Raw genomic sequence first — 143194 nt, 5'->3', positions numbered from 1 at the left:
AACATTTGCTTTTATTGTTTACACTTTGTGGGTGTGGGCAGAGATAGAAGGAGCAGAACAGGAAGCAAGAGAACTCTCCCCCAGTTGTGGCATAAGGGGTGGGGTCCCCACCAAGCTCTGGCCGGCCTTGGTCAGCTAGGTAGAAGATGGGGATACACTAAACCACTGACCTGGGGCTGGGAGAGGCAACATCTGTTCATCACCAGACACTGTATTCCATCCCGTGGGGAAACATGAAAAGACAATGGCCCAGTGCTTTGGTGAGCGTTGACTTCATCTTTTCAGAGGGATTTCAAGCCGCAGGATACACTGGTGCCCGTCCTCATGGAGAAAGGCCAGGCAGCCTCATGGGAAGGAAAGAACCTAGGACTGGGAGTGTATGACTTTGGGCAAGTCCTTTAGCTTCTCTATACTTTAATCGATAAACATGGGAAAAATAATCCTATATATTGATCATCGACTATGCACCAGGCAGTAGGCTGAATGTAATTTATCTAATCCCCCAAATCCTAAGAGCTAATGAGAAAGTTAAACAACTTGCCCTGGATCCCACTGCTAGCCAATAGTCGAGCTGGGATTTGGTCCCAGGTCTCTCTGACCCAAAACGGATGCTGCCAATCATTGGGCTCCACTACCTCCTGCTCCACAAGGGTAAAGTTGAGTAATGCATGTGAAACCACTGGGTCAATCACACAGTGATAATCAGATATCAGGGCTGGCTGTTGTTATTATTAACTGTAAGAGAGCGACAGAAGCTAAAGTCATAGCTTCTAGCAAGTGACAGTCCAAAGCAGACTACTGTTGGATACAAATGTTTGTAATATACACACAAGAGGGGGGAAAGTAAACTGAAATATTGACAGATGAGTGAAAACTAAAGAGATGTAAGAGGGACTAATGTAAGCAAAAAGGGACAGTGAAACATCCATTCAATTAGGCCCTGTTTACCCATCTGCTGGGATCTCAGCCACTTTTGCTGGTCCCTAAGACATCAAGACTCACAAATGAGTGTTGGCGAATTGTCACACTTAAGCCTTCTGATAGGGACAAAACTTCAATCAATATTTTCTCTAAACAACATTTCTCATCAAGGTACACAGGCTTAGTTAAACGAACAAGCTATTATCCTGCAACAGAGACTAAAAGGGACCCAAGTCAATGAATTTACTTAGCTCTCTTTATGGCGTTAGGTCAAGGTTGGCCTCTGCAGTGGTTTTCAAGCATTGTTCTAGTGGCCGAGTGTGAACAGAGAGACAGCCAAGAGTGAAGACAGAGCTGGGACAAAAACCAGACATGGAACTAGAGTCATGGTTCTACCACAATAAGTTTTCTGTTCTAGGAACAGAAACAGTCCTCTGAGTTGGTGGTAGGGATCCTCCCAGAGGCAGCTGGAATTTGCTCCCAGAAGCTCTGCAGAGCCCAGATTCTTCCTAAGAGAGAGGAGATATGAACTGTCTTCTCCCAGAAATTCTGCCCCCTGACTCAAATGCTGGAAATGTACTGTCCAGCCATTGCAGTGGGGTTGAGAATTTCAGCAAAATGGAATTCTGAAATATTAGGATCTTGGAGTCATCACCTCTTAGAATCACTGAATTACATGAATTCCTCCAGGGCATGGATCATTTCTTACTCAGATTTGCTCCCTCAGCGCTGAGCACAGAGTCTGGCAGAGTAGAGGTAATGAAATTTTTTTGTAACCCAAATATATTAGGAGCCTCCCTGGCCCAATCTCTGCAGAGTCATGTTCATATAAGAGAGGTCCAGCCTCTAAGGGAAAATTTTTTAAGAATTTCTCTTTTTATCTGTGTTTCTCAGGGAACTGAAAGGAGAGCTAGTTAATAACCCCCAAGTATTGTTGCCTCTTTGTCCCAGTTTTCTCACACCCAGCAACAGCCTCTCCAGACGGCATGTACCCAGGTCCCTTCACTCCTAGCCTCACAGATATTTTTCTCCTCTCCCTTCCTTACCCTCATCCCCAGCCCTTTATAGCATTTCAATTTGGCATCTCCAGCTAAGTCCTTCTCCCTTTCTTCTTTTTTTTGAATACAAGAAGGAATGAACTAGTTATTACTTTGTTTATTCAACCAACAGGTGTTTCTTGAGTGTCTACCATGTTTTAGGCACAATTTGGTGCAGTGGGGATATGGCAGTGAGCAAGATAGACATATCACCTGCCCTCAGGGAACTTACATAGTAAATTCCTTTTTTTTTTCTTTTTAATTAATTTTTTGAGTATAGCTGATTTACAATGTTAGTTTTTGCGGTACAGCAAAGTGAATCAGTTATACGTATACATATATCCACTCTTTTTTAGAGTCTTTCCCCATATAGACCATTGCAGAGTGTTTAGTAGAGTTCCCTGTGCTATACAGTAGGTTCTTACTAGCTATCTATTTTATATATAGTAGTGTGTATAGGTTAATCCCAATTTCCCAATTTATCCCTCCGCCGACTTTCCCCCTTGGTAACCATAAGTTTGTTTTCTACATCTGCGACTCTATTTTTGTCTTGTAAATAAGTTCATTTGTACCATTTTTTTTTAGATTCCACATGTAAGCAATATCATGATATTTTTCTCTGTTCCTGCAAATGGCATTATTTCATTCTTTTTTATGGCTAAGTAATATTCCATCGTATATATGTACCACATCTTTATCCATTCATTCATTGATGGACATTTAGGTTGCTTCCCTGTCTTGGCTATTGTAAATAGTGCTGCAGTGAACATTGGGGTGCATGTATCTTTTCGAATTATGGTTTTCACAAGATATATGCCCAGGAGTGGGATTGCTGGATCATATGGTAGTTCTAATTTTAGTTTTTTAAGGAATCTCCATACTGTTCTCCATAGTGGCTGTACCAATTTACATTCCCACCCACAGTGTAGGAGGGTTCCCTTTTCTCCACACCCTTTCCAGCATTTATTGTTTGTAGACTTTTTGATGATGGCCATTCTGACAGTGTGAGGTAATACTTCATTGTAGTTTTGATTTGCAGTTCTCTAATAATTAGTGATGTTTAGCATTTTTTCATGTGCCTATTGGCCATCTGTTTGTCTTCTTTGAAGAAATGTCTATTTAGGTCTTCTGCCCATTTTTTGATTGGGCTGTTTGGTTTTTTGCTAGAGAGCTGCACGAGCTGTTTGCATATTTTGGAGACTAATCCCTTGTCAATCGCTTTGTTTGCAAATATTTTCTCTTATTGTGTGGGTTGTCTTTTCATTTTGTTTATGGTTTCCTTTGCTGTGCAAAAGCTTCTGAGTTTAATTGGGTCTCATTTGTTTATTCTTTTTATTTTCATTACTCTAGGAGGTGGATCAAAAAAGGTCTTGCTGCAATTTATGTCAGAGAATGTTCTGCCTATGTTTTCCTCTGAGTTTTATAGTATCCAGTCTTACATTTAGGTCTTTAATCCATTTTGAGTTTATTTTTGTGTATGGTCTTAGAGAATGTTCTAATTTCATTCTTTTACATGTGGCTGTCCAGTTTTCCCAGCACCACTTATTGAAGAGACTGTCTTTTCTTCGTTGTATAGTCTTGCCTCCTTTGTCATAGATTAGGTGACCATAGGTGAGTGGGTTTATCTTTGGACTTTCTATCCTGTTCCTTTGACCTATATTTCTGTTTTTGTGCCAGTACCATACTCTTTTGATGACTGTAGCTTTGGAGTATAGTCTGAAGTCAGGCAGCCTGATTCCTCCAGCTCTGTTTTTCTTTTGCTTTGACCATTTGGGGTATTTTGTGTTACCATGCAAATTATAAACTTTTTTGTTCTAATTCTGTAAAAAATACTATTGGTAATTTGATAAGGATTACATTGAATCTGTAGATTGCTTTGGGTAGTATAGTCATTTTGACAATACTGATTCTTCCACTCCAAGAACATGGTATACCTCTCCATCTGTTTGTGTCATCTTTGATTTCTTTCATCACTATCTTATAGTTGTCTGACTACAGGTCTTTTGCCTCCTTAGGTAGGTTTTCTCATAGGTATTTTATTCTTTTTGATGTGATGGTAAGTGGAACTGTTTCCTTAATTTCTCTTTCTGATCTTTCATTGTTAGTGTATAGGAATGCAAGAGATTTCTGTGTATTAATTTTGTATCCTGCAACTTTACCAAATTCATTGGTGAGTAGTTTTCTGGTAGCATCTTTAGGATTTCCTATGTATAATATTGTGTCATCTGCCAAGCATCACAGTTTTACTTCTTCTTTTCCAATTTGGATTCCTTTTATTTCTTTTTCTTCTCTGATTGCCATGGCTAGGGCTTCCAAAACTCTGTTGAATGAAAGTGGCGACAGTGGACATCCTTGCCTTTTTCTTGATCTTAGAGGAAATGCTTTCAGCTTTTCACCATTGAGAATGTTGTTAACTGTGGGTTTATCATATATGGCCTTTATTATATTGAGGTAAGTTCCCTCTACTCCCACTTTCTGGAGAGTTTTTATGTAAATAAGTGTTGAATTTTGTCAAAAGCTTTTTCTGCATCTATTGAGATGATCATATGGTTTTTCTTCTTCAATTTGTTAATGTGGTGTATCACACTGATTGATTTACGTATATTGAAGAATCCTTGCATCCCTGGGATAAATTCCACTTGATCATGGTGTATGCTCCTTTTAGTGTATTGATGGATTCAGTTTGCTAGTATTTTGTTTAGTATTTTTGTGATTATTTTCATCAGTGATATTGGCCTGTAATTTTCTTTTTTTGTGACCTCTTTGTCTGTTTTTGGTGTCAGGGTGATGGTGGCCTCGTAGAATGAACTTGGGAGTGTTCCTTCCTCTGTAATTTTTCAGAAGGATAGGTGTTAACTCTTCTCTAAACGTTTGATACAATTTGCCTGTGAAGTCACGTGGTCCTGGACTTTTGTTTGTTGGAAGTTGTCCTCTTGTATTTTGTTTTACTTTTTCAGGCAGTGATTGCAGTATTTCATTCCTAAGTCGCTCAAATCCCCACCCAAATCTCCTCCACCAAGGCCAGGAGAGCTCCGTGGAAAAGATACAGCCTAGCCGAGCCAGTGCTCCAGGTGGCTCCTCAGCCAGGCAAGACTTTAGACTCATTTCTTCCCACTGAGCCCCTAGATTAACTTCCTTATTCCTGGTGAGAATGTTTAACAAGGCAGGGAAAGTTTATGGCAGGCCTCTTCAAAAGAGGGCAGAGCCAGGGCACCAATAGGAGAAGCTGGCCCATCCGAGGTACCTGTGAGCTACTTTGTTCCTCCCTCTGGACCTGCTGCATCAAGAGGACCCACCGGGGAGGCCCCAACTCCTTCAAGAACCAAGAGACTGGACTCTGTCAGTAGCTGATCCAGGGTGGTGTTTGGCTGGGTCAGGGACCCAAGGCACCAGCCAGGCATCTCACCTTCTCCACTGAAGCAGGAAAGTGGGAGCTGGGAGCCCTCAGGTAAAAATGGAGGTGGTTGGGTAAAAAATGAGGAATGAAAGAGCCTGAGAGAGAAGCATGAAAAGAGAGGAAGAAGGAAACTACATAATCAAAGAGACTTCTGAGATCAGACTCAGGAAGGTAATAGATTTTGTCTGAGGGGCCAAGTCTGATGACTTAATAGTGGACCACGATGAGGATTCTGAGGTTGGTTCGGGCTCAGTGCAAAGGTATACCATGATTGATTAGTTACATCTGCCATGAGCATAAGAATGAGATGTGAGGCATGCAAGCCAGGGACTTGATAATCCACATGGAGGGCTTTTTTTTTCCTTACCCACAGGGACCCCTTGACATTTATTCATTCATTCATTCATCTGTTCATTCAAAAGATACACTTGAGCATCACTATGAGCCACACAAATACTTGAAGAATGAATGAAGAAGGAAGGAATGTTGTTCTTTGCCCCACATCTCATCTTTCTCTGAAAATAATCACCTGGAAAGGTACAACAAAGGTGCATGGTCTTGAGAGATTTTTCTAGCTGGGTAAAGTCAGCCTAGTCCCTTTCACTAAGCCTCAATTTTCTCATCTGTAAAATGGGAGTAATAGTCTGGATCTCCCCTATTTTCCCCTGTACTTCTCATTGTCTAGGCGCCTAGGATAATAATCACTAAAGCATAAAATAGCACCTACTATGTACTTAGCCAGGCTCTGTGCTAAGTAGTGTCTATGTAATAACACATCTACTCTTCATATCACCTCTCTGAGGAAGGCGCCATTAGTAGTCCCATTTTGCAGATGGGGAACCAAGGCACTGAGAGATTAAACAGCTTGCCTGGGCAGTGTGGCTGCAAAATTTGTGCTCCCCACCACTATGCAGCCTCAATGATGCATTCTGAGTCCATGGCTAGAAGAGAGCTGGTGCAGGAGTATCCTTCCAGATGATTCCCTCGGTGAGCATTAATTGAGCACTTTCTGCATGTCAGGCACAAGGATATAGTGATTAACAAGACAAGAGCAAAACAGATATGGTTCCAGCTAGAAAGTAAAAGAGAACTTGCACGGATAGTCATTGCAAAACAGTTTTGACATGTGCCATAAAGGAGATAGCCCAGGAATCAGAACAGACTTCTCTGAGATTAAATTTGTAGAGGAATGCTCTCGGGGTAGGAGTGGAGGGGAGGGGAACGTTTGGCACACCGCAGGATCCAAGAGAAGCGGGGGAGTGGTGGGGGGAGGAGAGGGCAGGAGCTGGTGGTAGGAGGTGAGCTCTGCGAGGTGGTCATGCCCGGGCCAAGCACAGCTGTGAGGAGGAATTTGCCTTTGCCCAGTATTTGTTCCCGTCCGTCCATCTGTCTGCCTGCTTTAGTGCACCTGCCAGCCCCCCATACAGGCTGGCCGCTGCCCGCCTGAAGCCACGCCACACCAGCCGGTATTAGATGTGCTGGTCTCATCCAGGAGAAGCAGCTGCCACTGGGGTTTCTGTCTTTGGTCACTGTTTACACATCCCTTTCTGAGCTCCACTCCATGTTTACACACAGGCCCAGCTCATCCGTTCCAGTAGCAATTTGGGAGGCTGCAGAGCCGAGGGGCACTTCCTGGGCTGGGGGATCCTTGAAGCTGTGGTTTGCCAGCACGTCCTTGGGCTGGGCTGCTGCTTCTCCTCAGATGACACCAGCCCATCTAATATGGGCAGCGGCCAGCCTGTCTGTGTGTGGGTGGTAGCCTCCATCCAGCCTGGAGTCCCACAGGGCAGGCACCCTGGCAAGGGGCAGACACATCCTGTGGTTGGTACCAATCTCTTGCTTTGGGAGGCTATGGGAAGTAGGGGTGGAAGCGCTGAGGTTTGCTCCCCGGGGAGGTGGCCTGGGGAGACAAAGATGCAAAAGTCATGGGGAGAGCACGGCCTTTGGAGTTTGAATCCCGGCTCGCCTTTTTTTCAGCTGTTTCCTTGGGCACGGTGCCTCACCTGTCTGAGCCTCCCTTATCTCAGAAAAATGAGGACATTTATAACTTCCTTGGAGGTTTGACTGCTGTGAATTTTGAAAAAGACGATGTAAAGCGCCTATCACGATGCCTGGCACCTAGCAGTTGCAGAATATAGAGTGGAGTTGTTGTCAGAGCCGAGCAGTACCATGTGCCGGGCACTCTGCTTGGTGTTGGGCATTTAAAAATGATTAGGCACTATCTCAGGAGCTCACAGTCTATCAGATGAAATAATAGCTGGATGACTGAGTGTAAAGGGTCGGGGTGGGGCCCTGGGAGAGAGATGTGTACAGGTTCTATGTGATCAACACCAACAACAGTCATCGTCCTAGGTGAGTCGTATTGAGGGTTCACTGTGTGCCTGGAATGGTGTAAAGGGCTTTATGTGAATTATCTCATCTCAGTATAACAACGTGGCGCGGTAGGTCTTATTATCCTCATCTTACAGGTGAAGAGCTGAGGCCTAAGGAGGTGGGGTAACCTGGCCAAGGTGGCAGGGCTTGAACGGTAGAGAGAGGCTTTGCGCCTGCGCCATCCAGCCCCAGGGTCTGTTCACTCTGCTGCCTCTGTCCCCACGTCCCTCTCTGCACACACACACTGAGGAGAGAGCCACACAGGCCGCAGCAGAGAGATCTCACAAAGGAGGCAGCATTCCACAAAGTACAGGATCCCCAGGAGAGAGGTGAGGGCTGCCCTGGTGACGCAGGATGACTTCAGGATCAGAGGCCTGGAGGTGGGAGCTGGGAGTCAACAGGAGGTCAAGAGAGAGGCTGGGAGTGGGCACAGCGCCAAGGACCCAGATCATTCTGCAGACACAATGGGTTGTGTGTCAGAGGAATATTCTGGTGAAAATGTCAGGAACAACGTGGCTTCTGGTGGAAAGCCTTCAGGAGACCACAGAGAAAAAGCCAAGTGTTGGCCTGAGTTTTTAGGCCTCTGCAGGGGCTGAGGTGTCCAAACCTCAGGAGGGATGGGATAGGATGGGAATTTAATCTGAGTCATTTTCATAGATGTAACTGTGGTTTGAAACAGGAAAATCCTTGTGTGTCAGATAGTACTCTTCCAGGTGCAAGTGAAAAAAAGCAAACTCAAGCCAGCCTAACAAAGGACCTGTATTGGCTCACATAATGGAAAAGTCCATACATAACTCTGACTGCAAGCAAGGCTTGATCTAGGGCTCAGATGACATCCCCAGGACTCTATCTCTGGGATCCTTTCCTCCACGTGGCTTTATTCTCAGCAGCATCTCCTCACATGGTGGCAAACATAACCATCAGTATCTCCAGGTCTAAGTAGCCCCAACTCAGAAACCCCAACAGGAAAGCAGCTCCTTTTTCCTGGCAAGTCCATAAAAATCCCTGGGAGAGCTCTGATCTTCCCCACTTGGGTCACCTGCCCATTTCTGCTGCTATCTCTGTGACCAAGAGATGGAACACACCTGGACAACATGGCCAGGCCTGGAGCCAGAGGATGGGGTCAGCCCTACCCAGCTGAAGGGTAGGTGTGGGAGAACAGGGGTCCCAAATCAGAGCAGTCACCAGAAGAAGAGAGAATGGATGTTGGACAGGTGACCAAAGCAACAGATGTCTACTAAATCCTAGGTCTAACAACCCCTCCTTCACTTAATTAGTTACTAAGGTAACAGATAGCAATATTGCATGTCATTCTACTTGTGCTACCTTGAGCAAACCATTTAATCTCTCTAAGCCCCAGTTTCCTCATGGGTAAAATGCAGTTAAGGAAAGCATCTGATTTGCATTTCTCTAATAACTAGCGATGTTGAGCATTTTTTCATGTGCCTATTGGCCGTCTGTATGTCTTCTTTGGAGAAATGTCTATTTAGGTCATCTGCCTATTTTTTGATTGGGTTGTTTGTTTTTTTGATATTGAGCTGCATGAGCTGTTTGTATATTTTGGAGATTAATCCCTTGTCGTTTGCTTTGGTTTCAAATATTTTCTCCCATTCTGTGGGTTGTCTTTTCATTTTGCTTATGGTTTCCTTTGCTGTGCAGAAGCTTTTAAGTTTAATTAGGTCCCATTTATTTATTTTTGTTTTTATTTTCATTACTCTAGGAGGATCAAAAAAAATATTGCTATGGTTTATGTTAAAGAGTGTTCTGCCTATGTTTTCCTCTAAGACTTTTATAGTGTCCGGCCTTACATTTAGGTCTTTAATCCATTTTGAGTTTATTTCTGTGTATGATGTTAGAGAATGTTCTAATTTCATTCTTTTACGTGTAGCTGTCCAGTTTTCCCAGCACCACTTATGGAAGAGACTGTCTTTTCTCCAATGTGTATTCTTGCCTCCTTTGTCATAGATTAATTGACCATAATAGCATGGGTTTATTTCTGTGCTTTCCATCCTGTTCCATTGAACTATACTTCTATTTTTGTGCCAGTACCATAGTGTTTTGATGACTGTAGCTTTGTAGTATAGACTGAAGTCAGGGAACCTGACTCCTACAGCTCCGTTTTTCTTTCTCAGGATTGTTTTGGCTATTCAGGGTCTTTTGTGTTTGCATACAAATTATCATACTAAGTGAAGTAAGTCAGACAGAGAAAGACAAATATCATATGATATTACTTATATGTGGAATCTAAAAAACTGACACAAAGAACTTATTTCCAAAACAGGAATAGACTCACTGAGAGAAAAAACAAACTTATGGTTACCAAAGGGGAAGAGGGAGAGGGATAAATTAGGCATTTGGGATCAAATTATGCACACTAAATATAAAGTAAATAACCAACAAGGACCTACTGTATAGCACAGAGAACTACACTCAATATCTTGTAATAATCTATAAGAGAAAAGAATCTGAAAAAGATATAACTCAATCCCTTTGCTGTACACCTGAAACTAACACAACATGGTAAGCCAACGATACGTCAATCAGAAAAAAGGATCTGATTCACGAGATTGTTGGGAAGATTAAATAAAAGGACTCAAAACTGGCAGAGGAATAATAATACTTATTACAGTCATTAATTTGATTATTATTAAGATTCTTTCTCCTTCAGACATCTCTGGATCCCACACCTCCCTATGTAAGGTTTATCTCCCAGTGCCTTCCCAACATCCCATTGATGTCATTGTGGAGGCCGCCATCTTGGCTAATCAAAAAGGCCAAGACCCAGCTGCCTCTGACGAAAAGGAATAGAATTACCCACTGAGTCTGAGGTGAATTTTCTCATGCTTGACCTGCTGAAGTGGTTCAGACAGGCCAACAGCAGGCCTGCCATGGCTCAGAGGACGAACCCAGAAACTGCAGGCAGCCCCACCCTGATTCAGATAGTCCTCTCTGGTGATGCACAGCCAGGCTCTCAGCAAAGAAAAACTCTGGTGGCAGAAACTAGCCCCGCAGGCTATTGTACCCAAAGATGCCCAGCAGCCTGAGGTCACCCTGTCCCCTTGGACGCTGGAGGGGAGGGGAAGAGTCTGCGTGTTTAGCCAGATGACCTCCTCCTTTCTCCCACTGTTCTGTCAGGTCATGGAAGAACCCATTCCCCATTCAGAGCACACTTTTCTGTCATCCTGGAGGGATTTCTGCCTCCTTGGGAGGGAGAGTGGAGGGCACAGGGGGCATCCCCAAGGAAGAGGGCAAGGGGTCTCCTTGATTAACAAATTCCTCCGTACCATATGCTTTGGGTGCATTCTTGCATTTAATCTTCACTATATTAGGGAGTGTGATGGCCATGGACAGACAAGGAAATTGAGGCTGAAAGAGGATTGTGTCCATAGTCCCATGGCAGAACCCAGACGGGGCTCCAAAGCCCCTACTCTTAACCGCCATGTTATACAGACGGCAATGCCCAGGTCAGATGAGGCCTCTGCAAACCTGAAGGTGCAAATACGGCTAGAGCAGCTGTTTACTGGAGGCCTCCTGGGTGCCAGGCACTGAGCAAGGCACCTTCAGGTGATAATCCAGTCAGGTGAACGGGAAGGAAAGTCCCTCTAAAAACCCACACGAGGACCGAGGACAGGCAGCTGAGGCCTCCCTCCAAAGCGAGCAGGGCCCTGAGCAGGGCAGTGGTTGGCAAAGAAGGAGGAGAGATGGAATCTTAGAAACTCCCTCTTATCTCACGGAAGCGTTGTTTCTCCACCACCATGGCTAAGCCAAACCCAGGCTGGCTGAGGCTCAGCAGAGGGAGAGCCAGGGCTAAGAGGGGCTACACCCAGGGCTGGGGTCGGCAAGTCATTACCCACGGCCAAATCCATTCCCGCACCTGTTTTTATAAAGTTTTATTAGAACATAGCCACATTCATTCACTCATTCAGTTACATACTGTCTACATCCTTTCCCGCTATGACGGCAGAGTTGTACAGTCATGACTGAGAACACAGGGCACCACAAAGCCCAAAATATTTCCTTTCTGATCCTTCACAGAAAACTGCCAAGCCCTGGTCGAGAGGGGGGCAATCGGTTAAGAGTGTGGGTTCCTAGGTTCGTCTCTGTCTGCTTTGCCTCTGAGATATTGTCTTCCTCTGACTGTTACCGTCTGTGAGACCTGACCTCTCTGGGCCTCAGTTTCCTCAAATTCCTCATTGAGCTGCTGTGGGATTAAATTAGTTAAAACAAGGAAGAGTCTCAGAGCAGCACCTGGCATGTGTATTTATTGCCTTATTCTGGGATACACCCCAGGAAGTTGGGAGTAAAAGCCCTGAGAGCCCTGCACCTCCTCACATATCCTTGCATCTCTGGCTGCACGGCCCTGCATGGCCCAGTAATTCTACCATTGGCCAGAGCTGGAGAAGACCATTAAAACCAATAAATAAAATTAAAACAGGACATAATGGAAGTAATGGGTTTATTTCCCTCTGAAATAAACATCACTGGAACGAATTGCTCCAGCCACCAGCCTTATTGTTTATGGATTTATTCGCTGTTTGTCTTCCTCTGTATTGGTGACGTGATGAATAATTGCCTATAAATACTGAGAGTTTACAGGAAGGACCATTTAGAGAATGAAATGCAGCCTCTGGTCACTGTGATGACCTCACACAGGCCTGGGCTGCAACGGTAAGCATTCAGGACAGCCTTGGGGAGTGACTGGAAACTCAGGGTAGGGACACCCGGGTCTGGTGGGGTTACATGCATCCGCTGGTTCCAGGCGAGACTCAGCAATGCCCTGACTCACAGGTGTGTGTTGTGCGTGCTTGTGCGAGTGAACCCACTTGGGTGCTCGTATGTCTGTCCAAATGTCTGTCACTTTCAGTCTCTTAGTGTCTCCACTTCTTTTTCATTCTCTTCATGTCTCTCTACCTCAATCTTTTTTTTTTTTTTAGCAAAAACTTTTTTAAATTTTAATTTTATTGGAGTGTAGTTGATTTACAATGTTGTGTTAGTTTCAGATGTACCGCAAAGAGATTCAGTTATATATATGCACATATTCATTCTTTTTTAGATTCTTTTCATATAGGTCATCCGGGAATATTGAGTAGAGTTCCCTGTGCTATACAGTAGGTACTTGTTGGTTATCTAGCTTATATATAGTAGTGTGTGTATGTTCCTCCCAAGCTCCTGATTTATCCCTCCCCACCACATTTCCCATTTGGTTACCATAAGTTTGTTTTTGGTATCTGTAAATCTGTTTCTGTTTTGTAAATAAGTTCATTTGTATCATTTTTAAAATTAGGTTCACATATGAGTGATACCATATGATATTTGTCTGTCTCTGTCTGACTTACTTCACTCAGTATGACAATCTCTAGGTCCATCCATGTTGCTGCACATGGCATTATTTCACTCTCTTTATGGCTGAGTAATGTTCCATTGTGTATATGTGCCACATCTTCTTTACCCATTCCTCTGTCGATGGACCGTTAGGTTGCTGCCACGGCTTGGCTATTGTAAGTAGTGCTGCAATGAACACTGGGGTGCATGGATCCTTTTGGATTATGGCTTTCTCCGTATACATGCCCAGGAGTGGGATTGCTGGGTCATAGGGTAGCTCTATTTTTAGTTTTGTGAGGAACTTCCATACTGTTCTCCATAGTGGCTGTACCAATTTACATTCCCACAACCAGGTCTATACCTCAGTCTTCTCTCTTTCTTCCTGAGTCTGTCTCCTCGGGACCCTGTCACTCCCTCTGTAGCATTTCCCTCTCCCATACCCACACATGCAGAATTCGTCCCTCTCTTTGAACCCCTGCCCATGCATGAGTGGAACAGAAAGAAGCCCACGGAAGAATAGATAGTTTCCCCACCCCCCGACCCCCGCCTTTGGTGATGGCATTTAGTCCACAAAACTTCCAGGGATGACGAGCAAAGCGGCGAGGTGGAATTCCAGAAAATGTTTGTTAGATTCTGAAGTCTAACTCCTCCGGACAGAGTTCAACTTCAGAGAAAAATGTTGAGTGCGGGGTCATAAAGAAGATGCCATTTAGCTGGAGGGAGCAACCCCTGTGTGTTTGTTCCGTCCTTTATTTTCCCTCCTTTATTTTCTTTCCCAAACGGAAAGCACTCACTTCCTTCTAACAACACTTACTGCACACCTACTACGTGCCTTGACACTAGCACCACATGGATGAAGGTGGCACTCGAGAGCCACTGGAGGGGTAGCCAGCCCCCAAATCAGGGCTGCCCACGAAGCATGGCAAGGTGGCATTATGGAAGGCTTCTCAGGGCGCCAGGGAAGGGCCAGGAGCCTGGGCTCAGGGACGGCTTCTAGGAGGAAGTGCTACCTCCTCCAAGCTGAGCTGAGGTTTCATCCCTGGCCCTGTTTAACTCTTCCTGCGCCCCCCTCATTGCCCTCAGAACAAAGCCCAAGGTCACCAGCCCAGTCCTCAAGGCCCTAGTGACTCAGTTCCCTTCCCCCCTTCACTTTGGTCTCTACCGTCAGAGCATCATGTTCTGCTTCTCTTCTGAGCCTCTGCACATGCTGTTCCCTCTGCCTGGGACCCCTTCCAGGAGAACTTCATCTGCCTAGATGTCACTTCCTCCAGGAAGTCTTCTCTGACAGCCCCCCAGGCCAGGAGACCTCCTGAAGGAACCCCACCAGAGCACCTGTCCCACTGCCCCATAGCCATCCATTGACTTGTCCCTTCCCCCTTACACTTGTGTTTCTAGAAGGGGAGAACCTTGTCGGCTCTCTTCTCTCTCCCTGCCCCCTGACCAGCATAGTGATGGCACAGAGGAGATTCTCAGGAAATATTGTAGGGTGAATCACTGAGTTGAATTTAAAAAAAAAAAAAAAAAAAGTCACAGAGATCCCCAGATAACTCGGGAAGGGCTCAGACCTGCTCAGCTCATGACGGTGTGGTGTCTCAGGCGTGTCTGTGAGAAGAGGGAGGCTTCAGCCACACCCAGTGTGTTTCCTCTGGTTCCTGCAGGCTGATGCTGTGGGGAGTTCCCAGCTCCTTCTCTACCAGGCCGTGCCCTCCACACTGAGAGGGCCCCACTGCAGGGAACAGGGATCTGGTGCGCCACCCCCGAGAGACGGCGGGGAGAAGCCTGAGCCCTCTTGTCGCCCGGAACAAGTGCTGCCCTGGCTTCACTAGTGCTGCCCCGGGTAAGGCATAGCAGAAGAGCTGCACAGATGCTCATATCTACCATCCCTGCCCCCAAAGTTCATGTGCTCAAATGAAGGAAAACTTGGGCCTTCAGTGGCATGTAATTGTGGTCCCTGAAGCCAGGACATTTTCTTGGGGTAGAATCATCCTTTGTGGTCGGAAACGATGCTTGATATGATTTCAGTTTTCTTAAATTTACCGAGGCTTGATTTGTGACCCAAGATGCGATCTACCCTGGAGAACGTTCATCCTTTGAATTCAAATTAAAATACCTTTTTTAAAATTAATTTTTATTGGAGCATAGTTGCTTTACAATGTCGTGTTAGTTTCCACTGTACAGCAAAATGAATCAGCCATACATATACATATATCCCCTCCCTTCTGCACTTCCTTCCCGTTCGGGTCACCACAGTGCGTTAAGTAGAGTTCCCTGTGCTGTACGGTAGGTTCTCAATACGTACTTTTCCACAAGTGAAGTCTTATTCCTACACACACGAAACTCCTCCACGCCCGTTGCCCTTCCTCATTGGGGCGCCGGAGTGCGGGTCAGCCTCGGACCCACCCGCCGCAGCGCCCAGTGTTTTCACCCTCTGCTGTTTGCTGTCAGTGGTGTGAATCCCAGCTCTGCTGCCACAACTGGGAGACCGTGGGCATGTTACTCACCCTCCTCAAGCCTCAGCTTGCTCCTCTGAGACGTGGAGACAGCAGTGTATCCCTCTCATCGGGTTGCTGTGTGCATTTGTCGAGATAGGTGTGTAAATTCTCACCCTGCGCGGTAAGCACTCAGTAAATGGTAGCTCTTTTTATTATTTTATTTATAATTTATTTATTACAAGCTCAAACAAGTCTTGCTCATGAGATCACCCAGAAAACAGTCTGATCCATCTCTCCTGATAGAGGTTCAGGGAGGGGATCCCGGGACCTGGGGTTGCAATGAAGAAAACTCAGGAAAACATCTCCCAAGACGAGGTGGAGGTGTGGCTAGATGCGGGCTCCGCCTCCTGGGCTTAGGATCACGCAGGTCGTTGCCCCCAGGCAGCGGTAACATGACGGTCAGGGGGTCTCGCACACAGGTGAGAAGGTCTGGTGGGGGAGGAGAGGCAGAGACCACGCCCACACCCGGGCCACCCACGGGCCAGGCTACTTCTCCGGGAGAGCCTTTGGTCAGAAGCGGGGAGAAGGGTGATGCTGTGGGAAGGCAGGGGGCCCAGGACTGGAAAACCCAAGGGGAGGGAAGGACAGATCAATTTTGTGCTGTGTTGAGCCAGTTTCCTCAGAGGTAGGCCCTAAGAAAAAGACACTAGAGAAAGTAGCTTATCTGGGACGTGACTCCAGATGGCCCTGGCAGGGAGCTGGGGAAGTGAGACAGGAAGGGAAGGACACTGTAGAGGGTGTCGTATCCAACAGGTTGCTGTGGGTGAATGAAGCCCGATGCCCCTGCAGGACTCTGGGCAGCAGAGCGGGGCACACCTCAGGGCTGACCCGCTGTACCAGTCAGCTTGGGCTGCATAGCCAAGTACACAGGCGGGGTGGCTGAAACCACCGGAATGCATTGTCTCCGGTCCTGGGCTGGGAGCCTGAGACCGAGGTGTCAGCAGGGCCAGGCTTCCTTGTAAGGTACTGAGCAGGGAGCAAGGAGCCTCTCTCTCTCTAGCTTCTGGTAGTTCCGTAGCTTGCGGCAGGGTAGCTCCTGTCTTTCCATGACATTCTCTGTGTGTGTCTCTGTGTTCAAGTGTCCCCTTTTTAGAAGGACACCAGTCATATTGGATCGGGACCCACCCTACTGACCTCGTTTTAACTAATTACACCTGCAACCCATTTCCAAGTCCGCTCATATTCTGAGGTACGGCGGGTGGTTAGTACTTCATATGAATTTGCGGGGACATAATTCCGTCACCCGTCTAGGAATGAGAAAGCTAAAGTATTATCCTCACACTCTCAACCATACTAGCTGAGGACTGTTCCTGAGGGCAGGAACTCCCTGGCTGTCCCAGCCTGCCCCCGGATGGGCCAAGAGAAAGCCCTCAGGTGGGGTGTCACAGGATCTTGTGATAGAACACGAAGAGTATGTCCTAGAATGGTGAGTGTCTGCTATTTTCTACTCCAGGAAACCTGTAAGAGAGGAGTGGGAATAGATTGCTTCTGCCTAAGGTGCTACATTGAAAAGGTACTGAGGCCAAGACCATGATTGATTGTTGATGTCTGCCATGGGCAGTGGAGTACCAAGAGGCAGCATGCATGCCATGTGTTTGCCATTTCTTCTGCCAGGTATAAATAAATGGGTTTTTTCCTGCTTTGTAGGAACTAAGGATCTGGAATTTGAGCAGGACAGGCATGCCTCATTTTATTATGCTTTGCCTCATTGGGCTTTTCAGATACGGGATTTTTTACGAATTGAAGGTTTGTGGCAATCCAGTGTCAAGCAAGTCTATCGGTGCCAGTTTTCCAAAAGCATTTACTCACTTCGTGTGTCACATTTTGGTAATTCTTGAAATACTTCAAACATTTGCCTTATTACTATATGTTTCTGTGATCAGTGATCTATGATGTTACTGTTACAATAAAATTTCGACTTGTTGAAGGCTCAGATGATGGTTAGCATTTTTTAGCAATAGAGCATTTTTTAATTAGGATACGTACCTTGTTTATTTAGACACAATGCCATCGCACACTTAATAGACTACAATATGGTGTAAATACAACTTTAATATGTACTCGCGAACGAAAAATTTTGTGTGACTCGCTTTATTGCGGTGGTCTGGAACTGAACCCACCATATCCCCCAGGTGTGCCTGTAATTTGAGGTGTGGCTCTGGGCAGACAGGAAGAAGCCTGATTGCCAGGAGGTGCTGGAAGAGCTGAAGGACTAAAGCTACTGAAAGCTCAGACATAAAGCTCCAGCCGGTGCTCATTGAAACCTGATTTCTCCAAGCTCTTTATCTGGCCTCAAGTTCACACCCCCTTAGAAATGCCCTGGTAAACAGACCTCGAAGTTGACCTGTGGCCAATGCCCACAACAGGCAAGATGCCGAGCATGTTCACAGAGCTCAGTGTCCCCTTTCCCTGCGACTTAGGGCTGATCCTGAAATGACTATTGGCCAAGCCTGGATCCCTATGATGGGTTAGGAAACAGCTTCTGAATTCTGTCTTTCCAACAACAAAGGGCTGCTGGGTAAGGGCCTGAGGACTGGGACGAGGCAGGGAAGGCAGTCCAGGTAGACAGAACAACGTGTGCAAAGCTGGAAGGGGAGAGAACCTCACTCAGGGCAGTTCTGGGAGTTAGAGCAGAATGTGAAGTGGGGACAGTACCTGATGAGGTTGGCAAGGTCACCCTCATGTCAGGCCTCAGATCATTCAAGGCCATATAAGCCACATGAAATACTTCGGCCTTTATCCTGAGCTCAACAGGGACCATAGACCATTTAATCAGGGGAAATACCCACTTATTTCTCCATCAGGGTGCGTTCCTCAACCTTCCCAGCCTGGAGAGAAAGTAACCCTTTCTTCATCTATCTGTACTCTGGGACAGGTCAAGGTTGAGCTGAAAGGCTCAGGAAACAGGAAACAGGAAACAGGAAGATGCTGACATCCCAGCTCCTGTAGGGTCATTAAGAAATATCACAAACAAGCTGGCAGAAAGATGCTGTGATGGGATTTTGGTTCCACAGAAACAGCATACATCCGTAAAGGAATCCTGCCGTGGGGGTATGCTAGCAGGAAGCAGCAGGGCGAATGGGGCCTGCCCACAGGGAGGAGACCGGGCGGATGCTGTCAGAGCAGCAAACCCCTTCTAGACAGGTGGCCTCCCTACCTGGCATCCTTTTCAGGACAGGTAGATAGCATCGCCCGCATTTTATAAAGGAGGAAGCCAAGGCCCAGAGACGTGTGCCCCAAAACACACAACTGGTAAGTGACAAACCCAGGCCTGTCTAATCCCCAAATCTGTCCTCTTTCCTGACTTCACATGCTTTTTGCTGCCTGACTCTTTTAAGACAAAGACCACGTGCACTGCCCCTGCTGCTCAGCCCTTGCGTTTGCATCTTCCTGTGGGACTTGTCTATAACGGGAGGTGATGTGTTGCATTGGCTGAGAAAGGGACTCCAGCAACCCCAGAATTACAGACATTGAGCTTAGCATCATCAAGGAGAAAAGTGCCTCCCTCTCCCCGGTTTCCGTAGATCCATCCCAGGAAAAATTCTGATTGGCCTTGCTTGGGTCACCTGCTCCCTCCTGAACCAATCACAAGGAATCACAGCGCTCTGATTGGTCAGCCCCTTTTGACAGGTTGGGGTACCATGAAGGGAGTTCTCCCATTCAAGACCACAGGTACATGTTTAATCTTGATTTGGAGGGTCAGGGAAAACTTCCCAGAGGAAGTGACTTCTACACTGAGACTTGAAGGGTGAGTAGGAGTGTTCCAGGCAAAGAGGCAGAGGAGCAGTGTTCACACAGAGGGACTAGCAATACCAAAGGCCCAGGGATGCTCCAGGGCACATCTTGCTCGCAGCCATATCTCCATTCCTAGAGCATGCACAGCCTGCCTTCCAATCAGTGCTCAGAGAATGCTTCAGGAATACAATCCACCATTGGTGTGTGACCTTAGACAAGTCACTTGCCCTCCCTGAACTTCAGCTTCCTTCTCTACCTGGTGCTTTCATCTTCCTAACCTTCCAGGACTACGCAGGAATCCAATTCATTCAGTCCTCAAATATCTACCAAGCACCTCCTCAGCGCTCAGCGCTGTACCAAGCCTGCAGAAGACAAGGCCTGCTGTGGAAAAGCAAAGCGTGCCTGGGGCTAACGCACAGGGCCAGACCTGAAGCCAGAAATCAGAAGTGGTCCAGGGGGAAGGACAGGAAAAATGGAGAGGCTCATGGACAGTGAGGGTGGACCATGGTCTCTCTGGTCAGGTCGGAGTGGGGCAGTTTTCAGCCATTCGTGCCTTCCACTGCCTACCTCCCCACCTCCATCTCCTACTTCCCACCCTCCACCCTCCACCCTCCCCCCTCCACCTACCTTGTGACCCAGTTCTGCCCTGGGGCCACCGAGTCTGTGCCCGGGCCAGTCAAGCCAGCAGGCGGGGCAGCAGGATGTTTCTTCCTGTGCCTTTGCCTCACAATTTCGTAACCTGAATAACAGGTTGAAGTAACCCCAGAAACAAGGAGGAAGGAAACTGTTTGGGGTTTGGGTAGCTGCAGAGAGAATTGTTGCCCCACCTGCATACCTGTCCCAGGTGCCTTTCTCCCTCCTGCTCCACCTTCAGATCCAGCTCCAGAGCCCCCGCTGGCTGCCAGGGTGAGCGGGCTGGGGACTCAGGAGCCCAGCGAGCTCTGCAAGGGCTGAGGGGGTCACCGGGACTTGGCCAGAAGGGACGTCAGGCCAGAAGAGCCCTCACCGCCCCCGCCCCTAAAGCCAGGAGCCCTGCTTGGCAAGGGCACCACGCGAGAGGCTAGCCCCCTGCCTGGGTATGTGCCCCCATCCTGTCTCTCTACTCCCTCTCTCTGAAGCCAGGTGTAAGCCTGTCATGAGGACTTGTTCTCTGTCCCTCTCGTCCTCTGTTCCTGTCTCTCTGCTCTGTCTTCTTTCTCTCTTTCTGTCTCTGTACCTCTGCCATGTGCCTCTCCCCCTTGTCCTTGTTTTTGTCTCTGTCTCCGTGACACTCTCTCCATGAATATCCATGTCTGTCCATTCATCTGTCACACCCTGTGCCTGTCTTTCCATCCTGTTCAGCCCCCGGGTCTCCTGGCTTCTCCTCACATGGGGGACCCCACAGGATGTCCTTTAAGCCTCATCCAGAGGCCTGGGCTCCTGGACTACTGTAGGTCACATCCTGAGAACATTCAAGAGCACAGTATATTTTTGTATCTAAAAAAATGTTGGTAATACGAATTTCAGAAATTTAAAGTTCTACAAAATCCCTGTGGGTGGGGCCAGTTGATAGCTCAGCTTCCTCCCCTGGAAGGTCCTAGAGGGGTAGGGCCAGGGTGGATGGGGGGAATTTCATCCTTCTCAGATAGAAACGTGGGTTTGCCTTTGCTGTTGCTGTTGTTGAAATGCCAAGGACTGACCCAGCCCGACTGCCTCGGTGCCGGGTGTTGTCCAGGTCTTTTGTCTTCTGTCTGGATCCTTGGCAGTTGGGCTTTGGACACAATGTCTGCTGAGATGGATTCTTAGGTTAAAGAGGATTCTGGGGTGGAGGTGCAGGAAGAGTGGTGGAAGCAAGTCACTGCAGTCAGAGACCCTCCAGATGGCTACGGTGGGTGTCTGAGACCCAGGACAGCGACCACTAGCCCCGCCCTCCCCTCTTCGGAGACTCCAGAGACCTCCCGAGGGTTTTCAGCGCTGCCAAGTCACTGGTACCTGGGGGGGTGGCACAGCGGAGCGGTGGGACTGAGGCTGACCCTACCCCGGCCCAGGACTCAGGAAGGGAGGAAACTTCGGTTTCAACTCTCCTCTGAGACAAAAGACACTGGCAGTGCTTCCCTGTGGGGATTGGGCAGCCAAGACTTCCATCCAAATTCTGCCCCTGACCCTTGCAAGCTGAATGACTGTGGGATTAACAGTGGTGAGTCTTAGCTTACTTATCCCTAAAGTGGGGAGCTATGAGGATTAAAGGTGATAGTGCATGTATGGCACCTGGCGCAAGCTCACCTGTGCTATGTGGGTCCCTATTACTCTTAATTTTGATCCATCAGCAAAGATCACTTGAGCTTCTGCTCCATAACGGTTTCACTGGGGCTGGCCAGCTCAATGTCTCTCAGCTGGCTGGAGGACAGAACGATGGATAGACGCATGGGTAGATGGATGGATGGATGGATGGTTGGATGGATGGATGGACGGACGGACGGACGGATGGACAAGTGGATGGATAGATGGACAAATGGTTGGATGGATGGATGGAAGGACGGATGGACGGACGGACAAGTGGATGGATAGATGGACAAATGGATGAATGGATGGATGGAAACTGAAAGGACTGCGATCCCCTCAGTTTTAGGTACTCTTTCCTCATCTTCAGTCTTGTTCACTTTCAGACCCTAGATACCAGTTTCCCATTTTATTTTCTTCTCTCCGCAGGAACACTGACCCCAAACCACTCTTCACCTGGACACAATGAGAGTGTCAGGTAGGGCCAAGCTCTGAGGATTCTAAGCCTCAAGGTTGAGGTCTGAAACTGGTTTTGGAAACCATTTTCTGCCAGCAGGGTCTGCCCATCCTGGACTCAGAGGTTACTTGGTTTTATTTGTTCTCAACTGGTCAGGCCAGAATTCCAGGAGGAAACCAATACAGGGAGAGCTTGGAAGAGTATAAGAGGTGACTTCCTGCCTCAAGGCTGAAGGACTACAGAAACTTCGGCACCATGGCCCCACCTGGCTGGGATCATGGAGATTCAGCCTATCTTGGAAACACTTCACTGTGGTTGGCAATTACAGACAAAATATTTTCCTCAAGGAGGGCTATTCTAGAATCCTCAAACCACAGGGCTGGGCACAAGGAGAGGCCTTTGCCTTTTGGTCTACACCCTCATACTGTACCCTCTTTGTACAGGTAGGGAAACTGAGGCACCAAATAGGAAACTGACACAATTCATTTATATTTTCAAACACCAGGAGAAAGGTGAGAGCGAGTTTTATTTATTTATTTTTATTGAAGTATAGTTGATTTACAATGTTGTGTCAATTTCTGCTGTACAGCAACATGATTCAGTTATACATATATACATTCTTTTTTATATTCTTTTCCATTGTGGTTTATCACAGGATATTAAATATAGTTCCCTGAAGAGCATGAATTTTTTTTTTTTAAGATTTATTTATTTGTTGCACTGGGTCTTAGTTGCGGCTTGCAGGCTCCTTAGTTGAGGCTCACCAGCTCCTTAGTTGTGGCATGCGTGTGGGATCTAGTTCCCCGACCAGGGATCGAACCGGGGCCCCCTGCATTGGGAGTGTGGAGTCTTATCCACAGCACCACCAGGGAAGTCCCAAGCACGAGTTTTAGAGTCAGCTTACTTCCCCGGGTTCAGGTCCCCCCTGTCACTTACTAGCCTAGTGACCAGCTCTCCCAGCTGCAGTTTCCTCATCTGTACAACGGGGGTAATCAATAGCGTACAACACAGAGGGTTACTTCCAGGATGAACTGAAATAATGTGTGTAAATGCCGTTCGCCCAGCACCCGACACAAGATGAGTGCCGTATAATGTGAGCCGATGCCCTAGAAGACGAGGACCCCACAGACCTGACCCCACCCCATGGGATCCAGGGGGCTTTCTCCCCCACCGCAGTAGCTTGAGGCCAGCAGGAGGCCACAGCTGAATTCAGGGCTGAGGAGCAAGGGTGGTGCAGAGAGGGAGGTCACACAAGATCCGGCATGTTTAGGGTGGTATGGCCATAGATGGAGAGGGAGGTCAGGCAAGGAGCAAGGGAACTTGGCCTGATGGTTACATTTGATTCCCAAGGCTGTGGGACCACCAGCGTCCTTGAGGCGGGAGGTGTGGTGCAGCCTTCCCGGAAGAGTGAGGAAAGGGAGAGCGGCCGGGGGCTCTGGTGGTCCATCATGTGTGTGGAGTTGCTCCTCAGTGATGCATGGGGCCATGGGGAGCAATATGGCTGTGAGGCAGGGGAGGCCGCGTCGGCTAGGCTGGTGTGTGTTCCTACAGAGAGCACTGTGTGCTATTTGTGGTGGCTTTCAGGGGGAGTGGATGGCAAATACAGGAGACCAACCCCACCCCCCAAGCCACCCTGGAGGCTGCCTAGTGGTGACAACAAGCCACGGGCTCAGCAGCAAGGGCATCACCCTGTCTACTCTGTGACTGAGGAACTCCAGCTCAGAGGTGCTGAGACCCTGCCTGCGGTCACACAGTGGCAGGTGGCCGCCCTGAGCCTTCCTGCCTCCCATGCTGGGGCTCACCTGCCTCCTGCTCTCCTGCCGCAGTTCTCAGGCCTCCCCTCAGCATGCTGATTCCCAGGCCTCACCCCAGAGATGCTCTCTGGAGCGCTAAGTGGAACCTAGGAAGGTGCATTTCTAACCCTCCCTCCCAGCGGCCCTACTTTGGGGAACACTGCCATGTAACCTTGCAGCATGGCCATCACGTAGGCTCACGCTAGCCCTGCCATGCAGTCCGTGGACTGTTCCACAGTGTGGGCAGGGTCCGGACCTACAGGATGTGGTCTCACTGAGGGGATTTGGGAAGGACCCACATGTAGTCTTGCTGCCTGGCCTTGCAATGCGGTCTGGTGCTGTGGTCTCATAGCAGCATCTCCTTGCTCTGCAGGTCTGCTTCACCTCCTGGTCCTCATTTTTGGCCTGGTCACCACATGGGTCTTCGTCCGCAGATATATCAACTTCAACATGAAAACCATCCTCCTGGGTGAGTGGAGCTCGCTACTGGGGCAAGGCCTATGGACCAGGGCTAGGGGCAAAGGATCTATTCCATCCCTGGGTGACCCAGGAGGTGGCCAGCCATGGCAAGGTGAGGACTGCCCTTGGGACCCGAGGCGTTCGGGGTGGGAGAAGAGGAACCCCCAGGCTGTCCAGAAGGCTGGGAGCCCATGGGGGCCAGAGAAGTGTCCCAAGGCCCTGGCCAGAACATATGCCTGCATCAAGGGCCATTTTGGAAACATGACCCAAGAAGGAAGGACAGAGGGAAGAAGAAAAGAAGGGAGGGAGAAAATTGCCCAGACCTTGAGTGCCTTCCACCTGTACTTGCTGTTCCCTCAGCCTGGAACCCTCTTCACTCAGACCTCCCTGTGGCCAGCCCCTTCTCATCCTTCAAGCCTCTGCTCAAATGTTACCGCCTCAGAGAGGCCTTCCTTTACCATGCCAGCTATACTTGCACCCGCTTTTCTTAGTTTAGAGTCTTTCATGTCAGCCTATTCCCTTCAGAACATCATTATCACCCATCATTAGGTTGTTTATTTATTTGTTTACTTGGTTGTTGCCCAACCCCATCCCATAGAATGTGAGCTTCCTGAAGGCAGGAAACATTTGATAAGTGAAAGAAAGAGGGATGGATTGGGGGATGGCTAGATGGATGATGGGTGGATGGATGGATGATGGGAGGATAGATGGATGATGGGTGGATGGATGGATGATGGGAGGATAGGTGGATGATGGGTGGATGGATGGATGATGGGAGGATGGGTGGATGATGGGTGGATGGATGGATGATGGGTGGATGGATGGATGAAGGGAGGATAGATGGATGATGGGTGGATGGATGGATGATGGGAGGATAGGTGGATGATGGGCGGATGGATGGATGATGGGTGGATGGATGGATGATGGGTGGATGGATGGTGGATGGGTGGATGGATGGTGGATGGGTGATGGATGCTAGCTGCTCTACATGCATGGTCTCATTTAATCTGCACAAATGACCTAGGGGGTGATTCATGGTATGTTTGTGGAGTGGACTCATGCATGACCTCATGTTGTGGTTTTATGTGTGGTCCGAGAAAAAGAGAAGCTCAGGGAAATTGAGAAACTTACCCAGATGTCCCTTGTAGATGTCAGAACGGGAATGAGAACACAGGTCTCCCAGATCCAAATCCTTTCAAAGGAAGGAGAGAAAGGGAAGGAATTTCTACCTCTGGATTCGTCCTCCTTAAAGACCAAGAACCACCTCCATCAACATAATCAAACATAATAACCTCTAGTGGCCCAGACGAGCTCATGGCTTCACAGCAGTGAGAAGCCAATCACCCTGCCTTTAACACAAACTCCCCACAGTGGAATCTCAGAGGGCCCTTACCTCATGTGCTTCTTGTCGAGCATGGCCCGCACCCAGGTCAGGATGATTTATATGGATATATATCTTAGGCCCTACTTTTACAGACTAGAGATTGACTTGGCTGTGCTGCTGGACTCGGAGGAGATGTGCCAGATGAGCTCAGGAGGCTCAGAGCCGGAGGCGAGCTCAGGAGTAAGCTCTAGAGAAGACAGCCTCAGCTTGGGGCGGGAGAGGGGAGTAATTGAAAGGAGCCCCAGATGTTTCCCTCTCAGAACTCAACCACCTGGGGTCTGACAAATCAACACTCCCCCCAACGATCATCAAGCAACTGTTCTGTGTTAGGTCCCAAAGACCCCAGAACGAGGAACACGTGGCCCCAGCTCCAGTCACGTGAGTTAGTTCACATGTCTGGCGTACGTTGTCACATGCAGCTTGCCTTCCATCTCCTATTGCTGACAATCCTTCAGCTCGACCATCTCCCACCTCCTCTCCCTCCTCCAGTCATAACTCTTCTTGCCTGTTCACTCGATGCCAGCCCCTGGATGCCAGCTGTTGTACTGTAACCACTGTATTTTTCAAGGCACTGTCCTGTAAGACTAAAAATGTTTTCTTTATTTTTTTGTGTTTATGTGTTTGTGTTTTATGTATTATTTGAGTGAAAAGTATTATAAACCTATTACAGTACAGTACCACAGAGCCGATGGTGTTGGGTACCTGGGCTAACTTTGTTGGACGTACGAACAGATTGGACTCAGGAATGTGCTCTCGGAATGGAACTCATTCATATGTAGGGGACTTACTGTATAGAATATACAAAAATGGAAGTGCATTAACATGACCCGAGTCTTGCAAAATGCTCACAGTGGCAGGAAATGTAACCAGTGGGGAAAGCAGCCATCCAAAACCACTAGTGTGCTCGGGCACGGAAAGGGAAACCTTCATCTACTTCAAACATTCCTGACCTGGTTGCAGGCACCCCACCTGATGATTTAATGCATTAATATGGAAGCACATATATTACTACAGCACAGAATGTTCTAATGTTTTTATTATTATCTTGATACATAGTTGGTTTCCTTTTTAATCCAATCTATTTTATTTTATGCATTTAATAACTTGCCATCTGGTAGAGTAGGAAGTGCTGAGTGTCTCAAGAGAAGTGGGAATAAATTTCCTGTAAGGGGAGTTCATAGGCTTTTCCAAATCACCAGAGGGGTCCATGGCACGGAAGTCAGGTGATTAAGGAGCTTCTGATTTACCTAATAAATGGGCAGGCTTCTTTCAGACGGGAGTGACAAACCCAACTCTTAGCAGTTTAAGCAAAATGGGGTGTCTTTTGAGTCAGGTCATTGGGAAGCCCATGGCATCAGACTTTAGGTGTGGCTGGATCTAGGGGCCCCGACAAAGGCCCCAGAGTCTGTCTCTGTGTCCCTGGGCTCTGCTCCTTGCTGTTTAACCTCATTCCATGGGCAGCTTTCTCTCCCAGGCAGGCATGGTGGCTACCAGCTCTCTGGATGTTCACCTTGCAGCTCAACTGCAAGATGCTTCTCTCTCCCCCAGGGCCACATATCAACCCCTAGAAGGGCTCCATCTCCAGACGAATGTAACGCTATAACTGGCTCAGCCTGGGATACGTGATACCCCTCGGGCCTTGGAGGCAAGGGTAGGGGGACAGCTTCTCAAGGACCAAACGGAAAGTGTGTCAATGTGGGTGTCCCCCAAAAAGGAGCCTTTCCCCGCTCCCCGCCGGCATTTCTGTGTCCCCTGGGGGCCCTGTCCTCTAGGACTTAGCGCTCAGCTGGTGGGAGACTGGACGTAGAACCGCAGAAATAAGCAGGACGCAGCACAGCTAAGACGTGAAACCTGTTCAGATGTTCGGAGCTGCGGGAGTCGGGAAGGGATGCTCCGGGCCCGAAAAGTGACAGCCACACCATCCTGTCCTTCCTGGGGGCCAGGGCTCTCGGCGCCTCTCACTGGCTCTTCTCCACAGCCGGCGAGAGTCGGTGTGATGGCCCCCACTGCGCAGGCGAGGAGGCCGAGCCCCAGAGGAGAAAACTCACACGTGGTCACACACGGTCAGGCTCCAAGTTCAGTGGGCCTCACAACAGAGGTCTGCTTCTTTTTAACCATGAGAGAGTCCTCTGTGTGCGTGCGTGTGTGTGCACGTGCACGCACATGTGTGTCTATGCACGTGTGTAAGTGTATACGTCTGTGTGCATGTGTGCACGCTTTGTGTGTATGTGCGTGTGTGTGTGTGTGTGTGTTTGCGCGTGAGAGAGAGAAGTGGTGACAGTGGCAAATTAGGGAGGACTTCCAGGCCAGATGGGACTTTCAACTCATTTCAACCCCTGCCACGGGACAGGGACTGTGCCTGGCCAGGCCAACACCTCCCTGAATTCCCTTCTTCCCACTCCCCAGCCCCCAGCCTCCACCCTGTGCAGGGGCCCAAATCCCTTTCTAACCAGATTCTGTCTTCTCTCCAACAGGTTCAGTCTACAAGGAGAACCGTGAGTGTCGACTCAGCCCCGTTTCCCTTAGGGTGAGGTGTTCCAGAGTCTCTAGTCCCAGCCCTGCAGGTTCTAGAAAAACCTTCGTTCCCAGAGTCTGCCCGGCTCACTCTTTGCATGGCCTGATGGAGCCTTCCAAAGCCCCCAGCCCTGTGGCCCCTTCTCAGCCATTCGGACTCATAGCGGGGGCTCAACTGTCTCCCTTCCCCAGCACCCCCAGCCTGCAGTCTGGACTGCACCCACCCTGCCCCCCTCTTTCATCCCCTGACCCAGCTGGGAGCCCCAACGATGCGGGCTGTGCTTATTATCATTTCAGTGACCCCAGAATTGGCTTATGTTTCCTGCTCCAAAGTACCAGGGCCATGTTGAGCACCGCAGGGGCCCCCAGAGGCAAACAGAAGCGGGTGCTGATAGTCTAAGGGGGCAGAAGGGCCATATGTGCCAAGAGAGGTGGGGCGACATGCCCTGGGCTCCAGGAGGGCCGTCTGCTTCCAATGGGAAGGAGTCAGGGAAGGCTTCAGGGAGGAGACGGCTATTTAGCTGTGCCTTGTGGAGGAGAGACTGGCCTGTGCAAAGGCCTAGGGGCAGGAATGCTGGGGCTCCAGTGGAGAACTTGGCTGCTGAGTCAGGGACGCAAGTGTGGGGAGTGGAGAGAGCACCGGCAGGGCAGGAGTGCTGAGACGTCTGAACAGTGCAGAGAAGTACAGGGAAGGTGGAAGGAAGGGACAATTATGGTGATGATAACGGTAACAGTGATTGAGTGCCTACTGTGTGCCAGACACTGTATTCAGAACTTTACAGGCATCTCATGCAATCCTCACCACAACCCTATGTGGATGCTATAAGTATCCCCATTTTGTAGATGAGGAAACTGAGGCTCAGAGAGGTGAAATCTCTTGGCCAAGGCAATGCAGCTGTAAGTGGCGGGGAGGGAGTCAACCTCCCCATCTAATCCAGAGCCCACCCTCTCAACACCTCCTTACAAGAGACAGCACCTCCGAGTCCCCCTTTCCACACCAACACGGTGGTGACTGAAGGGGGATGCAGCTCGGGGAGTGGGACTTTCCCTGACTGAAAAGGGCATGGAGGGGACTTCCCTGGTGGTCCAGTGGTTAAGACTCCATGTTCCCAATGCAGGGGGCGCGGGTTCAATCACTGGTCAGGGAACTAGATCCCACATGCCACAACTAAAAAAGATCCCGCGTGCCGCAACTAAGACCCAGTGCACCCAAATAAATATTAAAAAAGAAAAGAAAAGGGCATGGGAGCCCCTGTGCACTGTGGAATTACAGAGAGCAAAGACTATGCACCAACACAAACCATTCACCCCACACCCTGAACCCTGTCTCACTGAAGCCTCCTGAGTCACACTGTGAAGTAGACACTGTCACACAGCATCTTGGTGCTGAACACTCAGATGTCACCTACTGGGGGGAAGGCAAATCCAAGCACACGTGCTGCCTCTCACCTTCACCGGTTCCCACAGTAGACATCACCAATCAATCCCAGCGCTCTTTCCCTCCAAGCCCACAGGTAGCCTCAAGGCTTTATCATTAAGCCTTTAATAGTAGATCCGTTAACATTGAAGAGGAAACCTGTTTGACAACCCTGATCTAAACCAACTCCCTCATTTTACAGTTGGCACTTTTAAGCGAAAGGGAGAGATTTCTGGCAAGTCACACAGCAGATTACTGGAGTCGCCCGAGTTCCCTGACGGCAGCTCCCCTCCAGTGCTCAGTTCCATGCCCTGAGCAGTAGCCTCTTGGGTTCCCAGAGGGGTTGGGCAGCTTAGGAAACCGCTGAAACCCAAACCCACAGAGCAAACCCTCTGCCTCCCAGTGACTGAGACCCCTGGGCCTCCTCCCCCCCTCATCCAGTAGCTTGACTGTGAAGGCTGGATGGTCAGAAAATCAATTTGGGAAAAGCTTGCTAAGCCGGCCTGTTGACATGGGGTTTATCCGACTCAGCCGCTGTTGATTAGGCTCTGGGCAAACTCCAGGGTGTCCCCGAAGCCTGGCCCAGCCCCTCTGGCAAGGTGAAAGCCTCTGGATTCGAAAGTAAACTGGGCTCTCTGGGGGGGGGGGGGGGGCGGAGGTGGAGTCCCAAGGCTCATCGGAGAAGAAGACCCCTCCCAGCCTCACCCTCAACTAGCCACTCTGGGGGAGGGTTCTGTCCAGAGGGAGGGGTAGGGCCGTCGGGTCCACATCTCCAGCCATCCCTCTCCTGAGCCACTAGGGGGTGTCTCCACTCCCGGCCCTCACTCTCCGGTGATAGTGTCCCAGTTGGAGCTCTGGTTACACCCACCAGGCCTGTATGCTGGCACTCGGGGTGGGGAACGAGAGCCTAGGATGGGCTTTCTGCTCAGATCATCAGGGCCGCCCACTCCACCAGGGGAGCCCTGGCGCAGGCTGCATTCGCTCCTAAGAAGGGGCACCATCACCCACTCCGAGGCACCACAGGCTTGCCGAGCTTGGCACTAGTGGGCTGTGTCCCCCTCAGAGGGACGCTTTTTCCTGATTCCCATTAAGGCTCCCTCTAGGCCCTGGAGACCCTAATCACCCCCCCAGCTTGGGCTCAGACCCGCCCAAATGCTCTAGGTGTTCATTCAGTGAAGATTTATCGAGTGCCTCCTATATGGCAGGCACAGGAGTTATGGGGATGATTTAACAAGACAGTAAAGACGAAGGGCTTGCCACAGTGCCTAGCAGGCAGCAAGGCCCCGGCGTGTGCCAGCGTCTATTGGGAAGCCTGTGGGTTTGCTCCAAACACTCTGGCGCGGCTCAGCCAGTCGCCTGGCGCGGGGGCTGAAGGAGAGAAAGGCTGCCTGATCACTGCTCTCCCTTTGCAGGTGAACTTTCTCTAATTCCCTGTTTACCCAGTTCTCCCTCCTGGCACCTTCTGAACTGTCAGGTGGTGTTAAAACAACATGCATGAATATAAGTTGGAAACTGCCAGGCTGGAAGTGTGGGTGACATTTCAGCGGCTGTGCTTGGGGGCGCATCTGCCTCTCCCGCCTTTCACAGGCCTCCAGAGTTCGCCCTGGGAGGGCCGCGTGGAGAGGACGCAGGTCTTCATAGCAGCCACAATAACCAGAGGTCCCACATACTGAGTCCTCAGTGGGTTCCAGGGACCGTGCTAAGCCCCGGGAGGGAAATTCCAGAACCACCTGCCTGGTCCCTTTGATCTCAGGGTCTGGCCCAAAGTAAGTGCTCCGGAAATGAGTGATAAGAAGAATAGCCAATAAGCCCTGAGCATTAACCTGAGTTCATTAATCCCGCACAAGAACCCAGCGGAGAAGTACCATCATCAGCCCATTTCACAGATGAAGGAGCAGATTTACAAGGAGGTTGAAGACTTGCTCAAGGGAACCTGGCTGGTGAGAAGCGCTCCCACCCACCATGCTGGGCCCCCAGGAGCTTGTCAACAGGGGCCTCTGTGAGCTCAAAAGCCTGCCATGTCTCAAGAGAAAGTTCTCAAGAGAATCCCTTAATCACGGTGACTCGGGTCATTAACCACCACTCACGGTTCTGCACACAGTTACTGAAGGTCTGCGGGCAGCCAGGAGCTGTGCCAGGGCTGGGGCTGTGATGGGAAACCCAGAAATGAACGCTGAGCGGTCAGACACGCAGTGTCCCGTGTCTTTGATGGGGTTGTTGGAAGCACTGTGGGAGCACAGAAAGGGGCAAATCCGCAGACCTAGGTGGTCAGGGAAGGCATCCCTGGGAGGAGGCCCCCTGTCCCTGCCCCTCTCCTCCTCCCGGGCCCCTTCCTTAGCTGCCGCCACCAAAGCTATTCTGTTCCGTCCCCAGCTTCACACTCGGTGAAGACCAAGTGTGGCCTCAGCAAATCCTGCCCAGACAACTTCTTTGCGTTTAAAATCACCAGCGGGGCCGCCAACGTCGTGGGCCCCTCCGTGTGCTTTGAAGGCCAAATGTAAGTTTCTGGCATTTCTTTTCTTTTCTTTCATTAATTCACTCATTAGCAAGTTCAGAGGCCTCAAGGGCGGGCCCTAGAGACCAGACCACACCTTCGACATGCTTCCTTTTACTCTGGGTGGGTGGGTCACACATGATAATAATCCTAACATCTTGCAAATCTGCCAGCACCTTGCTAGACGCCTTACAGCATCGTGTCCCTCAATCCCCCAGCATTCCTGGAGGTGGGGCGATAATCCTCCCCTTTGTAAAAATGAGGAAACTGAGGCTCAGACAGTGTTACCCAGCTAACCCTTGGTAGAGCCAGGATTTGAACTCAGGTCTGTCTGATAGCCAAGCTGCTGGGCTTCCTATGACGGGGGATGCCTAAGGGGAATGTTCAAGATCAAGGTCCAGGCATCAAAGCCCAGATGCAGCAGGTGCCAGGGCTTCTACCCAGGTGCAGGAGAAAGACTATATACCAGGCTTTCGAGGTAGTAAAGTCCCTGGGACAGCAAGTTCATCCTACAAAAGAAGCCAGAGACAGGTGTTTTAGTACGGATTCTGAACCTAGATCCAAATCATTTAGGCAAAACAAGGAAACCTACTGGTTCACGTACCCAAAAGGCCAGAGGCAGTGGGCTCCAGCACCAGCTGAATCCAGGGGTTCAGACCAAGTCATCAGGGCTCCCTCTCACACTACCTTCAGCTCTGCTTTCCTCTGTCATTAGATTCGGTTTTCTCTACTGAAAATGGACTTCTTCATGTGGTGAAGGAGGGAGGCCACCAGCCGGGTTGACATAATAGCCCTGTCTAGCACCCCACTGGGAAGAGCTTTCCCATCTGAATTAACCCTGCAAAAGTCCCGGGGCTGGGGCTCATTGGCTGGCCTGGGTCACATGACCACACTGGCCCAATCACTGTGACCAGGGGTACAGGATACTGGCTTGTCCAGGCCTGGAGAGAGGTCAGTGCTGAGACCCTCCTGGCCTGAGATGGAGAAGTACACTTTTCCCAGGGATACAAGAGGATGGGGTATGGATGCTGGGCCGCAGGAACACAGCTGGGCTCCACTTGGGGATCCCAGATGTGGCAGGACAGGACCAACTTTCCGGGCTCTGCCTTCCGCCTAGCCTGGGGACATGGGCTGACCCTGCCTCCAGCACCTCCGAGCCCCAGGCAGGGACCCTCCCTCTTCCCTGGGCAGACTGTTCTGGTCCAAACATGCCATGAGAGACTCCTCAGAGAATCCAGCCCACCGCTTGTTTCCAGGAGATAACAGATGGCCCAAATAATTCCGTGTGTTTCCTGATGCTTCGGCATCACACCATGTGGGCCCTCGCAGAGTTCCAGAGTGTCTACTCCACACTCGGGACCAACTGTTGTATTTTGTTTTTCTTCTTTCTCTTCAGGATCATGAGTCCTGTGAAAAACAACGTGGGCAGAGGCCTGAACATCGCCCTGGTGAACGGTGAGTTGCCGATCCACCCCCCGCCGGCCCCCACCACGCTCTGAAGCCTGGCTGCCCTGTGGGAACAGGTCTAAAAGAGCTGGTCTGCCCTGCAGCCATGGCCAGGTCCCTGCCAGGTGCACCTATCTCAGGAGGATACGCTGCTCCTATGAAACGTGACCCCGTCTGGGCTTAAACCAGCACACATGAAACCACAGAGGACAACGTGAGGTTACAAGCTGAGAGCACGCCTTCATCCACTCATCCAGCAAAGACAGCAGCTACTGTGGGCCAGGCCCCGCATGGGGCTCTGGGGGTCACCTGTGAACCAGAAGGACAGACCCTGGCTTGACAAGCCCCTGTGGGCGCCCATGAAGTTCACGAAAAAATCAGAAGGTGGTGAGCACATATGAAGGAAAAGGAAACACAGCTCTGGGATCAGGACACAGAGCTGGCAGTGGAGGTAGTCGGGGGAGGAGGCTTCCAGAGGGAGGTGATGGTCAGCTGAGGCCTGAGGGATGGTAGGGGTTGACCAGGAGAAAAGAGGAAGGCTCCTTCCAGGCAGGGGCAACACTGTGCAGGGTGCAGGGAAGGGAAGAAGGAGGAGAGGTGCTCGGGGGTCCACACAGGCTCTCTCTGGCTATAACATAGAAGCAGGGTGGTGAGAGGTGAGGCTGGGGAACCAGCAGGGCCAGAGGATGAGGGGCTAAATGTCCTGCTAAGAAGTGTGGACCTGAAGCAGAGCAAAATAGGGAGCCTTGGAAAGGCTTTGAGCAGGGGCTGAGGGCCCAGCCCTGCCTTCCTGAAACCTCCTTCTAGCTTGGAATAGGGAGGCTAGAGGCAGGGAGACCCAGGGAGGCCCACAGTCTCAGTAACCCTGTATCTCCAGCAGGTGATGAGCAGGAAGCCAACTGCAGGCCAAGCCAGGAACAGGGACATGTTTCAGGAGGGGGTAGGTTACAGGGGCCGAGAAGGACCAGGTGGTGTGGCCCCAGCCAAGCCCCTCCTGTCTGCCTTCAGCTCTTACATGATCTGGGGAACGGGGGCTATTTGCGTGGATCTAAGAGCTATTCCTGGGACAAAGGTCAGGGCAGATGGAAAAAGGGCACAATGGACACTCGGGAGAAAAAGGGTTCAAGCTTGTGTGCAGTGTGACCACACAACCACACTTAGGAAGTGACAGGGTAGGATTGGAACCCTGGCCTTTTGCTCCTAGAGGACCCATTTCCCGTCTGCCAAGAAAGCCTGCTGCGTCAGGGGAGAGGTCAAAGCCTGGAACAAAGGAGGAGCGTTGCCGGACAGGGGTCAGAGGACAGCTCTGGCCAACTACCTGGGAGTCCAGGAAGGGTGTGGGCCAGGAGGGGCAGGAAGCTGAGGGGGGGCCTCTCCTCCTCGAGAGTCTAGAGAAGGAGAGGGAGGCCTGAGTCCCCCTGCTGCTGGCCCCTTCCAGACGGTCTCAGAGCACCCCCGGCACGCCAGGCCCCAGGAGACTGTAGCAGCCTCACTTACATCAACTGTCCCACCCAGTCTCCACTCACCCCACAGTGGGGAGGGCAGGGAAGGGCTCCAGCTGCAGCCAACCTGGCTGAAACCTGCTGGGCTTCTCTTCCCCCAAATGGACCACTGTGGGAGAAAACGCCTAATATTCTCCCAGGAGATGGGCTCGGACGGAGGCCTCCTTCCCCGTCCCTCGCAAAGCCCAAAGATAAAAACAACCGCTGATAACACGGAGAGCTCATATTTATCGAGCACTTACTGTGTGCTAGCTATTTCACTGATCGTCATCACTATGCTAGAAGGCAGCTATGCTCAGTCCCTGTTCTCCAGGTAAAAAAAATGGGGGCTCAGAGAGGCTGGGCAACTTGCCCAGGATACACAGCCAATAGAATCATCTAGATTTGAACCTGGCTCTGGCTGACTCCAGGTCTTAATCACTCAGCGAATCTACCCGCTAGACTAGAAATGTGTCCAAGCACATGCGCAGCGCCTACCGCATGCCAGCTGTGGAAAGTCTAACAAATCACTCTCAGGGCCTCAGGGTCCTCATCTACATAACGAGCCAGAAAAACCAAAGAATTGCTACTTCTCAACCTTTTAGATGGCAGGGATTCCTTTGAGAAACTGTTCAAACTACACCTCCTCCGCCCCCCACCCCACCCCCGGTTCCAGAAAAATCTGCAAATGCACAGGATCACAAAAGTAGTTTCACCGGCTTCATAGATTCCTTCCCAAGGGCCCCAGGTAAAGTGCCTGGACGGGCTTGGACACTAGTGGTTCCAAGAATTCACGGGGGACTGCAATGAGAGCCTGCTCCCACCCCGCAGGAGAGCTGCCACTACCCAGGCCCCTGTCGCCACCCTCTTATCAAATCTACCAGCTGAATTAGGGGGAGGGGGCAGTGAAGGTGAAACTAGAGCTGCCATCCCCTCTGCAACACCCCCATCCAGTGGCCAAAGGTAAGAATTGCAATTTTCCTCCAGAACACCTGATACCCTGTAGGATTTGTACGCCTTGCAAAGCCCACCAAGGCAATCCAGATTACTGGACTCCGGACGCTGAGTACACTTCAGCCCACTGAAAATCCCTTTGCCTTAAAGAGTTGGGGCACTCAAATTGCAGAGTTCCTATTTAGGTGAGAATAGTAATGATGGTTGTAGTTTTTTTAGTTACTATTTTATAGGTAAGATTTATCTCACAGGCATATATTTTAAATACATCTCATTTAGTTCCCACAGCCCATGGTACAGATGCAAAAATTGAGGTCAAATGCTAAGTCGTACATTAGGAAGTGGCAGGGCAGAACACAAACCCAGACTGGTTGGATTCCATTCAGTTCCAGAGACCCTGCACCGTTATGTGCTAGTACCTCTCAGATCAGCCCAATGGTTACTGGGCACCTAATTTAGTCCTGCATGCTTTCTACAGGACCTAATTTTGTTCCACTATTATTCTATTCTGTTTTTAGACCTTAGACTACAGAGTAGCCACTCTCCACAACATGAAAGACAGAATGACGTGCTACGGCAAATAATGGTTCTGCTCTCTTATCCCTTAGGAACCACGGGAAAGGTGATGACACAGAAATATTTCGACATGTACTCTGGAGGTAGGCACCACTGTTGGCACTGAAGTCGAGGGCGGGCTGAGCTCCTTCCTGTGGCAAGAGGCTATCTGGGTGCCAGGGAGTTTGGCTCTTGTTTCCAGGGACCCAATCAGAAAGTGGCACAGTGCGGGCGGGCCGTCCTGCTGCCTTTGAAACTCCTTTCTGCTGTCTTACTGTGCACTCCCTGATGCAGATCCTGAGGCAAGGATTCAAGTGCGGTGTTTATTTGGGAGGAGGTGATCTCAGGGAATGTCAGTAGGGAGTGGGGGAGTGAGCCGGGGAAAGGAAGGCAGCCAGCGCAGAGCTTTACGGAGCCACGATCGCTGCGGGGAGCCAGTGTAGAACATGTGCCCCTGAGACACCCCGAGGGGCAAGGAAGCCGTGGTGCTCCTACCCCTATTCCTTGGCACTTCCCATGCTTCTGGCCTGCCCCAGGGTACAAAGGAGGATGTGGAGGCCGGAGAAGACCTTCAGGCAAAGAAATGCTGCTGCTGGCAGTGGGAGGCCAGGCACGTGTGCACTGAAATGCTGAGGACGAGGGAATGTGGCCCAGTTTGCCTCTCTAACCTAGACATGCTTTCTGAGCTGCTCTGTACCCATGGGCACCCCTTACTCAGGAAGTCACTTTCTCCTTGTCCTTAGCACGGCCCAGCAACAGGGCACCGACTCACCTGGGCTGGAGGCCCGGATACCTAAGTCCCCACCAGCAGCTTGCTCCCCGACAGGCTGCCCGGCAAAGCTGTGGGTGGAGGCGGGACTCTCACGCAGGCTTGAGACATCTTCCAAAATGTGGTGGAATCAGTCCCGGGCCCAATATGCCACTTGCTGCCCAGCCGGCAACCCAGCCCCCCACCAACACAGGAGCCTCAGCAGGAGCAAAAAAGCAGCAGGGTGGCCCCTTGCAGGCAGCAGAGGTCTGGGCCCTGCAAGGACTGGCTTCCGCCAGGATAGATGAACTGAGCTCAGCCTCCTTCTCGGCGCCCGGCTCGACTCAGTATCCCTCTGTGTCCCCGCGATCACAGGGCCAGCTCTGGGCTCGGGCATTAAGGGCGCTGAGCATGAGACCCCTCACCCCAGAAGCTCCTCGCAGAATGAAAGGGCCCTCCTGCTGCCAATCAGCTGTTTTCTTCTATCCTCAATCTCCCACCTTTGCCTCCGTCTCCAGGGAAAACCTACCTCACTGCACCCACCTAAATATGTGAGCCCAGAAGGGGAGAAATCACCAAGCAGCAGACAGCAGGAAGCCCTCTTGGCTTTACAGACAAAGGAGGGGCTGAAATGGGGGAAATGGAAGTCTGCCGCCCAGTAGTCACAGCGGGGGAAGGTGTTCAGAAGGTGACCGGTGACAGCATCCTTAGAGACAGGAGCCGGGAATGTGTCTTGGGCTCAGGGCTTCCCACGATGGCCGTCTTCCAGCCGAGTCCCACCTCACAGATAGGGTCTGCAGGGCCAGAGGACGTGCTCACCTGGAGCCTGCATCAGGGCCCGTGCAGACCTCTTCCAGGTGTGCCCCCCATGCTACAGACACACCCATAGGACTGAGGGGTGGCCAGGGGACGGCTGCTGCTGGAGGAGAGGGTGGCAGTGACAGAGCTTGGACAGGCAGGGTGGGTGTCCACATGCAGGCATGCATAGCCCCTCCTGGTACAGGACAGAGCTGGAGACGGGTGAGGAGAGAGCGGAACAGGCCATGGGCCGAGGGCAGGGACCTTCATTTGTTCTCTGTCCAGGGTGGCCTGGGACCAGGTTATGGTAAAGGTCATCTCTGGAGTCAGAGATTTCAGGTTGGGTGACCTGAGGCAGGTGACATCTCTTGAGCCTCGGTTTTGTCATCTATAAAATAGAGGTAGCCATAGACCTCCACTTCATAAGCTGGATGTGAGAATTAAATGATAACCTGCAATAATCAGGGGGAGGGACCCAGCCTGGCTGGGGGAGGAGCCCAGGGAAGCTTTATCTCCCTTCCCTCTTCCCTCACTCCATCCATGTGATTCGGAAGCAAGGAGGTCATGTGTCAAAACGAAAAGGGAAAAAAATAAAAAGATAAACCAAGTTTTATAATGCCTTATCATAAACTTGGATGTAACCATGGCTGATGGGGAACAAGAAACAGAAGCCTTTTGAGAATAAGTCGCCCCTTCCCACAGAAGACGAAAAAAAAGAAGATGACTTTTCGAAGTGAGAAGATAGTTATCAGAAGGTACACTTCATCTTTTCCAAACGTCCACTGTCCATTCCAGACAAGAGCCAGCTCTTGCTGTCTGCTGACAGCTCAAACCAATTGATGATACTTTCAGAGCTCCCACTTTTTGTCTCAAGAGTTCAAGGGCTGCTGTGGTCATTGACTGGAGGTCTCCATGTTACAGAGCAAGTTGGTGGCTGGCCTTGCTTGGGGGACTCGATTTTTCCTCTGAATTCAAGGGATACCCACAGAATAGTAAGAATCAGGGCAGCTTCATGGGCACGCAGGCTGTGAGCAGGAAAGTCACACAGGGCCCCTTGCTTAGAAGAAACTTGATTTGATGCTCTGCCTTCACCATCTTGAAATTATTAATAATTTTTCAACAAAAGGCCCACGTTTTCATTTTGCACTGGGCCCTGAAAATTATGTAGCCGATCCTGCTAATAATTGTAATTCTGTTATAACGCACTTACTGCAAGCCCAGAGTCATCGTCACATTTGAGCTTTACAGAAATGCTCTGAGCAGGGCTATTAATTATTCTCCTTTGACAGATGTAGCCCGTGCTTTGCCCACCAGGCCAATCTTGCCCATACTTCCTCCGCTGTTCAAGAGCCCTCTGTATAAGTTATGCCTTATCCAGAGTACTATTTGCACTGTTTGTGTGTTCCTTTAAATCAGCTCATTCACTTTTTTTAACCTAACTAAATATACCTTAAAAGGAAATTATATCACTGCCCTAAGTAGAAAGCCATTATCTTTTTTTATGCATGGAAGGTGACCGTAAAAATGAGCACAACAGAAAAAAAATCAGTGTCGTTGAGGCAAGCTGCACGCTGATGCCTCCCCAGGTGCTGTCCCCAGACCTGCTCTGTGTTCAATCCAGAGATCTCTCAAGTGCAGGCAGGCGTTAGAGATGAGAATGGAGCCTTGCTCCTTGACATAAGCTGGAGAGTTGTGGAAGCCCCATGTTCTCTCTCAGTGGCCCGAGTTGCCCGGTGGGTGTACCCTCTAAAGTCAGCACAGACAGGCTGGGTGCATCTTAAACAGTGTAGAAGGGGCAGCGGAGCTCCTGAGAGGTGACTGTGCTCGGTCCCCTGGGGGGGTAGACCTTCAAGGGCCCTTACGCCATGGTTCTTACCCCAGCTGCAGAGCAAAATTGCCTGGGAGACTTTCAAATTCCAGAACCCACCCCAGACCAGCTGAATGAGGATGCCCTCACCCTGTGCAGATGGAGCTCAGTGTCAGGCTGCCTAGGCATTCCTGGATCGTTAGGGCCATAGGAGAGGATGAGAATGACCAGCAGTCTTTCGCCTAAATGACCAGCACGTCGTTTTTCCTTCCTCCCACAGATGCTAACCTCCTGGTGAAATTCCTTAAAGAAATTCCAGAGGGCACGCTGGTGCTGGTGGCCTCCTACGATGACCCGGGGACCAAGTAAGTGGGAACCTCCGCCTGCCAGGCCACGGGGAGAAGCGAATCAAAGACCTCCAAACTGCAGGTCCTTTTCCTCCTATCCTGCTGGCTCCAGGTTCTGACACCTTCTCCTAAGGAACCAAGCAGACAAGCGCACAAAGAGATGTTCTGGGGGGTTCATCACAGCCGTGGTCACAAGAGTGAAAAACTGGACACACTCTCCCTGCGCAGTGATAGCGAACTGGTGACAGAAATCATGATATATGGCGATATAGGACGTATTATTATATATACATAAAAGAGGATATACTGCATCAAAAATGCTGATGTAGAAAATATTTAAGGACACGAAAGAATGTTCACCCTTTAGTATTAAGTTAAAAAAAGGAAAAAAAGAAGCAGTTTACAAAAGAATTGGTATAATCCCACAGTGCACGAGGGGAAAAAGGCATGAAGGAAATATACTAAAATTTTACAATGATTATGTCAAGGGGGGTGAAACTAAGTAATTTTTAGTTACTTTGTAAAGTTCCATATTTTCCAAGTGAACATCTATTATATTTGCAAAAAGAAGCAAAACCGTTGTAACGCTTCGCCAGCCCCTCGGATTGGCTTTCGGAGAAGCATCCTGGCCACTCTGCCCTGTTTCTCCTGAGCTCGGGAGAGGCTGCTGCCCTCTCTGGAGGAGGGGTGGAGGGTGAGTCAAGGGCCTGAGATGCTCCCTCTTCTCCTATCCCGAGCTCACGGTCCTCTCTGGTCCCCTGCAGGATGAATGATGAAATCAGGAATCTCTTCTCCAACTTGGGCAGCACCTATGCAAAGCAGCTGGGCTTCCGGGACAGCTGGGTCTTCTTGGGGGCCAGAGACCTCAACAGTAAAAGCCCCTTTGAGGAGGTGAGTTCCTCGCAGCCTCCCTGTCCCAGTGAAGGAGGGGATGGGAGTTGTGGGGGACAATGCCAGGAATGGATAGACAAGGGCTGGGGTGGCTTGGAAAGGACACATGGAGCAATGTGAGGAGGGCTACCCAGCGGTCGTCCACCCCGGAGATCAGGGCGGCCTGATTGGCTAATCCCCCAGCAGGAAGCAGCCTTGACCAGGTGGGTCATATATAAATACATAGATACATAGGTAAGTACCAAAAAGGAGAAGGAAAAAGATAAAAACATTAAAAGGATGAAAGGAAATTAAGGCATGGAGGAAAGGGAAAGGAATGTAGAGGTGAAACTCGCATGATGGGGCAGGGGGAGAGTCCAGAGCAGGGAGTGGGATGCCCAGCTTCTGGTCCCCGCTGCGATCCCCTCCTTCCCCCCTGCCTCAGTCTCCCCACCTGTAAAGGGGCAGGTTTGTGCCAGGGGAGCCCCAAGTTCCCTTCTAAGTTCCCTTGGAGAGGGTGAACTTGCACCAAGAAGGGGACACAGGAGGGCCCCCCTGAGTACACGGAGGGAGTTAGGAGGGGTCCATGATCTGGCTACAGTCACTACCCAGGGGTGGCCCAAGCAAAGTGCACCTGGGAGGCATCCAGAGGTGGGGTTTGAGGAGCCCTCACAGGAGGAAGGGAGAGTCAATGACTGTTGGGGGCCCCAAGGAAATGCTGCACCTTCTCCCCTGCACCCCTTGCAGGACAATCGCCATGTGTGCATCCCCAGCTCAGAGCAATTCCAAAACCTGGGAGAACTGGCCAGGCTTCCCCAGCATGAAGTTGGCCAGTCTCTGGTGGTAAGAACGTTCAGCTCTGCCCAGATCCAAGACGGGAAGCTAAGAGTCAATGATTCAGACATATATAGAACCAGTGAGGAAAGGGAACTCTGTCCTGGAGGCAATGGGGAGCCATGGTAGGTTTAAGCGGGAGAGTAAACAGATCAGATTGATAACAAGAAAGACTAGTATTCAGCAAGTGCTTGCTCTGTGCAGGCGCAGCTGAGCAAATGACTTGCAGGATCTTATTTAACCCACAACAAGGTAGGTGCAATGAGCATCCATCCCATCTCACAGACAAGGACCCAGAGCCTTGGAGAAGTTTTAACCCACTTGCTCAGTGATAGGGATGCATTTCTCATCCAGGTCTGCAGTTTCCCCAAGGACTTCCTGTCCTCATACTTTTAGAATGGCCTCCCTGCCTGTGCATGGAGAGCACTGTGAAAGGGGCGCAAGTCAGAAGGCAGGGAGGAAGCCAATGCGATAATCAGACGAGACCCAGCAGCCTGGAGGGGGAGGGGCTGTGGGAGGCAGAAAAGGGACAGTCAAGAAGCCTCGTGCTGAGATCCAGGGAGGTGGGGGTGAGGCTAGAGTGGGCTGCAAGGGGGTTTGCCTTGTCTGGAAAATGCTGACCTCGTTTGTATGTGTGTGTTTCCAAGAGAATATATTCAGGTAATTAGAAATTACTTTTAAAAAGTAAGGAACAGGGCTTCCTGGTAGCACACTGGTTGAGAATCTGCTTGCCAGTGCAGGGGACACAGGTTTGAACTCTGGTCCGGGAAGATCCCACATGCCACAGAACAGCTAAGCCCGTGCACCAGAACTACTGAGCCTGTGCTCTAGAGCCCGCAAGCCACAACTACTGAGCCTATGCTCTAGAGCCCACGAGCCACAACTACTGAGCCCACATGCCGCAACTACTGAAGCCCGCGCGCCTAGAGCCCGTGCTCTGCAACAAGAGAAGCCACTGCGATGAGAAGCCCACACACTGCAACGAAGAGTAGCCCCCGCTCACCACAACTAGAGAAAGCCCACGTGCAGCAGTGAAGACCCAACGCAACCAAAAATAATAATTTTTTTTAAAAAAAATAAGGAATAGTGCAAAGTAGCTTGTGCTAAAGGAGAAAAGGAGAGGACCCTCTGTTTATACCCTCTGGGTGAAGGACACAGGGGCAGGGGCCTGGGGCTCCAGAATGTCCCTTTGGAAGGTGTCAGGGGCAGGACTCTCTAGGAAGAGGCAGGGCGGGTGCTGTTCTTCCTTAAAGCGCAGCTTCCAGCCCCAACAAAACTGGGCCAATTACAGCAGAGAGGAGCACGTAAGTAGAGAAGAGTCGGCACCACCTTTTTTCTGGTGTCTGATCAGCTGACTGCATCCCATCACCCAAAAATGAACCAAAGACCCCCGACGTGATTAACACCATTCTGTCTTTTGTTCTCCCACATGGGAAACAGGGTTTCAGAGAAGCAGCATCTAGAATTTATTTTTCCTTCCTAAGGGTTAGCCACAGTTATCCCACCTGTAGATTTTATCATTTACATTCTTTTTTCCATAAATTAAACCTGAGCATTTTAAACACAATCTTAACTGATTTTATTCTCTTTATACATTTATTATTAATATTAATTAATATTACACACTGGTTCCACGACTTAGCAACTGGATAGCCATAGGCAGTTACTTTGGTTCTCTGTGCCTCAGTTTCCCCATCTGTAAGGTGAGATGATAACAGCGAGCAGTTCTTAGGGCTATTGTGAGGATTAATTACAGAAGGTGCTTTGTGCCTGGCATAGGGCAAGCATTCACGATTTGCTAGAATGCTTCCTTTTTCTATTGAAGTATAGTTGATTTACAATGTTGTGTCAACTTCTGCTGTACAGCAAAGTGTTTCAGTTATACATATACATTCTATACCTTCTTTTTTGAATATTCTTTACCATTATGGTTTATCACAGAATATTGAATATAGTTCCCTGTGCTACACAGTAGGACCTTGCTGTTTATCCATGCGACATATAATAGTTTGCAGCTAGGATGCTTCTTTTTCTTCTTCTTCTTCTTCTTCTTATCATTTGGGACGTCCTAGAGGGGCTAAAGCTCTTCAAGCACCACTCCCCACATACTTGGTACCAGCGCCCCTGTCCAGGGCATGACAGGCAGTGACTAGGCTCTGATCTCATCTCTGAAACCTTGGGCAAGTTACCCTCCCCAGCCTCAGTTTACCCATTTGTGAAATGGGCTGGAAATATCCAACCCTCCCATGCCCCTCATGGGGCAGTGGCGAGGATGAAGTGAAGCCACTTAGGTTTTAAAGCACAACGCAAATGCAGGCGTGAGTCCTAACATTGTCAGTGTCTCTCTTCTGTCTCTCTAGTTCTTAAAGAACAACCCAGACGTGAATAAATACGACGGCTGGCCGGAGCTGCTGGAGCTGGAGGGCTGTGTGCCCCAGAAGGTATATTAGGGCGGCCGTGGCTCTTCCTGGGCCAGGGCCCGAGGATGCTCCTGCCTGACTTAGGAGTCAGAGCCCAGGCTCACTGTGAGCCGGGCTGACAGGAGGAGACGGCCAGCAGAGGAGAGGGAAGAGGGAACGGAAGTGTGGAACGTGCTGAGGGTCCTCCAGTACCCTGCACGCTTCCCCCGTTGGAAACAAAGCCCCCTCTGGGTGGAGGCGTCCTACCCGGAGGTGGCCAGCCTCAGAGGGTCCTTCCGGAGCCGGCTGTCTGTGGAGAGAACAGGTGTGCTTTCCTTCAGGGACTGCTGACTGTGGCTCCCAAGGAAGGACAGGACGGACTGCCTGCACCTGAGCACAATTAAATTTTATTTTTGATGATTTTGAACAAACTTTCCCACCCCTTGATGTGCAGCATTTCCCCTGGGGTGGTCTAGACTGAGTCTGCTCGGCCACAAGTTCCAACAGGTTGGTGACGGCTTCAAGCACCTGGCTAAGCAGCTAGAAAGGAGGTCGGCTCCACAGGGATTACTTTTAGGTGTGAAAGAATCCTTGGCTCCCAGTGTGAGGTGTAAGATCCACAGGAACAGAGACAGCCAGAGGACCAGACACGGAGAACACTGTCTTCACCTGCTGTTTGAGTGAGAGCTGGAGAAAATCCAGATCTGGAGAGGGGGAAGCAAGGAGATCTGAGAAAGGCTGCAAGGAACAGCCAGACCGAAAGGCTTCGGGGAAAACATCCCGGCTGTCTCTGTGTGGGTTCCCTCGGGAGCAGCCCCGAGATAAGGATTCGAGTACAGGTTGTTTATTTGGGAAGTGATTCTAGAAAACACCCATGGCAGATGGGAAAGTAAGACAAGAAAGAGAAGGCAGCCAAGAAGGGGTGTGTTGTCGACTCAGCTACTGCTGGGGGTGAGTGGAACTTAATCCCACGGGGAAACCTTAGGAATCGGTGTAGGACACACACCTCAGAGATCTCAGTCAGAGGTGAGGGAGCTGGGGTACTTATACACCAACTCCCATCGGCCATCGTTGGAGGGCTGCTGGTGTTGGGGCTGATGTGAATTCCTGGGCCCTTCTGGTCTGACCTGTGTGGGAAAGAGCGGCCTTCTTGCCTTTGCAGAGAGTCCTTGGCCGAGAGATGTCAATACCAGCTGCTGGAGGCCACTGAAGTGGTGAGGCCCAAGGGATATGGTGCTAAGACCCAGCCTGGGGTCTCTGAGAAGGGCGGGGGGCAGGGGGCAGACCAAATCCTGGGAAGGGGGCATGGGAGCAGAAAACACCGGTACTCGGGCTCCTGGAGTGTGTACCAGGGAGACTGCAAGGCTCGTGGAGAAGATGCCCAGGCCCCAAGGGCAAACTCCCCAAGCAGGGGGACAGCAGAAGCTGAAGCCCTGTGCACTCCACTGGCGTGAGGCTCACAGTTACCAAGCTCTGGGGACAGGCAGGACTTCAAATGGGCCGAGAGGGCCTGGGGTAGAGAAGGACAGAGTGTGGGAACCTGTGACAGGGGCCATGGCAGGCTGGGGCAGGGGCTGCAGTCGTGATCCATGATCACGGCTGGCTCAGAGGGCCTTGAGCAGGCTTGACTGAGGAAGTCAGCAGAAGGCGCCCAGCCAGCCACCTGCCGGTTCCATAGCCCCTCCTCCCCCAAGCACAGTTGCTCACTCTCAGGGGAGAGTTTGCTGGCAGCCCCCCCAGCCACTTACACAGACACCCACATCCATGTACCGCTTGACAGCACTGGGAGCAAGTGGATTTGCTCCGATCCTCCCTTTTTGTTCCAAGTGGCAGGACCCTCCTCCCACACCTGACGAGCTGACAGAGGGCTGCCCCTGAACCCCAGTGCCCTTCCTTCCTGACCCCCAGGACCAATTGGTCAATCCTGGGGTGGGGGGAGGGTGCTTCTGAAGGCCCTGGACCCTGACCAAGCCCCTCAGTTTCTCTTAGCTGACTCACTTCCATTCTAATGGCTAGTTACACCTCACAGGCAGCATGGCCGGACAGAAAGGCTGGCCCGGCTCTGAGCACTGGCCCTGCTACCAGCTAGCTGAACACGAGCAGGTCACGTCACCTCTCTGAGCCACAGTTCTCCTTTGAGAAATGCGGGGAGGGTATCAGTCTCTCAGGGGCTTGTGGACATTAAATAAGATAAAATAGCCACATCACCAGAAGTCAAAGAAGAAAATATGTATATAAGATGTTTGGGAAAACATCTGGCCAGATACCCTCTCTGGGGATGAAGGTGCAGGCAGTGTCCATGATTACCATACACGACTTCTGTATTTTGGATTTTTTTTCTTTAAAACAAGCAAAAATACCTTATAAAATTAAAAGAGAACCAAAAAGACTGCTAAAGTGAGTTCATAGCCAGGAACAGGGCTAGGCAGAGCTCTCAGCAGGGGCCACTCTTTAAAAAGGACCACCTGGTTGTGGTACTTTTTTAGAAGCTGCATTGCACAACACTTCAAAGAGGGAAGAAAATGTCAATGGGGGGGGAGCTTCCCTGGTGGCACAGTGGTTAAGACTCTGCACTCCCAATGCAGGGGGCCCAGGTTTGATTCCTGGTCAGAGAACTAGATCCCACCTGCATGCCACAACTAAGAGTTCACATGCCACAACTAAGAAGCCAGCAAGTTGCAACTGAGAGTCTGCATGCAGCAACTAAAAAAGATCCAGCATGCCACAACTAACGAGCCCACATGCCGCAACTAAGGAGCCCGTGTGCCACAACTAAGGATATGGCAAGCTGCAACTAAGGACCTCGCCAGCCACAACTAAGACCCAGTCAACAAATAAATAAATAAAATAAATTTTAAAAGAAAAGAAAACGTCAACAGGATGAATCAGGGAATCGGGGAAGGGTCTCCTGGAGACGGGGAGCTTGGAAGGGCAGCACAGCGAGAAGGTTGGTGCCCCACCCATGTCCTCTCTCCCAGCTTGTGCTGAGACTGGTCAGTCTGCACTCTTCTTGGGAGAACTGCTCTTGGGCTCCTTGAAACTTCTTTGCTCCCAGGTGCAAAGAAGAGAGGGCAGGGGGCTTCCCTGGTGGCGCAGTGGTTGGGAATCCACCTGCCAATGCAGGGCACATGGGTTCGATCCCTGGCCTGGGAAGATCCCACATGCCGTGGAGTAACTAAGCCCGTGCGCCACAACTACTGAGTCTGTGCTCTAGAGCCTGTGTGCCACAACTACTGAAGCCCGCAAGCCTGGAGCCTGTGTTCCGCAACAAGAGAAGCCACCACAATGAGAAGCCTGCGCACTGCAACGAAGAGTAGCCCCTGCTCGCCACAAATAGAGAAAAGCCCGTGTGTAGCAAGGAAGACCAACGCAGCCAAAAATAAATTAATTAAAAAAAAAAAAAAAAAAAAAAGAGAGGCCAGGAAGTGCCAAAGTTCACATCAGCCCGGGATGGTCCATAGCTAAGGACTGCCTGGCTGGGAATGTGAAAGCCCAGCTTCTGGTCTTGGGGCAGGATAACCATGAGGCGTAATTTATACTCCAGAGTTCCCTGTGGACTCAAATTGAAACTGGGACTTTGCCTGGAAGCGTCCCTTTGCTCAGTTGCTTCCACTTCCCCATCCTCTGCTCCCCCACTCCCTTACCTGTGTCCCCCCAGGGGCCAGTCCTTAATAAATCACCTGCATGAGATCCTCATCCCAAACTCAGCTTCTGGGGGACCCGTGCTAGGAGAGGCAGTGGGCGTGGCCAGCTGGATGGGACTGAGCACAGGCCTGGACTGAGAGACAAGACCACCCTGCCTGCAGGCAATGTCCTTAAACGTCACTTCTCGAGGCCACCCTGGGCCTCGATGGGGCGGGCATCACAAAGTGGCAAACACCTGTCAGACTCTCAACGTCATCTCAGGGCACTGTGGCCACTGTAGGGACCCCCAGGTCAGTTTGAGATTGGGACAGGACAGAGAGTCCAAAAACAACAGCTGTAGAGAGTTGAGTCTGTAACGCTGAGTCTATTACCCACTAAGAGTCAGTTTCCTCGCTCAGCCAAAAGTTATTGCTCACCTGCTATGTGTCAGGAACTGGGCACTTACTGGGGATACCTTGGTGAAGAAAACCAGGCACGGCTCCTGCTCGTAGCCTAGGAGGCACACAGATCAAGAGGCAATATGGCTTGATAAGGACTATGTTGGGGGAAAGATTGCAGGAGCAGGGAAGGCACCCTGGAGGAGGCAGCAACAACGGTGAGGCTTGGGGTGTGTCAGAAGTCACCAGGCAGAGGGGAGGGAGGGGTGTGCAGGTGAAGCAAGAGCATGAACCAGGCCTGCAAGGGGCAGAGGGTGGGACCCAAGGGCTGAGCGGCAGAGCTGAGAGCCCAAAGGGCCCATGGGCTTGGCCAAAGTGTCTCAGACTTTGCCCAGGAGCCCTGGGGACACAGTGAGAGATTTAAGCTGGGGTCGACATGATCGGATATGCTGTTTTTAAGAAATTCCTCCTGGATGATGTATGGAGAAGGGAGTGGAGGCAGGAAGGCCAGTGAGGAAGCTGCTGTATCATCCAGGTAGAGAGGGTGGTGGCTTGGCCAGGAGACAGGATGGAAAAAGGGGATCAGTCTCAGGGCTATTCAGGAAATAAAACGGACAAGACTTGGGGACTGACTTTCTCATCATCGGGGTGGACAAGCCTTCAGGAATCTCTGCAAGGTACTCATGACCTCGGAATTTGGGTCTTATATTTCCCTACCCCCTGCCCACCAACATGCCACTGCCCTCCCGCCGGAGTGAGCATGGGGCCGTGAGGGGAGGGGGTGTATCTGTTCCCTAAGCCACAGAGAGGTCTTTCCAGTAGCTGTAATTCTGATCCCCGCCAGTAGGTGGCAGCCCAAGCTAGAAAGGGAAGGGTGGTAAGGTTTCCCTGCGGTCACCCAGTTCTTGGGTAAGGTGTTGTGCTTAGTGGACTGGTTACCTGGGACTTACCAATGGGCAGTGGACTTAACACCACTATCATTAGCAGCGTCATAATAGTAGTACCTGACTTCTATGGAGAATTGCTGTTGTCCAAATATGCTCTGCACAGAGCTTTACATGAATTACCTCATTTCATCTTCACAGCCCCTTGGGGTGGGGATCCTTGTTATTCCTTTTACACATGAGGAAAATGAGGCTCAGAGAGGTCAAGTGACTTGTCCAAAGTCACACAGCCAAGGAGCCTCAGAATAAAGATTGGAATTCCAGTCTATCTCTATCACTATAGGAAACAGACTCCTCTTCAGAAACACTTGCCCTAAAACTACTCGGAGGTATACAGTGTTTCCTGTCCCCCTGTACCCTTCCCCCTTTTACTCCCCCTCCCCTTCCTCCTCCTCCTGCATGCCTCTGAAGACATTTGAAAACTGCTCAGAACTTCTGAGTTAAGAGTCTCACCGTCTACCATCATTCTTTGGGAATGATGGAGAGGGCTGGGTTTGAGAGATTTGGAACTCCTCTTTTCAAAACTCTCCCACATTTTGCAGTTCTTGCTTATCTCCACGAGGTTGTGGGTCAAGAAGGAGCAGAAGTTTATTCCCGTTTTGCAGATGAAGAAAGAGAAGCTAAGAGCTGTGCCCAGGCCACACAGTGAGACCAGGCAAAGCTGGATCTGGAACAGCTAGTCTTGACCCTTCACCACCAACCGTCATTCCATAAATCATGTGTGTCTGTATACCAAGCATCTCCCCGGTGTCAGGCCCTGAGCTGGGCTCCGGGGCCACAACCCTCATTCCTCCTACCCATGGCACGGGGTCCAAAGGTTGCATTTCAGACCCGCATCCTGCCAGGAGCCGGGCTTCAGACCTTCAGCCAATCAAGGCCTCCAGTCAGGCAGGCCTTTAGTGTCGCTCGTAAGCCATATTTCAGCAGGACTCCAAGCAGATGGGGAAAAATTAATAAATGTATAAAATTCCTTTTCTCTCTTCCCATCCCACCAAGAGCCAAGCCAGTGGATAATTATGGGATGGCTGACAAAGGAGTTTGATCTTCAGGGCTGACTTACGGCATTTTTCCTGCTCTGGCTGACTGCTAATTTAGTCACTGCTCTTTCCAATTTTGTGGGTGCTCTGCTTACTGCAGGAAATCAGAAACTGCACCCAGCCATGACTGGAACAGGGAGAAAAGGAACGGGGAGCAACTGAGGCAGGGGCTGGACCAGGAGAAGCAGCAGAAGGAAGAAACCACACTTCTGCTTGGCTGGAGGGGGCAAAGGTGTTGGGGGAAATACAGCAACAACAATAACAGTATTCATAATTGCCATACAGGGAGCACTTGCGGTGAGTCAGGGCTGTGTTAAGCATTCTACATACTTAGACTATTTCATCTAATCCTCCATCATTTATTTATCTGCTCCACCAGTATTTACTGAGTGACTGCAACATGCCAAGCGCTATTCTAGACCCAGGGGGTAAACTGATGAACAAGACAGACCAGGTCCCAGCCTTTGTGGAGCTGCCATTCAGGTAGGGAAAGCAAACAATAAACACAGAAATAGGATCATTTCAGTTTCTGACAAGTGCTATAATAAATAATAAACAGAGAGCCCAGGAGGCTACTTTGTAATAGGGAATCAGGGAAGGCTTCTCTGAGGAGGTGATAATTGAGCCTGAAGGATAAAGAGGAAAGAATCATGCGAAGATCAAAAAATGGAGTCAGGGAGAGAGATGGGAAACATTTCAGGCAGAGAGAGCAGCAAGTGCAAAGGTCCTGAGGTGAAGGGGAAAGTGGTAAGACCGGGAACTGTCAGGGAGATAGGGGTGTGGGAAACGAAGTCCAAGAGGCAAGCAACACTTGATAAATCAGACCTCATGGACCAGGGGGGATTCCATTCTATGGGCAAAGTTGGATCTAGAATACCTAATCCTTGACTCTTCACCACCAACTGCCATTTCATAAATCATCTGTGTCATAAATCATCACTGCACCAGGCACTGTGCTGGAAGAAAGGGAATGGTGCCAGGGTTTCCTCACCCACCCAGCTCCTGGGAAAGGGTATTGTGCTTAATCAAACTGGTTACTCGGGACTTGGCGGTGGGCAGTGGGTTAATCACTGGAATTATTAACAGCAGCATCTAAAGTCTATGGAGAATTGTTGTCGTCTGAATCCTCTGCTCAGAGCTTTACGCGAATTACCTCATTTCACCCTCACAGCCCCACTGGGTGGGACCACTGTCAGTCCGCTTTGGTCAAGAGGAAGATTTATAAAGCAGGGAATGACGGGATCTGATTTAAGCTGTAACAAGACGATGGCTTCAGCTGCACCCACCTTCCCTTCTAGCCCCCAGAGCAGCCCCGTGCGCTGTGGCTATCTGACCCCACGCATGCAGGTGAACCTGTGGCTCAGAGGTCAAATCACGTGAGGAACAGAGCTATGACTCCAGGCCAAGGTGACTCCAGCCTGAATCTTGCTCCAGGCTGGCGACAAGCAGAGGGAAAGGGGTGGAAGTGGAGGAGGGTGACTGCGGGGGGACGCTGAGAGCTTGGCTCCCAGCCTGGAAGCCGGCCTCCAGGTATTTTCCTGGCCCAAGCCCAGACCAGCCGCCCTGCCTGGACAGCCGCCCCGGTGAATGAAGTGTTCTGCTCGCAGTGTATCTGCTCGGGGAGAGCCCCGGCCCCGAGTGTCTTCTGAGATTTATTATTAATGGGGCTGAGCAGCCTGAAGGTCACATCCCCACACAAGCCCGCCCGGTCCCCCGCCCCGGCCGCCCCAGGCAGCCTCCACCGTCTGGGCCAGTCTGCTGGCGAGAAGGTCAAGGCCTGCCCGCCGGGCCGCCAGAGGTCACCCGCCTGCCGAGCTGCCGGCTACAGAGGGCAGAGGACCGCTCTGCTTCTCCCCGACCCCGGCTGCCTCAGTGTCCCCTCCTGAGAGGGGCAGGGGTGCAGGAGGTGAGAAGCCACAGGGACCCCAGGAGGGCATGTGGCCGCCCGGGGACACCGGGCCCCTCGGTCAGGATCAATCACCCTAAGCCTGTCTGAGGAGCTGCCGGCTTAGGAGCAGCTGTGAAAGCCGCCTTTGTGCCTGAGAAGAATGAGCCGCCGGAGGACGGGGGGCGCTGGCCCAGGGAGCCCCTCGGGCCCCGGCTCCTGAGACAGCACCGCAGTGAGGACCCCCAAGCCTGGTGCCCTCTTCGTGCCATGGGAGCTGCCCAGGGGAAGAAGGTAGGAGCCCCTGAGGGTCCTGCTGGGGCCCTGGACACGGGAAGGGAGGCTGCATGAGCCAGGTGGGAGCCCTCACCCACCGCCCGCCGGCTCCCTGGAGCCTCAGCCAGGCACTGCCCACCGGCCTCCCTCCCTGAGCTCACAGCTAAGATTTGCATCTAGAAACCTGGCTGAGGCTCAGGGCAAGGCTGGAGTCTGATCTCCCTATCTCTGAAAGAGACCTGGGCTGCCTAGCCCTCCCTGGTCTTCTACACACACACCTCTTTACTGCCCTGCATACAGGCTCCCTGACGCCCCTCCCCGAGTGCCAGGGGAGCCTGGCCCAGGTGGGTGCAGGAGCAAGAGAAAAAATAACGATCCTTGTAATTAAGTTGGCCCACCAATTGCTACCAATTTCTGTAACTCAGCTCCTCGTCTGTGAAGTGAGGACAATAGTAGCCACGACCTCAGAGGCTTGTCGTGAGAATTAAAAGAACCATGTAAAGTGTTTGAAAGAGTGCCTAGCACATAGTGGGCTATATACAAGCTTTAATCTGTTGTTAATAGAATTCTCTTCATATTATTATCCATCACCTTCTAAGTCTGGGATCTGCACTGGGAAGGGGGTGGTTATAGATAACACAGCCAGTGCGGCATTTCTGAAAATAAGGTCTGTAGACCCCCTGCCTCAGCGTTAAAGATGGGGTGGGGGGGGCTTGTTTAACAGTCGCCTTCTCAGGGCACACCCAGACCTCCCAGGTCCGAGCCTCTGGGGAGGGAGGGGGAATCTGAGTTTACTCACCGGCTCCCGGGGGATTCTGGTACATACTCACAGCCTACACTGGCCGGGACTGCGATCCCAGATCCCAGCTCTTCCTCCTAATAACTGCGGTGAGGAACTAAGCCCCTCTGGATCCCAGCTTCTCACCTGTAAAGTGGGGCTGGTACCCATCTCATGGGAGGTTCCGTGAGATAATGCCGGTAAAGTACTTATCACGCTGCCTGACACCCAGAGGGCCCGATACACGGAGGCTCTGATCCTCAGCCAACTCGTGATGACCTATTACATTAAAGGCAGGGAGCTAAGGCTCAGAGGCAAGACGTGATTTCTTAGCCAGGGTCATGCAGCTCGTGGGACAAAGGGCAGGATTTTAATTCCCTTCTGCTTGACTCCAAACTTTCTGCCAACCCAGCCCATCCCACATTTTTTAAATTTGAAGAAAAACACATCGTGGACGTCGTGGAGGAAGCACTCTGGACCTCAGTTTCTCCATTTGCAAAATGGGAGTGTTGGGCTAGATAACCCCTAGGGACCTCCTAGTGCTGGCCTCTGCTTCCCACCTCCCATTGTTTCACATGCGGAGTCGGGCCTGGAATCTCCTGCCTTCCCTCAGCATTCCCAGCGGCCTTACCCTAAAAGCTTGATGATATTCTGAGGCCGTCGCTCCCCGCCCTCGCTCCCCCCCCCTGCAATGCTCACTCTTGCCTGCAGGGGTAAGTGTGGGTCACCTGCCGTCAGGGCAGGTCAATGATCTGACACAGCCCCTGGGAGTCCCAGAGCTGCCTTCCCAGCCAAGCCTTGAGCCCTGGCCCCAGCCAATCCCCTCTTTCAGGAACACACTTCCTCTCCCAGAGGAGAATGAGCTCAGCCTCTAGATCCTATCTGTGCTGAATATGAAGGCAGGGAGTCATCTTGCAAGCCAGCTTCCCAGGCCTAGAAAAGACCCTAACAAGGTCTAGCCCAGGAATGGGAAAGTATAGCTCATGTACTTACCTCTCCCTATTTCTTCATCCGTGGCAGACATCACAATCCATCCCTGCACACTTTCCCACTAAGTCTAGACAGCTTCAGAGTCCTCACAGCATCCCACTCCCATACCGGTCAGTCAGAACTCGTCCCAGGTTGAAAGCCAAACCTATTTCTGGGCCAAGCCCTTCTCCTGCCCAGGGATAGCCCCCCCAGGGAGAAGGCAGCAGGGTACAATGACTGGGAACAGGATCTATAGAGTCAGACAGGCCTGAGTCAGTCCCTCCACATCCTCTGTAACCTTGAACAAGTCAACGCACCTCTCTGAGTCTCAGATTCTACCTTAGTAAACAAAAGATAATAATCCTCAGATTATCGTAAAACCTAAATGATGTCATGCCTGGGACAAAACAGGCACTCAGTCCATGTTGTCTCTCCCTGAATTGGATCCTCTCGTACCTGCGTCCTCTTCTGAGCCTCACAACTCTTCCTTTGAGCCAATGAGGGCATCAATATCAAACCCAATGGCAGATGTAAAAGCTGAAATCCAGCAAACGTGCTTCCCCCAGCTGGTCAGTGGTGAGCCAGCCTGGAGCAAAGGCTGTGAGCAAGCCCAGGCCAGGCCCCCTCTGGAGAGTCCTCCATCTGTGGACCAACCCCACCCAACCCCCAACATGCCCACCTCTCTCTCTCTTTCTGGAAGCAACAGCCCCACTGGTCTTTGTGTGATGTGTAACAGGCCTGCTATGTGGAATATAATCCTCATCACCCATGCATTTATTCTCCCACTGGCTTGTCCCATAAAGTTCACCCTAGTGTCCTCAGGAGATCCCCAGACCCCCTCCCATAGTTATGGCTTAATCATAGTCACAACATAACAGCTCTGGAAAACCCTTGGTGATGTGGCCCAATCCCCTCCCCGTTGAACAGCTGGGAAGACTGAGGCCAGAGAGAGGAAGGACTTGCACAGGGTCATGCAGCCAGGACCAGGGCATTTCTGCAATGCCTGGCAGCTCCAGAGAGGCCATGGAGCTCCTTCCCCAGCACCATGAAGAGGGGACGGAGCTGCACCTTGGAGATGACTCCTGCCCACTAAATGCACTCTATCCTGGTACCTAACTCTATCCACTGCATCTTCATTCTCTCCGGCCCCAGCCTTCCACAGTAGACTATTAAGTGGGTACCTGCTGCCCTGTGCTGGGAACTGAGCCAGGGATGGAAAGGGATGGTCCCTGCCCTCACAGCCTTCTCTGTTAGCTGGGGAGACTGACAGGCAGGCAAATAATGATAGGTGGGAACAGCCCATGTGACAGTAGAGACGGGGCTGACTGGTCAGATGAGCGTCAAGACCATCTCCAGCTGCAGCATAGGGACTGGGTGTGAGGACTCCAGGTTGGAGATGGCTGCTGAAATCCCCATAACTTGGATTTCACTTACAATGCTGTCTGCTGCAAGGAGTGGAAAACCCAACCCCACCTGGTCGAAACAATAAGGAAAAGTATTGGGTTCCCTAAGTGGAAATCCAATGGCTCAGTAATGTCTCCAGGACTTTTTCTAGAAACCCACAGCCAAGGTTTTCTTGAATTTCATTGGCTCAAATTGTCACATGCCCATTCCTAAAGCAGCCCTTTTCCCCTGGGGAATGCCAAGGGCATTGGCTTTGCCTGGAATCCTGAACCTGCTGCTGGGAAATGATGGAAGTGGGACCATATGATTGGTTGAAGCCAACCAGAGACCCCTTGGGGCTGGAGATCAATCCCCCAATGTCATCCCCCCAAAACTCAATGTGAGAGGGGAAGATGGATGCTGGGCATTTGATCATAATGCCCCACCCAGAGGGAGAGGTGATGGTGGTGTCTCTGACCATGGTGTAAACAGAGAGAATGGGAAGAAATTGAAAAGTCTGAGGGTGAGGCAGAAAGAGTGCTGGACCAAGAGTCAAAACACAGACATTGCTGCTTCTCTTCATCCTGGGCAAGTTACGAACTTCCCTTGAACTCAGCATTTTTTAATCTACAAAGTAGGTACCCAAGCCACACTCAGGATTTTTGCAAGGATCAAATGAAGGCATTTTCAATACATGGAAGCAATGTATCTAACTGTTTGGAACATTCCAGAAGCTGCAAACATTGGCCAGTTGGGCATGCATTGATTCTAGAGAGATGAGTGCAGGCAACATGTCCTGGATGGAGCCTTGTTTTAAGTCCTTGCGACAGTGAGGTGGCAGGTCCTTGGGCATCAAGGGGTCCAGGAAAAGCAACTCCCACGGGTCTCAGACACCCCTTGAGGGCTAGGACACTTAGCACTCTCTGAAATATTTCTCCAAACTCAGCACCACCCAGGGTTTTCACTTCCCTGAACGACTCTGTTGATGTTTGCCAAGATGCTCAGTGCTTTGCATTCATCTTCATTAGAAGAAAGTTTCCTTGGCTGAAACAAAAGGGAAAAAATATGGGAGAGATGGCTAAATTTTATAAATGGCCTGGAAGGGAGTGTTCGTTCTTATAGAGCCCAAAAGGCACATATCTGGCAGGGCTCCACTGGCTCCCCAAACAATTATCCCCACCAGTGATGGAGGGGTCCCCCCAGCCCCGGCCCCAGGGAGGGTTCCTGCTCACCAGCCCCCAGCTGAGCAGGGCAGGGGGACCGTGTTAGGAGGCCCTTGCCATCTGCACTAACCCATCGCCCCCTCTCTGCCCACCGCCTCAGACTGCTTCTCTGAGTGGGAAGGAGGCCAAGCGCCCCACTCCTCAGCACCATGGGGAGTCCACCACTGGCTTCCCAAAGGACTCAGAATGGGAGGCTTGAGGACAAGAGGAGAAGGTTGTCGGGAGGCCCTCTCCTCACCCCCACCAAAACAGAGGTCTGCTCCTCGCTGAGCCCTCACCTCCCAGCATCCCTCCAGCCTCTCAGGCTCCACTCATACCAGCAGCTGCCTGGAAGGCGCTCCCAACTGCTATCCACACATCCAGCCCTTCCCTGAGTTCCGGGTCCAGCATCTGCCCACCTGCTCTTGTAAGTGTTCTTAGGGCCGGTGTGTGTTGAGTTCCGACTGCACACCTGACAGACATTCCATCACAAGGTGTGAAGGAAGATGAGGCGGAGGGATAGCAGTTTCTGAGCACCGACCTGCCAGCCCCTACGCTGGGTGCTTTCACATGCTTCCCTTCAGCCCTCCCAGCCCAGCAAGGCAGAGGCTGCCATGCCCACGTCATGGATGAACGACACTCAAGGATTCATCGTTCTGGGCAGCAGAAAGGGGCATTTGAAGGCAGGCGGAGTGACCTTTGGAAGCAGGAAAAGGGCACAGTTTTCCTGTCCCCCAGGGCCACCGAATGGAGCTTTAATTTTCCTCTGCCCCTGGCTTCCCCAAGCTGGGTTCAAGAATTGCCTGAACAGATATACAGGTTGGGCTGGGCACTGCACAAAAGCAATGAGTGTATGGGCTCGTAAGGATGGAAATCCATCTCCCCCTCTGCCATTGGAGGTTTGTGCACAGGCCCTGGTTAGGTCTGCCTAGAGGCAGGAGTGTTGTAATTATACAATGCCATCACTTAAAGCCCTTCAATCACCTTTTCCAAGACTGAAACTTTCCCTGTGTGTCTTTACGGCTGGAAGTCCAGCTGGGGTGGGGAAGACATTGAAGGAGAAAGAAAGAAAGATGCCAGCTCAGGTGACACTTCTTCTAGGAAGCCTTCCCTGCATGGACCTCAAATGTCCACACAGGACAAGGGGCTTAGATAAGCAGGGAAAGGGGCAAGCTTGTCTCAGAGCTGTGTTTGCATAACTAGGTCCGCATGTTTTACTAAATCTGGAGGATTAGCAGGGGTAGCTGGGAAGGGGCCATGGAGATCAGAAGAGAATAAAGCTACTACGGGGACCCCGTTGCACCACCACTCTCCTGTGGACTAGGACGAACCCATTAGGCTCTCAAATCTCTCTCTACTGCGCTGACCACTGTTGCAATTTCATACTTAGTTCTATGATTTATCCCTGAGGGAAGGGAGATTGAGTGTAATGTTTGACTCCCCACTGTGTCCCCAGTACCTAGCACATAGTAGATGCTCAACAAACTGAGGAAGGAAGGGAAGGAGAGAGGGAGTCTGGGTCCTCATGGAAGTGACTTGAGGGTGGGGTTGAGGGCCAAGCTCACGGAGGATCCACACAGAACCTTGGGCTAGTGGGAAGGACATGGCCTGGGTCCCTCCACTCTTCCCACACGTCCCCTCCTTTCCTTCCAATGGTTTTAATGCTCTGACCCAAATTCCCGGATTCCCCACCCCACTTCCACCTGCCCACCACACACACACACGCACACGCACACGCGCACACACACACACACACACAGACCTTCCACCTGCACAGTTTCCTGGCCAAATGCAAAATCCCTCATTGATTGTTCATCATTCACTCAACAAATGTTGACTGGGCACCTACTGGGTCCTAGGGTTCCAGGCACCAGAGACAGACCAGTGAACAGGACTCAGGCCCTGCCCTAGGGGTGCACAACCCAGCAGGAGAGAAATGAGTCACGAGCAATGACAGGGCCGGTGCCGGGTGCTCTGATGAGGGGAAGGAACACAGAGGACCCAGGGCACAGGAGGGGGGCCGCAAAGAGAGGGGAGCAGTCAGGGAAGCGCCTGGCTGGCCTTTAGATTCCTCCCACATGCACCAAAGCTAAGGGCTTGCGAAAACTTCACACAGCACAGCTGGGCCTTGGTCTACGCCTGCAGGAGGGACTGAACCCACCCCGAATGGTTCAGAAGCCTAAGGAGTCCCAATTCCTCTCAGGCCTCCAAACTTCTCATCTGTACAACAGGCACTTCCTGAAGAAAAGTAAGAAAGCCTTCCAATAACTGAGCTCCCACAGAATCCTCACAACGGAGGTATGGATGCCCTTATTTCACCAAGGCAAAGATCCAGATACAGGGAGGGTGAATTCACTCTTGTGCTCACGTTCACACAGCCAGCAAGCGCCAGAGCTGGGACTTGAACCCAGGTCCTCTGGCTCTTCAGCCCACGTTCTCCTCGACTTGTTTTTTTGCGCGTCAGGATGAACTGCGCCTCCAACCAGAATAAATCTTCACCTTGCGGGTAGAGTTACTAGCCGGTGGTGGCTCCAGCCCCGCTGGGAGCAGCAGCAGAAGGGCCTTAAAGTTCAGAAGAGTTTAATTTCCATGGTGAAAGGGCTTGGAGGTGGGGCAGGAGGGACCAAATCAAAAGGCAGCTTTTGAGAAGGCAGAAGCCCAGAAGCAGCTCCCTCGCTGGGGCCCAGGGATCTGTTTTCAGAACACTGTGTCTCCCAAGCTGACATGAACGAGGGGCTTTGTTCAAGCGAGAGATCAGATCTCAGGCCTGGGGCAGAGGGAAAGGGCAAGGAGCTGGAGCTTTTCTTCTTCATCTAAAGTCCCAGGGGAGCCAAAAACAATCAGCGAGGCTGCCCCAGGGAAGCTAAGAGAGGCTGGCTTGGACTTGGTGACATCCTGCTCCCAAGGAAACTCAGGACGGGCCCGGGGGCATCCCACAAGGGATGTCATACCCAGAACCTGTGGAACTCAGCCAGAAACCAGGAGGTGCCTGCTGTTTTGAGGGATCACCCCACAGGCGTTCCTTATGCACTTGAGCTCTTGGGAACACTTTAGGGGCATTTTGGGGTGTACGATGGGGCAAATATTCATGGGGAGTCCTGCCATCAGGTCAGCATTTGTAAGGGTCCCATGGAGACTCTAATCACAACCAGGCACTGGGAAGTGACGTATTGGTTTCCTAGGGCTGGCTGGCTGAAAACAACAGAAATGTGTTCTCTCACAGTCCTGGAGGCTGGAAGCCTGAAATCAAGGTGTCGGCAGAGCCGTGCTTCCTCTGAAGGCTCTGGAGGAGACTCTGTTCTCTGCCTTTTGGCCTCAGGTGTGGCCGGCGATCCCTGTCATTCCTTGGCTTGTAGATGCATCACTCCAGAGTCTGCTGCCGTTGTCACATGACGTTCTCCTCGTGTGTCTGTCTGTGTCTCTTCTCCTCTTCCTGAAAGGACACTAGTTGTATCAGCTCAGGGCCCACCCTCATTTTAACTTGATTATATCTTCAAAGACCCCGTTTCCAAATAAGATGACATTCACAGGTACAGGAGCTAGGGTTTCAACATATCTTTTGGGGGGACACAATTCAACCCATAACTGTGACCCTCACCTCACTGGACCCCGGGACCTCTTCTTAACCACCTGAAGTTACATGTCACTCTAGCTGGAGCCTGTTCATTCTCTCCTGGCTGCTCTTCCAGGGACTGCAGTTCATTTTAGAACCCATTCATTGCAGTGGCTTCCCACGTGGGAGACCCAGAGCAATCTATTTTGATTCGGAATCTGATCCTCTGCTCTCCTGAACAAAACTCTTCATGAGCAGCTACAGGGAGATCCACAACCACTGGGCCCTCTGTGGGCTCACTCCGGCCTGGCCTCCTGAGACACCCGCTCTCACTCACTCCGCTTCAGCCGCGCTGCACTGCACATGTTTCTCCAACAAGCCAAGCTCTTCCCCACCTCAGAGCCCCGTCTCTGCTGTTCCCTCCACCTCCTTCAGGTTTCATCTCACAGAGGCTGTCCCTGACCCCTCCAGCTAAACTACCCCTATCGTGGTCCCCAGTCCTACAGTCGCTTCACAGAACTTATACTTGGCTATTTCTTTCACTGTTTCATATCAGGCTTTCCCAAGCAGCATGTCAGCTCCACGAGGGCAGGAACCTTCCGTCACTACCTCTGGTTGCTAGGTGACATACACTAGGCATGAGTGAATGAATGAATGAATAAATGAATCCATAGCTACCATCCAGGGAACTCACGAATATTTCCTGAGTATCCACTCTGAGCCAGAGGCTGCCTCAGGCCTGGGGTATGAAGGAGAGCCCAGCCCAGTCCCAGGGCCATAGTCGGCCCAGGGAGACAGAGAGTACAGGCCGCGCTGAATGGTTGACCAACAAGAATTAGAAAAAGGAGCCCTTCACACAGGCCTTCACCATCCACTGCCAGAAAATTGAAAATTCAAATTGTACCGTCTACCATACTACGGTTGGATGTGAACATGGAGATGGCCCCAGGGACCACTGCCTCCTCCTGATGTCTTAGCACCCCTCTCCTACCACCATAAGCCCTCTACCTCTAACAGCCCTGGAGCAGAGGAAGAAAGAGCAGGACCTCAAAACGATGGAGATGTAGTTTCTGACACCCAGCAAGCTTGGGACTTGCATTGGTGCTCAAACTCCATGAGGGGATCAAGAAGAAACTCTCAGGCTTGCAGGGAGGAGTGTCCTGGGAGCTCCCACTTCCAGGAACATCACTGACAAGAGCAAGTGTGGCACATGGCCTTGCTCATCTCAGCGCATCACATCAGTTGGCCCAGCCAGGCCTGATCTGGGAGCCACAGCCTTCCTATGTTTAGAAGCCCCTGTTTGGGGAACCATACCCATATACTCTAAATCCTTAGGCCTGGGAGTTCTTTCAAGCAGGACCTTCCCGAGAACACCCAGCCTCAGCCCTTGCCCTCAGGAGTCCCCAGGTGAGGTCACACCTGAGATTAGTTCTTTTCTTTCTTCCAGAATCCCTCTTGGGTCCTTTTATATAACTGGATTCGGTCTTTCCTGGGAAGATAGTATGGAATGAACTGGTCCTTGCATAATATCTGTCACATTCTTCTTCAGAGATGAGTTTTGGATAGGTAAACAAAATTTTTTATTATAATTGTTAAGTTTTAAAAATCATTTTGATTAAATATTAAGTAACAGCAAAAGATTATTTGGAAAACATGCATATATGAGGTATAACAAAGCATGACCCACAAACACTCGTGTATCTAACCACTAGCTAAAGAAAAAAGCGGTCAGCCATTACCTGGGAAGACCCCGGGCCTCTGCCCGTGTTTCCCCTGCTTTCCCCTCTCAGAGGACACCTCTTTCCCTCCCAAACATCATCCCAGAATCCCTAGGTTCTAGACTGTTGAGATTCCAGCTTTGCATAAATGGGATGGGCGTATTTGTCTGTAATCTGTTTTTTTCATTTACCGTATGTTCCTGAGATTGATGCCCTTTGCTGTGTGCCTCTGTAAGGTATTTGCCAGGTTGTATAGTGTGCCATTGTGTAAATATGCCACAATCATCTAGCCACACTGCTGTTGGTGGACACTTGCCTTGTTCCCAGAACATCTGCCATTACAAAAAATGTTCCTGTGAACTTTCTTGCATATCTCAGTGTGCCCATATATCTCTCAGGTGTGGATCTAGAGGTAGGGTCACTGAATCTGAGGGCACATACATTCTCACCTGCCAAAACTTTACCTCTACCCTTAGGGTCTCCGCTGGGCCTGAGAATTAAATCAACCCAAAAAAGAATAACAGGAAAAAATTGTAAGGATTTTACATGTACGTGGGAGTCCCCATAGGAAAATGAAGACTCCAGAAGTGGATAGGTCCAAGTGCTTATATACCTGGTTGAACAAAGAACAGCAATTGTGGAAAAGTAACTGAAATAAATGGGGGAGGGGTGGCACTAAAGGAAAATAAGAGTTATTTTAACAAGATCTGTTTGTACAGATTTCTCTTGCCCTCAATTCCTTGTCTCTGGTGATAAGAATGTTTCTTTCCTCCTGGTATAAGAAAGGCATCTTTCACAAGGGAGTTTTATCTGCTGCTTTCGGGAAGAAAAGGAGAGGTCAGAGGGCCCGTCTCACATCTGCTGTTTTTCAAGTGTCTTTAGCTCAAAATAATCCTTATGCCAAAGTAGCATATTTGGGGGGCATATTCTGCCACGCTTTGCATGTTTACAAAATAAAGCCAAGGTAGTTATAGCAAATTACACTCCTACCAGCAGTATATAAGTGTTCAGTTACCCCCCATCTTTACCAATATTTTCTATTTTTCAAGCTTTTTAATTTTTGTGAACCTGGTGGGTGTGTACTGGTATCTCATTATTGCTTTCCTTTTAAAAAACAGCAAGTTTGATTTAAAAGATATATTTAGAAAGCTATAAATTTTTTTCAAGCACTCATGAGCAATTTACAAACATTGACTGCATTCTAGATTACAAAAAAAGTCCAGATACCAAAGAATCATACACATCAGAGTACACATCTACAACATCTTTAGACCTGAACGATAATGAAAATACTATATATCAAAATGTGTGGGATGCAGGTAAAATAGAATTGAAGGAGAAGTTTATAGTTTTAAGTACAGACAGAAAAGAAGGCTAATATTTAATGAGCTAAATGTCAAAGTTAAGAAGTTGGTAAAATAACAACAGAACCAATCCAGAGAACGTGGAAGTAATGAGAAAATAAAAATAAGAGCAGAAACTAAAGAAGTGGAAAACAAATGTATGATAATGAAGATCAATACGGCCAAAAGCTGGTTCTTTAAAAAAGACAGTAGAGAATGATATGGCTGACTTTATGGCCGTACATTTTTAAACTTTCTAGAAACATCTAAAACATATTGTTGAACAAAATTGGCTTAAGGAGAAATAAAAAACCTGAATAGTTAATAACACTTAAAGAAATTAAATCATGAGTTAATCTTCCACAAAGACACCATCAACCCATCAGTTTTATAGGGGAGTTCTATTAAACGTTAAAGCGATTCATCAGTTTGGTTTTATACAAAGTCATCTAGACAATAGCAAATGAGGGAAGGAGATGGTGGCCGTGGCCTGCCCACCTGCCGAACATGGTGGGGCATCGCTCCAGGGCCTTTTGCTTCAGACGTGTAAGATCCCCTACCCAAGAAGCCTTTGATGTCTCTGTCACTGTCTCTGGGCTCTTTCTTGGGTCTCAAGGCTGGGCAACTACAAGGCTTGAAGGCCTGCGAGGTGCAGCCCAACGATTGGTGAGCCAGCCAGGGAGCCGAGGCAATTCCCGTGAGCACCCGAGATGTGGGGAAATAAAGACAGGGTACGGGAAGTTGCGGGGGGTGGGGGGGTGATCCCGAGGAGGCAGTCCACTAGCCTGTAGGGCCCTGTGGCAGCTGACCACCACGGGAAATGTCTTTCTCTTCCATCATAGTGATGATCTCCTATCAACCTCAGAGTCTCTTTCCAGTTTAAAAGTAGCAGCCCCATACTCGTGGCTCATCTGACTGCACGAGGAATGGCTGGTACATACAGACAAAACCCAAGGACCTGGATTATCTATCAGATATTTGGGTGTTATCTGGTTGGGTAAAACAAGCATACTCCCAACCCACCACCCCTAAACAACTACAGTCACAAGCTTTAGGGATATTAACTCAGGGATAGGCTTGTGAATTGGACGTGGCCAGTTACCCCAAAGGGGTTGGTTGGGGCCTGTGACAATGGCAAAATAATAAGAGTACCGTTGGGCTCCTGGTCCCACCTGTGGAAGGGGCAGAGCAATGATACAGTATAATGGAACAACAGCTATACGCCATCTGTGATGTGTTACAACAGGTGGAAGACGTTACAAAAGGTCTACCCAAGTCGTCGAGCAATGCCCAAAACCCACCATTGGGGGTCTAGAACAGCTGTGCCCGATATAAAGGACCCCCATGGACACTGATAGTGACCAAGAAACCCACTTTACCATCCATGAAGTTCAGGCACGAGCCAGTAAAAGTGACATGTGCTGGCATTGCCACCTACCCTACAACCCCACTGCTGCTGGGCTAATTGAAAGAATGAACGTACTGCTTAACCAACAGCTGGGATGGGAAACCCGCTCTCTCCACACGTGGACACATCCCAGGAGCAATCGTCCCAGTGCCTGCCCTTGCTGCAGGATCTACCCCCAGGCGAATACATAAAATGGCCCTGGGATGGGCAGGTAAACCCCTGGTGGTTTGGGTTTGCTGCCCCGTGGGGAGTAAGATTAGAAAGGGACTTACAGATTTCACCTGTCTTCTACCCCGGCCACAAATAAGACTACTAAGGTAATTAATCTGAGCCCCCTACGGGAGAAAGGCAACATTATATCAACCCCGTGGTCAGTCGTTTTACCACCGCTTCGGTATCTGGCGCCGGCTATGGCACCTGAGGGTGGACAGGCGGTATGGAACCGTAGGCCAGGACAAAACCACTGGCCGGGTTGGTGTTATCTCAGAATGCTGCTGCTACTGCCTGTATTTTGCTTAATGGTCTTGATCTTCCCTGCATTGCACCTCTTAAACATCTTACATTTTGTCCCTAGTCTGAGCAACTGGGCGACAGTGGTGGCCTCACTGCTATGATTGCTGGGTCTACAGCGAGATGCCGCTGTCATCCTCCTTTGGACTTGCATGAAAACTTGACTCAGTAAGCGCTTGGCTCCAAAGTCTGCCCACCCCTTGGACTCTGTATTGCATTTGTTTTGTATTTGTATTGTATTTGGCTGCATTGCACCTCTACATACCCGACCCCAGGGATTATAGGAGGAAGGCCAAGGTGGTAAGAGTCGTGCAGGGTATGTAGGGGTGGAGTGTACGGTCAGACCACTCGAGATGGCCGTTCTCTTGCTCTCTGTGCATCCCCTGCTCGACCAGTCCCGGCTTCACCTACACCGCTCACGTGAACGTGCTTAGCTCGTGATTGATCTAATCCTTAGGCCAGAACGGCTCCTCCTGCTAGCTTATTACAGGGAAACATCTGCCCTAGTGATGCTCGTTAACCCGAGGGGCTGTACGGGATTATGTCCCAGCTGCTGGTTTCCCTGGTAACTGATGAACTAACCTGACCGTCAATTCCCCTATAAATGTGAGCCGCCTTCTTCCCTGAATAGTAAAGATGGCTGCCGTGACCTCCCTGCGTGCATTACAGGCTGGAGTGTGGTTCCAGGACCTTTTGCTTCAGACATGTAAGACCCCCTACACAATAAGCCTTTGATGTCTCTGTCACTGTCTCCAGGCTCTTTCTTCGCGCTCTGGAGGCTGGCCAACTACAAGGCTTGCAGGCCTGCGGGCTGTAGCCCACCGCCCTCCCTCCTTCCCTCTCCCCACTGGTAATCACTAGTTGGTTTTTTGCATCTGTGAGTCTGTTTCTGTTTTGCTACATACGTTTATTTTTTAGATTCCACATATAAGTGACATTATCGTGTTTGTCTTTTTTTAAAATTTTATTTTTGGCTGTGTTGGGTCTTCATTGCTGAACGCGAGCTTTTCTCCGGTTGTAGCGAGCGGGGGCTACTCTTCGTTGTGGTGCGCAGGCTTCTCATTGCAGTGGCTTCTCCTGTTGCGGAGCACGGGCCCTAGGCACACAGACTTGAGTAGTTGTGGCTCGCGGGCTCTAGAGCACAGGCTCAGTAGTTGTGGGGCACGGGCTTAGTTGCTCTGCGGCATGTGGGATCTTCCCGGACCAGGGCTTGAACCCATGTCTCCTGCACTGACAGGCGGATTCTTAACGTCTGCACCACGAGGGAAGCTCAAAGCGTTTGTCTTTTTCCATCTGACTTATTTCACTAAGCATGGTGCTCTCTAGGTCCATCCACGTTGCTGCAAATTGCTGAACTGCATTCTTTTTTACAGCTGAGAAATATTCCATTGTGTATATATACCCCACACCGTAATCCATGTGTCTGTTAATGAGTACTTGGGTTGCTCCCATCTACTGGCTATTGTAAATGGTGCTGCTATGAACATTGGGGTGCATTTACCTTTTCGAATTAGTGTCTTCATTTTTTTCAGATACACAGCCAGGAGCGGGGTTGCTCAATCACACAGTTGTTATATTTTTAGTTCTGAGGAACCTCCATGCTGTCTTCCATAATGGCTGAACCAATTTACATTTCTACCAACAGTGTATGAGGGGAGGGTTCGCCTTTCTCCACATCCTCGCCCACATTTGTTACTTGTTGACTTTTTGATGATGGCCGTTCTGGCAGGTGTGGGGTGATATCTCATTGTGCTTTTGATTTGCATTTCTCTGATTAGTGATGTTGAGAGTCTCTTCATGTGCCCATTGGCTAGCTGTGTATTGTCTCTGGAAAAGAATGTTTAGGTCTTCTGTTCATTATTTGACGGGGTTGTTTGCTTTTTGGGTGTTGAGTTGTATGAACTGTTGTACGTTTTAGATGCTGACCCCTTGTTGGTCATGTCGTTTGTGGGTATTTTCTCCCTTTCAGTCGGTTGTGTTCGTTTTGTTGATGATTTCCTTTGCTGTGCAGGGGCTTTTGAGTTTGGTTCGGTGTAACTGGTTTGTTTTCGCTTTTGTCTCTTTTGCCTTGGGAGACCAGGGGAATATTGCTGTGGTCGTGTCAGGTGGTGCTCTGACTGTGTTCTCTCCTGGGAGTTTTGTGGTTTAGGTCTTACTTTTGGGTCTCTAGTTCATTTTGAGTTTATTTGTGTTTGTGGTATGAGGGAATATTCTGGTCTCTGTTCTGCATGTGGCTGTCCAGTTTTCCCAGCACTACTTAGTAAGGCGGCTGTCTTGCTCGTGTCCATTGTATATTCTTGCCTCCTTCAGTTTTTCCTCTTTAAAAATGCGTCTTTGATAAATAGTGATCGTTTCAAAATCTACAACTTTTTAGTTGTCTGAAAAGTTTTTAAGTATGTTTGAGCTTTTGAAATGTCTTTTAGTGTAAAAAAAAAAATACACACACACAAAAAAAACCCATGAGGGCACACACCCCACTTCATTTTATGGTAAAATAATTTTGATATCAAAGTTCAATAAGGACAGTAAAAGAAAAGTAAATTGCAGGCCAATCCACTCATACACTGACGCAAAAATTATCCTAAGCAGGGCTCCAAAATCCCACAGCCAGGGCCTGGTGGCACTGGAATTATTTTGAACCCATGTGCTACAGACATCTCCTCTCTGTGGGTCTAGTCTGGGCCCGAGCAGGTAAGGGACTCGGGCCTGAAATGACCACGGGCTCCCTCTCTGAATCCTGCTGTTCCAGAGCCAGGCCAGAGTCAGTGGAAAGTTCCAGTGGCAGTTTTTCCAGAGATGCCTCACCCAGGTGATCATTGTAGAGAGAGAGAGAAATGTCTCAGGGTGACCTTGCTGGCCCAGTCCTGCCCACTGGCACTGTGAGCCCAGGCCTGCATCCCAGGGGCAGCAGACACCTGCAGGAGCTGAGCCAGAAGGCTGTCTGGGTCAGATGTGACATGCAGACCTTGGACTGGCCATAAGGGCTGAAGCTTCCTGCCTTCTGCCCTGCAAAGTCTCCAGTGTCCCAGGGCAAGGACGTGGCAGCCATGGGAGGCCAGGCTCCTTGGGAGGGCAGTGTAAGGTCAGTCTCCTGCAGAGAGCAGGCCTCCTCCAAGTTTACCCCCTCACAGGCAGGGAATGGCCTGAGGGCGCCCAACCCTGGGAGGTGGGGCAAGGGCATCCGGGAAGGCTTCCCAGAGAAGGTGCTGTCTAAACAGAGCCCTGGAGGAGTGAGCCGGGCCAAGGGGAGGGTGACAGGGTTCCAGGTGAAGAGACAGAGGCAGAAGCTGGGTAGGGCCAGAGCAGGGGTGAGTGCTGTAGGAGCAAGGACGGTGGAGGCCACAGGGTGACAGGCCCGGGGAAGCAGGCCAAGGAGCTGGGCGTGGAAGTCTGAGGTTAGCCTGGTGGAGACAGTATTAGCGCCGCATTAGGGGCCTGGGCCATGGAAACAGGAGAACCTCGGCTGATTCCTGGCTGCCCTGCTCACTAGCTTTGTGACCCTGGCTACCTCCTTGACCTCAGCTTTCCCACATGTGAAATGGGTTCATAACAGAACCTACGGAACACAGCACTTGGCATACTGTAAGGGCCCAACAAAGGGCTACTATTTCTGTTGCGTTATTTTATCGGATCAGAGTCGGTCGGCTCCCCCGGGCTGGCGATGTGGAGCTGCCACCATCAGCAGTATGTGTCCTCCGAAGAGATAACTGAAGCCCAGGGGTGGAGGTGGTGATGGGGGGAGGGGGGAGAGCAACAGAAACGGACCCCTGTGCTCCACGGATGGCCGAGGAGTCAGAGGAGGGTCAAGCAGATGTGCTTCCTATGGGGGAACAGACTGCACACGGCTGCTAGTGCAGTCAGATAAACCTGACTCCCAGCTGCATAAAGAGGGTGATAGTAAACATGAGGGGAAGGAAATACTTGAATTGGGGTTTTTAGTTCTCTTTATGTTCCAAACTTTCCACAGCACTCCATCTTTATCACTTTAAATAGTGGACTTTGCTCCTCTAATTTAAAATTTTTCTTATTTATTACTCAAATACTGTATTATAGAAAAATCATAAAGTACAGAAAAGACAAAGAAAATCACCCATTATTCTTCTGTCCAGTATAACTACTGCTGACACGTGGTGCGAATCCTTTCAGACTCTGTAGCCCACGTTGTCACCTGTGTTATAAGCAAGATCTCTTAGGACTTGCTGTCCAGACTGCACAATAGATCACGCCCGTCCTTTCCTGTCAGTTCCTTTCTCATGGGTTCATTGTGTTCTGCTAAAAGGGACCTGCCGCAATGTGCCTGACCAATCCTTGATTTGGGGGTATTTATTTTTTGTACTACCACATCCTATTAGATGTATTTTGGTGCATACCATTTATCCTTTCCTTGGGATAAATTCCACTTTTAGGCCCATGGGTGGGTTTCTGTGAAGTAGGGTACAAAATGCTGTGTGTACATGAGGATGTGCAGACTCTCTAAGAAGAGGGAGCATGGCCATGTCAGGTCCTCAAGGGACAACATTTCCCAGAGACAAGAATCTCAGCTGCAGAAAATATAATCTGCAGAATGTGACTTGACTCATTCTTCATTCTCATACAGAGCAGTTTGGCAACTGGGACCCATAGGGCTTTAAACAACTTCATTTCATGGAAATAATATCCCATTTAATTAGTAATTATTATGTGCCAGGTACCATCTCACAACAACCCCATGAAGTCGGCATTACTGTTATCCCCATTTTACAGATGGGAAACTGAGCTCAGAGAGGTTAGGTGCCCGGCTCAAGGTCACACAGCAGGTCAGCAGTGAACCTAGGAATCAGACCCAGGCAGGCGGCCGTCTCAAAGCCCATTCTCTGAGCCGTGGACTTGACCCAGCATCACTGCCCAGTGTGGCAGTGCTTCCCAGAGCCAGGAAGCAAGCCCTGAAGCAGCAGTTCCCTCGCTTCTCTAGATCAACCTGTCATGGCTCTCTGGGCTGAGTTTCTAGCAGGTACCCGCCCATAAAGAGAGGCTGCAGAAAGTTAAGATCTGCCTGGCTGAAGAGTATCTGCCTGATCCAGGTGGGCAAATGTTATCATGGCCTGGCTGGTCCTGTTGAAACCACACTAGCTACCCCTCTACCTGCTCAGAACAGCACACTCTCTGGGAGTACAAGGTTGGCTGTCAAAATTCGGCTGATCTCAGACCAGGAGGGGGAAGTAGAGTGGATGGAGCGGATGTTGGGGGTCTTTGGGCAGAGCCACATGCTGTTCAGCCACCTCTTTTCGCGTTGGGGCTCATGTGTGCAGCAGCCCAGACTGAGGACAGCATTATCTGGCACAAAGCAACCAAGCCCAAATGCTGGGCAAAGGCCCAAGTTTCCTTGAGCTAAAGGAGCCACAGTTCTGCCTGCCACTCAGGGGCCCTTGGAATTTCAGTAAGTCCTCTGGGAACAATATCAGTGATAACTTATTAGCAGTTGGATTTACTGAGCACTTACTATGCCCCACACCTAAACGGGTGACAGAGCTAGGAGATGTCAGAGTAGGGATCTACACAAAGGCAGCCTAAATCCAGAGCCCACAGCTTTCTCCCCCTAACCCTCAGCAAACTCAAGGAACTTGAAAGTTCCAAACTGGGGCTTCTGCCACCAGGCGGTGAGCTCCTGGGGGCAGGGGCCAGGACCTCCTCACCCCAACAGACTGAGCCTCCTGGATGAGGGATCCTGCATTGGACAAACCTGGGATAAAGTCCCTGTTTGCCACCTGCCAGCTGTGTGGCCTTGGGAGAGTTACTTAACGCCTCTGAGCCTTAGTCTCCTCATCCGTGAATGGGGACTAGAGATAACCATTTAGTGTGGTGTCTATAGGCAGCAAGTGAGATGATTCCGCAGAGCATCTGGCCCCCAGTGCTGTGCCTGATAAAAGGAAGTGGCTGTCGTTAGTGCTGTCGTGACTTCCATCCTGCAAGTGATTCAGCTGCTGTTTCCTCAAGATCAGTACAAATCAGTCTCCACAAGGGAACGGCCTCAGGCTGTCTAGCTCCCAACTAGGAATAATAACAATGTAATAGTCATAGAGGCAGCTAAGATATATTGACCGCCCACTGCATGTCAGGTGCCATTTCTCAGTGCCTCACATATTAACTAGTCAAGACACAGCCCCGGGAGAGGGCAGCAACTTCCCACACTGACCCACCAGGGAGGAGAGTCAGGGGTCAACAAGCCAGGCCCAGGCCAGCCTGTCTGTGCATCAGGCTTGGGGGATGTCCTGCCAGGAGACTCCAGGCCTCACATCTGTGTCTGAGTCCTGCAAAATGGCTTTCCCTCCCACCAACCCCTCAGGTGGCTTGGGCTTGGGGGTTGTCTGCAGAGGGCTGTATAACAGAACATCGGGGGGTGTTGAGGTGACCTGCCTCTAAGCCACCCCATGACTGGGGCAGTGCTCAATAAATGCTGTTTGACTAATATTTGTTGACTGTAAGTGAGGGTCCCATTTCTAGAGCACAGGGTCTCAGGGATTGGGCTCTACCCATCATTTGTTTTACATATACATAGAAAGAAAGACTGGAAGGATATATACCAAATGTTAACCCTGATTATCTTAATTAGGGGTGATGGGATATAATGGTCATTGTGTGTGGTGTTTTTTTTTTTTTTTTGCACTTTTTACATTGTTGACAATGAGCAAGTGTTAATTTTATGCTCAGAAGAAAGTAAAACATTTCTGTAAGTTTAGGACTCACCCCATTTTACAGAAGAAATGAAGTCCCAGAAGGGCTAAGCCATTTGCCCAAGGTCACACAGCAAGAAGCAAGAAGGACATGGTGGTCTCTCCTTTTCCCATGACCGTGTCCTGAAAACAGCCCAATCCTGCCAGTTCCCCCAGCTCGTGAGAGAGTCCCCTGAGAGAGCTAGGGAACCCTGCAGATCTCAGGAACGTGGCCAGTGGAAAAAACGCATATAAGCCCCCATTCCAGCTCCACGGACTCACTGCTTATTCATAAATAAAAGAATGCCCAGGCTATTCTGGGCACCTGTAATTTTCTACTTGAATAGCCAGGGAAGTGGCTGCCTGCCCGCTTCTCTGCCCTGCTCATGGCGCCAGATCGGGGGAAACGCGATCTCCCCTGGCGTAATGGGATCTGGGGCCAGGTCTTGCTGCTGATTTCCTTGCCCCTGCCCCGTTCCAGAAAGCCCTGTTGTCCCCCAGACCCCCCACGGGGGTCTGGGGGAGAATCCAAGCCAGGTTTGGATGCTGTGGACTGGGTGGTTCCTTGCAGGTGTGGGAGGCAAATCCCAGCTCTGCCACTTGGCAGCTGTGGGACATTGGGCAAGTGACTCAACCTCTCTGAGCCCTAGTTTCTTCATCTGTACAATGGGGATAATGATAACACCTTGCACGTTTAGTACAGGTGAGGTGCCTGGCTCTTTGGATAGCTGTTGTTGGGCTGCTATTGTTACTCCAGGTATGAGGAAGGGGATGTTTGGGAAAGAGACCCACGTGGGATTCTCGGGCGGTCATCTTGCTCTACTGTTGACCAGCTCTGTGTTCTTAGATAAGTAAATCCCCTTAATTGTTTGAAGCAAAATTATCTTTTCTATATATCAAAGTAATAATGATAAGTACTAAAAATTTAGAAAAATGAAGAAAATTAAGCATAACTCTTAACTGCTATTTATTGAGCATCTACTGTGTTCCGGGCTGGCCCCGTGCTGGGTGCTTTGCATGCATTAGCTCTAATTCTCCCAAGTCTGCACCTGTTCATAAAGGAAAAAGCTAGGGGCTTGGAGCAGTGATGTGACTCACGTTAAGATCACACTGCTGGCAATTGAGGCAGAAATAAAACTCAGATCTCTCTCCAAATTCCATTGTACTGATTTTCTATTGTAGTGTAACAAATTACCACAAAATCAGCAGCTTCAGACAGCACACATTTATCACAGTTTCCACGGGCTCGAGTCGTGGCCTGCCTTAGCTGCATCCTCTGTTCAGAGACTCACAAGGGGTTGGTCAGGCTGGGCTCTCATCTGGAGGCTTGATTGGGGAAGGATCTGCTTCTGAGCTCATTCAGGTTGTTAGCAGAATTCATTTCCTGTGGCTGTAGGACAGAGGGCCCCAGATGTTTGCTGGTTGTTGATTGGAGGCTCTCCTCAGGTCCTTGAGGCCACCCACAGTTCTAGAGGCTGCCAGCAGTTCTGGCCATGTGGGCATCTCAACATGTCTGCTCACTTCATCGAGTCAGCAAGGAGAATCTCTTTGTCAGTGCATGCTAGCAAGACACACACACGCACACACACACACACTACCATAATTATGAGAGTGACATGCCATCACCTTTGCCACAGTCTATTGTTAGAATCAAGTCACAGGTCCCACCCACACTCGGAGGGAGGGGATTACACCAAGGTGTGAACACAGGAGGTAGGATATCTCATGTTTGAATTTTCCCCACCCATTTCCTCAACCCCACCCTCCAGGAGAAAACTCACAGCTGGCAACTGTGAAGTTATTTTCACATTGCCAACATCTAGTCATATGCTGGACCAAGAAAAGTGGCCTTTGTGGGACAATGGCTCATGACATTTAAGAAACACCTGAACCCCAACCCTTAGTACCACGGTCCCGAGGCAGAGCAGAAACGGACAGGACGTAGTGCTCAATCTCAGAAAACTTATCAGACGGTTGGAAAAATGTACCAGCCAAGTGCTCTTTTGGTTGCAGGAGCCCTGAGTTAAAAGGGAAGAAGAGAGAATTTATCAGCTCTTATAGCAGAAAGTCCAGGAGTAATGGCTTCAGGCAAGGCTACATCCAGGGTTTTAAATTAAGTCTTCAAAACCTAGTTCCTCTCTTCCTCATGGCTTCATTCTCCTTTGGTTGATCCCATTTCGGGGCCAGTCCCCCCTCATAGAAAGTCGGAGCTGCAGGCTTATATCATTCTTATAGCTAGAAGGGATACACAGGTATGGGGGAGAGCGTGGCTTGTGACAAGAAGTTGTGGGAAATGAAATTGAGACAGGAGGTTGAAATGTAGAAGGATGGAAAGGCAGACAGAAAGACTAGCCTTGACTCTGTGGTCCAACATTTTCCAGTGTGTTCCACAAGATTTTAGTAGGGATTCGATGAGCTAAGGGTTTTAGGGCCAGCAATCTGGGTTAAGTCTGGTTAAACAAGTTTCTTTCCTGCGGTGCCCCTACACGTTCACACTTCCAGCTATGGATCTTCAAGAGCAGAGCTATGGGCTACAGCATTCCCTAAGGTGCAGTTCTTAATTCTGCATTTTGAGAAGTGCCACTGTGGGTCATAGGGAGCCACTGAAGGCAGTAGAGCAAGAAAGTAAGTCAGCAAAAGTGTTCTGGGAAGAAAACAGTGGAAGCCCCCTTGGAGATGACTATAATCATCCATGTGAAGGGTGATGATCAGCCAGACCAGGGGGTCAGTGGCAGAAACAGGAATAAGGTACACGGTGAGAAATGGGACATAGGGAAATATATCAATGGGCCCAGAAAACGCTGTTTTGGTGATGGTGACAGTGAAATTTAGTTTTGATTTTAGCTTTCCCACTGAAAGCAGGGGTAGTACTGGGACAAAACATGGGCTCTGGAGTCCAGAAAACTAGTTTTTGCCTCTACCGCTCTGCCATTTGGGAAAGTTACTGCACCCATCCGAACCGTGGTTTCCTCACTTGTTAAATGAGGATGTCAAGTCCTTTTTCTCAGGGTCCTCGTGAGCATTCCAAGATAAACATAGGGAGACAGTGTTCAGCTGTGAGTTGGACTTCTACTTCTGGTCATGATGGAGAACCTGGTACCACACCAACACAAAATATTGTAACACTTGACAAAATAAAAGGCAACTGTTCTCAGGCCGTGGACCACAGGCACTGTGATTCTGAGGGAAGGGAAACTCACAAAGTGAGTCCCTCGTCCCGTGGACTTTCATTCTGGGACAGCTTCCCAAGCATGGCATAGTGCAAGGGAACCCACACAGAGCACAGCAGTCCCTCTGAGTGCAGGAGGCATTGACCAGAGTTTGGGACCACTGGGGCAACAAAAGAAGGAATGTGCAGGACAAGACACTGGAGAGGAGGGAGCTGCATAGCCAGGGGACCCCAGAAGTCTTTAAGGGTCTCCCAGGACCCACAAGTCCTTGCCCAAAGGCTGGGCTATGCATGCACAGACTGGGACTATCCAGGGTTTACCAGAGGGCAGCTGGTAGGGGGTTGAGGCCACACTGAGATACTACAGGTCAAGCAGTGCTGGGGGACATTGGACAGACCCTAATCCCAGGCATCAAGCTGAGACATGAGAAAGGCCAAGCCCTAGAAGTGAGGATCATACTCTAGTATAAAAGCTGCTCTAAACCAGCCCGAACAGAGACTAAAACCAAATCTTTCAAGATCCTCAGAGGAGGGAGTTTGGAGGCAAGTCCTTTCAAGCTAGGGAGGCTTGGGAAATAGCTCGGGCTTTGCCCCTCCCTAACAAAGTGTAAAACCACACCCATGGGATTTTAAAGGGTTCAACCAGTGATGGAGCTGCCTGCTAAAACAAAATTTAACACTCTTCAGAAGAAGAAAACAGAACCCAGAGTCCCTACGACACATCACACATGCATGTACACAACGTCCAGTAAGCAATCAAAGTTTTCTAGACGTACAAAAGAAAAAGCAACCAGTAGACACTGATCCTAAGACAGTCCAGAAGTCAGATTTAGCAGATGAAGACCCTGAAGCACCTATTCCAGGGTTTTGCACATAGTAGATGCCCAGTAAATGCAGCTGCTCTTCTCCACTTGAGCAAAGGAATCATTTGGCCCCCAGAAAGCTTTGAAACCCAAGGGTCAATAAAGGGAAATGTACCAAGTCTTCATATACTGAGTTCCTTCTGTGTCACCATACAGGGCTTGGGGTGGGAGGGCTGCCTCGTGCAGTAATGAGAGAGATGAGTTGTGACCCCGCCACTAACTCAGTGTGTGAGTCCCTCAATGCCCTGTGCCTCAGTTTCCCCAGTCATATAATGGGCGGGGCAGGCAGGTCATCTCAGAGGGCCCTTTCTCTCCAGGATTCTGAGTTTGTCTGGCACAGGAACTGTTTTCAGCCAGGATACACTCTGAGCTAAGGCCTGGAAGAACCAGGTGGAGAAGGAATTGGATCTATTCCTAATACCTTGGGGGAAACACGTGCTGGGATATCTCTCCCAGGAGCAATAACTTGGTGCTGTGGGCAGAGCCTGGGCTCGTTTTCCAAAGACATTTCTTGAGAAACGTCTCCTAGCAACCAGCTCTACTGATACACAAGCTTCAGGGACCTCAGCAGGAACACAAAGGCTTTTTGTGGCTCCCTTCTTCAAAAGCCCAGGTTAGAACTGCTTATGGGCCAAGATGCTAATGTGAAGCACACGGAATAGATGGTGGGGGCACTTGGTGGGGCAGGGGATATAGGGAAGGTACCCACTCACAGCCTCAATCCCCTTTCCCTCTGTGAAATTACCAGCAGTCTAGTTTTAAGGCTCAGAGCTAGGACTTCAGATCTGAGTTCAAAACCTGCTTCCATCTCTTATTAGCTGGGTAACCTTGGGCAAGTTACTTAACCTCTCTGAGCCACAGTTTCCCCATCTGTAAAATGGGGATGATGATAATATGTAGGAGGTTAGTGATCACCCACATCCCCTTTACTGGCCCAGCATACCCATCCCCCAGCTGCTGTGAGCATTGGCTGCTGACAGCTGCACTCTTCTCAAAACAATTGCCCTTGGCTGATGGGAGGTGCCTCACCCGGAGATACTAGGGAGGTTGACCCCATCTCCCTGGTTATCCTTGCCCATTGGCCTCAGCCAATGACAAACTGATATGGGGGGATAAAAGCCCAGTGTCCTTGTCTTAAAGTGGGACGATGCTGTGGTATCATGTACAGTCCAGAACTCTCCATGGGATCAGGCTGAGACTAGACTTGAGCTGAACCAACAACTTTGCTTAACTTCTCCTGCCCCATCCTGCTTCCCTCCCTTACTCTTTTACAGACTTCCCATGAGAGCTCGTCCTCAACAAATCACTTACACAAAGTCCCCATTTCAGGCTCTCCTGGGAAATCCAAAGACATGAGAGAACCTATGTCTTAGGCCACTGTGAGGATCCAGTGAGAGAATGTGTGTGAAGTACCAGCCAGTGTCTGGCACGCAGTATGTGCTCAATAAATGGACATCATTATTCTCCTCCTCTTATGTTTATTATTGTAATTAAAGACAGTCCTGGGATCAGAGGGGGTTTCTAATGTGGACAAGAGCTGGGGACCATCTTGGTATGAGGGGATAATTGCATTTAGATTGGCTAATACACTTACAGCAGAGCTATTAGCTTTCTTTGTTTCCTAAGCTAATATTAACAATATTTGTTCTATTATAAAAACAACACAAGTTGATTGCAAAAACAAACAAAACCCTCAAGGAAGCACAGAGAATTACAAAAACAAATTAATGAGTAAATAAAATTCCCTACCAGTTGAGTTTAATCACTGAGGACATATTCATTCATATCCTTCCAAACATTTTCCACATAAATTTACATAATATACATATATAGATACACACATATACAAATATCTAAACATGCAAACATATACTGATATGTGCATACATATATAACACTAAACCTATAACATGACAGTGCATATGTAATAATGTACACTTAACCAATTTTGTTATCAAAAAATGGTAATCACAAATACTATTCTACAACCTGTTTTTTTTCCACTTGATTTTCACATATAGGAAGTGGGTATCTTCCATGTTAGTAAACACAGATCTACAGCATCAATTTTAGCCACAGATTGTTACATTTTATGGAGATAACACAGCTTATTTAACCAGTCCCCTATCTAGACATTTACCTCATTGCCAATTTTTTTTTTTACTGGTACAAACAGTGCTGGTAAATGCAAATCCTTGACCGTGTTTCTTTGCGCATGTGTTCAGTTATTAAAAACAATTCCTAGGAATGGAATGGTATAGCTGTTGGGAAGCACGTGTTTCCCTGCAGGAGGACTGTACTATAACTCCCTGCACGAGTGTACTAGCGCGGCCATTTCCCCACGTTAGGTATCCAGCAATCTCCAACACTAGGTATCATTTTGTTTTAATTTTTGCCAATCTGATAGGTGAAAAACAATACTCCATTGTTGCTTGAGTGTGCATTTCTTGGGTTTCTGGAGAGGCCAAGTATCTTTTCTTACGTCTGTGGGCCATTTGGATTTCACTGGCTGACATGTGCCATTGTCCAGTCCTTGGCGAGGCCCTTGTGGGTGTCTCTTCTCTCTCCCCTTCTCCACCCTGAGCCACAGGCTCAGTGGCTCCCCTGGAGTGTGATCTCGTAAGCAGCAAAGCCCTGCTTGCTACAGGATTGGCCTCCCAGGGAAGTTGAGTCCTCATCCTCAGATCCCCCAGCCAGCTGGAGCTGGGATTAGTGGGGTCCAGTTCCTTGACCTCCAGGTGCCCCCTCACAAAGTCCCCTCTCTTCGCCCTGTCCACATCCCTGTGCCAAGGAGATTTTAGAAACCAGATCTGCTTAAAGAAAAAATCTTTTCTCAAATTCCAAACCCACCCAGCAAATACATTCCAGGGGTGATTATTAGTATGACTTGAGGAGTCTTTTCAGAACATTCCTTTAGAGTCCAGTGCTCCTGGGAGGTTTAAAATGAGATTGCACATATGCCAAGATCTATCACCATTGAAAATACCCCAACCGTTGACCTAGGGATTCTACTGGTAAAAATGCTCACATGTGTAAAATGCTCACAACAGCAAAATAAGTGGTAACATCCTAAATGTGCACCAGTAAGGACCTGCAAAAAGAGTTACAAATGACATTTACCAGGAAACATCGTGCAAACAGTAAAATAATGCAGTGAAACTGAATGTGCTTGTGTGGAAAGATGCCCTCAAGACGTGGTAAAGTGAGAAAAGCAAGTTACAGAAGAGTGTGTTTCATGTTTGCATTTTTCAAAAGGAGAGATCAGAGCTGTTGTAGATGTTTATGGAAGTGGAGACGATTCCTGGGTGGGCGGGTAGGAAACTACTTAGAACAGTTTCCATTTGGGAGGGAGATTTGGTATTAAAATATCTGGAGATTTTTAGGTCACACTTTATACCCATCTGCATTGTTTAAATTATTAGCATGCATATGCTCTACCTTTATATAATGAAAAAACTTAAAAGTTTAAAAGTGAGCCTACGATCAATAATAATATTTGTGATAATAGTACGACTGTTAAATAGCTTATCAAATGCCAGTTATGTGCCAGGTACTGTGTATTCTCTCATTCACTCTTAAAACCAGCCCTATTTTGATACCCATTTTATACATGAGGAAACTGAGTCCTAGGTTAAGAGGCTTGTTAAGGCTACATCTGATTACAAAGCCCTGGCTCTTTCCTCAGGGTGTGGTTCTTGTGCCCTGAGACCTCATTGTGTGTGGGCTTTGTCAGGACCTCTGCAAGTGGGTCCCTCCTGGTGGGTTGGATGGTTTCCCATAGGGGCAGCTGCTCTGTTATCTATGCCTGCGCTCTGCAGCTCTTCTCCTTCCCCCACCTCACTCCTTAGAGTTGGACTGTCTAATGTAGGTTACCTAAATTAATGAAAATAAGACTAAAACTTCATTTCCACGATGGCACTAGTCACATTTCACGTGGTAAACAGCCACGTGTGACTAGTGACTACCATACTATCAGCACAGATATGGAACATTTCCATCACTGTATAAGATTGTACTGGATAGCACTGTCTTATCACAGGTTTAGAGCCAGGTAGACCTGGGCTCAGCCCTGCTCCTCCACTTACTAATGGGGTGAGCTGAGCAAGTTATCTAAGCTTTCTGAACCTCAATGTTCTCATCTGTAAAATAGGATGGCAATATAGCTACCTCACTGGGCTGTTGCAGGGATTGAGCTCATGGCTTTTGCATGGTTAGCCCAAGCCCTGTCACATGAGCAGCTTAAAGGGTATTGAGGAAGGTAGAATGCTGCAGTCAGACAGTTTCATGACCTTGGGCAGATCACCTTGCTGCTCTGAGCCCCTGCCTCCTTGCGTATAAAACAGGGTGGATGGCACCTACCCTGAAAGGCCGTTGTGAGCGTTAGCACATATAGTCAGTGCCCAGGGAAAGTCAAGGCCCTTCTCCCCTTTCTGAAAAGGGGTTTCTTCTGTCAGGTAAAGCATTCTCATGAGACACGGAAATAAAATATTCCAGAAGAAGGAATCCAGAGGCCAATGTACCAACAAAGGAAGGTTCAACCCTCAAAATAAAATGATCATGGGATGCTGTTTTGTCAGCTATCAGATTAGGGAAGGGAGGAAATAGTTTGAACTTTTAATTGAAAAATACATAGAGAAACTGCACTCAATGAACTTGGAGAAACTGAAAATACCTGTGTAACCGCTACTCAGATCAAGAAACAGAATGTCAACAGCACCCCAAAAGCCTCCTCGTTCCCCTCCCAACCATTGTCACCCCCCATAAAGGTAACCACGATCCTAACTTCTAATACCATAGGTTAGTTTTTAGTACACAAACTTAGATTCATAACACCTAGAGTTAGTGTGGGTGAGACCATCCAGTAATCTCAGACACTGATGATGGGCATTTGAAATGGTACAGACATTCTGGAGGTGGTACCAAACCAAAATTTGGGTCCACTTGCCAGCTCACGCAGTAAAGCCAATCTACTGACGCTGGGTTGTGGTGAAGGAAAGTGTAGTGTTTATTGTAAGGTGCCATACAAGGAATCTGGAACAGCTAACACTCAGAAAGCCCAAACCCTCTGATGGGTTTCACTGAAGGATCTTTAAAGGCAAAGTGGGGTGGGGAGGGGGTGGTCCCAGGGTATGTGATCAGCTTGTGCCCAGTTCTCTGACTGCTCGATGATGAGGTAAGAGGGAGGTGTCACAGGAGTCAACATTATCAATCCTTCGGCTCTGTAGGTATGGGGGCTATGTGCTCATTGTCATTAGATAGTTAATTTCTTCGATTTGGTGGGGGGTTTTAGCATCTGTAAACAACTCAGGAAATGTGCATCAGAGACTATCATCTAGGAACTTCAGAGAGGAGCTAAAGCTGAGGATATGGGGCGGTGGGGAGTCTGTCTCAGGAAGGCCCCACAGGGTCCTGCTTGGTTACAATTCCCCCCTTTTCTTTGATACTCCTCAATCCTAAGAAGGGGAATGGGGCGATGACTGCTATGTCTACTTCCTGCTGAACAGGGGTGAAGTCAATTTTTCAGGATTAGAGAAGAGAAAGTCACTGACTTCCATTTCAACAAATTCTAGAGTCCCAAGCTTAGCATCAATATTTTATTTTGAAAACATTATCTCTGTTTTTGATGGCTTTGTCATAGCACCCAGACATTTGAAAATTAGTAGACATATCACAATTAGGGTAATGATCAAAATGCACCCTTGTAGTATTTCCCAAAGGAGTCTTCGTGCTCCATATGGCAACCAGGACAATAAGTTATGGAGTGCGTCCTCTCTACAAATATCTTGTAACCAAGCAGCCTTTTGAATTATTCTGTTTATTTGGGTTTCAGGTTTTCCAGGGGTATTAATATATACCTAAAGAATCTAGTGCCTTCTGCTGGGAATCTATAGCTTGAGCTCTCTTGTCACTACTATGCTCAAAGTTAAGGGGAAAGTTTCATGGTTATAAGAGGAGACCTTCAGACAATAAGGTTGCAGTTGGCAGCAGCTAGCAGATAATGTTTTGAGAATGACTGGTGGTGTCCTTAAATCCCATACAGTTCAGAAAATTCAAGTTCTCAGCAATACACAGACATGTCTGAAATCACGTCCACAATGGCCACCTAGCTTTATCTTGGATGTCGGAACAAAAGTTATTCTATTTTGACTTTTAAATGCATTCTCCTCCTCAATGGCCAAACCAGATGTACAAAGTGTGTTTAATAAGCCACAAAATAGGCTACTCCAGTCAGTAAAGTTTAAGTTAAACCACGTATAAGCCAGAATGACATCCCCATACCTCAATATATGAAGATTTTCCCCTCATTTCCCCTTTTGATTGCAGATCTTTTTTTCTTTTTTTAATTTGAAGCAAGTTTTATTTATTTTTTAAAATTAATTCTTATTGGAGGATAGTTGCTTTACAACGTTGTGTTAGTTTCTACTGTACAACAAAGTGAATCAGCTATATGTATACATATATCCCCTCTTTTTTGGATTTCCTTCCCATTTAGGTCACCACAGAGCATTAAGTAGAGTTCCCTGAGCTATACAGTAGGTTCTCATTAGTTATCTATTTTATACATAGCATCAATAATGTATATATGTCAATCCCAATCTCCCAATTCATCCCACCACCACCCCTTCCCTCTTGGTATCCATACGTTTGTTCTCTACATCTGTGTCTCTATTTCTGTTTTGCAAATAAGATCATCTATACCATTTTTCTAGATTCCACATATATGTGTTAATATATATTTGTTTTTCTCTTTCTGACTTCATTCTGTATGACACTCTTCTCTTTCTGACTTACTTTGCTCTGTATGACAGTCTCTAGGTCCATCCATGTATCTACAAACGACCCAATTTCGTTCCTTTTTATGGCTGAGTAATATTCCATTGTATATACATACCACATCTTCTTTATCCATTCCTCTATTGATGGACATTTAGGTTGCTTCCATGTCCTGGTTATTGTAAGTAGTGCTGCAATGAACACTGGGGTGCATGTGTCTTTTGGAATTATGTTTTTCTCTGGGTATATGTTCAGGAGTGGGATTGCTGGATCATATAGTAGTTCTATTTTTAGTTTTTTAAGGAACCTCCATACTGTTCTTCAGAGTGGCTGTATCATTTTACATTCCCACCAACAGTGCAAGAGGGTTCCCTTTTCTCCACACCCTCTCCAGCATTTATTGTTTTTAAATTTTTTGATGAACGCCATTCTGATCGGTGTGAGGTGGTACCTCATTGTAGTTTTGATTTGCATTTCTCTAATAATTAGCGATGTTCAGCGTCTTTTCATGTGTTTGTTGGCCATTGGACTGCAAATCTTTTGATAGACCAAAGTATTTGGCCCCTGATGCCATGGTGGCCCACGCCTGCCCTGGGTCCATCATGTCCCTCAGTGCTAGGCCTTGCTAGGCCTACTTTTTGTTTACATATATTTGCCCAGATATCCACGTTGGGGGGGAAACTAATCAGACATAGTAAATAGCTCAGAGGTATGTTAACAGGGAAATATTATACAGGCTATACATTTTATCAATCATACCCAATTGTCACACAAGCATTGTACATGTGCTTTCAGCAATAGACTTAAAGCAAGCCGTGTTACACGTCATGAGTAGTTATACTCTGTGACGACTCTACTTCCCCTGATAAACACTGAGGACAACAGTGTGGTTAAAAGTAAAACAATAACTTTCAGTGTTGATAGGGAGACAAACATTTGGTAAACAGTTCAATTAGATTAGTATGATAGGTCTTACAGGCCTGGTCCAGACTCCTGGGTCAGCTGCTCACCACTGCTGTCTTCTTCTCATCCTGGTGTGGATGTCTTTTGGGGTCAACAGTCCCCTTGGCAGACCAGTGCAATGCAGAGGCTCTTCTCAAGTGGGAAAATATGAGTCCAAGAGTCAATTCCATTTAGCTTCACTGCACATGAGCTACTTAAAAATACCTGACAAGGGTCCTTTTATCTAGGTTGGAGAGAGTCCTTTATGATTGCCCTTCCAGCATGCACAATCCCCTAGCTGCAAGTCATGGGGCATCCAATACTCATCCAAAGATAGACTGCTGTGATGAGCTTCAGGAACAGACTTAGAGTATCCTCTTAGTAACTCAACCAAACTTTACAATAATAGAGCAACAAAGAGCCATGTGGGAAGTGAGTCTTAGGCAGTAAATACTGACCTCATTTAATAAAACTAGAATATAATGTCCATTGAAACATAATCTTTTTCTAAAATTACCCTCATTTTTATCAATATGGCCGAGTTAAGAATACTTTGTTTACAAAATAAGTCTGGTTAATTGATCACATAGGCTCTTTTAAATTGGCTGTGCTGGAACTTTTCATAAGGAATTTCAGATTGAACTTTTAAAGGCCAGGAAAGCCACACCAAGGGCTTGTCACATATTTTATCTTACAGATTTGGGTGAATTCCTCCCTTTCCAAGGTCCCAAAAACACTTTGAGATTCTTGCACCCGTTAGGAGGTGGCCTTCCTTATTTACCTGATAAAGCTTCTGGGAACCTAAAGAATTTTCCAATTTCTGGAGGAATAAGGTAGAGAAAAAAGATAAATGTTTCAATTCTACTTACAAAGGTATAACTGACCAAGTTGCTACAAATCGTAATTAGCTTAAGGGGAAAGGTCTCCTACATTTGGAAAACACATTAAAAGCCAGTAATATTTCAGACAAAACCAAAAAATTATAACCACATTCTTGAGTTTACCTAATCCCATGTAACTAATCCTTTTTGCTAGGTTTTATGAAATCAGAGTTTCCATTAGACTTTTTAAGTTTCTTACCCAAGTTCAGCAGTATGATCTGTAAGTTATCAGAAATGCGTACTCAGCAGAAAGTCCTTTCTATGAATCTTCTCGAAGATGAAGCATTTTTGCAAAGCATCAGCTTAACTGTCTGTGAATAACAATACTTAAAAAGACAGGGTTAAAGATCTGATTACAATGTTATTCACAAAAGAAGCATAAACAAGTTGCTGTGACATATAATATTTTAAGGTAACTAGGTTTATGACTGATAACATTATACCAGGACATATCCAAATTTCATAAACTTTATATGATTTCTAGAATGTAAATAACATTTACCTATAAAGTATAATATGAGGAGGTTTATCAGTCATTTGACAATGCTTTCTGTGTAATTTAACATACCAAAGAATCCTAGTTAGTTTAATATTTCTCTCTGAGATGACTTAGGGGCCCTCTGAAGCATCCCAAAGTTAGCTGAGGTCAAAAGAACTTTAATTAGAATTTGATAGGAATTTTGTCAAAAACATCAAAAAGTTTCAAAACACTTGGTCAAATAGGATCAAAGGTCACTGTGAATATTTATTCACTTAACCGAAGTGACAAAAGATTTCAAAAGCAGATACAGATTACTTAAAGGCAAGAAAGTGCATACAATCTGTTACCAAAAGTGACATTCTAAGAAAACTTTGTTCTCTTAACTGAGAGAAACCAAATCTAGTCCTGCACCAGCCTACTTTTAATAACAAAATCCATTTACCTAATTAAATTTAATCTAATCCCAGTCCGACCATGCACAAAAACTCCTTTTTCAGGGCTCCCTTTCTACAAACCTTCCATAACTTTCTGTACCCATATTAGCTTGTCCCTTATTTTTACATCCAGAAACAACCAGCTCTAAAATAAAATTACCTTTTTTTCCCCTTTGACAAAAATGTATTTTCATTTTTCACACCTTCTTTAACTGAAAGTATACATCCTACCTTCCTGGAATACTGAAATATTTCCTTTATTATTTTAGTAGCTTTAATTACATTTATTATAATTTAAAATCTTAATCTCTAGCAAACACCAAGAAGCAAGCAATTTTTTAAAATGTTATTTCCAGTGTACTTTTTAAAAATAATTAATTAATTAATTTTTGGCCGTATTGGGTCTTCATTGCTGTGCGTGGGCTTTCTCTAGTTGCGGTCAGTGGGGGCTACTCTTCATTGCGGTGCGTGGGCTTCTTATTGCGGTGGCTTCTCTTGTTGTGGAGCATGGGCTGTAGGCGCGTGGGCTTCAGTAGTTGTGGCGTGTGGGCTCAGTAATTGTGGCTCGCGGGCTCTAGAGTGCAGGCTCAGTAGTTGTGGTGCATGGGCTTAGTTGCTCCGTGGCATATGGGATCTTCCCAGACCAGGGCTCTAACCCATCCCCTGCATTGGCAGGTGGATTCTTAACCACTGTGCCACCAAGAAACAAGCAATTTTGAACTATCATACCAGCACTTCCTGATTGGAACTTATGAACATATTCCATAACCTCTATTTAAAATGACCTAGATGTTCAATGAATTAACGAACAATGAATGTTCGTTATTTAACTTAACTTAGCAAAACTTAGGTTACCGAAAGTCTGGAGAAAGTATTTTAGATAGACATACCTACAACATAATTATTCCTAAAAAAAAAAAAAAAAAAGTTCACGTGAAAACTCTTAACTCATTTACCTTTATTTTATAACTTATGAAACTCATAGCAAGTTAATATTCTGACAAACTCTGTAACAAAAATAACATGAACTTATTGGCCATTAGTAAACCTAGGAACAATAAAAGTAAGACATGTCTGTATTGATTAAATGAACAAGTTTAAGCTAGCTTTAATATCAGATACTAATTTCATATTGAATATTTCCTAATCATGTGAAACTGAAACTTTTTCTGGCCAGTTTCTGTTATAGTTAGAAGTATTTAATTTGTAAGAGCTTACTAAGTCAATTAAATGAGCTCATTTACAAGTTAATTTTTACATAAAGACAGAACCAGAGATCTCACAGTTTTTCCGCTTCAGATTAAAAATACCTCTCTTTTTTCCCTTCAGTCTCAGGGACTACAGAAGATCAGATAAATTCCTGAGAGTCCAGGCAGAACATTTACATTTTAAAGGCTTAGGGAAAGAAATGCAAGTTCCTCATAGAAAACAAGCTTCCCCTAACTGCATATGCAAAAACCCGTCATCATGGCCATTTTCAGGGATTTTTTTCCCTCTGTTTCCAAATACCCAATTCAGTTTAAACAAAGAACAGTAATCGACAATAATACATCTTATTCACTCACATGCACATGCCTCACTTTCAGAGGAATATGAATCAGCATTCAAGTTACTAGACCCTTTAACGAAGGTCAAAACCAGGAAGAGAGAACAGGATTTGGACTCAGGTACCAAAATACTCATGCGCACACACCCAAGATAAAAGCCAAAGCAATTCCAAAAGGCTCACTTTCATACAATAGCAGAGCCATTAGGGGCCATTGTTCTCTAGATCTCAGGGAGTACTGAGGCCAAACAGAGTTACAATTTAAAAAAATCATTTGTGGGAGCATAGCTGAAGGTCTTCCAGTTTTGCAAAATCCACCCTAGGGGCACTATGAGATAGAATAGTTACGATTATCCATACTTAATTATTCATGGAAGGTGTTCTCAACTCTCAAGCAAACCAACCAAAGCAATGCAGAATAGTCTCTCAGGATCACAGTTCTTTAGCCCCAGAAAGGGAGATTCCCAACCGATGCCCCATCAGTCAGAGACAAAGCCAAATGACTGTGCTCGAGTCCGAAGGGGAGAACCCCAGCCAATGCCCCATCAGAGATGAAGCCAAAATGACCAAGCCTTAGTCCAGAAGGGAAAATCCCAACAAATGCTCTGCCATACGCAAAACCAATGCAATAGGGAAGAACACCCTGGTGTTGCCATACGCGAGCCCCATTACTTACCAAAGATGTCTCAACCCGGCTGGCTGCAAGTGCTCAGGTCTGTCCCTGAGACACAGGTGCTCAGGCAGCTGCTGGACAGGACCCGGGAGCCACCTGTCAGGGCACGATATGCCACAGGGGAGACATCCACTCAGGACTACGGCCCCACATTGGGTGCCACAATTGTTACTGAACCAAAACTTGGGTCTGCTCACCAGCTCGCAGTAAAGCCAATCTACTGATACCAGGCTGTGGTAAGGGAAAGTGCAATGTTTCTTGTAAGGTGCCGTATAAGGAGTCCAGGACAGCTAATGCTCAAAAAGCCCGAACTCTCTGATGGGTTTCACCAAAACATTTTTAAAAGCAAGGTGAGGGAGGGAAGTCCCAGGGTATGTGATTAGCTCATGCACAGTTCTCTGACTGGTTGATGGTGAAGTATCAGGGTGGTGTCACAGGAGTTAACATTATCAATCCTTAGGCTCCAGTAGGTCTGGGGGCTACAAGCTCATGGTCATCAAGTAGTTAATTCCTTCCACTTGGTGGGGGGTTTTAGCATCTGTAAAACAACTCAGGGAATGTGCATCAGATACTGTTATCTAGGTACTTCAGAGAGGAGCTAAAGCAGAGGATGGGGGTGGGGAGGGAATCTGTTCCAGGAAGTTCCCATAGGGTCCTGCTCGGTACAGGGGTAATTTGGTAGCATCTGCTAAAATTTAAAATATATGTACCCTTTGGCCCAGCATTTCTACGTCACAGTGTCCGCCCTAGGGAAACACATCCATGCACATAGAGGCAAGCACAAGGATGTTTGGAGCAGAATTATTTGCAATAGGGACAAACTGGAAACAACCTAAATGTTCAACTAAAGGGGATTTGTTTTTTTAAAAAAAATTACGGCATCATGCTGTATTGTATGCTGCGGTAGATAAGAGAGGAAAGTGGATCTACATATATTAAAATAGAAATATCTACAAGACATATTGTAGAGCTTAAAAAGCAAGCTGCAGAAAAATGACCAAAACACACATACGGCGTCAAAAACAGTGATAACTCTGGGGAAGGGGTGACATTGAGGCTGAGAGGGGATAGAAAGGAGAAATGTTTTAAATTTATATGCATTGCGTTGTTCCAAATGTTTAAAGCAGCAATGGATTTATATATTGCGGGAACTATTTTACAAGCTTTTAAGGCAAATTAAACAGCCCACCTGCCAAGTGCAGGTGAGGAGAGGAAGGTACTGGCCCAGTACCTCAGCCTGGTTCCAGGAGGGCAGTGCTCTGGGTCTCTGAGGCCTGAGGGGCTGGAATGAATGGACAGTGAAGAGACCCTGGAGGCTGCCTTTGATGGAACCCAACACCAGTGTGATGTAAATGGACCCCTGGAAAGGAACAGGTCCCAGGGTTTCACACCTTCTCCAAACAGTGCCCAGCACTTTAAAGGAAGGATGGCTGGCTTTGATTCTCCCTGTCCCTGGGGATGGAAGCGAGAAGCAGCAGGTGTCACCTCACACAGCTCGGTGGCTTTTTGAGAGTGAGGCACTGAGGCAGAGGCTCACGGGGTGTGGGGCGCGCTGTGAGCCCTGTGTTTATGGGCTCAGGAATGGGGAACGGGAGGAGGGTGGGTAGGAGCCAAGGGTCACGTTAAAAATACTCCACCTTTGGGGCTTCTCTGGTGGCGCAGTGGTTGAGAGTCCACCTGCCGATGCAGGGGACACGGGTTCCTGCCCCGGTCCGGGAAGATCCCACATGCCGCGGAGCGGCTGTACCCGTGAGCCATGGCCGCTGAGCCTGCGCGTCCGGAGCCTGTGCTCCGCAACGGGAGAGGCCACAACAGTGAGAGGCCCGCGTACCGCAAAAAAAAAAAAAAAAAAAATACTCCACCTTTAAGAATCAGATTGGTGGGGAGGCTGCTCCAGCTGAATCCACGCAGAAGGGTTCCTTAACCTCTCTGAACCTCAGTTTCCTTTTCTGTAAAGTGGGGTGCAGGCTCTTGCCCACACCCCGCCCCCCGATTTGTGAATGTGGCTAAGGCCGCAGGCTCCCGAGTCAGACTGCCTCCAGTCTAATTGCAATGCTGCCACTGCCAGCTGTGTATCTTAACCTGTCCAAGGCTGCAGCTTCCTTCCTGATCCACAAAACAGGACCCCAACTCTTCCCTAATCTCAAAGGACTATGCATGATGAGATTTAAGTGAGACCGCATCGGTAAAGTCTTAACACAGTGCTCAGCTCTAGGACGTGCTCAAACATTTGCCACAGTCATTAAGGTGGTTTTTCTTTACTAAGCACCTCTGTGCCAGGAAATGTCCTGAGCATTGAAGATACACGCCTGAATAAGTCACAGTCCCTGTTCTCATGGTGTTTCCAGTTTAATGGGGGCTAAGTAAAGACATGCAGAGACACCCCTCACTGTGATTCACTCCAGGCTACAAGGACAAATACTCTGAGGTCCTACCCTCATCTCCCCTAAAGTCAGAATTCAGGCCCTAAGATCCAGGCGGCTTTGCCTTGGCAAGTGGAGCGTTTTCTTGGTCACCGAACTCCAGTCACTTCAGGGAGAGGACTCTTCTGGGGTCACTGAGTTTTACTGAACACAAGTTGGCCTGACTTCCAACAAATCTTTCATGCAAGGGGGGTTGGCGGGCATGCAAGGGACAATTCTTTGAACTCCAAGTCCAGGGAGCTGCTCCTTAGGAGAGTCTGGCTTTGTAATGATAACGTTGCCCTTGGGACCCAGCCTCACTTCCCTGGTGTGTGTGGGGAGATGTGAGAAGAAGCTCAGATCCCACTCCAGGCCTCTGGAGCATGTCCTTTTTCTTTGTCCCAGAATTTTCTTCTACAGATGAGGTTACTTGTCCTCTTACTCTTTTTGTTTAAACCATGAAAGAGGCTTGGCCAAATCCCAGACACCCTCCCTTTTCTATGCCCTCCTTGGTGGCAGAGCTCAAAATTGGAGCACGCCGGGGGAAACATCAGGACCCCAGGCCCTTCTGTCCACACAGAGTAATCCTTGGGCAGGCAGCAGGGGGCCTCCCTCATTCCAGCCCTGATTAACTCACTGTGGAATCACCCACTTTCCTCATAGAGCCCGGGGTTCCCAGTGTGGGTGCATTCATTCATTCACTCATTCACTTCATTCATTCTTTTAATAAATCATTATTGGGCATCCAATCCAAGCCCAGCTTTGGATCAGGCCTTGGGGAGACAGCTGTGAACAGGTTCCAGCTCCCCCTCAAGGCGAGTACAATCTGGTGGAGGAGAGAGGGCTCAAACAATCACAACTGAGTGGTGACTATTAATATAAGGGCAATCTGGGGTGCTGTGGAATCATGTATGTGATCAAGGGGGACTTCCTTGAGGAAGTGGCATTTCAGCAGAGACTTAAAGGATAAAAAGGAATAGCCAGGCAGAGTTGGGGAGTGCCCCCTGGGTAGAGGGGCAGCTTCTGAAAAAGTGGGGGAGTTAGAGACAGCATGGCTTTCAGGGAACCCAAGTGGTTCCCGGTGGCTGGAGTGTGGGGTGTGAGGGAGGCGGCCCCGTTTCCTCGCTGACCTTCCCTCATATCATGGCCCCTGCGTTCCCTCCACTCCAGCCACTCTGGCCACCTTGCTGTTCCCTGAACTTCTGGCACACTCCAGCCTCAGGACTCTTGCTCTAGCTGTTTCCTCTGTCTGCGACCTGCTTCCCCAAGACACTTGTGTGGCTAACTCCCCGGCTTCCTACAAGTCTGTGCTCGCATCTCGCCTTCTCAATGAGGCCCCCCCAGCAGTCATTTATTACCGCGCACTGCCCCCATTTACCACTTCCCACTCCTCTCCAACTCTAACTTTCCTTCTTTCCACGTACCTATCACCTTTTAACACACTATCTACTTATTCATTATGCTCATTGTCTATCTCCCTCGCTAGAATGTCAGCTCCACAAGGTCAAGGACCTTTGTCTATTTTCACCGAGGCATCCCAAGTCCTTGAACATGTGGAGGAGCAAATAAATGGGATTTGAGAGGCTGGCAGGGAGGGGATAGGCTGCAGAGGCCTTGAAGGTCAGGGGGAAGGCAGGTGAGTTTGATTCCAAGTGCAAAGGGAAGGACCAAAGTGTGGTTTGAGTAGGGCCGGATCAGAGTCTGTGTTACATTTTAAAAGCTTGCTCTGGAATCTGTGAGGAGAACAGTTTGAAGGAGGGCAAGCTACTGCAGACATTCAGGCATGGGGTGAGGAGGCACGTGGGCTAGGGTGGGGGCACTGGAAGAAGTGGGTGGATTGAAGAGATCCCAGGAGGTAGACTTGGTGAGCTGAGGACTATGGGGTTGCAGGAAGACAGGGCAAGGCAAACCCCAGACTCCTGCCTGAGCCGCAGGGCTGGAATGGAGCCACTTGCTAAGATGGGAGGACAGAGGGGGAACAGGTTGGGGGCTGGAGTGGTCAAGAATTCCATTTGGGCTCTGGTGAGTGGGGCCTATTAGACTTTCAAGTGGAGATGTCAAGTAGCCTGTTGGACAAAGTTTAACTAAGCTCAGAGTGAAAGTCTGAATTGGAAATAAACATTTGGGAATCATTGGCTTAGAGTTGTTTTTCAAGTCATGACAGAGTAGAGGGAGAACAAAAGGTGCCTAAGAAATGACACTGACGACCAAACCCTGAAGCCTTCTGAAATTGCTCTTGAAGCATGAGGAGTTTGCCAGAAAGGCAGGGAAAAGGCAATCCAGGTAGAAGAAACAGTGTGGATGAGATCTCACATACCAGAACATGGCTGTCCGTACTCTTCAAAACTGTCAAGTTCATCAAAAGCAAAGAAAGTCTGAGAAACTGTCACAGCCCAAAGGAGCCTAAGGAAATAAGACAACTAAATGTAATGTGGTATCTTGGATGAGATCTTAGAACAGAAAAAGAGTATTAGGTAAAAACTAAGGACATCTGAATAAGGTCTGGACTTTAGTTAATAATAATGTTATAAGCGATATCATATGATATCGCTTGTATGTGGAATCTATAAAAAGGGGGTACAAATGAACTTATCTACAAAACAGAAAGAGTTACAGATGTAGAAAACAAACTTATGGTTACCAGGAGGTAAGCAGGGGTGGGATAAATTGGGAGATTGGGATTGACATATATACACTACTATATATAAAAATAGATAACTAATAAGGACCTTCTGTATAGCACAGGGAACTCTACTCAATATTCTGTAATTGGGGAAAAGAATCTAAAAAGTGGATATATGTATATGTATAACTGACTCACTTTGCCGTACACCTGAAACTAACACGAGATTGTAAATCAACTATACTCCAATAAAATTAAAAAAAGAATAGACATCCTCACACCCAGTCAGACTCAATAAAGTGATTTCCATCATGAATTGGGGGGAATTCAAAAAAAATAATAATGGTGTTATTAGTTAATAATTAGTTAACAGTTTAATAATTAGTTTAATTAGAAAAGATATGCCATACTATGTACATGTACATCTACATATATGTAGGATTTTAATAAGAGAGAAATAACAGAAGTTGGATGCAGAGTATAAGGAACTCTCTCTACTATGTTCTCGATTTTTCTCGAAATCTAAAACTGTTCTAAAAAATAGTCATTTAAAAAAAAGCATGAGCCTCACAAATGATGCCCAAACACACACACACACACACACACACACACACACACACACACACACACACACTCTCACACTCCAAGGACTATAGTACTTTGTTTCTCTGGAGAGGACTTTGACCCTGGCCAGGGTCACTCTGAATATCTCTTCACTCCTCCCCCTGGCAAGGAACAGAGGGTCCTCACCTCCACCTACTTTCTTTCTGTTCACAGAAAGAATACTCTCCTGGGGCCATATTTCATAATGAAAATGAGAAGCAGAGACTAAATGGATCAGGTAAGTCAGACCCGCCTACAATTCCTTGGGGATGCAACCAGAGTTAATCTTTTGGTAATGCTCTGTAAAAGCACATTCCTCAGTCATAATTTTCCTAAACCCGCACCTTGTTCAATAGCTGGCTTGGTTTTCCTCCTGCAGTAAAAGCTTTGGCACCATCTGGGTTCAAATTCCTTCTCCACTACTAACTAGTTATGTGATCTTGGGCAAGTCACTTGAGCCTTATTTTCCTCATCTCTAGAAGGGGCATAACCATGCTTGATCAAAGAGTGGGTTAAATGAGATGAATGGTACATTAGATATAATTTCATCCTTTGAAGAATGGATATGAGATAGTGAATGCCAAATGTCTGGCATGGTGCCTGGCACTCGTGGTGGCTGGTTGTTGATAAGAAACATGATCAGTCTGGCCAATGACTGAGGTATCCAAAGATCAAAGTGTGTCACTTTGGTCCTTGGGATTCTGTGTGATGACAGGGACCTCTGAGCCAGAGCAGAAGCTGGGCCTGGGCAGTGGTCAAGGGAGAGCCAGAGACAACTTGGTTGGCAGCTGGCCTAGGTGGCACCAAGGCTGGAGAAGACACAGAGGCAGAGGGAGGTGGTACTGTGTGGCCAAGGCCCCGGCAGCTAGCTCAAGACTGATCCACAGACACAGCCTTAAACAGAGGCCATCCAGTACCCTGGACAGCTCCGGGGTGGGGGGCGGGTTGGCGGTGTGTGTGGAGAGCAGTCTATAGATTTCAGGGGCATTGGTTTTGTGGGTGGAGAACTGAACTGGGTGTTGATTCCTCCAACTAGCTCTTTGAGCATGAGCAAGCCACCTCACCTCCCTGAGTCTCAACTACATCATCTCTAAGGTGGTATCTTGGATGGGATTCCTACATTCATGTTAACATACTTACCTTTCAGTGTTTTCGTGAAGAGTAAATAAGATAACAGAGAGGCAACAGAGTGGCCCATTTCTGAGGTCAGACCATCTGAGTTTGTATGACAGCTCCACACTGTGTGACCTCAGATAAACTGCTTAACCTCTCTGAGCCTGTTTCCTCTTCTGTAAATTGGAAAACTAATAGACCCTAATTCATAGGATTGTGAAGATGAAACAAAATAGGACATAAAGCACATGAACATTAGTTTTTGTTTTAGAAGAAACAGAGCACACCACCAGACACAGGGTAGATAATCAAAGTTGTTGTTTTCTTATATTTTCCAAACTATCTGTTTGACTTTGCCCCTCCACCTTTAGACTCTTGGTTGGTCCTCCCATTTCTGGATGTTAAAGGAATTTCACAAAGCCAGAGAAATCAGTCTTGTGGAATCCCACGGGCTTCCCATCCCAACTTTCTTCCCCCAGCAAAGCCCCCACTTCTCAGTGTCACCCACCACAGGATGCCTTGGAACACTTTTCAAAAAAATACCAATATACAGTGTTTGTTCTGTGCTAGCCACTGTGCTTAGAGATAATGTGTTGGTTACCCTCATACCTGAGAGATGAGTACCATGGTTATCCCCATTTTACAGATGAGAAAACTGAGGCTCTGTGAGAATAGATAACTAAATCGTAGGGTCACACAGCTATTAATTAGTGGTGCTGGACCTGATCCCAGGGGTGGCACTTCAGAACCCCACACCCGCTTGTAGCATTCAACAAGGCCAGCGGCCAGGGAAATAGAGAAGAGTAGGTAGGAGACCGAGGCTGGAAATCAGGACACCGGGTTCTCACCTTGGCCCTGGAACCCTGAAGCTAGGAGTCCTCATGCCAGACGCTTACCCGCGCCCAGTCTGCTGCCTGGGCAGGGATACCTACCTGGCCCCTGCCCCCCGTCCCTCCCCCGCGGGCGCCTCTGGGCCTGGCCCTCTGGCAGCCACTGTAACCTGATCCGCGGCGGGGTTTGGTTCTCGGGCAGCGTCACCGTCACGGAGGCGCTCCGACCCGGGACTGCGCTCCGACCCGGGACTGCACTCCGCGGTGCGCTCCCAGCCTGCAGTGCCGGCTCCGCAGACCCGTGCACCGGCGCATGGCGCAGAGGCTGAGCGAGCGGGTCCGGGGGCCCAGCGAGGCCACCGGCCTCTACCGGGCCGTGCTGCTCAGGTCCGGTAAGTGGGGGCAAGTCTACCCGGCCCCCCGCCTCCGGGAGAGCGCGAGGAGGGCATGGCGGGAGCACTGCCCTCAGCCCCTGGCTAGCAGGGCGCCTCGGTCCTTCTTTACTGGTCTGCTTTCCTCCTTTCCTTTCCTTCCATCCTCCGTTCTTTCATTCTTTTTAATTACTTTTTTTCTTCTTTCCTTACTTTCATTCCTTCTTTCCTTCCTACATTCGTCCTTTTGGGGATCTACCCTTATTAGATATATTGCTTTATTCCTTTATATGCACTTGCGGTGCGCGCGCACATACGCACACTCAGTGTTCCCTGACTACAAAAGTCCCGCAAGCTTCCACCTCCTGGCCAGCCCCTTAAGCAGAGACTCACACAAAGTGGGGGAAGGAGGCATTGGTAGGCGTGGGAGAACGGACATGGGTAAGACTGGTAGCGCGCGGTGGGGCGTAAAGAAGCGCAAGCCCACTGGTGAAGGACTTCCAATGTCCAGTGAGGGGAAAGGGCGAGGGGGGAACAAGTTACAGGAAGGTGAGGAACGGGTTTTCTATAGGTATGCATTTAAGGAGAAAACGATTTGGAAAGAAACACCTGGTGATTGTTTTCGAGGATGCGAGTTGGATAAGTGTTTTTTTAATTTGTCTTTTTACTCATTTGCAGTAAGCACATACTACTTTTCTACTCTGGACAATAGTTTGTTTATTTAGGAAAATGAAACAAAAGTAATATAGGGCCAGTGTGAAAATAATTTGGCCCGTACAGGGATGTAGAAAGAAGAAAAATCATGCCCGCAGTAAGCATCTGGGGTGTTTCCTTCCGGACTCTGTGCTTGGAGAGAGACGTTCAGAGGGGGTGAAAATCGGTCTCCTGCCGGCTCCCTGCCAGCTGGGGGTGTGTGATTAGAAAACGTCAAGGGCCTTGGGCTCCCGAGGCAAGCTAACCTCTGCCTTGGGCAAGGAACCTACCCCACCCGGTAGTCCTGCCCACTGACCCCTGCAGCCGAAAGCGCTAGGCGAGCCGGAGCCGCTGGCCGCGGGCCTGCAGGAGCGGCGCTCGCCCGCCGCCCGCACGTAGTCGGCTCTGGGACCGATTGGCGTTTCTTCCTTAGGTTGGCCCCGCCCCGGGGAGATCTCGCCGCGGAGTTACTGCTTGGGAGCTTTGAAACAACGGTTCTCTACGTCCAAAAGCACGGTCTAGGCAAGACTTCAGGACTGGCGGCGCCTTCCTGGAGCGCGGTATCTTAAATCTTGGCTGAGCCAGGGCAGGCAGAAAGCGAGGAGCTCTATAATTCGAAGAGGCTGATTTCAAACCTCAGCTCCAGAAATGTCCCCACAAAACACTCTTCCTAGGTGTCCCTATCCAGTTCCTTTCTTCTCACTAAGATGAGAATAGGGTATCTCTAACCTGAAGATCCTGTGTTCCCTCTAACCTGGAACTGCAGCAGTGAGGCTCACTCAAACAGTCACATTTTCCACTCGCAACACAGCCAGAATAGCAGACATACCAGAGTCGTTCCAGGGGCCACATGCTTGCCCGGCAACTGTACCACACACAGCTGTAAGGCAGGAAGGCAGCAGAGGCTGCTTACTGGGGCCTCACGGAGGGACCGCTTGGCACTGTGCTACTGACTCAGTCTTCACAGTCCTTCAAAGTCACTGCTGATTGTCATCCCCATTTCATAGATGAGGACACTGAGGCTCAGAGAGCTTAAGCAGCATGCCCATGGTCCTGCTACAGGGGCTCTTCTATCCCACTAACATGTAGAAAGCACATTCAAACTTTGGTCCATCTATGCGAAGTCTGCCCGTCTTCTGAGAATAGTAATAATGGCAAATGATTGCTGGTCACTAGCTATCGCCACTCTCTCTGACAAATACTGTAGATCTGTCTTCTCATCAACTTCATTCATTTATTCATTTAACCAATATTTGTTGACCACTATTATGCACTAAGCCCAATGCGAGGCACGGGGATGTGCTGATAAAGTAAATGGATAAGTTCCTCCTCTCAGGGAGGTAAGTACTATTAAACTCTATTTTAAAACATGAGGAAACGGAGCCTCAGAAGGTAACTTGACTTGTCTAAGGTCACACAGCCAGTCAAGGGTGGAGCTGAGATCCAAACCCAGGGCCATGTGCCTCTGGAGCCACTACTCTGGCTGTCTCACACAATGAAGAGCAAGAAGTAAGAGTGGGGTGAGGAGCCAGCTGGGCCATTTATTGAAAGAGGCAAGAGCCTCCTTCTTTTAGAAGCCCCCAAGGATGGGATTATAGAATCAAACCCAAGACGGCAGCCATGTTCATTTACAATAGCCTGGAAGCATGCACCAAGTAATATAATGCTTCGAGAAAATTTTTCATTCCAAGTTATTTTAAAATAATTTCTTAGTATTAAAGTAATACATGTTCATCATGAATGTTTTGGAAAATGGAGAATGAAGAGGGGGAAGCCTTACCCGTAATCGCACTAACCACGAGCAGCCGCTGGTAATATCAGGGGAGGTCTCCTTCCAGTTTTGCTATGCGAGACTTGTGTGGGGTTGTGTGGTTCACATTGCTGAGATTGTACTGACTCTAATTTTTAATCCCATTTTTTTTCACTTGCATAAAAATCTTACTGTTTTTAAATGGGTTACTGAGATAACAGCTACCACTTTGGAACACTGACGCTGTGGCAGGCACTGTGTGAAGGGCTTCCCATGTCATACCTCCTTTATTCCTCAAAAGAATGCCCCATTTTAGAGACGAGGAAACAGGAAGTTGAAGGTCACCTAGCTACCCAACAGTGGAGCCAGGATCGGTATCTGGGTTGACACCAGAGCCCATGTTCTTAACCACTAAGATGGAAGGGTCACCTCTGGGGAATAACTCATGCTTGGCCATGCCTGGTAAGCTATGCAGTGCTGTAGTAAAGGTCCACCTGAGGCTCGTTTCCTACCTGGAGCTCAGCCCAGGTTCCTGCTAGGGAGGGAAGCATCTCTCTGCAGCATGGACCGAGGGACACCTCCCCAGGTGCCTGTGGGCATCAGCAACTGTGCTTCTCTGCACCCAGAAGGGTGGTCATAGCTTCCATTGCTGCCTGCCAAGTAGGGTTGCCAGATAAAATAGTTAAATTTGAATCTCAGATACACAATGAATGTTATTTTAGTGTAAGTGTGTCTCAAATATTATATGGGTATGCTTATGCTAAAAAACTATTCGTTGCTTATCTGAAGTTCAAATTTAACTGGGCATGCTGATTTTTTTTCTTTTTTTTTACCCATATATACATTCTTTTTTATATTCTTTTCCATTATGGTTTATCCCAGGAGATTGGATATAGTTCCCTGTACTATACAGTAGGACCTTGTTGTTTATCCATTCTATATGTAATAGTTTGCATCTACTAACCCCAAACTACCAGTCCATCCCTCTCTCTCCACCCCTCCCACTTGGCAACCACAAGTCTGTTCTCTATGTCTGTGAGTCTGTTTCTGTTTCGTAGATAGGTTCATTTGTGTCATATTTTAGGTTCCACATATAAGTGATATCATATGGTATTTGTCTTTCTCTTTCTGACTTACTTCACTTAGTATGATCATCTCTAGTTGCATCTGTGATGCTGCAAATGGTATTATTTTGTTCTTTTTCATGGCTAAGTAGTATTCCATTGTATATATGTACCACATCTTCTTTATCCATTCATCTGTTGATGGACATTTAGGTTGTTTCCAGGTCCTGGCTACTGTGAATAGTGCTGTTATGAACATAGGGGTACATGTATCTTTTTGAATTATAGTTTTGTTTGGATATATGCCCAGGAGTGGGATTGCTGAATCATATGGTATTCTATTTTTAGTTTCCTGAGGAACCTCCATACTGTTTTCCATAGTAGCTGCACCAACTTGCATTCCCACCAACAGTGCAAGAGGGTTCCCTTTTCTCCACACCCTCTCCAGCATTTGTTATTTGTAGGCTTTTTGATGATGGCCATTCTGACCAGTGTGAGGTGATACCTCATTGTAGATTTGATTTGCATTTCTATAATGATTAGTGATGTTGCACATCTTTTCATGTGCCTACTGGCCATCTGTATGTCTTCTTTGGAGAAATGTTTTAGATCTTCTGCCCATTTTTCAATTGGGTTGTTTATTTTTTTGTTGTTGTATGAGCTGTTTGTATATTTTGGAGATTAAGCCTTTGACAGCTGCGTCACTGGCAAATATTTTCTCCCATTCTGTAGGTTGTCTTTCCCTTTTTTTATGGTTTCCTTTGCTGTGCAAAAGCTTTTAAGTTTAATTAGGTCCCTCATTTGTTTAGTTTTGTCTTTATTTCTATTGCTTTGTGAGACTGACCTAAGAAAACATCGGTACGATTTGTGTCAGAGAATGTTTTGCGTATCCTCTCTTCTAGGAGTTTTACGGTGTCATGTCTTATGTTTAAGTCTTTAAGCCATTTTGAGTTTATTTTTGTGCATGGTGTGAGGGCGTGTTCTAACTGCATTGATTTACATGCATGGACATGCTGCATTTTTGTTAGCTACATTTGGCAACCCCACTGCCAGGCATTATGGAAGTTTGCTTGGCTTGACAAGCCATGGTCTAACCAGGTTCCCCTCTACACACACCCACTCACATACTCACATCCCTTTCCCTGTGCCTCGATCTACTGTCCATATTTTGTCTAGCTACAAGTGAATTAAAATATGCTGGAGGTTGGGGGCACCCCAGGGTCCTTCTGCAGCTAAGAGACCAGATTAACCATGCCTGACTGCAGCTGGGTTGAGAGCCAGCTTTCTGAAATAAGACTCTTGGTTCTTCCCCACTCCCTTGCACTTTCCTGTTTCCATGCTTGAAATCCCTCCACCGGGTAAATTCTTCCTGGTTCAGACTCGTTGTAAAGGCAACGCTCATTCCTTTTATAATCTCTCCACAGATCCCATGACAAGTTTTCTTGCCAGTACAGCTTCTCCTGCCATGTCCTTTGAAAAGAGCATGTTGGGGGTGGGGGAAGGTTGGATCCTAAGGCTATTTTGTGGGTGGCTTCTCAGAAACCTCATTGAGGCCTTGAAAAGGGGCCTTGGAGATTTAGACTGAATACAGGGCTGAGGAGGAAGTTTGGAGTTGCCATGGAAACTTCGTGTCTGATGTTTGTAGGCCCAGATAAGCTGCTGCAGGTGCCTGTCAGCTGGGAGAAAGGGGGGGGCAAAAATTAAAGGAAAAGAGGTTTTTGGAGTTGTTTAATGCAAGCTGCAGCCCTAGCCCACTATAGCTGCAGGAAAATTCCTCAGCTTCCATGCATGAATGCCTCTCCTGGTCTTCACTACCCCCTTCTTTTTAGCTCCTTTAGCTCCCAAGAAAACAAACTTCAGAGGGACAGGAGGGGAGTGTGGGACAGGTGTGCTCAGCCTCCAGGATCCCCTTTCATTCCTCCAGGGGCTGAGCAAAAATTCGGATCCTCAGGCCCCTGCAGTCCAGAGTCTTACCTTATGGGAGCATGGGAGGGCCTCCGTCAAAAGCCACATAGACCAAGGCAGGAGGCAGGAACCGGGGTTGAATTTGGCCATTACCTGGAGTAAACTCTTAAAAGCCTCATTTGACCAAAAGCCCTCTATTTTACAGTATGCAAAATGTACATGACTGAACCAGATGTGACTTTTAACTATGGTTAGTTGGAAAAGGTTGCTCTTTCCCATATTTTTCACCTGTATTGTTTTGTTCTGATAACAAAAGAAATATATGCTTTTTTTTTTTTTAAAGCTAAAAACATTACAGAAATATTGAGATAAAGGATAAGGACCTGTAATTTTCTGCTGTAGAACAGTGGTGCTCAGACGCCTAAATGTAAGCAGATCCCCTGGGGACATGTTAAAATTCCAGACTCCTAGGCCCCTCCCTCATAGCTTCTAATACAGTGATCCAGAAACATGACCCAGTAATTCCATTTTAACCCTCATTCCGACTGCAGGCTAGTAATGACATTTGAGATACGTTGGTCTAGAACTGACTTCCATTAACAGTTCAGTGTATACGCCTCCAGATTGGTTCTCTATGCATATACTAACTTTTTTATCTTGGAAAAAAAGGGTAGAGGAATCAGACTATATATGATTTTGCTCTTTGATTTTTCACCAAACATGTAGAAGACATCTTTTTAGGGTAATAAATAGATGTGCTATTGATGGCATCCCCTTATGGGCCGTAGCATAATTTCTTACTGATGGGGTATGGCTTGAGAAATGGTGGCTTGACCTCATATATAGTTACACGCACACACACGTGCTCACACACGTGCACAGACACAGCAAGATGGTGCTGTCACAAGCTGAGGGATATCAACATCTTTGGTGTCTGCAAGTCAATACTAGTTATTGAGCACCTTGCTACCGGGACAGAAATACTAAGAGGAATAAGGTGAGGCCCCGGCCCTCAGGCTGGTGGTCTGGTGGGTGAGGCTGGTGGGTTTGTGCACAGGTTGGACCATGAGAAGAGCTTTAGTGGAAGAAGTACAGTGAGTCCCAGCTGCCTGGGGAAAATGGCACCCAACCTTGTGGGATTCCTGTCCAGCTCTCCTTGGCTCTCAATTGCTCCGGGGCTGCCATCAGAATCTTCCAAGAAAGGGAACACAAAGTGGGGATGGAGGACATGGCTGGTATGAGGACTGAGAGTCTGCTTCTCTGGAGTGAGAGGGACTGTGGGGTCTGTCTGCCTCAGGCGGTGAGCAGAGTCCTCCCGCCCAAGGATCCGTCTTGTTCCTCCACCTGTCAGAGGACACTGGGATTGGTTCAGACAAGCCACTGTGGGCCCTGGGACATGCCCCAAGTACTAGTCATTTGCACAGCAGGACAACACGTGGGTGGGGACCAGAGGCAGTGAAGAGTGCTTGACAAGAATTTGGTTGCGGTCTTCCACCGGCAGAATTCAGTGAAGTTAAGCCACAGCACGATGGGGAGCTGCGGGAGGCACCACTCAAAGTACGTTAAGAGAAACAATTAGGAAGGAGAAACAACTCGAGGATTTGGGACCCTGCAAATTGAAGTGGCTCCAGAATGGGGGGGCTTGGCCACAGCTCCCAGGTCATGCAGACCTGCCTGCCCCTTCTTCCTTCTATCTCCCTCATACCCCACACTCCACCCCACCGGCCTCCTTCCATCATGCCCAGCTCCTTCCCTCGCTGGGGCCTTTCCACTAGCTCTTCCCACTCTCTGGAATGCTCTCCTCCTCGCCATTCCAGCCTCCCTAAAATGTCACCTCCCCACTGTCCACCCTACCTAAGTTCCCAGTCCCTCCCTTGCGCCTTGCCCAGTCTTGCTTTCATCACAGTGTTCATTGCAGCTCTACATTTTCTTGTCTGTCTTATTTTTTTGTCTGAACCCCACCTTGAAAGTAGGTTACCTGAGCACAGGGATACTGTCTCATTTACACTGGGAACAGTGCCAGGAACACAGTAGGTACTCAATAAATGTTGGTTAAATTAATAACATAGGCCAAAGAGGATCAAAACTGCATTTTTAGAGTTTATTTACAATACTGTGTTAGTTTTAGGTGTACAGCAAAGTGATTCAGTTATATATATAATATGGCTGAATACATGTACACATAAATCTATTCTTTTTCAGATTCTTTTCCATTATAAGTTATTATAAGATATTGAATGTAGTTCCATGTGCTATACAGTAAATCCTTATTGTTTATCCATTTTAAATATAGTAGTGTGTATCTTTTAATCCCATACTCCTAATTTGTCCCCCCACCCCACCTCATTCTTTGGTAACCATAATTTTCTGTGTCTGTGAGTCTGTTTCTGTTATGTAAATAAGTCCATTTGTATTACTTTTTAGATTCCACATTTAACCCAACAATATTGGGTTGCCCAAAAAGCTCATTTGGGTTTTCTGAAACATCATAGGAAAAACCCAAATGAACTTTTTGGCCAACCCAAATATAATACTGCTCTTTTCCTGTCTGACTTACTTCACTTAGTATGATAATCTCTAGGACCATCCATGTGGCTGCAAATGGCAACATTTCACTCTTTTTTTTTTTTTTTTTTTAATTTTTATTGGAGTACAGATGATTTGCAATGTTGTGTTACTTTCGGGTGTACAGCAAAGTGAATCAGTTATACATATACATATATCCACTCTTTTTTTTTTTTTCTTAGATTCTTTTCCCATATAGGCCATCACAGACTATTGAGAAGAGTTCCCTGTGCTATACAGCAGGTTCTTATTAACTAATTATTTTATGTATAGTAGTGTGTATATGTCAATCCCAATCTCCCAGTTTATCCCTCCCACCCCCATCCCCTAGTAACCATAAGTTTGTTTTCTACATTTGTGACTCTACTTCTGTTTTGTATATAAGTTTGTTTGTACCCTTTTTCTTAGATTCCACATATAAGTGGTATCATATATTTGTCTTTCTGTGTCTGACTTACTTCACTCAGTATGACAATCTCTAGGTCCATCCATGTTCCTGCAAATGGTATTATTTCATTCTTTTTTTATGGCTGGGTAGTATTCCATTGTCCATATGTACCACATCTTCTTTATCCATTTCTCCGTTGATGGACATTTAGGTTGTTTCCATGTCTCAGCTGCTATAAATAGCGCTGCAGTGAACACTGGGGTGCATGTATCTTTTTGAATTATGGTTTTCTACGGATGTACGCCCAGGAGTGGGATTGCTAGATCATATGGTATTTCTATATTTAGTTTTTTAAGGAACTGCCATACTGTTCTCCATAGTGGTTGTACCAATTTACATTCCCCACAACAGTGTAGGAGGGTTTCCTTTTCTCCACACCCTCTCCAGCATTTATTGTTTGTAGACTTTTTGATGGTGGCCACTCTGACCGGTGTGAAGTGATACCTCATTGTAGTTTTGATTTGCGTTTCTCTAAAAATTAGTGATGTTGAGCATCTTTTCATGTGCTTTTTGGCCATCTGTATATCTTTTTCGGAGAAATGTCTACTGAGATCTTCTGCCCATTTTATGATCAGGTTGTTTGTTTTTTAGACATAGAGCTGCATGAACTGTTTGTATATTTTGGAGACTAATACCTTGTTGGTTGCTTTGTTTGCAAATATTTTCTCCCATTCTGTGGGTTGTCTTTTTCATTTTGTTTATGGTTTCTTTGCTGTGCAGAAGCTTTTAAGTTTAATTAGGTCCCATTTGTTTATTTTTGTTTTTATTGTCATTACTCCAGGAGGTGGATCAAAAATGATATTGCTGTGATTTCTGGCAAAGAGTGTTCTGCCTATGTTTTCCTCTAAGAGTTTGATAGTATCCAGCCTTACATTTAGGTCTTTGATCCATTTTGAGTTTATTTTTGTGTATGGTGTTATGTTCTAATTTCAATCTTTTCATGTAGCTGTCCAGTTTTCCCAGCACCACTTGTTGAAGAGACTGTCTTTTCTCCACTGTATATTCTTGCCTCCTTTGAAGTAGATTTATTGACCATAGGTGCATGGGGCTTATTTCTGGGCTTTCTGTCCTGTTCCACTGATCTACATTTCTGGGTTTTTTGCCAGTACCATACAGTTTTGATAATTGTAGCTTTGTGGTATAGTCTGAAGCCAGGGAGTCTGATTCCTCCAGCTTCATTTTTCTTTCTCAGGATTGCTTAGGCTATTCAGGATCTTTTATGTTTCCATCTAAATTAAAAAATTTTTTGTTCTAGTTCTCTGAAAAATGCCATCGGTAATTTGATAGGGATTGCACCAAATCTGTAGACTGCCTTGGGTAGTATAGTCATTTTGACAATATTGAGTCTTCCAATCCAAAAACACAGGATATCCTTCCATCTATTTGTGTCATCTTTGATTTCTTTCATCAATGTCATATAGTTTTCAGAGTACAGGTCTTTTGTCTCCTTAGGTAGCTTTATTCCTAGGTATTTTATTCTTTTTGATGTGATTGTAAATGGGATTGTTTCCTTAATTTCTCTTTCTGATCTTTTGTTGTTACTGTATAGGAATGCAAGAGATTTCTGTGCATTAATTTTGTACCCTGCAACTTTACCAAATTCATTGATGAGCTCTAATACTTTTCTGGTAGCATCTTTAGGATTTTCTAAATAGTAAATAGTATCATGTCATCTGCAAACAGTGGCAGTTTTATTTCTTCTTTTCCATTTTGGATTCCTTTTGTTTCTTTTTCTTCTCTGATTGCCATGGCTATGACTTCCAAAACTATGTTGAATAAATGTGGTGACAGTGGACAGCCTTGCCTTGTTCCTGACCTTAGAGGAAATGCTTTTAGCTTTCCACCAATGAGAATGATGTTAGCTGTGGGTTTGTCATATATGGCCTTTATTATGTTGAGGTAACTTCCCTCTATTCCAACTTTTTTTTTTATCATTAATGGGTGTTGAATTTTGTCAAAAGCTTTTTCTGCATCTATTGAGATGATCATACGGTTTTTATTCTTCAGTTTCTTAATGTGGTGTATGTACCACACTGATTGATTTTCAGATATTGAAGAATCCTTGCAACCCTGGGATAAATCCCACTTGATCATGGTGTATGATCCTTTTAATGTGTTGTTGGATTTGGCTTGCTAGTATTTTGTTGAGGATTCTTGAGTGTATGTTCATCAGTGATATCTTTGTGTGGTTTTGCTATCAGGGTGATGGTGGCCTCATAGAATGAGTTTGGGAGTGTTCCTCTGCAATTGTTTTGGAAGAGTTTTAGAAGGATAGGTGTTAACTATTCTCTAAATGTTTGATAGAATTTGCCTGTGATGAAGCCACCTGGTCCTGGATTTTGTTTGTTGGAAGTTTGTGAGTCACTGTTTCAAGTTCAGTACTTGTGATTGGTCTGTTCATATTTTCTATTTCTTCCTGGTTCAGTCTTGGAAGGTTGTACCTTTCTAAGAATTTGTCCATTTCTTCTAGGTTGTCCATTTTATTGGCATATAGTTGCTTGTAGTAGTCCCTTATGATCCTTTGTATTTCTGTGGTGTCAGTTGTAACTTCTCCTTATTGATTTGTAATTTTATTGATTTGAGTCTTCTCCCTTTTTTTCTTGATGAGTCTGGCTGAAAGTTTATCAATTTTCTTTATCTTCTCAAAGAACCAGCTTTTGGTTTCATTGATCTTTTCTATTGTTTTCCTCATCTCTATTTCATTTATTTCTGCTCTGATGTTTATGATTTCTTTCCTTCTGCTAACTTTGGGTTTTGTTTGTTCTTCTTTCTTTAGTTGCTTTAGGTGTAAAGTTAGGTTGTTTGTTTGAGATTTTTCTTATTTCCTGAGGTAAGATTGTATTGATATAAACTTCCCTCTTAGAACTGATTTTGTTGCATCCCATAGGTTTTGGATCATCATGCTTTCATTTTCATTTGTCTCTAGGTATTTTTTTATTTCCTCTTTATTTCTTCAGTGATCCATTGGTTGTTTAGTAGCATGTTGTTTTGCCTCCATGTGTTTGTGTTTTTTACAGTTTTTCTTCCTGTAATTGATTTCTAATCTCAAAGCATTGTGGTTGGAAAAGATGCTTGATATGAGTTCAGTTTTCTTAAATTTACTGAGACTTGCTTTGTGGCCCAGCATGTGATCAATCCTGGAGATCGTTCCATGTGCACTTGGGAAGAATGTGTATTCTTCACCTTTTGGATGGAATGTTCTATAAATATCAATTATGTCCATCTGGTCTAATTTGTCATTTAAGGCCTATGTGTCCTTATTGATTGTCTGGATGATCTGTTCATTGATGTAAGTGGGTTATTAAAGTCCCCCACTATTATTGTGTTACTGTCAATTTCTCCTTTTATGGCTGTTAGCATTTGCCTTATATATTGAGGTGCTCCTAAATTGGGTGCATATATGTTTACAAACTGTTATATCTTCTTCTTGGATTGATCCCTTGATCGTTATGTAGTGTCCTTCCTTGTCTCATGTAACAGTCTTTATTTTAAAGTCTGTTTTGTCTGATATGAGTATTGCTACTCCAGCTCTCTTTTGATTTCCATTTGCATGGAATACCTTTTTCCATCCCCTCACTTTTAGTCTGTATGTGTCCCTAGATATGAAGTGGGTCTGTTGTAGACAGCATATACACAGGTTTTGTTTTCGTATCCATTCTGCTAGTCTACGTCTTTTGGTTGGAGCATTTAATCCCTTTACATTTAAGGTAATTATCGATATGTATGTTCTTATAGCCATTTTGTTAAGTGTTCTGGATTTATTTTTGTAGGTCTTTTTTCTCCCCTTCCTCTTTTGTTCTCTTGTGATTTGATGACTATCTTTAGTGTTGTGTTTGGATTGCTTTTTCTTTTTTTGTGTGTGTATCTCTTGTAGATTTTTGGTTTGTGCTTACCATGAGCTTTTTTTTTTTTCTTTACCATGAGCTTTTGATATAGCAGTCTCTCTCTCTCTCTCTCTCTCTCTCTCTCTATATATATATATATATATAATTTCTCTGCTGTCTCATTTTGTCAAACTTTCTGTGTTGGTGGTCTCCTTTCCAGTCTGCAGGATCGTAGTTCCTCTTGCTGCTGGTGTCTGGCCCCTGGTGTGTGAGGTTGGCACAGGGGCTTCCTGGTAGGAGGGACTGGTGCCTGCCCACTGGTGGGTGGAGCTGGGTCTTGTCCCTCTTGTGGGCAGGACTGTGTCAAAGGGTATGTTTAGCAGTGCCTGTGAGCTCAGTACAACTTTAAGCAGCCTGTCTACTGATGGGTGGGGCTGTGTTACCCCGCTGCTGGTGGTTTGGCCTGAGGCATCCCAACACTGGAGCCTGCAGGCTGTTGGGTGAGGCCAGGTCTCAGTGCCAAAATGGCAACCTCTGGGAGAGCTCATGCTGATTAATATTCCTTTGGCCTCTGCCACCAGTGTCCTTGCCCCCACAGTGAGCCACAGCCAACCCCTGCCTCCCCAAGAGACACTCCAAGACCCACAGGTAGGTCTAGCCCAGGGGCCAGTGAAGTCACTGCTTTGTGCTGGGTCCCAGTGCACATAAAATCTTGTGTGCGCCCTCCGAGAGTAGAGTCTGTGTTTTCCCCAGTCCTGTGGAGCTCCTGCATTCAAGTCCTGTTGGCCTTCAAAGCCAAATGCTCTGGGGGCTCCTCCTCCCAATGCCAGACCCTCAGGCTGGGGAGCCTGACATGGGGCTCAGAACTCTCACTCCTGTGGGTGAACCTCTGAAATATAATTATTTTTCAGTTTGTGGGTTGCCCACCTGATAGGCATGGGATTTCATTATATCACGAAAGTGCCCCTTCTACTGTCTTATTGTGGCTTCTTCTTTGTGCTTGGATGTAACATATGTGTTTTGGTAGGTTCCAGTCTTTTTTGTCAGTGGTTGTTCAGCAGTTTTTTGTGATTTTGGTGTTTTCATGAGAGGAGGTGAGCTCAAGTCCTTCTACTCCACCATCTTGTCTGGAATCGAGGGGCTGCTTTTAGTTTGGATGCTTGATGCCTCTTTCCTCAGTGTGTGCTGGCTGTTATCCCCTTGATATGGGGTGTGTAGGTGCAGCGGCCCCATGCACACTCCCGGTACAGTGGAGGTGGTGATTGGCACCTGTGTGCAGGTCTCCCAGGGGTGTCAGTGGCCTGCATGCCCCTGGGACAGTAGGGGCAGCAGCTGGCACCCACTCCCATGTCTCCCAGCAGTAACGATGGCCCACACACTCCTGAGACAGCAGAGGCAGTGGTTGACGCCTCTTTGCCACCCATGCACACTCCCCAGACGGCAAGGGCAGTGACTAGTGCCTGCTTCTGGGTCTCCTAGCACCTGCTCCAGCTCTTCTAGCGGCAGTGGCAGCAGCCTGTGCCCTCCCAGGACAGCAGTAACAGTGACCAGAGCCCACTTGCAGGTCTCTTAGCAGCGGCCATGGCCATGCCCACCTCTGGAACCCACCACACAGGTGGTGGCAGCTTGCACCCACCTCCAGAGCTCAGGTAGGTAGTGTCCTATTGCCTGAGAGAGTGATCACAGGGAAAGAAGCTCCTATGGCAGTCCTGCCCCTGTTCTCACATGCCCTCCAACATGATGCCTTGCCTCTCTGGAGGGCCCAGGCTTCTTCCGAGTGCACCCTCAGTTTCCACACTCCAGCCTCTTCAGGCTGTCTCCATGCAGCCAACCCCAGTCCTCTCCCTGAGTCTGACCTCCAAAGCCCAAGCTTCAGCACCCAAACCCTGCCCACAGCGGCAGACAAGTGTCTCAGGCTGCGGGGTGCAGGGCAGTGATACTGACCGTCTGTGCAGGTCACTCTCCATCTTGCCTTCCACAAACCGGTTGCTGTGCTCTCCTCCGAGGCTCCCCCTCCATCCAGGTTGATCTCCCCGCTGGTGAGGGGACTTCCCAGGGTGCGGGAACATTTCCTCCTTCTCAGCTCCCTCCCTGGGGCACAGGTCCCATCCTGATTCCTTTCCCTCTTTTTTTTTTTTCTTTCTTTTTTCTTTTGTCCTACCTGGTTACATAGAGGTTTTCTTGCCCTTTCGGAAGTCAGAGATCTTCTGCCAGCATTCAGTAGATGTTCTGTGTGAATCATTCCGCTTGTAGATGTTTTGTTTTTTTTTTTTCCGGTATGCGGGCCTCTCACTGCCGTGGCCTCTCCCGTTGCAGAGCACAGGCTCCGGACGCACAGGCTCAGCGGTCATGGCTCACGGGCCCAGCCGCTCCGTGGCATGTGGGATCCTCCTGGACCGGGGCACGAACCCACGTCCCCTGCATCGGCAGGCGGACTCTCAACCACTGCGCCACCAGGGAAGCCCTTGTAGATGTATTTTTGATGTATCTGTGGGAATACATGAGCTCCACGTCCTACTCCTGTGCCATCTTGATTCTGCTTTTCTTTTGCCTCAGGAGACTAATCTAAGAAAATATTGCTACAATTTATGTCAGGGAACATTTTGTCTGTTTTTTTCTGTGAGTTTTTTGGTGTTTTATGGTGTCACGTCTTGTGTTTAAGTCTTTAAGCTTGAGTTTATTTTTGTGCATGGTGTGAGGGAGTGTTCTAATTTCATTGCTTTACGTGCGGCTGTCCAGCTATCCCAACACCACTTGCTGAAGAGACTGTCATCTCCGCATTGTATATTCTTGCCTCTTTTGTTGAAGATTAATTGTCCATAGGTGTGTGGGTTTATTTCTGGGCTCTGTATTCTGTTCCATTGATCCATATGTCTGTTTTTGTGCCAATACCATGCTGTTTTGATTATTGCAGCTTTGTAGTATTGGGAGAGTTATGCCTCCAGCTTTGTTCTTTTTCCTCAGGAGTGTTTTGGCAATTCTGGGTCTTTCGCTGTTTCATATACATTTTAGGATTATTTGTTCTTGTTCTGTGAAAAATGTCATGGGTAATTTGATATGGATCACATCAAATCTGTAGACTGCTGGACTTCCCTGGTGGTCCAGTGGTTAAGACTCTGCACTTTCACTGCAGGGGGCATGGGGTCAATCCCTGGTCAGGGAACTAAGATCCCTCATATGCAGTGCGGCTAAAAAATAGAAAAAAAAAAATCTGTAGATCGCTTTGGGTAGTATGGACATTTTAAGAATATTAATTCTACTAATCCAAGAGCATGGGACATATTTCCATTTCTTTGAATTATCTTGATTCCGTTTATTAATGTTTTATAGTTCTAAGCCTATAAGTCTTTCACCTCCTTGGTTAGGTTTGTTCCCAGGTCTCTTTATTTTATGCGATTTTAAATTAGATTTTTTTAATCTTTCCCTTTCTGATATTTCATTGTTAGTGTAAAGAAATTCAACAGGTTTCTGTATGTTAATCTTGTATCCTGTTACCTTGATGAATTCATTTATCAGTTCTAATAGTTTTGGTGTGGAGTATTTAGGGTTTTCTATATAGAGTATCATGTCATCTGCATATAATGACAATTTTATCTCTTCCCTTCTGATTTGAATACCTTTTATTTCTTTTTCTCATCAGAGTGTCATGGCTAGAACTTCCAATACTGTGTTGAATAGAAGTGGTGAGAGTGGGCATCCTTCTCTTGTTCCAGAATTTAATGGGAAAGCTTTCAGCTTTTCACTGTTGAGTATTATATTGGCTGTGGGTTTGTCATAAATGGCTTTTATTATTGAGATATGTTCCCTCTATACCCACTTCAGCGAGAGTTTTTACCATGAATGGATGTTCAATTTTATCAAATGCCTTTTCTGCATCTATTGAAATGATCATATGGTTTTTGTCTTCCGTTGATATGGTGTACCACATTGATTGATTTGTGTATGTTGAACCATCCTTGTGACTCTGGAATGAATCCAGCTTGATAATGGTGTATGGTCCTTTTTATGTGTTGTTGAATTCAGTTTGCTAATATATTTATAGAAGCAAAATTGCATTTTTAATGCCTGCATTCATACTTGATGTATGTCCTGGGCCTAATCACTTCCCAGCCAACCAAGACTCTTCACGAGGCAGTAAAGGTGGGAAGAGGGCCAAGTTTAACTGGTAGATGCCAGCTTCCTTGCTAGAGGATTAAGAATGACAGCAAAAGCCAGAAAACACTTCCACATTTTCAGGTGAACACTGATTCTGAAATTAGGAGAATGCCTTTGTTATCTGTAAGTACCCATGTTGGCCTTCAGCATCTACACACGTTCTTTATTTTCAGACTCACACATGGACTTATTGAACCAAGATCTATGGAACACAGATTTTGCCAAGCACAGTGCTGCATGCTGGGGCCCTGCCCTCTGATCACATTGAGTCCAGCTCTCTCTGTAGGAAGAGTCCTACTTGCTGAGCATTGACTACATGCTTTCACAAATGTCATATCATCTGTGTTTCCTCTCAATCACCCTGTTCTCCACATTTGACAAACACAGAAACCAAGGCTCAGGGGTGTTAACTGGCTGCCAAAGGGGCTGGTGCCCAAGCCGAGCAGGGAATTACACGAGGACCGGCCTGGCCCAGAGCCGGTCAGCTTCTACTGCCCCGCTCTCTCCTGTGCAACGTCCTGTTGGCTCCTGTCTGATGTTCAGGTGAAGTTCAGGGTAACGTGTAAATAACATGGATGGAGTTTCTGGCCCATAAGTGGATGCCCTGGACCTGACCCAGCATAGTTTCCCCTCCTTTTGCACTGAGAGCCATTTTCTCCTGAAGAGTTGAACACTGCAGCAGGAAGCTTGGCTCCCTCTCCATCAGGGAAATACCAGAATGCATTCTTGCTGACTCTTCCATTAGAAACAAGGGAAATGCCTCTACATGAGCTAGGTCGCTCAGAACAAAGCTTGGCGTGTTCTTATTCCTCAACAGTCTGACAAAATCAGTATTTATTTGTGCCTCCCCGGCATGTGGCCTGGACACGGTGTTCCACATCGGGGAAGTGGCCAAGTACCAAGTGCAATACCCGTTACTATAGTAACAGTTCCTTTTTATTGATACCAGAATAAACAGGAATGTGGAGCTGCCTCGCTTGGTGGCACGTTTCATCCCCAGGGCTTTAGGAACTGCCCTTGGAGGCGGCCCTCCTTGCTAGTCTGGAACTCTGGTGGAGTGAGGACCCAGCAACACTGCGCTCGAGTTCCCTTCCCAATGGCACAGGCACAGCTGAGAAGTAAGACGGTTTCTTTTCTTTTTCACCTGCTGCTGAGCTGGGTGCAGTGCAGGGAGGAGGTGTGGGGGATGGAGGGCAGCCTCGGAGCACCACGTGGGCTGTCAGGGGAGCAGAGCTCTTTGAGCCCAGGTACCTGTGCTATGTCCTCTCTCTGTAAAATGACTTGGTGGTGCCCCCTGGCACCCTGGGTTTGGGAAAAGGATAGGAGATGAAGTGCAGGGAGTGCCCAGATTCAGCCCACCATTCTGGTTGATCTCTTTCTTCTAAATGCTCAGATGACTCTGAATTCATGCATGATGTGACCTCACCTAAGTCTATTTTCATACAGTATAGCAGTTGTAATTCTCTTAAGAACTGATAGATAAAATGCCAGAGTGTTGCGGGTGGCACAGTGGAGAGAAAACTGGTCAAACAGCTTGGCTCAGACTCTAGAGCCTTTATTTGCTGGCTGTGGGATCTGGGAAAATTACATGACTCCTTGGAGCCTCAGCTTCTTCATCTGTAAAAAGGGGTCTCAAGAGTACCCATCTCCTCAGTCTATTGTAAGGATTTCATGAAATATGGCTGCAGTGCTGAGCACAGTACATGGCACATGGTGAGTGCACGGCAACGTGTTACCTGCTTGCCTTCCTGGTGGATTTGGCTTTAGCACTTCGCAGTATGAGGCAAGGCTGGTATTGGGCCAAAAATCAGAGGTTATAGGATTGGGTGTGTCACTTTTTTGAACTGCTACCAAACCCAGTGGTTTCCCAGTTGTGAGCCAGCCCCAGTACCTGTGTCTCCGGTCAGCTTGGATCCTGAGTGGCTCTTAGCTCTGTTGGTGCTAAGTCCTGCCGGGATCTCCCCCTGGAGGCATTTGCCAAGTGGAATGGCTGGCATCATGCCACTGGTGGGCCAGCACGAATATCTGATCTGCTGACACTGTTCCCTGGCTATCTGCACAATACTCCCCACCAGCCTCGCTAGCGACCTTCCATGTCCAGCCTGGGACTCTGCTATGGAATTGACTTGAAACCCTGAATGCCCACCCAGACCTTCTCCCAAACTAGCAGGTCACAGTGGACCCAAGGCAACAGGTTCAGGAAGTTTGTCTCGAGTCAGTTTCTCATGGTGTGGGGAGGTTGCATCCCAGTGAACAAGCAGCTCTGACAGGGGCTTGTAGGCATTGGCCACAGGCAGCTGGAGATGTGGAGGAGGTTCCCAGATACCCTGTTCTTTGGTTGCTGGCCAATGAAATACAAATGGGTACTTTCCCCACTGCGAGGAAAAAAGCAAGAACGGTTAGGAAATCCTGTGGCCACGCTTGTCACTTTTACTGAATGCCTCTTTTCTTTGGTCAGTAGTTATTTTAAAAGGATCTCTTCTCCTCTGCCCCTCCACCCCATGAAATGTTGAACCAAGAAGATCCCTGGTTGTGTTCTAAACGCAGCAGCTTGAACAGTAATAAGGAACAAGGGCAGGGGGAGGGAGGGCAGAGGAATGAAGACTTTGACCAACACCCTTGGCAGGAAACACCATCAGCTGGGCCCCCTCCTAACAAAAACCAGCCATGGGCAGACAGGCCTGTGGATTCTGGCTTAAACCCAAAGCAGCTGGGGCCCGGCTGGGGCTCCCCAGTGAGAGGGCGAGGAGTACTTCAGTTACCGCCCTCCATTTTCTCATCTATATAATGGGCTCACACTGCCTCTTTATTGGGGTTTCTCAAGTGTGCAGAGAGTGAAAAGGGATGTAAACCTGCTTTGTTGACTGAAAGACGCATTGCACCTAGAAGACAGTGGAGTGGTAGAAAGAGCACTGAATCTGGGGTCTAAAGGTTCTGGCTTTGCCATTTATTTTGTGTATCTTTGGACAAGTATCTTGGCCTCTCTGAGCCTCAGTTTTCTCATTTAGAAAATGGGAATAATAAAACTACCCACTGGCTGCCTCCTGGGGTGATTGTGAGATCCAGATGCAAGTGAGTGAGCCTTGATCAAATGTCAAGTGCTCAACACAGGTCCCCTCAGGACAGGAGGAGTATCACTGCCAGGCACTGGGCTAACCATATCTTGCACATTATATCATTTCACCCTCCAAACAGCCCCGTGAATAGATTCTACCATTATTCCCACTGTAAAGGGGCTCAGAGAGGTTAAGCTATTTGCCCAATGTCACATAGCTAGGAAGGGGGTACCATGATGATTCAAACACAGTCTGGCGCCTCCAAAACATCTGCCTAAACCACTTTGCTTTACTGCCTCATGTGTCATTTGTTATAATTGATGCCATCAAAGACAAAACCAGAACCACCAGGGCAGGGGAAAGGCAGATGAAGGGGACGCAAGCCTTAGCTTAGGGTCCCACAGCCATCCTCAGGATGAACTGGGACCTGGGTCTCCATCAGCACCACTTCCCTTCTGTCTCTCCTTATTGCTCTCCTGTGGCCAGCAGGGCGCCAGTATTTGGTTTCAAAGTTGCCACCCTAGCATTAGCCACATAGTTCATCAGCCCCAGTGGCCTGATGAACTCACCCTGGGAGAAATTAGTGATCCTAGCTGAGCCTTGTCTGGCACTGGGCTGACATGTGTGGAGCCTCTGGGGAGGAGCTGTAGGACCTCCAGGGTCATCAGAAGAGCCATGTGCCTCTTGGCAATCTGTATGTTTTCTTTGGAGAAATGTCTATTTATGTCTTCTGCCCATTTTTTGATTGGCTTGTTTTTCTGATATTGAGCTGCATGGGCTGTTTGTAAATTCTGGAGATTAATCCCTTGTCAGTTGCATCGTTTGCAAATGTTTTCTCCCATTCTGTGGGTTGTCTTTTCGTTTTGTTTATGGTTTGCTTTGTTGTGCAAAAGCTTTTAACTTTAATTAGGTCCCATTTGTTTGTTTTTGTTTTTATTGTCATTACTCTAAAAGACGGATTGAAAAAGATATTGCTATGATTTATGTCAAAGAGTGTTCTGCCTATGTTTTCCTGTAAGAGTTATAGTATCTAGTCTTACCTTTAGGTCTTTAATGCATTTTGAGTTTATTTTTGTGTATGGTATTAGGGAGTATTCTAATTTCATTCTTTTACATGTAGCTGTCCGGTTTTCCCAGCACTATTTATTAATGTCTTTTCGCCATTGTAAATTCTTGCCTCCTTTGTTGTAGATTAGTTGACCATATGTATGTGGGTTTATTTCTGGGCTTTCTATCATGTTCCATTGATCTATATTTGTTTTTGTGCCAGTACCATGCTGTTTTAATTATTGTAGGCTTGTAGTATAGTCTGATCATGGAGTCTGATTCCTCCAGCTCAACTTTTCTTTCTCAGGATTTCTTAGGCTGTTTGGGGTGTTCTGTGTTTCGATATAAATTTTAGAATTTTTTGTCCCAGTTTGGTGAAAAATGCTATTGGTAATTTGATAGGGATTGCACTGAATTTGTAAATTGCCATGGGTGGGAATGTTAATTTCTCTTTCTGATCTTTCGTTGTTAGTGTACAGATGCAAGAGATTTCTGTGCATTAATTTTTTTTTTTTTTTTTGCGGTACACCGGCCTCCCACCGCCGTGGCCCCTCCCGTCACAGAGCACAGGCTCCTGATGCGCAGGCCCAGCGGCCATGGCTCATGGGCCCAGCCGCCCCACGGCACGTGGGATCCTCCCGGACCAGGGCACAAACCCACGCCCCCCGCGTCGGCAGGCGCACTCCCAACCACTGCACCACCAGGGAAGCCCTGTGCATTAATTTTGTATCCTGAAACTTTACTGAATTTATCGATGACCTCTAGTAGTTTTCTGGTAGCATCTTTAGGACTTTCTATGTAGAGTCTCATGTTATCTTGCAAACAGTAACAGTTTTACTTCTTCTTTTCCAATTTGGATTCCTTTTATTTCTTTTTCTTTTCTGATTGCCACAGCTAGGACTTCCAAAACTATGTTAACTAAAAGTGGCGAGAGTGGACATCCTTGTCTTGTTCCTGATCTTAGAGGAAATGCTTTGAGTTTTTCACCATTGAGAATGATGCTTGCTGTGGGCTTGTCATATATGGCCTTTATTATGTTGAGGGAGGTTCCCTCTGTGCCCACTTTCTAGAGAGATTTTTATCATAAATGGGTGTTGAATTTTGTCAAAAGCTTTTTCTGCATCTATTGAGATGATCATATGGTTTTTATTCTTCAGTTTGTTAATGTTGGTGTATCACATTGATTGATTTGCATATATTGAAGAATCCTTGCATCCCTGGGATAAATCCCACTTGATCATGGTGTATGAACCTTTTAATGTGTTATTGGATTCAGTTTGCTAGTATTTTGTTGAGGATTTTTATGTCTATGTTCATCAGTGATATTGGCCTGTAATTTTCTTTTTTGGGGATATCTTTGGTTTTGGCATCAGGGTGATGGTGGCCTTGTAGAATGACCTTGGGAGTGTTCCTTCCTCTGCAGCTTTCTGGAAGATTTTCAGAAGGATAGGTGTTAGCTCTTCTCTAAATGTTTGATAGAATTCGCCTGTGAAGCCATCTGGTCCTAGACTTTTGTTTGTTGGAAGATTTTTAATCACAGTTTCAATTTCAGTACTTGTGATTGGTCTGTTCATATTTTCTATTTCTTCCTGGTTCAATCTTGGAGGGTTGTACCTTTCTAAGAATTTGTCCATTTCTTCTAAGTTGTCCATTTTGTTGGCATATAGTTGCTTGTAGTAGTCCCTTATGATCCTTTGTATTTCTGTGGTGTCAGTTGTAACTTCTCCTTATTGATTTGTAATTTTATTGATTTGAGTCTTCTCCCTTTTTTTCTTGATGAGTCTGGCTAAAGGTCTGTAAGTTTTGTTTATCTTCTCAAACAACCAGCTTTTAATTTCATTGATGTTTTCTATTGTTTTCTTCATCTCTATTTCATTCATTTCTGCTCTGATCTTTATGATTTCTTTCCTTCTACTAACTTTGGGTTTTGTTTGCTCTTCTTTCTTTAGTTGCTTTAGGTGTAAGGTTAGGTTGTTTATTTGAGATTTTTCCTGTTTCTTGAGGTAGGACTGTATTGCTATAAACATCCCTCTTAGAACTGCTTTTGCTGTATCCCATAGGTTTTGGATCGTCGTGTTTTCATTGTCATTTGTCTCTAGGTATTTTTTTATTTCCTCTTTAATTTCTTCAGTGATCAATTGATTATTTAGTAACATATTGTTTAGCCTCCATGTGTTTATGTTTTTTACAGTTTTTTCCCTGTAATTGATTTCTAATACAATAATTAGATTTCTAATTTATTAGAATGATTTCTAATTTCATAGCATTGCAGTTGGAAAACCTGCTTGATATAATTTCATTTTCTTAAAATACCAAGGATTGATTTGTGATCCAAGATGTGATCTATCCTGGAGAATGTTCCGTGTGCACTTGAGAAGGAAGTGTATTCTACTGCTTTCGGATGGAAAGCCCTATATATGTCAATTAAGTCTATCTGATCTAATGTGTCATTTAAGGCCTGTGTGTCCTTATTAATTTTCTGTCTGGATGATACATCCATTTGTTTAAGTGGGGTATTAAAGCCCCCTGCTATTATTGTATTACTGTTGATTTCCCCATTTATGGCTGTTAGCATTTGCCTTATATATTGAGGTGCTCCTAAATTGGGTGCATATATATTTACAATTGTTATATCTTCTTCTTGGAGTGATCCCTTGATCATTATGTAGTGTCCTTCCTTGTCTCTTGTAACACTCTTTATTTTAAAGTCTATTTTGTCTGATATGAGTACTGCTACTCCAGCTTTCTTTTGATTTCCATTTCCATTTCCATGGAATGTCTTTTTCCATCCCCTCATTTTCAGTCTGTATGTGTCCCTAGATCTGAAGTGGGTCTCTTGTAGACAGCATATATACGGGTCTTGTTTTTGTATCCATTCAGCCAGTCTGTGTCTTTTGGTTGGAGCATTGAATCCATTTACATTTAAGGTAATTATCAATATGTATGTTCTTATTACCATTTTCTTAATTGTTTTGGGTTTGTTTTTGTAGGTCTTTTTTCTTCCCTTCTTCTTTTGTTCTCTTGTGGTTTGATGACCATCTTTAGTGTTGTGTTTGGGTTGCTTTTTGTGTGTGTGTGTGTGTGTGTGTGTGTGTGTGTGTGTGTATCTATTATAGTTTTTTGGTTTGCATTTCCCATGAGGTTTTGATAAAGCAGTCTATATATACACATACATACACACAAGGTTGTTTTAAGTTACTGGTCTCTTAATTTCAAATGTAGTTCCCATTTCCTGCATTTGTACTCTCTTCTCACAGTTACTGGTTTTGATATCATACTTGTATATAGATGATTTCCTGCTTTTACTGTATTTTTGCCTTTACCATTGAGCTTTCCCATTTGTGATTTTCTTTTTTTAGTTGTGGCCTCTCTCCCCTACCCCCAGAGAAGTTCCTTTAGCATTTGTTATAATGCTGGTTTGGTGGTGCTGAATTCTCTTAACTTGTCTGTAAAGCTTTTGATTTCTCCGTCAGATCTGAATGAGAGCCTTGCTGGGTAGAGTTTTCTTGGCTGTGGGCTCTTCCCTTTCATCACTGTAAATACATCCTGCCACTCCCTCTGGCCTGCAGAGTTTATCAGTATCAACTGATAATGTTATGGGAATTCCTTTGTGTGGCATTTGTTGCTTTTCCCAATATTTTTTCTTTGTATTTAATTTTTGTTACTTTGATTAATATGTGTCTCGGCATGTTCCTCCTTGGGTTTACCCTGTGTGGAACTCTATGCGCTTCCTGGACTTGGGTATTTCCTTTGCCATGTTAGGGAAGTTTTCGACTATAATCTCTTCAGATATTTCCTCCGGCCCTTTCTCTTTTTCTTCTTCTTCTTGGACCCCTATAATTTGAATGTTGTTGCATTTAATGTTGTCCCAGAGGCCTCTGAGACTTTCCTCATTTCTTTTCATTCTTTATTCTGTTCTGTGGCAGTGATTTCCTCCATTCTGTCTTCCAGCTCACTTATCTGGTCTTCTGCCTCAGTTATTCTGCTATTGATTCCTTCTAGTGTATTTTTCATTTCACTTATTGTGTTGTCATCACTGATTGTTTGTTCTTTAGTTCTAGGTCTTTTTTAAACATTTCTTGTATCTTCTTGATCTGTGCCTCCATTCTTTTTCCAAGATCTTGGATCATCTTTACTGTCATTACTCTGAATTCTTTTTCAGGTAGATTGCCTATCTCCTCTTCATTTAGTTCTTATAGGTTTTTATCTTGCACCTTCATCTGCAACGTATTTCTTTATCGTCTCATTTTGTCTAACTTACTGTGTTTGCGGTCTCCTTTCTGCAGGCTGCAGGATCATAGTTCCTCTTGCTTCTGGTGTCTGCCCCCTGATGGGTGAGGTTGGTCCTGAGGCTTGTGCCATTATCCCCTTGATAGGGGGTTTGACTAGTGTTCTGGCGACCAGAGCCTGCCCTGGCTATTGCGTGAGGCCTCCCCTTTGCTCTGTGGTTGTCACTGCCCTGTCAGGGGCAGAGTCTGCTCCCTAGTTGTTGGAGTAGAGGCCCGTAAATCTGTTTCTTAGCTGTGTCTCTGATCTGCAGTGTGAGGTGAATGGGACTGGAGAACTCCCAATGGTAGAGAAGCCACTGCGTAGTCCTCCTCTGGAGCTGTTCACCTGTGAACGTGCTCTGTTGTGTCCCCTTTCGCCTGTTGTACAGGCTCACAAAGTACACTTGCTGGCACTGCTCTCGGTCCCACCTTAACTGCGGGTATGCCAGCAATTGGCCTTGTTGACTCTTAGATGTTGTTTTCACCAGGCCACTGGTGCAGGTCCACTGAGGTCAGGTCCCAGGACTGCAGTAGTGGTGCACCTGGACCCACGGTGGGAGCTGTGGAGGCAGCTCAGACTCTGGCCTAGCCCAGCCCCCAAGTGTACGTGCCCACAGAGCCCACAGCTGCTAAAGCCAGACCCGTCCCAGCTGCAGGAGCCCTTGCTGTCCTTTCTGATGTTTCGCAGGTGCTGAATTTAGGAAGCCGTCAGTGGACGTGTATCGGCATGGTTCACACAGCCATGAGGAGAGATTTCAGCTCTTCTTCCTTAGTCACAGGGCCCCTGGCCCCTTAGTCACACAGCACTCGGCTGTGGTTTCAGCCCCACCTCTGTGTGTGTCGTGCTGGAGTGTGCCAGAGCACACGAGCCCATGGGGCAGGAAGGAGCCAAGGCAGCGCTCAGGGAGAGCAGGCTGCCTGGGGCAGGAGCTCCTCAGTCCTATCCCCTCAGGCTGTCTTCTCACGGCCAACAGCAGTCCCCTCCCCAGGTCTGTTCTCCAAACCCCACGTTCCAGCCCCCGTGAGCACCGGTGGACACCCCTCTCAGGCTGGGGCATGCAGGGCTGTGGCACGGTCCATCTGTGTAGGTCTCTCCCTGTCCTGACAGCCACGGACTGGTTGCTGGGCTCTCCTCCGAGCCCCTGAGGCTCCCCTTCTGTCCCAGCTGATCTCCCCGCCAGTGAGGGGCCTTCCCCAGATGAGCAACCTCTCCTCACCTTCAGCTCCCCACCAGGGGCACAGGTCCCATCCTGCTTCCTCTCCTCTTCCTTTTCCCTTCTTCTTTTGTTTGTCCTACCCGGTTATGTGGGGATCTTTCTTATCCTTTTAGGTGTCTGGGGGTCCTCTGCTAGTGTTCATCAGGTGCTCTGTGAGACTTGTTCCATTTGTAGATGTATTCTTTTTTTTTGCGGTACGCGGGCCTCTACCGTTGCGGAGCACAGGCTCCGGACACACTGGCTCAGCGGCCATGGCTCACGGGCCCAGCCGCTCCGCGGCATATGTGGGATCCTCCCGGACCGGGGCACGAACCCGTGTCCCCTGCATCGGCAGGCGGAGTCCCAACTACTGCGCCACCAGGGAAGCCCTGTAAGTGTATTCTTGATGTGTCTGTGGGGAGAGATGAACTCCATGGCCTCCTCTGCCATCTTGGAAAGTCCTCTCCCATGATGTGATGTGACATGCGGCAGCTCCAAATATCTGGGTCTCGGTCGCCACCCAGGATGCTGGTACAGTCACCCAGCATTCTTTTGTTGACGGTTGTTCAGCAGTTAGTTGTGACTCTGGTGTTTCCATGAGAGGAGCTGAGCTCATGTCCTTCTACTCTGCCATCTTATCTCCACCCCCTTGGGGAGTTTTTTAAAATCCCAAAGGCCAAGCTGTCTCCCAGGCCAATTAAATCAGAATCCCAGGGTAGGACTCAGACATTGGTAGTTTTTAAACTCCCTGTGATGATGTCAGTATGCAGCCAGGGTTAAAATCCACTGATTTAACTAGTACAGTTTTTAAGGAGAATGCTCAATCCAAGACTAGAAGTTGGATATTTTAATAGTGCTTATTAATAACGGCTAACGAGGTGGCCCCACTCATAGTTTCCTCTATAGGAGTGAGGCCCTGGAGTTGTTCAGTGCACAGCCTGCCTCACTGTATGTGGCAGCTCTAGTAGCCGGCACTTATTGAGTCCTCGACTCAGTGCTAGGCACTAACTTGCCAAGCACCATGCAAGTGTCACCTCCTTTGTTTTGTAACAACCTCATGAAGAAGGGTGCTGATCAAGAGCAGCTGTCACACCTCCTCAACGCTGCTGTTCTAGAGGAAGCAGCCGCACACAAGAAGTAAGGAGTGGGTGTGGCTTTGTTCCAAAGCGGTTGGACTTGACCCAAAGACTAGTTTTTGGACTCCTGCTGCAGAGGATAGGTACACTTGCCCATGGCTAGGAACGGGCTGAGCCAGCATTCAACCCAGGTTCTAATGGCTCCAACATTATTCTGCCTTTCTTTGACAACCAGTGAAGGACATTCATTAGCTCCTCACCTTTCTCCTCAACGGGTCTTCTTCCCTGCCAGCTCTTCCTGGGGGCGTTCACCTTTTTCTTTTCAGAGATGACCTTACGCTCACCTTACCTCACATCTTTGCCCCATCACGGCCACCTCCCCAAAAGTCTCGGATCTCTGAGGACACCCCAGCAGCCTGAGAGACCTGGCCAGAGCAGCCCTGAGAATGGACCCCTCCTCTGCTCAGGGGGCCCAGCTGATCCCCAAGAGAGCCCGATTTTCCTGGCCTAGCTCCTGTGCTTTGTTGGGCAGCCTCTTTTATTCCAACACCTATGTGAGGCTCTTCTACATGGAGGCCTCTTTTAATTAAATTGAAGGCAGGAAGGTTGGCTCAGCAGCTGTCTAAACCCTGGGGGCCACACACACACGTCCATGGATCTCACACGTGTTTGTTGGAGTTTAGAGCACTAACTGGCAACGGCAGCAGTCTTCCCAAGTTGCAGCTCTGAGCTGAAGAACCAGCCACATCCTTCAGGATTCCTGCCTCAGTGACCACACCACCCTGGTCTCAGCAAAACATCATCTGTCACACCTCACCACTGATTTTTTTTTTTTTTTTTTACCTATGCCTAGAGCAGATCCTTGAACCAGAGCTGGTCATTGATTGGACCTGGGGTGCAGGACTGGCTACATAATTTGCAGGGCCCAATGCAAAATGAAAACGCAGGACCCCCTTGTAAGCACGATCCTGTATGGTCCCTGCTGGGCTGAGGACTGGCCCCGGGGCGGCCAACTCATTGGCTCGCGGATGACCTTTGAAATGAAGGTCCGCAGCCTGGCCAGTCAGATGTTTTTTCCCCTGGAATTTAATGGGAAAGAAAGACAGAGGCTGCCCATTGGAAGTAAAAGACACCAAAGTCATATCAAAAATTCCCAAAACCTGCTCAGTTTTTCCCCCACACAGCAGTGAGAATGACCTTCTTAAAATCAAATCAGAGGCGATCTTTCCCCAACTTGAAACCACCCGTCCACCCTCACTCCATGCTCTCCCCCTGTCACTCCCTCACGCCACTGCAGACACAGTATGCCTTTTTGTTTCCTGAACAGACTTAGCTTGTTCAAGGTACGTGAGTCACACATACTGTTCCCTCTGCCCCACACAGGCTCCCTCTTCCTTCTCAACCGTCAGATCTTAAAGATCACCTCCCAGAGAGGCCCTCTTGCTGCACCTGGCTGAAGGAGGGTCCTCCTGTTAGTCTCTATCCTAGCGCCACCCGCCACCCCCCCGCCCCAATTCCCTGAGCAGGCTCCTCGCGATTTGCAATCATTTATTTTTGTTGGTTTGTGTACATGTTTGCTGTCTGCCTCCCTAGCAGAATGTCAGCTCTGTGGGAGTGGGAGCCTTGCCTGTTTAGTTCATCTCTGTCTACCACCATACCTGGCAGATTATAGAAACTCTAACATATGGTAGGATGAATGAATAATTGTACGATTGTGTACTTTCTCAATGGCCATTCCTGTTATGCAGGAGCTCTTGGTTTTGTGGACCTGTTTTGTATCTGGCCACACTTGAATTTTCTCATTAGTTCCAAAAGCTTTTCTGTTAATTCATTTGGGAATTCTGGGTGCATATAGTGTTATCTTATGCAAATATTAATTCTGCCCTCTCCTTTCCTAAAGTTATATTTCTGTTTCTTAACTCATTGCTTTGGCAACATACAGTTAGTTGTTTTAAAGATGGTGTGACTGATAAAAATTATGAAGCTTTGGAAGGTTTGGGGCACACAGGAATTAAGGGCAGGACGACTAGCCAAGGAGCTGAAGCAATTAGTGTGGTGTGATAATGGGCTGGGAAAGATGAGAGCTGAGCACATAGGAAGAAAAGAGTGTAGCTAAGAATTACTCAGATAAAGGATTGGTGAGACTTGGTAATGGGAAAAGGCAGTGGAAGGGGGAAAAATTCCCCAAACTCCAATCTGAATCAAGATATTCTAACACACTGGCTCCCGAACAACTTAATCTCAGACTAAGAAAATATCCACATTTTTAAAGGAGGAGGGAGTTGATATAGCCAACTGTTTGTTTTGTCAAGTGCCCATTTTTAACTAACTACTAAACCCTACCACAATCATTTTTTAAGGACCAAAAAATTAAGAAAGATATAACCTGAAAAACAAATAGCCTTCTGAAAAAAGAAGAGAAAATTAATTAGAATTCTCATTTTAGAAGTAGTTTCGAGAATGGGAATTCAAGAAAGAAAATTAGCAACCATGTCTCTAGGCTCTGACACTTAATTATTATAAGATATTTTCGATGTAGCAAGATTAACACTTTTCTCAGTTTACACAGCATCTTTACAAATGGGGTCTCAATCCTCCTCACAGCACCCGGCAGTACGTAATAAGAGAAATGCCAAACATGTGTCTGGAGTGCTACCATTTGCAAAGCATCATCTCCCCTTTGATGCCCACATTCCCTAACATGTCACCTTGCAATCTGCGCCCCATCAAACCCCCTCCTCCTGTGTTTTCCAACCCCACTGACCTATCACCCACTTCCAGGTTCTTGCACAGACCACCATCCCTGTCTAGTTTACTTGGAGCACTCCTCTGCATCAAGCAGAAGATGGCTTTCATCCTCTTTCCAGTGGGAGGGAAGAAGTGAGGGTCTGTCCACAGGCAACATGGTGGTTGGTGGTTTTTAAGAGGGGAACTAGAGCCTGACGTATGCAGTGGGAACACAGCCCCTCAGTTGCATTATGGAAACCACATGCCTTAAAGCACTGGTTCCCCAAGACCAACCTCCCTGAGCATCAGTTTTCTCATCTGTACAACCTCAAAGCTTTTATTATAAATTGCCAACAAATATTTATTGAGTGCCTACTATATAACAGACCAGACACTGCCAATGCCTAGCGTATAGTAGAGGCTCAACCTCAGAAAAGCGGGACTCATGAAGGGAGCAGAGCCAAGGCCTATACTACATGCAGCTAATGGCCAGTCTGTGTCACCCTCTTGAGACTTTTTCTTAAAAATCCCCACCCTCGGGCTTCCCTGGTGGCGCAGTGGTTGAGAGTCCACCTGCCGATGCAGGGGACACGGGTTCGTGCCCCGGTCCGGGAAGATCCCACATGCCGGCGAGCAGCTGGGCCCGTGAGCCAGGGCCGCTGAGCCTGCACGTCCGGAGCCTGTGCTCCGCAACAGGAGAGGCCACGACAGTGAGAGAGGCCCGCGTACCGCAAAAAAAAAAAAATCCCCACTCCCACTCTCACCCCTTTGTAAGTAGACATGGCAGTCCTGGGATTTCATACCCTCCTCTTTGGTCTGGAGAAAGTGAAAAGCTGGACATGTCCATGAGGAAATTTGGAACTACGGATAGGGAAGTTGGACAATAAGGGGTGATATTTTCTTTTGATCACTGCATTTATCCAAATTATCCTTAACAAGTACATATTGCTCTTTTTAAATATCTTCTCTTTTTCTGATACAAGCTCAGTGAGAAACAGAGTTCCTTTTACAGGAGGGAAAAGTTTTTTTTCAAAGTCAGGCCAAAAACATTTGCACGCGTCAACCCATACACTTTGTGACCCCACTTTTAGGGGTCAAGAAAAGTAGCACTTTTCTATACCCCACTTTACAGCCATCATCTCCAGTCCTTACAACCCTGTGCACAGGCTCAATTATCTTCATTTCACAAATGAGGAAACCAAGGCTCGGAAAGGCAAGTAGCTTGCCCAGGGCCGCACAGTGAGCTGAGATCCATCTAACACCAAAACCTTGCCCTGCAGCTGTGCCCAGGAGAATGGGTGAGACTGTGGGCCCAGCTCTGACCAACTCCCGTGTCACTTTTACAGCCTCCATGTACTCGGAGATCCAGAGGGAGCGGGCGGACATCGGAGGCCTGATGGCCCGGCAAGAATACAGAGAGTGGAACCCGGAGCTCATCAAGCCCAAGAAGCTGCTGAACCCCGTGAAGGCCTCCCGGAGCCACCAGGAGCTGCACCGAGAGCTGCTCATGAATCACAGAAGGTGGGAGTGGAGTTCGGCTGCCTAGTCTGGCAAGCACCGCCTCAGGCCTGCTGAGGCGCGGGGAGGTGCCCCTTATGAAAGGCAGGCCTGGTAGTCATCCTGGGGCTCCTAGAGGCTGAGGAGGTCAAAGGGCGCCCCACATGGTCACCAGCAGACACTGTGAAGGTCCAAAGGCCCTGTTCTCCCACCCAGCTACCTACTTGTAGCTGCCCTCCAGGTGCATTTACCATGTATGAGGCACCGTGCCCAGACTTGGGGCTACAAGAAGGAATGGGACCCAGTTCCTGCCCTCACAGAGGAGATAGATGGGTGCTTGGATGGGGCCATAAATGGGCCTGCGACCCCAGAGGAGCCGCCAGGCAGTGTTCCAAGATACCATCACTTCCTCCATGAGGTCAAGGCCCGGAGGGTGGGCACAAGTCAGCCAGCTTAGGAGGGGGACATTGGCCGGTAGAAGCAAGTATGTTCCCAGCAGATGGATAAGCATGTGCAAACGGACAGGAGACAGGAGTAGCTCAGAGTGGCTGGAGCAAAGATTGTAAGGTAGTTCAGAAGGGACATGTGGACCTGTGAAGGGTCTCAAGCAGGGGTGTCACGGTCGTGGAGGGGGTATGAGTGGAGCAAGGAGGCCAGGAGCATGCAATGAGCAAGGCAGGCTTGGGGCATCAGGACTGGGACTGGATTATTGAGAGGGATTGTGGGGAAGGGGCGAGGGAGGCTGAGCTTTCCGCCCCTCCAAGGCCAGAGCACCAGGACGAAGGCCGCAGTGCCTTCGAAGCTCCCTCTACTGGCCGTTTTTGGTATTGGCGCTGGCTGTGATTTTCATTCTTGTTTTCAGTTGTGCGCAACATCCCTTCCTCAGATCTCACTTTGCCTCCTCCGTGTTGTGCCCACCCCCTGTATCCACAGAGGGTTGGTTCCAGAACCCCCCACAGAACCCCAAATCCACAGATGCTCCAGTCCCTTATGTATTTAAAATGGCATACATAGTACAGCCAGCCCTCCGTATCCCCGGAGTCAGCCAACCACCGATCTGATCCGCGGAAACAAAGGGCTGACTGTGTATTATGAGTATTTTCTCAGGTTGCCTTTTAGAGTCATCCCGTTTAAAATCACCACAATTAAAAGCCTAAAGACAAATCAGGGGAAACATCTGCAATATAAATGATAAAAATATATATGTATCTCTTATAAATTCATAAGGAAGAAATGCAAGTAGCTGGCAAACATCTCCAAGGCTGGTCCATGTGACTAGCAATCAAAGAAACAAAGGAAAACCAGATATTTTTTGCCTACCAGATTCTCAAATACAAAAAGATCGGATAGTGACAATAGGGAGAAACAGATGCTCTCGTATACTGCTGACGGAAGTATAAAGTGGATAATCTTTTCTAAGGAACAGACGGGAATATGTATCCAAAATCTTTTAAAAGCGCCTGACCCAGCAGCTCTACTTCTAGAAACTCATCCTGAGAAGATAACCAGTAATATCATAAAACCTGGCCTCTGAACTTAGACAGGCGTAGGTGCAAATCCTCATTCAGTCCCTTCATAGCTGTGACTTGGACCGGTGTCTTAAATCCTAGGAGCCTCGCTTCCCTTCCCGGTATAACGGGACAGTAATGGTTTCACCTCCCCCGGCTAGCAGGAGGACTGCACGATGTAATGGTATAGGTTGATGTCTGTGCAGGGTGTAGCCCTGGGTGGGGAGAAGTTGGGGGTCTCCTAACAAACACCTCTTCCCGCCACCCCAGGGGCCTGGGCGTGGACAGCAAGCCGGAGCTGCAGCGTGTCTTGGAGCACCGGCGGCGGAACCAGCTCATCAAGAAGAAGAAGGAGGAACTGGAGGCCAAGCGCTTGCAGTGCCCCTTTGAACAGGAGCTCCTGAAACGGCAGCAGAGGCTGAGCCAGGTGGGTAGGGGCCCCCAGACCCGGCCCACGCCTCCTCCAAAGACTGTCCTGGCCCAGGGAGGAGCTCTGCATGCGGCCACAGCTGACCACGAGGTTGAGCAAAATGGGGACTGCACCAGGAGTCCACCCCTGGCCTGAGTCCTCAATCTGCCACTCCCTTTGCTGTGTGACTTTGGGCCAGTGGCTTCCTCTCTCTGAACCTCAGTTTCCTCATGGGCCCAATGTATTGCATGCTGATTCTGATTGCCTTCTCTCAACTGCCCCGTGAGCTCGGTGGAGTTCCCATTTTAGAAACGAGGTTAGCAATCTGAACCAGGCTTCACGGGGAGAAAACAGTCTCATGCTCTGTTCCCCCCAGCTACCAGGCTGGGGGAAAAACTGATCCCCATTCTGTTTCCCCAGAGAGGACCCTTGGTCCAAACCCAGTGGCTTTTGAGAATGGGAATTCCCCTAGCCCACCCACTTCACATCTGTTTCTCTCTCCTTCAGCTGGAAAAACCACCAGAAAAGGAAGAGGACCATGCCCCCGAATTTATTAAAGTCAGGGAAAACCTGCGGAGAATCACCACCCTGACCAGAGAAGAGAGAGCGCTTTAGAGCCAGCTGCTGGAGCTCCAGCGCCCCCTGCAGCCCGCCCCTGGTCCCCACACCTTCCTGCAGCCCTGCTGTAGCCGGCAGCCCTGGGCCCCTGGTCTTGACACATCTGTGATGTTCACACTCGCTTCTGTAAAATGCGTTGTCCCAGAGGGCCGCCCTCCCCCCAACCCCCCGAAGATGGGGGGGATCCTAAGCTCCCAGCCTTTTCGTTCTGAGTACTCATCCCTCCTGCTCCAAGAAGAAGCCACTGCTGGGAACACTTTAACCAGGCACCTCTCCCTGAGGGCACTTCTGAGCTCTGACAAGATTTTTCCGGCAGAGTTGAGAAGGGACAGGGGCAGCTCGGCAGAGCATCCCGGGATGCCTGCTCTGCAAGCCGCCTGAGGGGAGGACGGGTCTGTCTAACGACGACAGCTTCTTTCTCAGACTCTGCCAGCCTTTCCTCACCCCCATGCCTTTATCTTCTCCTCTCCACAACCCTACCCTCTCCAGGCCCTGTAACCACACCTAGCCAGGGCTGCAGCCCTTCTGCTACTGGACGGCTAGAACAGTGCTTCTCAAACTTCACAGTGCCTATAAATTACTGGGGATCTTGCTAAAAGACCGGCTTTTGGGTCAGTAGATTTGGGGTGAGGGCTGAGATTCTCATTGCTAAGAAGCTCCTAGACCGCTGGGCTGAGGCCCACACTGTACCCGGCAAGGCTGGAGCGTCCAGGGGTGGTCAATGAGGCCATCTCTGCCCCACAGCCCTCTGCCCTGGAGATTCCCACCTGCCACCACAGCCCCCAAGGGCTCCTTATTTTCCACCCACCCCAGGGACCTCAGGCCTGGGAAGGCTCTTGCCTAGCAAATTGTGTTATGTGACCAGAAATGTATGTAATCGCCAATCTGCATTTCTTACCACCCTGATGCAATTCTAGCCAAAGACTCCCACAAAACTTTTCTTTTAAACCTTTTCCCGAAGCCTATGAAGAGCAAATTATAAAGTGGTTTTCAATAGGCTTCTGAAAATATAAAAACCGGTTTGAAGACCCTACAGCCACCCTTCCAAACTGGTCCCGTTGAGTCCCCATTTCCAGCCTCTGCACCTGGGACCCACCCCTATTTGGTTTCCATCACCTGGACCAGCTTCAGTGAATTCACCCATTCTTCCTCAAAACGCCCTTCCCAACGCAAGACCAAATGTTTCAGCCTTTTGCTCCTATCCCATATTTAAAGATTTAGAGACTAAACCGGGCCTGTTTCTTTTTCCCCTGAAGTCCCTGCCTCTGGCTTTGTAAACCCCATCATTCAAGGTAGCAGGGCAGTGCTAGAAAAGCATTTCCTTTCACACCCCAAGACTGGCACAGAGCTACCAGAAAGAGCTACCGCTGGGCTGCCCTTTGATACTTGGACCAAAGGTGGGAGGAAAGGGATCATCCTGGTCTTAGGCCTAACTGGGTGGCTGGAGAGGGACTAAAGACATCATCCTTTTCCTGTGGGGGGCGGCGGCTCTAAAAGTCTCTCAAATGTGACAGTCTTAGTGAGAAGATGGTAATACTGTTTTAAATGTCTGCCAGGTGAGAGAATGCTAAAAATGCACAGTCCCTAAATAAAGACCACCCCTTCCCCAAAGAAGCTGTCCCCTGTGTGTTGTTCAGACAGGAAAAGCAAGACTGAGTATCTAGGATGAAGTAGGCCCCTCCAAGGGAATGCTTGGGATTTCACTGTGTGGGCCCCACAGGTGCTCCACAGAGGTGGCAAATCATGGAGACAAAGCCCCAGAAGTAGAAGGAAACGCAAGTACCATGTCGTCCATGGAGCCATGGCAGACACCCTTGATCACTCCCCAGAGGTCAGCCCCAACTCCTCCTCTCCAGCCATCTCCCATTGTAGAGGCTGTAAATACAGAGTCTCACTGTTACAGCCTCCTTTACAGCTTGCAGTGACCATGTGACCAGGTATGGCCAGTGAAATTTAAGACAAAGTCTACAGGGGCTCCTAGGAAAGCTTATGTTTTTCTGATAAAAGAGACAGACTGGGTAACAACTCCCTGCTCCTCCCTTCTTCCTACCTTGATGATGGGATGCCTGGAGCCACAGCAGCCATCTTGCTACAATGAGAAAATGGCCAAGAGAATTTTAGAAACATTGACCTGTCATCACTTGACCAAGCCAATGCCAGCAGCCATCCTCCTCCAGAATGCTTGTAAATAAAAATAAAACCCTCTTGTTTAAGCCATTGCTGGTTGTTCTCTGTTCCCTGCAGCCAAAAGCATTCCTAGCTGACACAGAAGGCCAACCCTGCTGCCCAGAATTACCTGCAGACTGTACTGAAAAGCCAAATTCCTCTTTGCCATCAGAAACCTACTGGATCAGGATCTCCAGCAACAGTGCCTGGGATCTGTTTGTCTACACTTTTTCCATATAGCCTACATGGCACCAGTCTGAGAACCGGTATTTGGGCATCGCTAATTCACACGTCATTCAGTAAGCATTTGTTGAGTGTCTGCTCTGTGCCAGGGAACATGCCACGTGCTGGGGGCACAGTGGGAAATAAAACATCGGGATTATTGCAGTGGCCTCCTCCTGCTGTTCTCCCTGCTTCTGCCCCTGCCCCCTACAGCCTATTCTCAACAGAGCAGTCCAAATGTTAAGATGTTAAAAATCCCGTTAACATCTAAGGCAGATCTGTCACTCGTCTGGCTCCCAATAGAGTCGTTCCTGTGACCGAGAAGGTCCTATGCGTCCAGCTCTCTTAACCTCGGCCCTACTTCCCACTGCTCTCCTCTTCCTCACGCAGCCCCAGCCAGCCCAGCCTCACACCCACCAGGCATGTGCCCCCCGCGCCCCGGCCTTTTCACCTGCTATTTCCTGGCCGGGAATGTTCTTCCCTCACAGAGCCGCACAGTTCACTCCCTCGCTTTCTTCAGGTCTTTTTCATGCTCTTTCTAAACCAGGTCCCCTTGGTCGCCCCTCCTAAAATCTCAGCATCACCTACACTCTTCCTATCCCTTCTTTCCCTGCCTTATTTTTCCTCCTTACCACTTATCACCGTCTAACATATATTTTATTTATTTATCTTGTGTGTCTCTCCTAACGATAATGTCAGCTCCACGAGGGCAGAGATTTTTGTCTGTCTTGTTTATGGCTGAATCCTAAATGGCCTTCCTCCTTCCTCCTTCCCTGCCAGCAAGTGGCCTTGCCTGTGCCATGCTAGCATCTAGGCCCCAGGGAAAAGAATCCCAGCCCCATCCCACTCAGGTTTTGAGAAAAGGCATTTGGCTACTTGGGGCATAGGGCACATAGCAGGTGCTTACTAAATGTTTGTTGAATGAATGAGTGAATGAGGAACCCCTTCTCCCTCTTCTTCTTTCTGCAATACATCCAGCCTCTTCCCAGGTTCAGCCCCTCTCATCACCATCACTCACTTGAATCCTTCCTCCACAATGTTGACCCTGGCCCAGAGGTGTCAATTTGGTCCAGAAGCTTTCCTTTGGCCTCTTGGGCTTTTGTCAGTATTCCTGGGCCCTACTAGCACTTGTGCCTTCAGAACTCGTATTGGAGCTCCATGGCTCCTCCACACCACCTTCCAGGCATCCAGAGAGTTAGCTCATCCCTGAAGGCAGCGGTCAGGCCATCACCCAGTCCTGGAGACCCTGGAGAAGGACAAGGCTGCAGCAGTAGCTCTGATGGCAGACCCTGCCCTAAATGGGGAGCCAACAGCAGCAAGCCCTGTTCTCACTGAGGCCACACTCTCACACCCACCAGACCACAAGTCCTGGTCTGGGTTTGGAGATACCCTCTTCAAAGGCAAACCAGCACTAAATACAAAACCTGGGAGAGAGACAGAAGAACTCAGGAGAAGAAGGGACACTCCCTCCCTGGTTCTGCAGTGTGTGCTCCAAGGGAGCTTTCGCAGGCCAACCTCACCACACTTGAGATTATCCAAATTCCAAGCCTCATGAAAAGAGGGACCCCTTCTGACTCTGCTGAACTTTACCACTCCCAGCCAGGACTCTGCACATAGTAGGTGTTCAAAAAAGTTGTGAATGGGTATCAGTAATGATCACTTCATTTATGGAGAGTCAGCAATGTCACCACTCATAGCAATTTGGTATCATCCTCCCCATTTTGCAGATGCAGAAACCAAGGCTTGGGTAAACTAAAGGACTTGCCAGAAGTCACAAAACAATTCCTGGGGAAGAGATGAGATTCACACAGAGCCATCTGTCGGCAAAGCCTACATTTTTTCCACCAGAGCCAGGCTGTGCTCTTAGAAAGGGCTCCTAGGAGGTCCCTATGCCATCCTAACCTTTTGACACAAGATTCAGGAACCTATCTCACCTTCCTTTTGTCCATCTGAACTTGAGGCATTTGGCTTCCACCCATAAACATAGATGCAGGCCATCATAGACTGACATGAGTCCTGGGGTGAGGAATATCTACACACTATAGACATGGCCCCATCCCCAATATCACACCCCCACCCCCAAAGCCAACCAGTCTCTGGGGACAACCAACGGGTTAAGATCTACCATCATGGGGACTTCCCTGGTGGCGCAGTGGTTAAGAATCCGCCTTCCAATGCAGGGGACACGGGTTCGAGCCCTGGTCCAGGAAGATCCCACAGGCCACAGAGCAACTAAGCCCATGCGCCACAACTACTGAGCCTGCGCTCTAGAGCCCACAAGCCACAACTACAGAACCCGCATGCCACAACTACTGAAGCCCGTGTGCCTAGAGCCCGTGCTCCACAACAAAGAGAAGCCCCTGCAATGGGAAGCCCGCGCACCACAGCGAAGAGTAGACCCCACTCGCCGCAACTAGAGAAAGCCCGCATGCAGCACCAAAGACCAAACGCAACCAAAAATAAATTAATTTTAAAAAATAAATTAATTTTAAAAATCTACCATCACAGCGGGACCCCTGCCCCCTTGCAGAACTGTACCTGCGGCTGAGCAGTGGCCTAAACCATTTGATGTTCCATTGCTCCTAAAGACCCATCAAACCCAACCACCCTGCTCCCACCAGGGCCTTGTTTTACGGTGCTCCCTTTTGCTGGGCCTCATGAGAACAGAGCCCCTACATCCCAGCGGTTGCTGTCCTCATCTCAGCCCATCACAGTTATTTGAGTTGATGATCGGCTGGCACTTGCCCAGAGAGGACACGGGGCTGGGCTTGTTTTCCAAATCTGGCCCTCTCGTTAAGTGTGCCCATCCACTTCCCAGAAAGGACCTGTAAAGAGAGATGAGCAGGATTGCCCAGGGAGGGACCCTGGCAACAGCTAAGCTAGCCAGGGCTCCCCGCTCCAAGGAAGGGCTTCCCATGGGACCAAGGCAGCTAGCTCACGCCTTTGTGTGCCTGAACTAAACTGTTCATTTCCCCCTGCAAGGTCAGTCCCAGGCTTGCCCTGTAAAGAGTTAATTCTGTGCCTGGATCTGGATTCAAGCCCCACCTCTGCCAATCACTCCTTGTCACAAGTCTGGGCAACTTGCTGAACGACATTTTCCACATCTGTGACATAGGTAATGATATCTGCTCTTACTGAACATTTAGTGTCTGTGCCAGGGACTGGCCTAAACACTTTGTATGAATTCTCTCGTTTCAGCCCCCAGGACTGTCATTATCTCCATTTTACAGATGGAGCATCTGAGGTTTAAAGAGGCAAAGCTACTGCCCCAAAGCACACAGCCAGCAGGTGGCAAAAGCGAGATGTGAACTCACATCCACCTGGCTGGAGCCTGTGCGTTTATATTGGCATATCAGCATTTGCTGATGGAGGCTCAGGAGAATGTTTTGCAAAGCACCCACATTCAGGCCTTCCCATCTGTTGCCGGAAATATTCTGCAAACCTGCTGAGGCCAAATGGCCATCCACCTTCCTCCTTCCTCCTTCTCTGCCAGCAGGTGGCCCGGCCCAAGCCAATCTGGTAAGGCAGAGTGGGCCCCAGGGACATTCACGGCTTTGAGAGAAGCCAGTGGCCAAATGGGACACAGGAATCCACATGCCTGCTCTTGGCCCAGGAAGCTCAGGGAAGGAGCAGGAAGGAGAGAAACATGCATTAAGCACCTACTATATGCCTGGTAGGTCCTGGAACATGAGAGAACAGACACAGAGCACCTAGCCCAGGGCCTGGCACATTTCAAGGGATGAAAGTTCCTTCTCCCCACCTCTCTCTCCCCTTGTTAGGATATCGTGACAGGTAGCACAGCATGGCTGTTAAGAGCCCAGGCCACAAAGTCAGGCAGACTTTAGACTTGGGGGTTGGGTAGGGGATCTGGCTCTGCCACTTACCAGATGGGTGACCTTGGAAAAGTTACTTAACATCTCTGAGTTTCTCATCTGTTAAACAAAGGTTCCAATAGTACCAGCCTTACAGACTGTTAAGAGGGCTGAATTAACAAATATAAAATATTTGTTAGGCACAGGCACATGGCCAGCACTCAGTAAAAGTTAATTATTGTCTTCCCTTTCCTTGGTAGTTTCATTCTGTCTGTCATATCTGTCACTGACCAGACCCCTCCAAGCTCTATTTCCACTCATTTACTTCTCTTAGTCCCTAAGTTTGTCTGGCATCCACCCCTCCCTCATGGCTGGCCACCCCAAGACCCTCTGCCCTTCTCCCAGTCCCTTTTTTGGGGGAGGTGTCGCCCATACCTTCTCACATCCCAATCTAAATTGACGGACATTCTGAAAAAAACACCTCACCAGTATTCCTCAAAGTATCAAGGTCATAAAGACAAAGAAAGACTGAGGAACTGTACCAATTGGAGGAGACAGGACAATTAAATGCAGTGTGGGATCCTGGAATGGATCCTGAACCAGGAAAAAGATATTAGTGGGAAAACAGGCAAAGCTCAATGTGCAGTAAATGACTAACTCTGCAGGATTTCAAACCCTGCACGTTCCAAAGAAAGCACTGGCCCTTGATAGCTCCTGGGAGCCAACCTCTAAACTCTTAGAATATCCTGCCTGAAAAGAGTACCTCTGTCCACCTGGGCCCTTGGGCCACGCCAGGCAGTTTACACTAACAATGTGATGTACGTGGGGTCACCGGTCATGCTGTATCAGTGTGGCTTCTGGAGTGACTGGAGACTGAGTAACTAAGATCAGCCACACCAGCATCCCAGGGCTCTATGACTCATGCCCTATAACCCTGGATGCCTAGGGTGGGGTGAGCTTCCCTGGCTATAGGTACAGTGTGTGTGTTGCCACACAGGGAGAATTAAATGCTGTCCATACAACTCCACTGGGAGAGGATGGACAACTGGAAGGTCGTGCCTGGTCTCTCCTGGACTCCACCTTATATGTCTTTTCCTTTGCTGATTCTAATCTGTATCCTTTCGCAGTGATAAACCATGATCATGAGTATATTAGCTTTTCTGAGTTCTGTGAGTACTTCAGGCAAGTCACTGAACCTGAAGTTCATCTTGGGGACCTTCCAACACACTCAAATAAGTTCTGAAGATTAGTTAATAGTAGTATGTCACGATAATTTCTTGCTTTCACTAACCGCACCACAGTTATGTAAGATGTCAACACTGGAGGTGGCTGGGTGAAAGGCGTACAGAAACTACTACTATTTTTTGCAACCTTCTGAAAGTCTAAAGTTATTTTGAAATAGAAAGTCAAAAACAAAGAATAGGAAGACATGAGATGATAAGTGTTAAAGCTGAGTGTTAGGTACTTGTGGAATCATTATATTGCTCTCTCCAGATTTGGACAGGTTTTCAATTTTTCGAAATAAAAAAAAATTAAACTAGAGGATTCAATAGTTTAGTACAACAAGCTGAAATGATCACATCCAAAAACATGTAAAGCAGAGTCAGCACCAAAGTTGATAAAGAAATTATTTAAACACAGAATTTACCAACAGGTGCAGGAACCTGCACCCTGCCCTCCCCATGCAGCAGTGGCTTGAGCACCCCAAGCCCAGCCTGCACTGTGGAGCTGCCAAGCCACAACCTGGCCAGGCGAGTGTACAGTGTCCTGCCCTGCCCACCCCACGTAGCAGCTCCAGCCCTGCCACATGAGGGACACTCCCTTGAGTGGCTGGTACTGGTGGCCAGAGGGACTGTACATCTGGGCCCCACGAATCATCTCCTACACAAGAACACTCCTTCAAGACTGGGAGAGGTAGCTGTTTTGCCTAATACATATAGACAAACACATATAGTCAGGCAAAATGAGAAGACAAAGGAACGTGTTCCAAACCAAAGAACAAGATAAAGCCTCCCAAAAAAGATCTTAATAAAATGGAGGTAAACAAACTATCTGATAAACAGTTTAAAGTAATAATCATAAAGATGCTCACCGGGACTTCCCTGGTGGTACAATGGCTAAGAATCCGCCTGCCAGTTTAGGGGACATGGGTTTGACCCCTGGTCTGGGAAGATCCCACATGCCGCAGAGCAACTAAGCTCATGCGCCACAACTACTGAGCCCACGAGCCACAACTGCTGAGCCCGTGTGCCACAACTACTGAAGCCTGCGCGCCCTAGAGCCTGCATGATGCAACTACTGAGCCCACGTGCTGCAACTACTGAAGCCCACGAAAGCTATAAGACACTGATGACAGACATTGAAGAAGACACAAATAAATGAAAAAATATTCCATGTTCATAGGTTGGAATAATTATTGATAATATTATTAAAATGTCCATACTACCCAAAGCAATCTACAGATTCAATGCAATCTCTATCAAAATTCCAATGGCATATTTCACAGAACTAGAACAAATAATTCTAAACTGTGTATGAAACCAAAAAAGATCCCAAATAGTCAAAACAATCTTGAGAAAGAAGAACAAAGCTGGAGGTATCACACTTTCTGATTTCAAACTATACTATAAAGCTATAGTAATCAAAACTGCATGGTACTGGCATGAAAACATACACCCAGGTCAATGCAACAGAACTGAGAGCCCAGAAATAAACTCACACATATATGGACAATTAATTTACAACAAAGGAGCAAAGAACACACAATGGAGAAAGGACTGTCTCTTCATTATGGTGTTGGGAAAACTGGACAGCCATATTCAAGAGAATGAAACGAGACCACTATCTTACATACAAAAAACTTAACTCAAAGTGGATTAAAGAATTGAATGTGAGATCTGAAACCATAAAATTCCTATAAGGAAACATAGGTGGTAACCTTCTTAATATCAGTCTTAGCGATGTTTTTGTGGATCTGACTCCAAAGGCAAGGGAAACAAAAGCAAAAATAAACAAATGGGACTTCATCAAACTGAAAACCTTCTGCACAGTGAAGAAAACTATCAACAAAACGAAAAGGCCATCTAACTGAATGGGAGAAGATATTTGCAAATCATATATTCAACAAAGGGTTATATTCAAAATAGATAAAGGACGCATAAAACTCAACAACAACAAAACAAACAACCTGACTTAAAAATGGGCAAAGGACTTGAATAGACACTTTTCCAAAGAAGACATACAGATGGCCAACAGACACATGAAAAGATGGTCAACATCACTAATTATTAGGGAAATGCAAATAAAAGCCACAATGAGATATCACCTCACACCTGTTAGAATGGCCATCATCAAAAAGTCAAGAAATAACAAGTACTGGAGAGGGTGTGGAAAAAAGGGAACCTTCACACACTGTTGGTCATATTGTAAATTGGTACAGCCATTATGGAAAACAGCATGGAGATTCCTCAAAAAATTAAGGATAGAACTACCATGTGATCTAGCTATTGCACTTCTGGGTATTTATCTGAAGAACACAAAAACACTAATTTGAAAAGATATATGCACCACTATGTTCACTGCAGCATTATTTACAATAGCTAAGATATGGGAGACAACCTAGGTGTCCATCAATGGATGAATGGATAATGAAAATGTGGTATATCTATATACAATAAAACACTACTCGCCCATAAAAAAGAAGGAAATCCTGACATTTGTGGAAACATGGATAGACCTTGAGGGTATATACTAAGTGAAATAAGTCAGAAGGACAAAGACAAATACCATACGATTTCACTCATAAGTGGAATCTAAAACAAAACATGAAACAAACAAACCTACAGATTCAGAGAACAGGTCAGTGGTTACCAGAAGGGTAGGGGGCTGCAGGGGTGAGCAAAGGGGGTTAACTGTATAGTGACTGATGGTAACTAGACTTTTGGGGGTGGTCACTTTGTAGTGTACACAGATGTCAAATTATTATATCGTACACTTGAAACATATAATAAAATACGCATTTAAAAAAATCAAGAGCTTTATCTCAAGACAATCAATATGTGGAAACTATGGCAGAGAGAAATTAAGTAATTTCCCATAGTCAGTAATAGCATAAATCCTTGGCAGAGCCAGGTTGGAACCCAGAACTTTCCCCTCCAAACAGCAGGGTAAAGGCCACCTTCCCTGAAGCCACCACATTGTATATGGCCATTGCCAACAGCAGCAGGAGACCCAAAGGTCCAGGCCCCCCAGTCCCAGCAGGACCTGCTAGGTGATGTCTCAGAGTTTGGATCCTGCCCCTTCCTCAGGACACAAGCTGGGCGCTACCTTGGGGATATGGTGGACAGCTGTGAGGCCCCTCAGTGAGCAAACACTCCACATTACAGATAGGGAAGCAGAGACCCAAGAGGGGAGGGCGCCTGCCCAGAGTCAGCACACCTCAGAAGTCCTGCCAGGACAGGAGGCCTGCGTCTCCTGATTTCTTTTCCAACCTTGCACAAATGGGTTAAGAGACAGTCTTTACCATCAAAAGACCTGGTTCAAATTCCAGCTCTGTAATCTACTTATTGTGCAAACCTGGGCAAGCGACAACACCTCTCTTAACTTGTCTCCTCCCCTGCAAAATGGGGAGCTGCATCCTACTTTCCAGTGCTGTTATGCAAGGGAAGTGAGGGAACCTATGAACACCCCACCCCACTCACCGAGGCCAGGTTCCCCTCTGGGTCCCACTCAAAGCAGTGCCCAATCCACTGCAGATACTCCAAAAATATCTGTCCAGGGAATGATGGATAGGGGTGTACAAATGCTAATGCTAAGCATGAATAAGACAAGCCAAATTTTAGAGCAGAAACATGGGGAGAGAGGAAAATCGTTCACATTACAAAGCAATTCTTTCACTGAAGAAACATGTGAGGGGAGCCTTCTAAGCTGCTGGGATATTAACAGCTTGAGTTCCTGAAGGGCACAAGATGGCAGGAGCCATCAGGAAGGACCAGGAGAGGCAGCAGAAAGGTCAGGATCACTTTGGAAACGTAGCTGGGTATACAGCTTTTTTAGTCCCAGAGGAATCCAGCTTTGAGATTAGAGAACTGGGTCTCAGGTCGGGGCATGCAAGCAAGTACAAATAGGGTGGACATGTGCATGTGCACACGCACACATACACACCAACCCTCACCTTTTAAAAAAGTGTCATAAACAAACAGGACCTAATTAAACTTAAAGCTTTTGCACAGCAAAGGAAACCATAAACAAAACTGAAAGACAGCCTATGGAATGGGAGAAAATATTTGCAAACAATGCAACCAACAAGGGATTAATTTCCAAAATAAACAAACAGCTCATACAACTCAATATCGAAAAAACAAAACAACCCAATCAAAATGTGGGCAGAAGACCTAAATACACATTTCTCCAAAGAAGGGATACAGATGGCCAACAGGCACTGGAAAACATGCTTGACATTGCTAATTATTAAGGAAATGCAAACCAAAACCACAATGAGGTACCACCTCATGCTCGTCAGAATGGCCATCATCAAAAAGACTACAAATAATAAACGCTGGAGAGGGTGTGGAGAAAAAGGAACCTCCTTACACTGTTGGTGGGAATGTAAATTGTTGCAGCCACATGGAGAACAGTCTGGAGGTTCCTTAAAAAACTAAAAACAGAGTTACCATATGATCCCGCAATCCCACTCCTGGGCATATATCTGGAGAAAACTGTAATTTGAAAAGATACATGCACCCCAGTGTTCATGGAAGCACTATTTACAATAGCCAAGACAAGGAAGCAACCTAAATGTCCCTTGACAGATGAGTGGATAAAGAGGGTGTGGTACATATATACAATGGAATATTACTCAGCCTTAAAAAGTAATGAAATAATGCCATTTGCAGCAACATGGATGGACCTAGAGATTATCATACTAAGTGAAGTAAGTCAGAAAGAGAAAGACAAATATCATATGATATCACTTATATGTGGAAACTAAAAAAAAAAAAAAAATGATACAAATGAACTTATTTACAAAACAGAAATAGACTCACACACATAGAAGACAAACTTATGGTTACCAAAGGGGAAAGAGGGGGAGGGATAAATTAGGAGTATGGGATTAACATAAACACACTACTATATATGAAATAGATAACCAACAAGTGCTTACTGTATAGCACAGGGAACTATATTCAATATTTTTAATAATCTATAACAGAAAAGAATCTGAAAAAGAATAGATTTATATATATATACACACACACATACATATATATGGATAACTGAATCACTTTGCTGTAACCTGAAACTAACACAACATTGTAAATCAACTATACTTCAATTAAAACAGTGAATAAATAAAGGAAAAAAATTCAAGCAGAAAAGAGTCAATACCAAATAAAAACAAAAAAGGGCCAAAATTCCAGAGTCCTTCCCCAAGCATGGCCACACCCTTGGGATAGAGAATCCTGATGGCTCCTGCCAACCTCTGTTTATTCATTCATCCACCAAATACTTGCTGAGCGCCTACCCCGGGCCAGGCCCTAGGCTGGGGCTGGGGCTGGGGCTGGGGCTGGGACCGCATTGGTGACCAAGAATAACACAGTTCTTGCTTTCACCAGTGATTTAGACAAAAACCAATAATTAAAGAAAAAAATAGCCACCACTGTTGTGGGCATACCAAGGGTGTGTTGTCTCTTTCTACCACCACTTGTGACACCAAACGTGTAGTCTTCCCGCTCCAGCAACAAGCAATTCTCTGATTCCCCAACACTGGATGTCCAACATTCAATCCTGACACTAAGTCTTGGAGTTAGCGCAGGTCCCCACAGGTTTAGGACTCAGTCCTACAAGACTTCCCCAACTTCAGACAACAATTGCAAATCTCAGTACTTCTGACCTACCAGCTATAAATTCAGGGGTTCCCATAACCCCCGCCCCGGCTTCAATAATTTGCCAGAATGACTCACAGAACTCAGGGAAGCACTTTACTTGCATTTGCTGGTTTATTAGAAAGGACACAACTCAGGAACAGCCATTGGGAGGGATGCATAGGACAAGATATGGCTAGGCCACCCTCCCAGCACCTCTATGTGTTCACCAACTCAGAAGCTCCCCAAACCCCACTGTTTAGGGATTTTTATCGAGGCTTCATTATGTAGGTATAATTGATTAAATCATTGACCATTGGTGATTAACTCAATCTCCAGCATCTCTCCTTCCCCGGAGGCTGGGGGAGGGGGAGTGGGGAGAACTGAAAGTTCCAACCCTCGAATTAAGGCTTGGTCTTCCTGGCAACAAGCCCCCATCTCGAAGCTATGTGTGGGCCCCCAGCCACAGACAAAAAAGACAGTCTTATCACTCAGCAGATTACAAGGATTTTTTTAGAAGCTCTGTGTCAGGAACCAGGGACAAAGACCAAATCTATACTTTTATTATACCATAAAGTGCAAAAGTTTGGAGCTAAGAAAGCAAGGCCAG

The 143194-nt window shown here is 47.9% G+C and overlaps 2 protein-coding genes across 6 annotated transcripts; both read left to right on the top strand.

Annotated features, from left to right (window-relative positions):
- The first annotated feature begins 22001 nt into the window (after positions 1–22001).
- Positions 22002–44697, top strand: FAM3D (family with sequence similarity 3 member D). 2 transcript variants are annotated; one of them, XM_029243994.1, is made up of 9 exons: positions 22002–22014; positions 24160–24255; positions 31934–32057; positions 33451–33509; positions 36544–36594; positions 40124–40208; positions 40955–41081; positions 44255–44335; positions 44635–44697. In XM_029243994.1, exons 1-9 carry the CDS (start codon positions 22002–22004, stop codon positions 44695–44697), a joined length of 699 nt encoding a protein of 232 aa, XP_029099827.1. The 2 variants fall into 2 exon arrangements, with proteins under 2 accessions (XP_029099827.1, XP_029099828.1); XM_029243995.1 differs by lacking the exon at positions 44635–44697 and adding an exon at positions 27537–27554 and having other exon boundaries at positions 24160–24264; positions 44255–44350.
- Positions 44698–52056: 7359 nt separating this feature from the next.
- Positions 52057–133915, top strand: FAM107A (family with sequence similarity 107 member A). 4 transcript variants are annotated; one of them, XM_029242531.1, is made up of 5 exons: positions 52057–52475; positions 93576–93639; positions 126836–127010; positions 128765–128921; positions 129411–133914. In XM_029242531.1, the coding sequence occupies exons 1-5, from the start codon at positions 52452–52454 to the stop codon at positions 129516–129518; spliced, it is 528 nt and encodes a 175-aa protein (XP_029098364.1). In that variant the 5' UTR covers positions 52057–52451; the 3' UTR covers positions 129519–133914. The 4 variants fall into 4 exon arrangements, with proteins under 4 accessions (XP_029098364.1, XP_029098366.1, XP_029098367.1 ...); XM_029242533.1 differs by lacking the exons at positions 52057–52475; positions 93576–93639 and adding an exon at positions 95257–95736; XM_029242534.1 differs by lacking the exons at positions 52057–52475; positions 93576–93639 and adding an exon at positions 112037–113237.
- Positions 133916–143194: the final 9279 nt, after the last annotated feature.

This window comes from Monodon monoceros, unplaced genomic scaffold (genome assembly GCF_005190385.1).
Source record: "Monodon monoceros isolate NGI ecotype Baffin Bay Population unplaced genomic scaffold, NGI_Narwhal_1 Super_Scaffold_3, whole genome shotgun sequence".
Classification (NCBI taxonomy): Eukaryota; Metazoa; Chordata; class Mammalia; order Artiodactyla; family Monodontidae; genus Monodon; species Monodon monoceros.
The sequence above is the reverse complement of the archived record's forward strand: the minus strand, read 5'-3'. Positions and strand labels throughout refer to the sequence as shown.

What these genes read in the sequence shown, in the direction of transcription:
- FAM3D (XM_029243994.1), top strand. An exon ending in GAACATCGCCCTGGTGAACG is followed by an intron (nt 33,510 to 36,543) that starts GTGAGTTGCCGA and finishes CTTATCCCTTAG; the next exon opens with GAACCACGGGAAAGGTGATG. An exon ending in TACGATGACCCGGGGACCAA is followed by an intron (nt 40,209 to 40,954) that starts GTAAGTGGGAAC and finishes GGTCCCCTGCAG; the next exon opens with GATGAATGATGAAATCAGGA.
- FAM107A (XM_029242535.1), top strand. Translation starts at nt 122,708, where the DNA reads ATGCAAGTGTCACCTCCTTTGTTTTGTAACAACCTCATGAAGAAGGGT. An exon ending in CTGCTCATGAATCACAGAAG is followed by an intron (nt 127,011 to 128,764) that starts GTGGGAGTGGAG and finishes CCGCCACCCCAG; the next exon opens with GGGCCTGGGCGTGGACAGCA. An exon ending in GGCAGCAGAGGCTGAGCCAG is followed by an intron (nt 128,922 to 129,410) that starts GTGGGTAGGGGC and finishes TCTCTCCTTCAG; the next exon opens with CTGGAAAAACCACCAGAAAA.